General features: G+C 36.5%; 2 protein-coding genes across 4 annotated transcripts; both read right to left on the bottom strand.

The window, feature by feature from the left end:
• Positions 1-7,267: 7,267 nt before the first annotated feature.
• DNAAF4 (dynein axonemal assembly factor 4) lies at positions 7,268-65,817 on the bottom strand. 3 transcript variants are annotated; one of them, XM_078079311.1, is made up of 9 exons: positions 65,436-65,817; positions 64,948-65,092; positions 61,183-61,316; positions 38,051-38,282; positions 25,512-25,657; positions 23,718-23,827; positions 10,571-10,724; positions 9,474-9,579; positions 7,268-8,737 (listed from the first exon to the last, which is right to left on the bottom strand). In XM_078079311.1, the coding sequence occupies exons 1-9, from the start codon at positions 65,556-65,558 to the stop codon at positions 8,628-8,630; spliced, it is 1,260 nt and encodes a 419-aa protein (XP_077935437.1). In that variant the 5' UTR covers positions 65,559-65,817; the 3' UTR covers positions 7,268-8,627. The 3 variants fall into 3 exon arrangements, with proteins under 3 accessions (XP_077935437.1, XP_035934157.2, XP_077935438.1); XM_036078264.2 differs by having other exon boundaries at positions 64,945-65,092; positions 65,436-65,813; XM_078079312.1 differs by lacking the exon at positions 9,474-9,579 and having other exon boundaries at positions 64,945-65,092; positions 65,436-65,815.
• A 23,907-nt stretch (positions 65,818-89,724) lies between these two features.
• On the bottom strand, positions 89,725-114,824 carry PYGO1 (pygopus family PHD finger 1). Its single transcript, XM_078079310.1, has 3 exons — positions 114,132-114,824; positions 96,986-97,071; positions 89,725-95,959 (listed from the first exon to the last, which is right to left on the bottom strand). The coding sequence occupies exons 1-3, from the start codon at positions 114,178-114,180 to the stop codon at positions 94,835-94,837; spliced, it is 1,260 nt and encodes a 419-aa protein (XP_077935436.1). The 5' UTR covers positions 114,181-114,824; the 3' UTR covers positions 89,725-94,834.
• Positions 114,825-116,801: the final 1,977 nt, after the last annotated feature.

The raw sequence follows: 116,801 nt of genomic DNA, 5'->3' as shown, positions 1-116,801 counted from the left end.
AAGAAGGCATGTGATGTAATGGGCAGTTCCCCTGAAATAATTTTTATGTTCTTGTGAGGGAAAAAAAGTAAAACCTATTTAATGTTAAAAAAAAGAAGAAGTCAGAGGAATGAATATGAATAAAAAAATGAGACCAAGGAGAAGTGATTAGTTAAGGAGGAAGAAATTAGCAAACTAATGCCCAAAAGCCAAGTAAAGAACTTGTTTCAAGAAGAGGGAATGAGCCAGCTGTGTGAAATTATCTTGGGAGATAACACATGGATTGAGACCTGCAGATGTGATTAGGCAATGTGGAGAACATTGGTCACCTCAACAAGAAGTGTTTTGGTGAGGTCGCAGAATGGAAAACTTTAATGGAATAGGTTTAATTTTTTTTAAAGATTTTATTTTTTTATTATTTTAGAGAGGGAAAAAGAGAAAGCAGGGGAAGGAGCAGAGGGAGAGAGACAAGCAGACTGCGCTGAACACAGAGCTGGACACAGGGCTCCATCCCACGACCCTGAGATCTTGACCCAAGCCAAAATCAAGAGTCAGATGCTTAACCTACTGAGCCACTCAGACACCCCTGGAATAGGTTAAGAAAGAATGGAAGTAGTACTCTTTAGTAGTTTTGCTGTATACTGAACAGAGAAATAGAGTGAAAGCTGGAAGTAGACATATGGGGCCAAAGGTTATTTTTTTAAAGACAGGGATAATGTAGCCTATTTGTATTCTGATGGGATCACATTTTGAGCACTACTGATCTGTACTAATCAGTTCTAAAGATAAAGGTAGCTGAAGACAACTACAGAGTAATGTTTCTTTAATATGGACTAAAAAACTAATGAAGGATAGTCGGAAGAAAGGCAGGCAGGGACAAGGGGCCCTGTCCTAGGAGGAAAACTACGCTTAAAAGGAAAAAGACCCCATCCTGTTATTCTAGGCTTTATTCCATGCCCCAGCCTTGAGTCTTCCTACTGGGAGGACTTATAACTTGTATGTGACAGAAAGGAAGGGAATGGCCTTGGGCGTCCTAACCCAGGCCCAGGGGACCAGCTCAGCAGCCAGTGGTATATTTAAACAAAGAGCTTGATCTGGTGGTCATGTGGCTGCATGCCTTAGGACAGTGAGGACTGCAACCCTCTTGATCTGAAACACCACCCTGGAAGGGGCCCTCCACCCTTTCCCACATGAACAATTACCTGATAGGTAGATGAGCATGTGGACAAAAACCTGATTGGGTGACAGACACATGGAGGGTTAATCATTAAAACAGCCCACATGAAAGAGCCCATAAAAACCCCTAGATTTAACTGCCAAATCAGCAATCCTCTTGGGTCCCTTCCCTCTTCAGGAGCTTTGTACTATCGCTCAATAAACTTTGCTTCGATGCCCACCACTCTTCGTCTGGTCTACCTCTTCATTCTTCGAAGCAGCATGACCAAGAACCACGAGCACTAAAGGAAAAGAAATCTTGCAACAAAACTAAACCGCATAAAATAGAAGCATGGATAGACCATATACAGAATTATTCACCAGCTTATAGTATTCTTAGAACCAGGATACATAAGAACAACCTAAAAGAAGCATTAGAATTTGTACTGTAAAATATTAAATTCACCACTTTGTGAGATAAACTATGTAAAGCAGTACATTTTTGGAATATGCTAAAGCACACAAATAAATGAGTTTGTAATTTTTCCAAAAAGAAAGATGTCATTTCAGATAAGTTTGAACAACCAATTCTTGTAGAAAATATCTAAAGCACATTAGGTAAAACACATATACTTTAGGCAAACCTTCCTACCTCTACACGATTATCAGAATATTTGACATTTCACTTCCATTTTTTGACTCATCATTACTGGAAATACAGCATGAGCTCTCAGCTTCAAATAAAATGAAGTTTATCTTCCCAAAGGAATATTTTACCAGTTTTTTTTATATATTTTTTCTTTCTTTTAGCTATAAGCTAAAAGACTATTAGAAATATAGTTCACCCCATCAAAAATCTAATTAATATATCTGACCAAATAAGTTGATTGGTTTTTACTATCTATAATACCTCAAAATTGTTGCGAATTTACTATTTCTATTACTATACTGTTTGTTTTGTTTACTAAACAAAAAATATTTTATTTAGGTCACAAAAAGGCTAAAATGAAGTATAAATACTGTCAAAAGTAGTTCCTTGCAGAGACTATCTTGAGATGGTCATAGAGTCATATGCCTTTAAACATTTTAGAAAGGGGAATTACATTTCAAAAACCGTGGACAATGGCAAAGAGAAGATGGTAATCTGGTCATGATTTGAAGATTAAACTTGGTTTTACTGATGGTACATGAGAGTTAGTTCCAGTGAGGTATGTCTTAAAGGTTTATAAATAGAGGTAATTATCCTAAACATTATAGGAAAGAGGAAGCCTGTTGTGTAGAATTGGATGCATGATGCCATGAAACATTCCATTCAAACTAATTCTCCTTGTTCTGATTCTGTGTGTTAAAAAATGGAATTCAACTTAGTAAATTTGAAAACTTTAATTGGCTTTATTCAACAATTCATAAATCAGGCAGCATCCCATCTAGCAAGTAGAAAAGCTCTGAGAAGCTCTACAAAATGGAAGACTTTTAAAGGCAGAAACAGAGCAGGACAAAGAAGCTCCTAAGAAAATTTTAAAAAAGGATCTTTTCAGGCAAGGTCACCTTCCTCTGGGGAAAGGCTGGTGGTCTATTAAGCAATTTACCTCAGTAGTGCTGATCAGGAAATTCCAGATTGACTGGTTAGAAGTCAAATTCCTGCAATTATATCTTGGTTTACTGTCAGTGGGGGCAAGCGACTCCATTTTTTTTTAACTTTTTTCATCATTTTTTAAATTTTATTTTTTATTACTTCTTAAAATTCCTGTATAATTAACATAAAGTGTTATTATTAGTTTCAGGTGTACAATATAGTGATTCAACAATTCTACACATTACTCAGTGCTCATCATGATAAGGGTACTCTTAATTCCTTTCATCTATTTTAACCATCCCCCCATCCACCTCCCCTCTGTCAACCACCAGTTTGTTCTCTACACTTGCGTCTTTTTTTTGTCTTTTTTTTCTTTGTTCATTTGTTTTGTTTCTTAAATTCTACATATGAGTGAAATCACACAGTATTTGTCTTTCTATTTCACGTAGCATTATACCCTCTAGATCCACCCATGTTGTTGCAAATGGCAAAATCTCATTCTCTTTATGGCTGAGTAATATTCTATTGTAGATGCATACCATATCTTTTTTATCCATTCCTCTAGCAATGGATACTTGTGTCGCATCCACATTCTGGCTAATGTAAATAATGCTGCAATAAACATAGGGGTGTATATTATCTTTTCAAATTAGTGTTTTCATTTTCTTTGGGTAAATACTCAGTAGTGGAATTATTGGGTCATATGGTAATTCTATTTTTAATTTTTTGAGAAACCTCCACAGTTTTCCACAGTGGCTGTACCAGTTTGAATTCCCACCAACAGTACCTGAGGGTTCCTTTTTATCCATATCCTTGCCAATAGTTGTTATTTCTTGTCTCTTTGATACCAGCCATTCTGACAAGTATAAGGTGATATCTCATTGTGGTTTTGATTTGCATTTCCCGGACGATGAGTGATGTTGAGCATCTTTTCGTGTGTCTGTTGGCCATTTGTATGTCTTCTTTGGAGTTATGTCTGTTCATGTCTTCTGCCTATTTTTAATCTTGAAATCTGGGATTGTGATACCTTGTTTTGTTCTTCTTCAAGAATGGTTTGGCTATTTGGGGTCTTTTGTGGTTCCATACAAATTTTAGGATTGTTTGTTCTAGTTCTGTGAAAAATGCTGTTCGTATTTTTATAGGGATTGCATTAAATCTATAGATTGCTTTGGGTAGTATCAACATTTTATTTTTTTTTTAAAGATTTTATTTATTTATTTGAGAGAGAGAGAGCACATGAGAGCGGGGAGGGTCAGAGGGAGAAGCAGACTCCCTGCTGAGCAGGGAGCCTGATGCAGGACTCGATCCTGGGACTCCAGGATCATGACCTGAGCCGAAGGCAGTCGCTTAACCAACTGAGCCACCCAGGCACCCAGTATCGACATTTTAACACTATTTGTTCTTTCTATCTTTGAGCATGGGATAGCTTCCCATTTGTTTGTGTTATCTTTGATTTCTTTCATCAATATTTTATAGTTTTCAGAATACGGGTCTTTCCCCTCTTTGGTTAGGTTTATTCCTAGGTATTTTATTATTTTTGGTGCAATTGTAAATGGGATTGTTTTCTTAATTTCTCTTTCTGCTACTTCATTATTAGTGTATAGAAATGCAACAGATTTCTGTACACTGATTTTGCATACTGCGACTCTCCTGATTCATTTATCAGTTCTAGTTTTTTTGGTGAGTCTTTAGGGTTTTTAATATATAGTATCATGTCATCTGTGTATAGTGAAAGTTTTACCTCTTCCTTACCAATTTGGATGCCTTTCGTTTCTTTTTCTTGTCTAATCGCTGTGGCTAAAACATCCAGTACTATGTTGAATGAAAATGGTGAGTAGACATCCTGTCTTGTTCCTGACCTTAGGGGAATAGCTCTCAGTTTTTCTTCATTGAGGATGATGTTAGCTCTGAGTTTTTTATAGATAGCCTTTATTATATTGATGTCTCTTCCCTCTAAGCCTACTTTTCGAGGATTTTTATCATGAATGGATATTGTACCTTGTCAAATGTTTTTTCTGCATCTATTGAAATGATCACATTGTTTTTATCCTTTCTTGTATTGATGTAATGTGTCACATTGATTGATTTGTGAATATTGAACCACCCTTACATCCCAGGAATAAATCCCACTTGATCAGGGAGAATGATTTTTTTTTAATGTATTGTTGGATTTGGTTTACTAATATTTTGTTGAGGATTGCTGCTTTTATGTTCATTAGAGATCTCCCTCTCTCTTTTGTGTAGTGACTTTATCTGGTTTGGGTATCAGAGTAATGCTGGCCCCATAGAATGAATTTGGAAGCTTTCCTTCTCCTTCTATTTTCTGGAATAGTTTGAGAAGAATAGTATTAATTCTTCTTTAAATGTTTGGTAGAATTCAGCTGTGAAGCCACAAGTGACTCTATTTTGCACTTGTTTCTTTTTTTAACATGTTTGCTAAGCAACTTTATGATGTGACTTATCATATATATCTGCTTGTAAGGAGACATGAATTGTCATATAACCTATCAACCCCATGGACATGCTCACTCAATTTCTACTTATGAATTAATAGTGAGTAGGCAGTCTGTTTTGTTCAGTCTCCTGAGCTTAGTTAATGTGAATCTGATACTCAGAGATGGGTCAGCTCTTGATAGGTCTTTGTCTGAGAGGGAGACTGAGCCAGATCAGTTCAATAAGATAATGAAACACACTCCTATTGTCAGTCCTTTTGAGAGATCACCTACTAATCTTTTTCTGAGATGGTATGTGAAAAAATCCTTTGCCCATGGGGTTGCCTGGGTGGCTCAGTCAGTTAAGTATCCAACTCTTGGTTTCAGCTCAGGGTCATGAGATAGAGCCGCGTGTCAGGCTCAGCACTCAGTGCTTATCCCTTCCCCCTCTGCTCCTCCCCTCACTCACTCACTCACTCTCTCTCTCTTAAATAAATAAATAAATAAATAAATAAATCTTAAAAAAATCTTTTGCCCTTTTTTGCCACATGGATGAGGCTCACTGGAAAGTACTTGGCTTGCCAGTGACCAGTGGTCTCTCCTTCAACAAACTCTAAACAGGTTCCTCTAAGCCACTTTGTCAACTGGGCCTGATCCTTGGGCCTTGCCCTTAAGAGCTCAGTTGTTAGCAAGAACACTGCTAAGTTGGTTTAGCCAGAATCCCCAACATCAGTTCTGATCACTCTCAATATCTGACCAAATTCCTCATCCCCCACAATCTCCCAGATGATATCCAGTCAACTTGGCCTGCTTTCAGCAAGAATCCTGTTAGGTCAGTTTAGCCAGAATCTCCCTACCACTGATGTTTCCTCTTAATAATTTTCCATCCACTGACAACCCCAATCCCCACCCCCAACTTGCTCCTTACCTATAAATCACCACTTGTTCATTGTCCATGCTATATTAGGAACTGACCCCAGTTCTATACAGGGGTCTCTTTTCCTATACTGCAATAGTTCCCAAGTGAAATCTGTTTTTACTACTCTAACTACTGTCTAGCTCTAGTTTTCCTTTACTCTAGGAAACCAGGACAGGATATGTTTAACTAAACATATGTGTTTACTTTCCATTTAGCTCTTAGATAGCATTTATCTATTAGGAGTAATATTTTTACTTCTGTCAGTAAAGAGCTAAAATGTATAAAAGAAAAATTATACCAAACCTGGTCTGGGACAAACCATTTTTGCTTGATGTAACACACAAACCTCTTTCTGGGAGGAAAGAAATGAGCATTCCTCATAAAATGCTTAAGCACTTTAATGAGCTAAAGACAGGTTCTGTGAAACTAGTTACCCATCTACCCTAGCTGACTCTCAAGTGACTATCAGTCAAAGGGCAAGTGGAATATTAGAAAATATTCTTTTTTTAAATTAAGTCTAACAATAATTATTCCTATAAAGCATCCATTACAAAAATGGGCTAGTCATGATCTTTCCTTTGTAACCAATATTTTGATATAGTTTGATATTTATTCATAGCCAAATTTGTCAAAAAGTTGTCTTTATTAAAAAATAGGTATACTGTGTATTTATGTATGGTAATCACACAGTAGTAGGAGATTAAAGATCCATTCAGTTTATTTCTGTAACAGCTACATTTAGCTTATTATCCACTTGGTATCTTGAAATTAATTTCAATCAAATAATTGACACTATAAAAAAAACTAAGGGACTACCATAAGAATTGTTTTCTTATCTTTTATTCAGGGCCTTAATAATAATTAGCACTATTATTTGGGAGGTGTGTTTTCATCATAAAGGAGATGGGAGTGTTGTATCAATATTTCAACTCTATCACTACTTCAATTTAAGACAAAAAGTCCCTTGCAAACAACAGGAGATTGCTCAAAAGAGGTCAAGTATTTCGTGAATACAAATTTGTCATATTAATAAATAACTAGTTAAGACTATCCCTTCTTTCCTCTAAGGATAGATCTTTCGCCCTTAGGGCAGCTATTGGGGAGGTGGTAAGCGGAGGATGGTAATAGGAAGAACCTGAAGAAGCACTAGGTTGGTTAACATATTTTGAATATCAAACTGGTATTTGACATACAATGAGACCCATCTTTATTGTGGTAACATTTATTTTTTAAAAAATAAAAACAAACAAACCATAAGAAAAAGCAATCCTGCCTTATTAGAAAGTCTAATAACTGGACAAGGCTGCTATGTAAGTTATCTAAGGTTGCTTTATAAAAGTAAGTCTCAAGATTGCTGAACTAGGATACCCTTACACATTCAAAAAAAGTATTGTGTTAAAAAAAAGAAGAGGACTGAAGCTGTTTTATGGTCCATTTGAATGACATCAGATGACCAAATACTGTAAAAACTTATTCCTAAAAATTGTGTTTTGTTTTTCTAAAAATCCTCTAAATATAATCAGACAATTGTGATAACTACTATATACAAAAGGGAAGCTGTACTGTTTTTGTTTAATGCTTGCATCATCACTATGGTACAACACAAATGGTGGTACAATCCAATGCCAGTATCATAATATTCTGTGTTAACATTTCACCCTTTGCTGTCTTTTTCCTGTTATACTTGAAGGTACTAGAAAACATCTCACTAGAAAACTTACCTTCACCAGATAGTATGAAATATGATCATGCTTTGGGGAACACTACATATAGTTAAAGTCAAAAATAAGGTTTCCTAAACAGGGTGCCTGGGTGGCTCAGTTGGTTGAGTGTCTGCCTTCAGTTCAGGTCATGATCCTAGGATTCTAGGATCAAGTCCTGAGTTGGGCTCCCTGCTCAGCAGAGAGTCTGTTTCTCCCTCTCCCTTTGCCCTTCCTCCCTGCCGCTCGTGCTCTCTCTCTCATTCTCTCAAATAAATGAATAAGATCTTTTTTTTTTTTTTAAAGGGGTTTTCCAAACAGTTGTTTTGCTAGGTTGAACTGGTCTACCCTCCCACAACAGGGTGGAGAAGTAAAGGTTTTGTGCATTGAATACTAAGTGAACATCAGTACTGGTTATACTAAGGTCAACCATTCAATTAAGCAGTACATTTAATTTAAAAAATTATAAACATGGTCTTTTATTTTCAAATTTTACCTTGTCAGAAATGAATTAGTAATGTCCTAGTACTCATCACACCAAGAAATATTTTGTTGGTTTTAAGGGCAAGCTGAGTTCAGTAACAGCAACAACAACAACAAAATATATATGTAATTAATCCATGTATTGAAGAAGCAAAGAATTAAATAATTCTTAATTTGATTTACTTATTCAGAAACCATTCAAATCAAACGTTTCATTTTTCTGTAGATTTATAATGTTTTGCCCTCTACAGAACTAAAGAACGAAAAAGAAAGTGATTCTGCACAATCAGCCATAATATTTACCAAGATTCCTAATGCCTCTAGTTATTTTTTGAAAAACTTAAAACAATACTTAGTACAATACCTAGTTGCTTCAGCAGTCATTAAGATTTTAGTTCTGTTCCTTGAATTATCTTCCGAATCTTCTCAGCATCATTTTGTACAATTTTATTGGATGGATCAATCTTAAGCGCAGCTTCATAATCCTGTAGGCCTATATTTATATAGCAATGATGGTCGATAAAATTAATATTTTATAAATACTTGTGTTATCTAGATGATTTTTTTTAATAAAAATAACCACTAAGAATGTGGTTCAGGACAAGCATCAGGTTTTAAATCAGATTTTCATTTTCACACACGTATCTCTATGTAGTGTAGTGGGAAGAAGAGCATTAAAGATAAAATACTACTACAAAAATTTTGCCTTTTGGAGCAACATGAGTAACTGCAAAAAGTCCCTAAATACGTTAAAAATGAAAAACAATAAAAAATAAATGTGTGGCTTCTATACACATGAGGCTGAAACAAAACTTAGTACAGTCTCTCAAACATAAGCAATGATCATACACTGTGGTAGATCACTTGTTTCTGAGCTTGTGTGTGTGTCTGTCTGTATGACCAAAGCAGTTCATTTTAAATTTCCATCATATCTTAAGTGACTCATTCATATCCTTTATCACACATCTTTCCATAGAAAAGTTGTCTGGATACTACAGCATTTTCCTACACCTAAATGTGTTGTTCACATCTTGTCTTAACTGCCTTCCACAACAATAAATTTTTAAAATACTTCAAAATCATTTTTTGTCAGATAAATTGCAAAGAATATATTAAATGCTAAAAATATAAAACAGTGGAGTCCTAAAAAGTTATGATCTTAAATAATCCCAATGATACTTTTCTCAGAGCATAACTTAGAACTTAAAACATTTCTATTAATTTCTTACCTTCTATGTACAATTCTAGTTGACAGAATGCAGTCCCACGTCGTATATACGCCTTCATTCTTCCATTAGCATTATCTACAACAGGTGGTGTCAATAACTCTAGTGCCTTACAAGATAAGGGAAAGACAATTTCCTAATTTAAACTTGAGCAAAAACATGATAAAAATCTTAACTTTAAAACAAGCCTCAAGCCTCACCCACCAAAATTTTTGACTTAACTGGCACAGAAATTTATCAAATACTTACATTTGTGTTGAACAATTTAAGGATTTGTTCAATTGTTCCTATACAAGATTCATACCCTTTCTCCCAAAGTGATGATTTGGTTTATCATTTGAAACCTCTACAGCTTTATCTTTATTAGCAGGAATGATTAAAGAACATTGGAGGTCTTCATATTCAAATTAGGTTATCCCATTCATTCACTCAATAAATATTTGTGCACAGAATTGTGCTAGTAGAAGGAAAACTGGATCATAAAAATATTGTCAGATCTTTTAATAGCTTAATGAGATCAAAGCATGAGGATCTGGTTATTTCCTTCATATTTTCACAATCTCAAGGAGCCACATAAGAGATTTGCATATGATTTTCCCCTAAAACAGATTATTCTGACATGGAAAAAAGAGAAAAAACTAGAAGTTTAAGATAATGACATGATATTAATAATAAAATTAGGATATACTAGGTTACTCTGAAAATTGGGAAATTATAGAGCTATCCTTCTACTAGGCAAGTGGTAGTGATAATAAGAAAAAAACAAGTTTTCTTCCTTCAACCTTTCATTAAGTCTGCAAAACTTTAATAAGATAAAGGGTAAGCACAAACTGACAAGCATTTATTAATTTCCTTGTGAACTTCAACTGATACACCAAGGCAATATAGTGCCTTGAAGTCTCAAAAAAAACACCAGTTTCTTGTCAATTCAAAAAAATCTTTTTTTCAGTAAAAAAACATAACTAACAAGATGACTCTTAAAATCCTTGCATCTCAATTACATAAACTTAAAAAATAAAAGATTAAGGGCAACATTTAAACCAATAAATAAGAGGATAACAATTTTAAAACACCATATATAAATAAATAGAATTATATACCTTAGAAGAATCTTCAATGGCCTTGTGTAAGTTTTTTAGTTTTAGGTGGCAAGCAGCCCGATTCAAATACAATAGTGGAATCTTGTTATTTAGTCTTATGGCTAAATTGTATGCATTAATAGCTGCCAAGTAGTTTTCTTTTGCAAACAATTTGCTAATAAGACAAAAAGAGAAAAGGAAAACAATGTAATATTGAAATAGAAACACAGAAATAATATCTAATGATATTTGGCAGAGGAGATGGCTTACCTCCTTTTCTATTCCCTGTACAATGGACTTCGTTCCAAGGCTACACCAGCTTCACCTTTCCTCCACATACATCAGCATGTAATCTGAATGCGACTGACTTCAACCCCACCTCCAAGGGTACCCATCTGTAGTTTAAACCAGTAAGCATATTTCCACCCTCTTGACTACAATGAATGAATCGGGAGAGGCTTATGACCTAAATTGGTCTATTCAGAATGAGGCCTATGACTTTGTTTCCAAAGTTAGAGAATGAAAAATTGGGAAAACTCCTCTTGCTGGATACAAATGAAGAAAGCACACAGCCCAAACTATTAGTGACCACGTTTAACACCATGGGAACAGCCAGCACTAGAATAAAGCTGATACTATGGAATTATGAAAAAAATAAAAAGGCAGACAGAAACTGAGTCCTTAGTGATACAGTTAAGCTGCTATATCAAGCTCACCTGAAATGCAACATACCTTTAGCTTTTTAGTTATATAAGCCAATAAATTCCTTTTAACATACAGCCAGTTTAAATTGGGTTTTTTTGGTTACTTGCAAACAAAAGCATCTAATAGATCAAATCTTCCAAAATTCTCTTCAAATAGATGTACATAGTTAAAGGATTTAGTTAAAATGTAAAGTGTTTATTTTTATGTACAATTCTTAGAATTTTGAAAAATGCATAAACATAAGGAAAATAGAAAATACCAAATATAAGAAGTACCATAAAACACTTTGTATTTATTTCCAGTTGATTGTACCGCATACGGTATAGTTCTAGAACATGATGACATCAGCAGTAAAAGCACCCGGTAAATCATTAGTAAAAGGGAAGATGACACTACTGTGACATCTAACCTAAGCCTGACTCAAGTTTAAAATAACCCGCACAAACTGGAAAAGCTAATTCTCTGGTAACAGTTTATGTTTCTCAAGTGCCTCATATCAGGACATTTCTGAATGCAAGTTACAGACAGAATCCCAATTCAAACTGGTTTAAACAAGTAAGGAAATAAATTATCTCACATTTAAAAAGTCCACATTTAAAAAGTCCAGACCATGGAAAGCCTCCATGCCCAATGAAATCAGCAGCTTGAGGATGTTATCCTAAGGCCCAAGGTTCCTTTCATTTCTCCATTCTACTGCACTCAGCAGCTACTTCATCCTAGGGCTGGTTTTCCTCATGGGTGTAAGGTGGCTGCATAATTTCAGGTCCCATCTTCAAGCACAATATTCATTAGAAGAAAATGGGACAGTATCTTCTGGCATATGCTCCTTAAGGGCAAGAAAACTCCCCAGAAATCTCCCGGTTCACCTCCTTTCCCATCTCACTGACCAAAAGTACCTACCCTTAAAAAAATATTTTGTCTTAATAAAATCCCCAGTCTCTCTCTCCCCCTCTATCTCTCTCTCCCCACTTTTACTCCTTAGTACTACATATTGCTGTTTTGGAGCATTTAAAAAAAATTCAACAATATGATCATCTTTTTGTATTAAGAAATATGGAGATACACTATTTTTACAAAGTTTTTGTTGTTGTTGTTATTATTTTTACAAAGAAGTCTCTAATTTGTGCCAGGATTTCTGAAACCAGTCTCCTACTGATGGACATTTAGAGGTTTTGTTTGCCACTACTTTGCTTTTATAAACAACATTACAATAAATATTTTTGTACATGTGGCTAAAAACAAAACACCACCACAAACAAAAAACCCCACTAGCAGTGTAATGAAAACAATGCTGATTTGTTGAAGTCAATCAGAATTTATCCTGGGATTTGGGATAGGGTCCCCATCTAAGTCACAAGGGTAAGTTCTACACACCTAAACAAAATAAGGTCTCAGCCAGTAAGGATAAAGGGAGACCATACATTTCAGCTAGATAACCGATAATGTCTACCACAAGCCTTTTTTTTTTTTTAATTGTGATAAAATATATGTAACAAAACTCACCATTTTTAACCATTTTTAAATGTAGAGTTTAGTGGCATTAAGTACAATTACATTGTTGTGCAACCATCACCAATATCCATCTCCAGAACTTTTTCATCTTCTGAAACTGAAACTCTGTACCCATTAAACATTAACTTCCCATTCCCTCCTATCTTTGACAACCACCATTCTATTTTCTGTTCTATGAATTTGACTGCTCTAGGTATCTCATTTAAGTGGAATCATACAGTGTTTTTCCTTTTGTAACTGGCTTATTTCACTTAGCATAATGTCCTCAAGGCGCATCCATGTTGCAGCATGTAACGACAGTTTCTTCCTTTTAAAGGATGAGTAATATTCTATTGTATGGATATACCACATTTTGTTTACCAAAATATCCATCAATGGACACCTGGGTTGCTTTCACCTCCTGGCTATTGTGAATAATGCTCCCATGAACATGGGTGTACAAATACCTGTTTGTGTCCCTGCTTTCAATTCTTTTGTGTATATACCCTGAAGTGGGATTGCTGGATCATATGGTAATTCTATTTTTAATTTTTTGAGGAGCCTCCATACTGTGTACCATCTTACATTCCCACCAACAATGTTCAAGGATTCTAATTGTTCCACATGCTCACCAACACTTGTTATTTCTGGGGGGTTTTTTATAACAGCCATTGTAATGTGTGTAAAGTAGTATCCCATTGTGATTTTTATTTGCATTTTCTAAATAATTAGTGATATTCAACATCTTTTCATGTGCTTTTGCCATTTGTATATCTTCTTTGGAGAAATGTCTAAGTCCTTTGCCTACTTTCTATTTTTATTTATTTATTTATTTTCTTTGCCTACTTTTTAAAAAGGTTGTTTGTTGAGTTGCAGAAGTTTTTGGGTTTTTCTTTAAGATTTATTTATTTATTTGAGGGAGGGGACAGAGAGAGACGGAGAGAGTAACCCATGCAGACTCCACTGAGCACAGAGCCGTCGGGGGGCTCGATCTCACGACACTGAGATGAGCCCTGAGCTGAAACTAAGAGTGGGATGCTTAATGGACTACACCACCCAGGGGCCCCACAGAAGTTCTTTATATATAGTCTGGATATTAACCCTTTATCAGATATATGATTTACAAATATTTTCTCCATTCCATAGGTTGTCTTTTCATTCTGTTAATAGTGTCTTTCATGCACAAAAGTTTTTAATTTTGATGCATTTCAATTAACCTATTTTTCTTTTGTTGCCTGTGCTTTTTAAAATTTTTTTTTTTATTTTTAGAGAGAGAAAGAGAGAGAATGTGTGTGAGCAGGGACAGGGGAAGGGCAGAGGGAGAGGGAGAGAAAAAAATCTCAAGCATACTCCCTGCCAAGCACAGAGACCCACTCAAGGCTCGATCTCATGACCCTGAGATCACAACCTGACCCAAAATCAAGAGTCAGACATTTAACCAACTGAGCCACCAGGCACCCTGATGCTTTTGATGTCACATCTAAGAAATACTGCCAAATCCTATGTCATGATGTACTCTGTGTTTTATTCTAAGAATTTCATAGTTTTAGCTCTTATGTTTAGGTCTTTGATATATTTTGAGTTAATTTTTATATAAGATGTTAAGTAAGGGTCCAACTTCATTCTTTTTTATATGAATTTCCAGTTTTCTCATCACCATGTATTAAAAAGACTATCCTTTCTACATTGAATAATTGTTGAAAATCATTTGATCATAGAAGGGAGGGCTATTTCTGGACTACCTATTCCACTGGTCTATATGTCTGTACAAATCTTATATTAACATACACATTTGAAGAACAGCTCCATTTTGGGGGCACCTGGGTGGCTCAGTTGGTTAAGTGTCTGTCTCTTGATTTCGGCTCAGGTCAGGATCTCAGGGTTGTGGGAGTGAGCCCACATCAGGCTCCACACTGGGCATGGAGCCTGCTTCAGATTCTCTTTCCTCTCCCTCAGCCCCTCCTCCCTCAAAAAAAATTAAAAATAAAAAATTTAAAAAATTTAAAAATAAATGAAGAACAGTTCCATTTTTCATCTTTAACATTAGTTTTACAATGTAACAGTTTTGTCAGAAAAATTCTCCCAGGTCCTAAGGGAAAAAGAGTTTACAATGAAAATTACTAAAAGAACCTCTGTAGAAGGCATAATAGCAAGAAATATGAAGTATTAAAATATTTTTAATGTTTACATGTACATATTAAATATAAATCCAAATTCTTTTAAGTTCGATGCTACTACAAACAACCAAAAATTTGCCTGATGGCTTTCAGAGTGATTTTGAACTAGGAAATAGCCAAATTTCAAAAGGAAAGGGGAAAAAAAATTAAACCTGTATCTAGAAGGCAGTAACCTTTGCACACCAAATTTAAATAGAGAAGTTAATAACCATGAAGCCTCCCCTAATGTTCCAAATAAGGCAATGTCAATGAAAAGAATTCTGCAAAAGTACTCATTAATTCAACACATACTGGGTGCTTATTATACTGTATGTACAGTGAGAACAAAAGAGTCATGGACAATTGCAAACATCCCTGTCATTTTTATGATAGGACTGACTGGTGTGCCTTCATAAAGAAAGAAACATTCTGATTTGCAATGGCCAAAAGGGCCAAAGATTTTGTACAAGAGTTGAGTGTGGGAGAAGCAACCAGAGGCAGGACTGATAGGAAAGAAGCACTGTGGAGAGCAGTGAAGAAAAGGGCAGGAGAAAGCTAGGAGAAATCAGAAGTAGTAGGGCTTAGCCACAGCAATAGGGGCAGGAGCAATACACGATTCCAACAGAAGACAGAATAGCTCTGTTGTGTGGTCAGTAAGAACTGTAAGAGCCACCTGCCCCTGAAAGGACTTTAAAAGTCCTTGTCTCTTTCAGCATCTCATAGAAAACATTCCTGGGTATCTCGAGAGCTTTTAAAGCTGAGTATCAGCATGCCTTAGTGAAGGCACGTCAAGCAGTACAATTTAGCACTCACGATGGAAACAGAAAGAGGAAACTACATAATAAACAAAATGACAAGTTAGGCCATAACAGGTACTGTATTGCAACAGAATATTATGGGCTATAAAATGCATACAAACAAGCAACTGAACAAAATGATAATTACCTCAAAGAAGTCATCTTGGAATATGGATTCTAAACTTCTTTAAGTCAGGCAAAAGGTAGCAGTATAAGAAAAGTGTCTTATCTCCAGAAACAGAGTTTTTAAAATGCAGCAGAGCAAGGCAGATTTGGCAAATCTGTCCTGAAAGTAGGCAGGTGCAAAGGGCTGTTGGGAGATGATTCTCCATGGGAATCTTATGTTCATGCATGTCTTAGGTCAGATGCACGGTCAGCTTTTAATTGGGACAATCTTTTCAAAGATGTTTGTATAGCACACAGCCTTGGAAAATAGAGATAGTGTCTTCCTCTGGGGCAAAGAACAGATTTATTTACTGTTCAGTATGAAAAAAAGATAGTATCTCCTTGTGGGGCAAAAGTTCGACATGTTTGCTTACAATCCTCTTATAAAAAATTGTGTTCCTTGGGGGCACCTGGGTGGCTCAGTCAGATAAGCATCTGACTCTTGATTTCGGCTCAGGTCATGATCTTGGGGTCCTGGAATTGAGCCCCATGTCGGGCTCCTGCTCAGCGCAGAGTCTCCTTGTCCCTATCCCTCCTCCTCTGCTCTTCCCACCCTCCCCCATCCCCGCTCTCTCTCTCTCTCACACACACACACTCTAAAATAAGTAAAAGTAAATGAAAAAATGGTGTTCCTTAAATATGGTGTTCTGAGCTGTGGTTCAAACCTGGGCCTGCCTTTGCATTGGCCTTGTGGGACTTGAGGAGCGAAGGGAAACAACGTGAAGCTCACACTCTTGCTGTGCCTTGAATAATAGTCCTTTGTCTCTGACCCATGAGTCTCCTGTCTTCTCCCCTGTATCCATGAAACTGTGGTAGGCTAACCCTTCATAGTTCTTGCCAGGGCATGGACCCAAACCTAAGAATTAGAAAGCAATTCAGTTTGGCAAGTAGAACTGTATACTGTGTTGGGAGGAGATGATCAATAATCAGCAACAAAAAGTCCAACATGAAGTAAAAGGACATCCGGACAGGCAGATAGAATCCAACCACAGAACATACACAAACAACAAGCAGAAATATAGACGGGCAGACTAGGTTAGTCTGTCAGCAGGGTCTTATAAACAAAGATGGGGTTCAGAAGTAGAATTAGGCTGGTAGCAAAAGGAAAAACAAAAGCAAAACAGATCTCCAATCTTTTTTTTTTTAAGATTTTTATTTATTTATTTGAGAGAGAGAATGAGATAGAGAGTGCATGAGAGGGGGGAAGGTCAGAGGGAGAAGCAGACCCCCTGCTGAGCAGGGAGCCCGATGTGGGACTCGATCCCGGGACTCCAGGATCATGACCTGAGCCGAAGGCAGTCGCTTAACCAACTGAGCCACCCAGGCGCCCCAGATCTCCAATCTTAAAAGGACTGGGGTACTAGGCAGCTACAAAATCTGGCACTTAGGCCAAAAGAATAAAAAGAAAATTCAGGGGGCACCTAGGTGGCTCAGTGGGTTAGGCATCTGACTCTTGATTGCAGCTCAGGTCTTGATCTCAGCGTCATGAGTTCAAGCCCCACATACAAAGAAAAGAAGAGAAGAGAAGAGAAAAGGAAAGAAAAGAAAATTTAGATGTATTTAGATGTATGCTATAATAATAGCAATATGATGCTGGGAACTAGATTGTAGAATAATATATCCTTAATTCCCTCCTATGTAACATTAGACTGCTGTAGAGAGTGAGGTATGCAGAAGGGATTCAAGTGGCCTTAGGGTAGGAAAAGAAGGGATTTAAGTCTGAAGTTAAGACAGAGTCCAAAAAACTTACGCTAAAAACCAAGCACAGAGCAATGTCAGTGACACAGAACAATGGTCCATTGACTTTATATGATTACAGGTGTCTAGAAGGGTAGCTATTAAAGTTATTTACAGATTCTGAGTCATGTAAGCCTGTTAAATAACATCATACCATGCACATATCTAAATTAGAGCATCTAGACTCTGTTTTATGTGAGATATTCTCAGTAAAAAGCTGTTTGGTACATAAGGTTAATTGGAAAAGGTAAAATGCTTTCATGAGCAAATAAAATTACCTAAGCTTACTTATTCTCCCAAAAGGTAGAGATTTGGCATTTAAAACTAAGACACAGCAGTGGAAGGGTAGGCAGAGAAAAATGAAGAAGCTATTGCTCTTTTGAAAGGTTTGCCCACCTCTACCCTTTTGTGAAACAAGTGTCCCATGGGTTTTAGCATAGTAAGAACAGTTGGACTATTTTCACCTGTGTAAATATAGAAGGCTATCATGAAACAAAGCCTCCAGAGATGAAAGTATTTCATCCTTTGGCTTAAGTTCAACACTCTACTTCTGAATCAGTTCTATTATGTCTATTTCTATCCTTTGTACTGCATTACATTGCTAGTGAGGATACAATTCTAATAAGTCTTACCTTTCCTTTTATGTATTTGTACTTGGCACTATGATTAACCGTACTTTGCTCTATTTCTCTGGGTGTTATTAGTTACCAAGTTTTCTTCCATCTCTCCTCATTTTCAACACTCTTTCTCTGGTCCTCTTATTTTACGTCTCTTTCTTTTTCTATCTAATTGGAGGTAGTAAGGCAAAATGGTATATAAACAAAAGAGGCTGAAAGTAATGACAATCTACCATGTCTGACTGCTGCAAAGTATACTTTTGCACTAGGGTTGCTGCCAATTTGTTGTTTTTGCCAGCAATTTTATTTCTATGTTTTAATTTTTTAAATTTTTAATTTTATTTTAACACACACACACACACACTTTTGCTGCTCTTAGTCAAAATTCCAACCCTGGCTCAAAAATCTTATCTTCCCTTTTACTCTTTTTTTTTTTTTTTTAAGATTTTATTTATTTATTTGAGAGAGAGAGCATGAGCACAAGAAGGGGGAGGGGCAGAGGGAGAAGCAGACTCTCCACTGGGCAGGAAGCCAGATGTGGGGCTCGATCCAAGGCCCCGGGATCATGACCTGAGCCCAAAGGCAGACACTTAACCGACTGAGCCACCCATGTGCCCCAGCCCTTTCTACGCTTAAATCCAAATCACATCTTTAGTGTATCAGAAATAAGACCAGACCAACACTGTCTAGGACCTTTAGTCCCAGCATCATAACACCTGTACCAAAGGACTGTCTCACCATTTCACTCAACCTCGTTACCTTTGAGCACTGATCTAAAAGCACACTTCTCCCTTGTCTTCATGTTTCTGGCCTTTCCTACTCCCATCCCCCTCTACTCCTTTGCATTTTTTTTTTTTTTTAAGTAATCTCCATGCCCACTGTGGGGCTTGAACTCATGACCCTGAGATCAAGAGTCCCATGCTCTACCGACTGTGCCAGCCAGGTGCTCCTCCTTCATACTTTCTTATTCCTAGTTCTGCCATAATAGACTCCACCTCCCAGTCCTTCCCTATACCCTCAACTTTTCCACAAAATCCTTTCTAAAATAAACCTGGCTCTGCCCTGAGGGCAGTGCTAATCTCTGCCACCCTCCCCACTAAATACCCCTCCACCCAACTCCCCACCTCAGGGATTTGAGGGGGTGGAACTGCAGGAACTGGCATTGTCAGGGCTTGCTTCTGCTAGATCCAAGCTGTTACTCTCTCTTTATATAGAAGGCCTTGTCCTTTGGGACTCCTGACATCTTTGCCCTATAGCCATCTAGTCACTGTTGTCTACTGGCTTTTTAAAATCACCCTTCTCATATTCATTAAGGACTTTGAGAAACCTGGTTCCCAGCATCTGTCTCTATCCCAACTTCTGCCATGATTCCAGAAGATTCTAAGGTTTATGCATATGACCAATTTATCAATTTATTCTTGAAATACCTGGAACTCCTTAACTCAGCATATCTTCCTTTCAACTGTACTTTTGCTACCCACTCCCAGGGTCACACACTGGCCTCCGTCTAATTTCTTAATTGCTCCAATTTCTCTCAGTCCGCTGGGCCCCTCATGGCATTTCTTCCTTTCTAACTCAGCCTGGACTTCATGGCTAAATATCTGAGCTATTTTTCAATGAGCAATCTGGTCCCTTGCACTACTGGTCTTTTACAGTACTTGTCAGTTAAAAATCCCACTCTGGCCCAAAGATCTATTCTTAAATCCAAAAGACTAAACACTATAGGAGATAAATCACACAGCTGTACTGACATCTCTATAAATTCATGTTCTCCAACCTGGCAAGGCCAACAGTATTCACTAGTCAATTTCCCTTATCTAGGTCCATACTTGTCTTCACTTTCTTTCCTCCAGTCTCAGAAAATGAAGTATCTCTGTCTATTCCAAGTCAATCTATCAACATTTTCTAGAGCAAAGTAATCAATCCAGCAGGACAGCCCACTCAGCTTTGCTTGCTTCAGCATTCTCAGATTGCAAGGAGGAGCAATTCATAACCAAACCACTTAGACTGCCTTCACAATTGGAATACAAGGACAGAAAGTGGGTTTTATTCATCTGTGAGAAGTATAAGCAGTAGTTAGAATACAAGTTTTTAATCATACTGACCTGGACTTGAATCCTGATTTTTTTACTTATTAACCATCACCTTAGCCATGTTTTCTTAACTTCTAGTCCTGTTTTCCATGTTTGTAAGAAGGGGATAAAAATAATAATATCCAACTAGTCACATTGTTATAGGAATTAAGCGAGCTATTTTGTGTATAGCTGCTAGTTTCTCAAACATTTGCTAAATAGTGCAAAAGTAGTAGGTCCTGCCCAACTACAGTTGTGAGGACTTAATGAGATAGTATAAAACACAAAAGCTCTTGTAAACCATCACAAGCAATGAACATATTAACTATGATCCTGACAATAGCAGTTTAGAGATAAGCAAATGCAATTACAGAAATGACAGAATGTTAGAGCTGGGGGGCAGTGCAAGCAGTTGGCCAAGTAGAATGGGTGAAAAAAAAGGGACTTTCATTTAATATGTGCCGTGAAAATTTCTTCCCCCAAAAAAATATTTGTTATTATAAAATTTTAAAATGAATGCAACTTTTAAAAAGAGGAAAAGTGAAAGAAAATCAAGACAATCCATCCATTTTTGGCTTTCACCCACTTTTCTCCACTCTGCTCAGAGAGATTTCAATCATCTCTTCTTTCTCTTGTCTCCAAATCTATTCAAATCTTTTATATTCTTAAGGAAACAACACAAAACAAAAACTCTTTAAATTTTCTACCCCATTGGCTTCTGGGAGTATTTTTGTGTACTCCTTTCTTTTGCAAGACCTTTAAATGTTGATAGGTCACGGAGTGTTATCCTCAGGCCACTACTCTCCTGGTCTACACACTCTGCGGATATCTCAGTTACTTTTTTACTTTTATAAATTTAACTACAATATAAATGCTGATAACCTCCAAATCTATTTCTATAGTGCTGGCTTCTCCTCTGGGTTCAAACTTGCTGGACAGTGTCACCCAGACTGGCCCAGAGACATATTCAACTCAACATATTAAAAACTGAACTTAACCTCCATTGTCTCCTGACTGGCCCCTCATCTTGTATTCTCTAATTTAGCTGGTGGCATCACGCAATCAATCATTCAAACTAGAGACTGGGAACTCCTTCCTCTTACTCCCCAAAAATCAATCAAGAAGTTCTGCCTATTTTACCTCTTAAATATTTCTCAAGTTTCCCTCCCCTCCACCCCTACAACAACACCTACAACAAGGCCAGTTCAAGGCCTTTGCCATGTTTTCTGCAACACATTCTTCCCCCTCACCTTACAGAATAAAATCTTAAAAAATGCAGGCACCCCAAAAAAATGCAGATTCTTAAATAGAATGAGCAAACTGGTAGCTGCCAGAGGGAAGGTGGGCAGGGGGGTGGGTGAAATAGGTGAACGTGATTAAAAATAAACTTATCATGATGAGCACTGAGTAACATAGAAATGTTGAATAGTTATATTGTACACCTAAAACTAATATAACACTGTATGTTAATTATACTCGAATTAAAAAATAAGTTAAAAAAAAAATCCTAACCAAGCATACGCGGCCCCTGATGATTTTTCTAAGTTCATTTGTCATTACTCGTAGCCTCAAATTTTATGTTTTAGCAAAAAATAAACCACACATAGTTCCTGACCTATATATGACACTATTTCTTGTCTCTTGAGCTTTTGTTCATATTGTCTCCACTACTTGAAATGAATGCCTTTCTTTCCCCTTTCTCTTAAAACTCCTACTTATCATTAAGAGGAGCTCAGGGGCTACATTCTCTATGAAGCTTTTTCTGAACCTACCTTCCTCCCTTTAAAGGTAGGTGCCCCTCTTCTGTATTCTCATTTTACCTTGTTCTTTTCTATGTATTGTACTTCCCACACAGTATTATAACTATTTGTATATGTCTGTCTCCTCCACTGATCTTTGTAGCTCAGAGCCTAGCCTATAGTCTGGTAAATAGCAAGCAATCAATAGATGTTTATTTAATGGTTGAATAAATGGAGAGGAAGGGAGGGAAGGAGCAAGGGAGAGAGGGAAGGAAAGAAAGAGGAGGAAGGATCATGTAGGGCTTTAATGCTGGAAGTAAGAGAAACCAACCTGTCAGGCCCAGGCCTCTGACCTTCAGAAAAACTGTCACTTCAGTTCAACCCCACATATCAATCCCTGGTGTAACAGACAGGAGAAAAGACCAAGAAAGAACACAGGAAAGATAAGAAAAGAAAAATATAGACATGTGGTAGACAGGTAATGGAAACCTTCCACCCCCCAAAAGATGTCCATATCCTAATCCTCAGAACCTATGACATGGCAGGAAGGACTCCACAGATGTGCCTAAATTAAGGTCTTGAGGTAAGAGATTATGCAAATGAGACTAATGTAATCACAAGGATCCTTCTAAAAGAAAGAGGGAAGCAGAAGAGTCAGAGTCAGAGAAGGAGATGGGATTATGGAAGCAGAGGTTAGAGTGATGCAATTGCTGGCTGGAGGCCACAAGCCAAGGAATATAGGCAGCCTAAAAACTAGAAAATGAAAGGAAATAGATTCTTCCCTACAGGCTCTAGAAGGAACACAACTGATACCTTGATTTTAGCCCAATGAAACCCATTTTGAACTTTTGACTTCTAAAACTGTCAGATAGTAAATTTGTGATATTTTAAGCCACTAAGTTTATGGTAGATTGTTATGGCAACAATAGAAAAATAATATACAATGCTATATAATGAAATATAATAAGTAACATCTACAACTGCCTCAAAATATGAATTCAAATTTCCATTCATAATGTATCAAAATTCGCTGTGTTTGATAATTTTATAAAAATATTCACACACAGAGCAACATGTAAATAAATGAAAGGATTTCCTGGATATAGAATGATAATTTATAAGATAATTTGGTAATCTTTTAAAGATGGAGATGAATAATCAAAGAAACTCTAGTTCCTAAAAAACACATTTTTTTTTTTTTTTTAAGAGAGGGAGTTTTTTTAAGGGGGGGCAGAGGGAGAGGGAGAAAGAGAATCTTAAGCATACTTCACGGTGAGGAGCCCGACACAGGGCTTGATCTCAAAGCCCTGAGATCACGGGCTGAGCCGAAATCAAGAGTCGGATGCTCAACTGATTGAGCCACCCAGGCGCCCCTAAAAAACACATTTCTAAGGGACATATTAGGAAGAACTTATGCTAAATGTAAGGGATTTTAATAAGTAACCCAAAAGATGCCATATATTTCATTTCTGTGACATTTAAATATAAAAACAAATAAAAATAAGAGCATTGTTATATGATCTGACTTTTTAAATAAGGAAGCCCTGCCTACCTAATTTGCTTATTTGCATTATCTTTCCCCAACAACATACACACAAGCACATACGTCAAGATATCTTGAAGATGTAGCAAGTACTAATGTATACCTGATTTATTATAAATCTCATAGCCAGAGTTCAAACAACTTACTTTCCTTTGTCCTTCAGCCATTCTGGGTTCTTTTCTTCTTCTTTTAAATCAGAAAGTTCAGGAATATCAGTATTCAGTGCTCTTCGTGCCTCTGCTTGTTTGTGTAACCACTGAAATCAGAGAATGAAATCTAATGAAGGACACAAAAGTCTTATTTTTATTAACAGCTACTTTGAGATTTCTCAGCTTCTACCATAAGTTGGAAATACCATTTGTTATGGACTGAAACTTTGTGTCTCTCAAAATTCATATGATGAAGCCCTTAGTCCCCATGTAATGGTATTTGGAAGTAGGACTTTTGGGAGGTAATTAGATTTAGATGAGGCCATGAGGGTGGGGACCCATGATGAGATTAGTGTCCTTCTAAGAAGAGGAAAAGACCAGAGCACAGCTCTCCTTCCAACACTCCCTGTACCCTGATCTTGGACTTTCCAGCCTCCAGAACTTTGAGAAATGCCTGTTGTTTAAGCCACCCAGTCTAGGGTATTTTGTTATAGCAGCCTGAGTAGACTAATATACTATTTGATAATGTGATTTTAAACTTCCAGTTTTTATCCTTTTCAGTTTAACATTACTAGCTGGTAAAGATCAAATGTATAAAAATTTCTAGTCCAAATTTCATAGAAATTTCTGGGAGTTCGTGTGAGTATTATTTTACTTTTCTTGCTTATATTTGTTTTTCTAAAATGAAAAAATATAAATGACTTTTAAATAATTATAATTCTATAATTCTAGAGATAATTTTACAAATAATAAAATTTAGAATATATTGTTTAATAATAAGAAAATAGTTAATATATTTTTAAGATTTTATTTATTTATTTGAGAGAGAGTGAGAGAAGGAGAGATTATTGAGGGAGAGAAAGAACCAGACTCCCTGCTGAGCAGAGAACCTTACTTGGGGCTCAATCCCAGGACCCTGAGATCATGACCTGACCTGAAGGCAGATGCTTAACGAACTGAGCCACCAAGGTGCCCCCAAAATAGTTAATATTTATAAATTGTCATCATGTCTTAAGGATCTTCGATTACTTCCACAACTTTTCTTTCCTTTTTTTTTCTTTTTAAGATTTATTTATTTATTTGACAGAGAGAGAGAGCACAAGCAGGGGAAGCAGCAGAGGCAGAGAGAGAAGCAGGCTCCCCGCTGAGCAGGGAGCCCGATGCGGGGCTCAATCCCAGGACCCTGGGATCATGACCTGAGCTGAAGGCAGATGCTTCACCGACTGAGCCACCCAGGCACCCCACTTCCACAGCTTTTCAATTGTGAGAGGCAACAATTAATATCTTGTAGTAAAAAAAATGCAGTTCTTAGTGCCTATATAAGTAAAGATACAACATTCAAAATCCCAGGGCCCAGGAATTTATAAATGAATGAGAGATATTCTAGAATGTCACAATAGAAATACTGGATGATAATAATAATTAGTTGTAATAATATATTAACAATAAATGTCCAAATCTGTTACCAAACACATATTGATCCCTTACCAAAACACAAGTTTACAAATCTAATATAGCAAATGATGCATTTGATAAAATAGGTGGCAAGTGTAACAATTTATCTCCTGGAATAAGTAATAATACCGCCTAGTAAATCAGGGTTCTGGAGACAAAAAAATTCTGCAAAATATATTTTTCTCAAAAAGACATACTAAAATATATTCAAGAAGTACTATCTTAAGTGTAATGAATACTTAAGAAATTCAAAACTCAGTATTAGTTTTAATAGATGAAATAAATAATAAAGTATTTTCATTTGTGATCATTGTAACTAACAGCAAGTATACCTACCTCCTCTTCTTCTGCTACTTGTGATTCTCGGAGAGCAGTTGGAAATACCCGAGGGGTAAAGTTGATTTTAATACTGCCAGCAGAGCGAGGAGCGGGAATACTGTCTTCCTTTAACTTCTCCAAAAATATATTTTCTGAATTTCTTCCTTGAAAAGCAATATTAGCAAGTGAGTTATCTTTCTCTCATTTTCTAGATAACAATCAAACTGACTTTTAAAGTAATTACACATCAAAGCTACCTCTAAAATCCTATACAAATAAACCAAAGATAACTTCTGCTAGAAGGAATATAAAATCCATCATTGAAAGTGTGGCAGCTAGTTATTGCTTCTTTAATCAAAGACCCCAGCTACTTTTCTATGATTCTCTTTGTTAAAACACACAGTGTTTAATTTACATTCACTCTAGTGAAGGGCACTCTGAGCAACTCTACATCCACTTTATTTTTTTTTTTTAAGATTTTATTTATTTATTTGACAGAGAGAGAGAGAGCAAGAGCAGGAACACAAGCAGGGAGAGTGGGAGAAGGAGAAGCAGGCTTCCTGCGGAGCAGGGAGCCTGATGCTGGGCTTGATCCCAGGACCCTGGGATCATGATGTGGGGCTTGATCCCAGGACCCTGGGATCATGACCGGAGCCAAAGGCAGACGCTTAACGACTGAGCCACCCAGGTGCCCCTCTACATCCACTTTAGAAAGCCATCACTACCAATACTACCTCTATTTCCTTTAAGCTCCTACAGCAATATCTTCTATAAGCTTCCTTGTGATGGTATAAAAATTTTTCAGCCATCAGAGATAGCTAATGAGAATAAGCAAAGAGTAATAATGAAAAGCTATACATTTTTAGAAAGATAGTTTGATGTAATAATGGTTAAGCCAATATAAGAGGAGAAATTAATCTATGTGTTAGAATATAAACTATATGAATAAAAGGAAGGAAAGGTAAGTTTAAAAAATGCAAAAGTACAAAAAATATGATACACAGATTTAAAAGGCAATATCAAAACTTTTAAGAAAAATAGATTTTCCACAAATACAAAGAGTAATATCCTTGATATAAAATGAATGCACACAAATAAGAAAAAAACTTCTAAATTAAAAAATTTGAAAATGGCCTACATTGACATTTCCAAGAGAGGGAAGAGGAGGACAAGGAGGAAAAAATAAGGGCTCAAACAAACAAGAAAATTTGAGTGCAAATTTTCTAGATGTCTGTGGTTGAGACATCTATCTTCCAATATTCTATCCATTCCCCCCTATTCCTTTTAGGGATATAATTTTAGTTCTAAGCTAGGCATATGACTGTGTCAGGCTAGAATCTACATAACCCAGCCTCCCCTGAGATTAGATGTGATTATATGCCAAATCTGAGACAACAAAATGTGAATAGAAGTGATGTATACAATGGATCATTGTATAGGTACATCTGCTTTCTGTGGACTCCTCTTTCCTCCTTCCCACAGGCTAAAACACAATGCCAACCTCGGCATCCAGAGATGGAAGCCAAATGATGTAATGACAGAGATGGTCCTGCCTGCCTGGATGGCCTTGTGGAACAAAGTCATCTATCAGGCCTACATTGATCACTGTCACATAACAAGTATTGGATTATGGAGAACTAAATTTCTGTCTTATTTGATCTGTAATTTTGGTCTCCTTATTATAACAATTAGCTTTAACCTACCAAATAAAATGTTCCAAGAATTTTATATCCAAGTAAATTGTTGCTTACTTATAAAGGCAAAAGACATTCCTAGATATCTAAGAACTAAGTAAATATACTACCTAGCCATCTTTTCCAAATAAATTAATCAAAGAAATGTTCCAGAACATGGAGAAATGAAATTAAGAACCCAAGAGTGGAGAACTTAAGGGTAAAAATGAAAAGAATTGGTTTTCTACACAGTGGAGAACACACTAAAAATGTGAATAAGATTCTTAAATGTTAGTATAACAGAAGGAAAACAATAAAAAGTAAAAATGAAGTATATAACTTCAAATTATTATACTAATGATTACTAGGATATAGAACATGAAGGGAATAAGCACTATTTTCCATAATGAGAAATTAAAAATTTATTTTCTTGGGCGCCTGGGTGGCTCAGTCAGTTAAGCATCTGCCTTTGGCTCAGGTCATGATCTCAGGGTCCTGGGATCAAGTCCTGTGTTGGGCTCCCTGCTCAGGGTGGAGTCTGCTTCTCCCCTCACTCTCCCTCTCTCTCTCTCTCAAATAAATAAATAAAATCTTTAAAAAATTTTTATTTTATCAATTTTGCTAAAATAAGTAAACATTTTTAAATGTTCATGAAAACATTAATGTGACCATTAGTTACATTAAAATTAGGCTATTTAGCTTCCAAACTCTTACTGTAAAATAAGACAAGTAGTAAAACATAAAATGAAAAGAAATTAGCTTTCTGTCTCTAGAAGCATAAGGTTAAAGTTTTTAAAACTTTTTATAAACAATGTCCAGCTAAGGGGCGCCTGGGTGGCTCAGTTGGTTGGGCAACTGCCTTCGGCTCAGGTCATGATCCTGGAGTCCCGGGATCGAGTCCCGCATCGGACTCCCTGCTCAGCGGGGAGTCTGCTTCTCCCTCTGATCCTCCCCCTCTCATGCTCTCTGTCTCCCATTCTCTCTCTCAGATAAATAAATAAAAAATCTTTAAAAAAAAAAAAAAAAAAACAATGTCCAGCTAAAATGCTATAAACACATAAAATGCTTGATAAAAATATAACAAATAAAGGTTCAAATATACAGTTTAGTTTAAAAAGTAAGCAAAGAAAAAGTCTTATCAGTGATTTACAGTTGGGGTAATCCAAAAGCTGACAAAAAGCTGTTTAGAAAGATATTTATATCTATATCTGAAATACATATATAAAGGCTAAAGGCTGGAAATTTAATGCTGATATAGTTACAGAGGTGGGAAGCTGGAAATGAAACTAGAAGCTTAGAAGGGCTGCTCTCTTAGTGAAAAGAACATTTATAAAATCACTGTCCACTGGTCCAGGAAAGTGAAGCCTATTCTTCCTGGGGCTTTGGACAGGAGGAGAAAAAAATATCTCTTGTGAGAAATCAAAACTCTAGGTATCCCTTGTGAGCAATTCTTACTTCCACAAACCAGAACACCTGAGATTTTTTATATGCACCCATAAAAAAAAAAAAATCCTTGCTGAAAATGAACACACAATCAATAACTACAAATCACATGAGAAAATAATCCAGTATAAAGGACAGTTAGCAGACACAACAAACAGGAGGTATGGCTTCTTATAGAACAATCTGAAAGAGATTAAAATAATTTTAAACATGTTTATTAAGAGCAAAGACAGGATAAATCCATAATGAAAAATGAAGAAACTAATGACAAAAGAATGAACAACAACAACAGAAAAAACAAATGGAACTTCGAAAATGAAAAAATACTGCCACTGAAATTTAAAAGGATAAGTTTAACAGCAAACTAGAAGAGATTTGAGGATAATATATAGAATGTGGTCAAGAAATATAGAGAAAAGAGGAAGGTGATATTTCAAGACAATAGCTTAAAGGTTCACAGAACTTTACTGAAGACATAAGTTCTTTGAATAAAAGTATATTCCAAGTTCTGATATTATGAAACAAATAAATATAAAACTTCATAGAGACTAATAAAATCAAAGTACATTAAAGTGAAGAATTTTAAAGTAACCAGAGACAAAGGATGGATTACCTTATAAAGTTTCAATAGTTAGATCAAGAGCAGACTTCTCAGCAACATTAGAGGGCAAAAGGCAATAGAAAAATATCTTCAAATTACTGATGGAAAATAACTATCAATGTGGAATTCTACAACCAGCCAAACCATCCTTCAACAACAAGTATAATATAAAGATAATAACTGAACTTAACACCCACAAATCTTCATTAAAGAACTACTAAAGGATTTACTTGTAAAGGGAAGGCAATTTAACCCACAAAGAAGTGAAACATAACAAGCAAAGACAAATTAAAAATCAGTAAATATACATCAATCTAAATAGTAATGACTATATAGTGGGAAAAAAACCCATACTAACAGTGATGCCTAAATTTAGGGATTTAAAAATAAAGTGAAGGGGCGCCTGGGTGGCTCAGTTGGTTGAGTGGCTGCCTTCGGCTCAGGTCATGATCCCGGGGTCCTGGGATTGAGCCCTACATCGGGCTCCCTGCTCAGCGGGAAGCCTGCTTCTCCCTCTCCCTCTGCCTGCCTCTCTGCCTACTTGTGCTCTGTATCTCTCTGTCAAATAAACAAATAAAATCTTAAAAAAAAAAAAAAAAAAAACTTAAAAAAATAAATAAATAAAGTGAAGTCAACTGATCTCCTTTCCCACCAATAAAGTGGACTAAAATGTTTAGACAATTTCATAGAAGATGGGTATCGCTGGAACTTATGTACTAAATTTCCTTGTAATATTTACAAGAATGATAGAGATTAACCTTAATGTTTAATATGCATGTTAAAATATAGTAATTAGAATTATATCTACGTACCAAAACAAATACAAAAAATTTAACTTTAATCAAAGAACAAAAATAGAATACAGACCTTTCAAATTAGTAGAAAGAAAATAATCAAGAACATTTTTTAAATCCAAGGCAGAAAAATAGAAAAAAGAACCAAAAAGAAAGTCTAGTAAATATAAATCACAAAGTAAGATAGTAGAAGAAAATCTTAAGACATCAGGATACATTTTATTTATAATAATAAATCTAAGTGGCCCATAGCTTATTAAAAGAATAAAATAAGCACAAATACACCCCATAAACTACAATCTATAAACACACCTGTAACATAATGATACAGGAAATTTTAAATATGAGAACTATAGTCATTCCCATTTTATACATTTGGAAACTAAAACAAAACAAAATGAAACAAAAAATCAAACCAAAACAAAAAACCCACAAAAAACAAACAAAAAACTCTCTAGTAATTCAAGGGCCAAAGGAAAAAATGATGAGTTACAAAATATTTGCAGCTAAACAACAACAAAAACACAAGATTCCAAGACTTGTGAATGTATTAACATAGTATTTAAGAGAAAAAAATTTAACATGCATTTATTAAAATATTTCAAAACTAATGAAAACAAGTCGGACAAAGAACAGAGGAAACCTAAAGAAACTAAAAGAAGCAAAATAAAAATAAACACAGGAATTAATGGAATAGAAAACAAAGAAACAATAAAAAGTATCAACAAAACCAAAAATTGCTTTTTGGAACAGATTTACAAAATACTACAATACTTGATCAAGGAAAAACAAAATAGTATTAGGAATAAAGAAATGTTATAATGATAGAAGCAAATAAGAGAAACTTTATGCCAATAAATTTGAAAAGATGATATGCACAATTTCCTATAAAATAAATTACCAAAATGGACTTGAAAAAATAGAGCACCTGAATAACCAGAAACTAAATGTACTTCTATAAAATACTCCATGCCTAGACATATTAGGGGTAGTTTTACTAAACCTTCAAACACCAGATATTTCATAGCAAACTAAATTGTTTTTGAAGAATAGAAAAAGAAAACAGGTACAATTTCCAGCATACCTGAGCAGTAAATATTGTAAGACTTTGCATGTCTGAAAAGTCCTTTTTCTTGCCTCACACTTGATTAATAAGCTGGGTATAGAATTTCACACTGAAAATTATTTTCACTCAGAATTTTGAAGGCATGAATTTTGATTCATGTTTCAGGATTCCAGTGCTGAGGTTAAGAGGACAAATACTAACATTCCCAGTCCTTTGTGCATGATCTGTTTCTCTTCTCTGGAAGCTTTCAGGATCTCTGCCTAAAGTGTGCTGAGGGGTGCCTGAGTGGCTCAGTCAGTTAAGCATCCAACTCTTGATTTTGGCTCAGGTCATGATCTCAGCTGTTGTGAGATCGAGCCTCACAACAGTCTCTGAGCTGGGTGTGGAGCCTGCTTAAGATTTTCCCTCTCCCTCTGCCCCACCCCCTGGTTCATGTACTCTTGTTCTCTCTTTCTAAAAAAGAAAAAGAAAAAACATAAAATGTGCTGAAATTTCATGTGCTTTGGCATGAATATTATAAAATCTGCCGTGCTGGACCTGATAGACTCTTTCAATGTGGAAATTCATTTAAGTTTTCAGAAGTTTTGCAACATTAAAAATATTATTTCCTCTATTCTGTCTCTCCCTCTCTCTTTCTTATACCCCTATTATTTGAATGTTGAACATCCTGGATGGATACTCTGATGTTTTATCTTTTCTATTTTAAATCTCTTTGTCCTTTTGTTCTACTTTCTGAAAAACTTAGAAACTATATTCCAAACATTTGATTAAAGTTTTAATTTTTATCACATTTTAAATTTCCAAACTGTTTTACTCTCTTAATATTCCTTACCATAGCCTCTTGTTCTTGTTTAATAATTAAAATATGTCTTCATCTCTCTGAAGACATTAGTTATAATTAAGTTTTCTTCTGTTCCTTTCATTACTTGGTTGTTTCAAGTTATATTTTTCTGTATCTTGTCTATCTCCTCCTATTAAAGTATAAAAATTCTGACTGAAGTTCTATGTACATGAATCTGAAATCTGTTGACTAGTAAGCTTCAGCAGGGAGAACTAGCTGGGCCATTACAAATGTCAGGATTTTTTCATCCTACACTCATAAGCTTCCCTATAGAAGAATTCTCCAATCTGCATCCCAGGTGCACTGGGTTTGTGCATGCATATGTGCATGAGCTAAGGGGAGAGGAGCGCTGGAGGGGATCCCTTGAACTGGTATTTAGATTTACACAATGCTGACTTTCACTCCATCTCTGTATTTTCAGAGCAGAATCTCACTCAGTCTTCAACTCTGCAGAAAGTAAACCCCCAATCTTCTGTCATGATCTGGAGATCTGGTTGTGAAACTCTATTTACACACTTTCAACCAATCCTTTTTTTTTTTTTTTCTTCCAGACTTATATTTGCCTCTACCTTTAGGAGTACCTGGTTCTTCCAAGTTGAAAAGGGACAAATTCACATGGCCTAAAGTTTCATCTCTCCCTCTACAATGCTTTTAGTAGCTTAGCAGGCAAATCAAAACTACTTCAACAGAACAGGCTGGTACCAGTAACTGAATTCTTTCTAACAAGATAAAGAAGTCCCCATAGTTAATTAATTAGATGTTCAATGATTCCTCTTTCCCAGTCTCCTATAAACATACACAATACTACAAGGACCAGGATCCTCAAAGGAGGCTTTACTATGGCTGGCCTTAAGCATAACTACGGAATAACAAGAACCTGAAGAATTTATGTGCATTTTGGTGCTTTTCTGCCTAAAAGTATTCCCAATAAACTTTATTCAATTTTACAAAGAAATAATTCATGTACAATAAAATGTACTCAGGGGTGCCTGGGTGCCTCAGTTGGTTAGACATCCAACTCTTGGTTTCCACTCAGGTCATGATCTCAGGGTCATGAGATAAAGTCTCATGTTGGGCTCTGTACTCAGCAGGGAATCTGCCTGAGATTTTCTTCCTCTCCCTCTCTGCCCCTCCCCCAGCACTCCCACATGTGCGTGTGTTTGTGCTCTCTCTCTCTCTCTCTCTCTCTCTCAAATAAATCTTTAAAAAAACTAAACTGTACACATTTTAAAGTACATTAATTCATTGAGTCCTGACAGATGTATGCACCCATGAAATCATAATCATAATGAAAACAGAAAATTTCTATCACTTCTAAGAGTCCCCTATAGCCACTTGAAGTTCATCCTTTTACCTCTGGCCCCAGATAAGCACTGATGCACTCTCAGTCATTATAAAATGGTTAGTATTTTCTCAAATTTCATGCAGTATGGACTGTTGTGGTCTCTTTTATTGCAGAGTAATATTTCACTTTATGAATGTATGAGAATTTGTTTATTCACTCCTCTAGTGATGAGCATCATTTCCAGTTATTCACCATTGTGAATAAAGCTGCCATAAATATTTGAATACAAGTCTTCAGGTGAATACATCTCTCTTGTGTAAATACTGAAGACAAAAATGACTGAGTTATACGATAAATGTATACTTAACTTTTAAGGAAAGAGCCAAATGCTCTTCTAGTATTGTGCCATTTTACATTTCTACCACCAGTGTACAAGAGCTCTAGTTGCAGCATATCCTCAACCACACTTGTGTTGATGGTTTTTAGTTTTCTGTTTTAGTCATTTTATTTTTTTTTAAAGATTTTACTTATTTATTTGTCAGAGAGAGAGAGAGCACAAGCAAAGTGAGCAGCAGGCTGAGGGAGAAGCAGGCTCCCAACTGAGCAAGGAGCCCGATGCGGGACTTGACCCTAGGACCCTGGATCATGACCTGAGCCGAAGGCAGACGCTTAACTGACTGAGCCATCCAGGTATCCAGTTTTAGTCATTTTAAAGCATATGTACTATGTACTGTATCTCACTGTGGTTTTAATTTGCATTTCCCTACTAACGAATAATGTTGAACATCTTCTCATGTGCCTAGTGGCCATTCGTGTCTTCCTCTGTGACAAGTCCATTCAAATCTTTCATCCAATTGTTTATTGGATTGTCTTCTTATGTATGTATTATGTACACAGTGAGGCAAGAGTCTACCTTTATTTGTTTCCATAAATATATCCTGATCTGTTCCAGACGTTCCTTTCCCCATTGAATTGCCTTGTTACCTTTCATTAAAATCACTAAACCATACTTGTGTAGATCCATTTCTGGTCCCTGTACTCTGTTGTTTTGAACTTAAGGTTTGTCCTTTCACCAATTCCATCTTGTCTTTATTATGGTAGCTTGATGCTAAGTCTTCAAATCAGGTGGTATGAGTCTTACATCTTTGCTCTTATTTTTAAAAGTTCCTTTGGCTATCCTAGGTCATTCACATTCTCATATAAATTTTAGAACCAACTTGTCCATTTCTACAAAAAGCTTACCAGGATTTCTAATGGAATTGCATTGAATCGATAGATCAATTTAAGAACTAACATCCTATCAAGGAGGGGGGGGACATCAGAGGGGGAGAGGAACCATGAGAGACTATGGACTCTGAGAAACAGAGAGTTCTAGAGGGGAGGGGGTGGGGGGATGGGTTAGCCTGGTGATGGGTATTAAAGAGGGCACGTACTGAATGGAGCACTGGGTGTTATACGCAAACAATGAATCATGGAACGCCACATCCAAAACTAATGATGTAATGGATGGTGATTAACATAACATAATGAAATAAAAAAAAAAAAGAACTAACCTCCTATCAATATTGAGATTTCCAACTCAGGAACATGTTATATCACTGCATTTATTTAAGACTTTAAAATATCTCTCAGCAATTTTTCTATAGTTTTCAGTGATGTGGTCTTACATTTCTTTTGTTAAATTTATTCCTAAATATTTTCTCTTTTAGTGCTATTACAAATAAATTAAAATTTAATTTTCCAATTGTTTGCTGCTGGTAAATAAAATTTTAAGTGACTTTTATAATCTTTATGAGACCTTGCTCAATTCAGTTATTAGTTCTAGCAGTTATTTTTCAGATTTCTTAGTGATTTCCACATACACAATCATGTCATCTACAAATACAGCTTTACTTCTTCCTGTCGAATCTTTATGCCTCTCATTTCTTCTTCTTGTCTTAATGTAATGGTTAGGGACTCCAGTATAATGTTGAACTGAAACAGTGAAAGTGAAATACTTGCCTACCTCCTGGAGATACAGGGCAAGGCAAAGCATTCATCAACTGACCAATAAATATGAAGCTTACTACACATTTTTTTTGTAGAAGGACCTCATCAGAATAAGAAAGTACCTTTCTATTCCAAATTTGTTGAGAAATTATTTTTATAAATGGGTGTTGGGTTTTATCAAATACCTTCTGTAATAGTGAAATGATCATATGTTTTTTCCTTTACTCTGTTAGTACAGTTAATTACATTGAATGATTTTCAAATGCTAAACCAACCTTGCATTCCATTATCCATTTTTAGCAGTCAAAAATTCTCTAGGCTGTGTGAAGAGAAAACATGACTATAGTTGTTTAACCAAGGATGGGTTTATTTTCTCACTTAATAAGCTTGAAAGAAGGTGGTTCAATGCGGAGGTACCATCTTTCCAAAGTCATTAATGTCCCAAACTCCTTCTTCTTCCCTATTCCATCATTCTTAGTGTATGTCTTGCCTCTTTGTGGTTTTAAAATAGCTAATGAACTTTTTGGTACAGACCTTCATCTTAGGTAGGAAAAGGAAAGGAGAAGCAAGCAGAAAGGAGTAATACTTTTCTATAAATCTTTAGCAGATTTCTTCTTGCATTTCAACAGTCAGAATTTGTCACTTGGGCTACATCTAGTTACAAGAGAGTTTGGGGAAGTGAGTTTTGCTTTGTTTTGTTTTTTTTTTTACTAATTTAAAATGATTTTGTAAAAATAATTCAATGTGCTTTTTCAATGTGTTCCTTATTTTTTCTCTTTATAATAAAAAATTTTAAACATATATAAAAGGAGACATAACAGAATAATTAACCATCATGCATTCATAACCTGCCTTCAATTATCAACTTCTGGCCAATATCACTTCATCTTTACTTCTATCTACTTTCACATACCATATTATTTTGAAGCAAATCTCAGACATCATATATTTTCATCCATAAATATTTCAGTAGGTATCCCTATGAGATAAGGGCTTTCTAAATCTAACTATAATTACATTATCACATCTAGAAGGAAAAAATGTAATTATTCTTTAATTTCTTGAAATATCCAATTGGTATTTAAATTTCTAAGAGGCAAGGTTTTTAGCTGAACACATTTCTTCTGTCCCCTCCCTCAAACCATGATTCTGTTCGTAAAAAAGAAAGGGAGAATATATACTGAGTAGGAAATCTGCAGCACCTGCCACACCATTTGTATTCTGTATATAAAAAGTGGCTTATCTAATATACTATATATACTCATATTATAAATTATGAGTCTTACTTGTTGATGTGCCAAAGAATAAGAGTACAATAATCCAAATTCCAAACATCTAAGTTGATTTTTAAAATCACATAAAATCCTATCAAAATTTTTTACTTATAAAATCACCTTAATATAAAATATTAAGCAGTTTTCATCAAAATGACACCACTCTATATTTAAGTTCTAGGTCTAGAGGAGTATGGAGCTCACACCACATTTAACTCCTCTGCCCTGCAAAGTAATTGTGTCATAGCCTTGACTCCCAGCTTCACATTAAGAGATAAAATCAGTGTGGTGTGCCTTTTATTATGGGACTGGTAATTAAAACTTCTGAGGTTTTGCTATTTCATCATTAGTAATATTTTGGTTAAGCACAAACTGAGTCACTCTTGAAAGATACTGTAAGGCTTTGGGATACTTGATAACAAACATTTAAAAGGTAGTATTTTTCCAAACCAGGACTATATACTTTGAGTACTTTTTCCCTAACACATTTCTGAGTGAAAACATGTCCTTAATACAGAGTTGGCTAAAATATGTTATGAATTAAATAATGAACATGGCTAATCTGCCTGTCTTACCCGTGTAGCAATATACCACAGCAGTGGTCACCTACTCTAGAGCCTGATCACCCACGTCCAAATTCTGACTCTGCCATTTATTAGCAGTGTTACCTTGGGCTAGTAAGACTCACTGTGCCTTTCCTCACCTGGAAAATGGGGATAATCATGGTTCCTAACTCATAGGTTCATTTATTGACTTTTCAACACACTAGATCTCACTTAAAGTAGTAAAGACATATAACCTAGAGCATAGGTTTCAGATGCAGATAGATGTGGGTTCAAATCCCACAGGTTTACTTATTGGGTAGTTGTTTATCTTTTCTGAATATCTATTTCCACTAAAATAAGAATAGCAGTACTTATCCCAAAGTGTTGTTGTGATGACTGAGTGATACAACCAATAAAATCGCCTGGCATAGGAAAATCACCTAATAAATGTTAATTATTATTATTACATAAGGGATTTTACAAAAAAATGTTCCATTCCTAAATATACTAAATATGCCTAAAACAAAGTTTAATATTCTAAAATCAGATAAAATCAAACTCTTAGCTTTCAATAAAGAAATATGTTCTTTTACCTATTTCTGAACACATCAGGATCAAAGGCCAGATGAGCCCCTATTTGCTTACAACTAAGTTTGTGTAATAGTACTCATGTTCCTGAGTCATGTGAGGAAAATGTCTTTTTTTTCAAAATATTTTTTTATTTATTTGTCAGAGAGAGAGAGAGCACAAGCAGGGGGAGCGGCAGGCAGAGGGAGAAGCAGGCTCCCTGTGAGCAAGGAGCCCGATACGGGACTCAATCCCAGGACCCTGGGATCTGAATCATTGCTCATTGTATTTTGAAAATGTCATTGTTTCCTAAGAGAAGAAATAAATCTTTCACCTTAGCCTCTATACTGTAGTACTTATTCTTAACATACCAAAATAATGACCTAATACTATAAATAGATTACGAAAAAAAAAAAGTGACATGTCTACTTCACCAAATGGACTCACTTTCCCAGAAAATATTAAAGTAATGATTGTACCTTTTGTGGCAAGATTTCTAGATGCTGCAATTCTAGTAAGGCTTTTATGTGTTAATTTGTTTCTCTCTTCTTCAATTTGCTTTCCTTGTTCACAGAATTTCTCTTCTCTCTGAATTCTTTTTTGTTCTTCAGCTTTTCTTTGACATTCTTTCCAGGCTTCCAATTCTTTAGTTGCTTTTAGTCGTTCATTTTCTTTCATATCTTCTATTTTTTTCCTCTCCTCTTCTTCAATCTGTAAAAATTACAATTACCAAAACCTTAAAACATACAAAAAGCAACATTTTAAAAATAAGAAATTCATTATAATAATTAATTATTATTATAAACTCTTATCATTGTATCTGCAGCAGCAGTAGTAGTGAATAAAAAATTAAAATGGGAATGGTAAATGATTTAGGATGTCATGGAATACAGGTTTTAGTTCCAGATTTACCATTAATTATTAATATAATCTGGAGCAATCATTTTCTCTAGCCTCAGTTTACTCACATGTAAAATGGGGACAGGCATTCAGTTAAATGATATCTAAGGGCTTGGTAAAAAAAAAATATTTTTCTAAAAACCAAGTCACTTTGGGGTGCCTGGATGGCTCAGTCATTAAGCATCTGCCTTTGGCTCAGGTCATGATCCCAGGGTCCTGGGATCGAGCCCTGCATCGGGCTCCCTGCTCTGTGGGAAGCCTGCTTCTCCCTCTCCCACTCCCCCTGCTTGTGTTCCCTCTCTCTCTGTGTCTCTCTCTGTCAAATAAATAAATAAAATCTTTAAAAAATATAAAAATCAAGTCACTTCTCCCAAAATTTACACACACAGACACAAATGCATGCACACAAATGCATGCACACACATTTGTCTTTCTACTTATGCCAGTCTTCTCTTGTCTTGGGACTGAAGTTGTGCCAATCTTCACCTTATGGAATGAGGGAACAGTAAGAAAGGAAATGGGAAGGACGAACTAGGAAGTTTGTCTCTGGTGGGTTTGAACTTTGAACGCTGCTGCCAACTGCATTTGCAATAGCAGGTATTTGAAGCTTCCACAAGAAAAGCTGATTATCCGATGAATTTGAAAGCCGTACATTGTACAGGAGTGTGCTGACTTTCTCTCCCTTTCACAAACTCCCTTCACATGGGCAAGGAAGAAAAACCCTGTGAAAGAGTAACTGGTTGGTGTATATGATTGACTCTATGTATCTGACTTTCCTATGGTGACAAAAATATCTCACCTCTATCCTCTAGAGAACACAAATTCTCATCTCTATGTCCAGAGAAGCAGTGTCTAACAGAACTTGTCTGACAGAACATGATGGCAATGTTTTGTGCCATTCAGTAGAGCAGCCACTCGCCACATGTGGCTCAGTAAGCACTTACAATGTGGCTGATGTGACTGAAAAACTAAATTTTTATTTTATTTGTGTTTCATTAATGTAAATTTAAATAATTTACATTTAAATAGTACATTTGGCACAGCTCTAGAATAACACGTTGGGACGAAGTTTCCTAGAAGCTGAATTATTTCAGGGTACAGAATAAACACAGGTGTGAAACTACACTGAAAAGGTGTTCTGTAGTATCTGCAGGACCTAATACCCTCTTCTGGAAGACAGTTTGTTATTTTCCTATTGGACTGTGGAACACTGACTTTAAAATACATTTCACAGATTACTGAACACGAGTTTCCTACAGTCCCAGAATTGCACATAAGGCCTAAACTAAGCACAAAAGATAGTAATTTTACATATTCTAAGTTCAGAGAGTTGCCAGTGAGCTGCCAATAGGTTGGGCCAGAAGAATCTGTGGCAATGAGCCAGCCTTTAAATGCCTGCCAACAGGGCATGATGACCAGTCAGCGTTAGCCAGAGGCAGCCACAACCTAAAAGGAGATGACAACTTCACCCAGTTTAATGATATGTTTGCCTTTTTTCCTGCTTCCTCTCTGCCCCAACGCATGGACGAAGCGGAAAGTATGTGGAGTCAGAACACCCTCAATGCCTCATAATCCCTACAAGTGGAGTGAATTTTGAAAAGTTTTTAAAAGTGTGTAAGACTAAGTCTTAGTTACTAAAAATGAGACTGTCCTTACACCAAAAAGTAACAGGAAAACTAGGTTATTATAGTAAAGATGTAATTAAGAGAACTATATACATATACATACACACACACACACACACACACACACATAATTTATAATAAGCTATATAAGAAACAAAGAAAGTCTAACTCTTCAGGGAGTAAGGGGAAAGAGGAGAAACCAAAAAAGGCTTCAAAAAAGGTGACAAAGAGACTAGAATGAAGAGAAAAACATGAAGAACACCACAAAAGTCCTTATAATAAAAGGAAAAGAGAGACTAAATATATCAAAGAGAAAGACAGACAAATGCGAAACAATCCTTGAAATTCTTTTATTAAAAAAACACAATATGTGAAACATAGCACTTAAAGGAGGACTGTATAGTAACAGAAAAACTCAGAAAGCTAGAAAAACAATGATCACATATGAAGAAACGGGATTTTAAGTACTTTGTACCACTAAAAAAAGAAGGATGCCATTTAATATGGAGTATTAATTTAATATAGACAGGAAGTGTAAATAATAGGAGGATAAGAACAGGTCCTGAACCAAATTCCTGAAGAAGGGGAAATCTGTATTTCTTTTAATTTGGAATGAATGCCTGGTTTATTAAGGCAATGTTCTTTATAAGCCAATCTCTATTATGAGTTACATTTACAAATCATAAATAAAATATTAGCAAACTGAATTGAGGGAAATATTAAAATTATAATACATCTTGATCAAGTAGCACATTTCTTATTTACGATATTAGGAAATCAAAAGAGAAAAACAATAGGATCTTAGTACATGCCAAAACACCAGTTGATACTAGGAATAGAAGAAAAATTTCAACTTAATAAAAGGACTCCTACAATGTCACACTTCAAGGTGAAGCATTAGAAATATTTCTAACAAAGTCACTAAAGCCAGTATACTTAATATTTTATTATTTTCCTAGAGATCATAACCTATACAATAGAATTTTTTAAATAAATAGAAATTTTTATATATATTAAAATTTTATATATTAGTATATTTATTTTTAAAATAAATATAAATACAGATTATAAGGAAATAAAATTGTTATTATTTGCAAATAATATGGTAGATTACCTAAAAGAACCAAAATAACAAACTGACAAACTATTAGAACTATTATAAAAGTAAGTTTAGCAAGGCAATCACATACAAGATCAACTTTATCTGAACTCAAAAAAACTTACCTTCCTACAAACTGGCAATAAAGAATTAGAAAAATACAATGGAAAAAATCATTTCATTAGTAATTGATTAAAAAAACCTTTTAAAATGCTAAGAATAAGCTTAACAAAATATGAGTAAGTCGTAGATGTATATTAAGTAATTTTGCTGAGGGGGCACCTGGGTGGCTCAGTCGGTTAAGTGTCCAACCCTTGATTTCGGTTCAGGTCATGATCTCAGGGTCATGAGATTGAGCGGCATGGGGTGTGGAGCCTGCTTAAGATTCTCTCTTCCTCCCTTTCCCTTTGCCGCCCCCCCCCACTTGAGTGCACGTGCTCTCTCTCTCTCTAAAAATATAAAAATAAAATAATAATAATAACAATAATTTTGCTGAGGGGTAAGTCCAAATAAATGGGGATAAATGCCATGTTCCTTGAGGGAAATCTCAATAATGTAAATATATTGATATTCTGAAAATTAACTTATAAAGTCAATGTAGATCTAATCAAAATACCAGGAGAACTTCTTAGGGAGCTTGATAAGTAAATGTAAAATTCACGTGCAAAAAAGAATGTACAAGTTTTATAGAGGCATGAAGGGGTTGGCAATTTCCATACACAAATATCAAGTATAAAGCTGGACAAATCTATCAAAAAGAACCATTTCAGAACACTGGAAACTAAGCAAAGACAGCCTGCAAATTGAGAAGTGTTTGTTCTAGAATAAATGCTAAAGTTACAGGCAAGAACAGTGGGATACTGTGCCCTTCTGCCTGGGGTTACTCCCAACCACCCAATGCCAGCTTCAATAACCAGACTGGCAGTTCTGCCAACATGAAACTAGCAAAAAGAACCCAACAGCTTTGTTTGCCAAAAGGGTGAATGCATTTCAGGGAGAGGGAGAGGTGAAAACCCATGGTTTTGGTGGATAAAAGTGATAGACTTGGTTGGGAATGAACAGGGAAAATTTAAAGTTGGGGTCTGAAGTTGAAGTCCTGGTTAAGGTGAGTGCCTGACTAGTCAGAACATTAACAGAAAGATCATGTAAATGAGAAAACCATAGAAGGTCTATGATAAGCTTACCATACAACTCTGGCTAAACAGAAAGCTATGTGTTTGTTGGGGAGACCTGAGGAAGCTTGGCATAAAATGAAGCCAGGGCGGGGCACCTGACTGGCTCAGTCAGTAGAGCATGTGACTCTTGATCTCAGGGTTGTGAGTTTGAGCCCCACGTTGGGTGTAGAGATTACTTAAAAATAAAATCTTAAAAAAAAAAAAATGAAACCAAGGAAGGGTTGAAAACTGGCTCCAACTTTGAATGTATTCTAAAACCTACACATAGACTGATCAGCAAAGGGTGGGAGCCTTTACCGCTTCTGCCCATATCATTAGTTTACAATTAAGTTATGCAGACACAGGAAAGACTCCTAAGGAAGCCAGCCTAAAAAATAAAAATTAAAAAACTTAGCAGAGACATCAGCAGCTGTACACCACAAAGGAGACTAGACTGACTTCACAATTACAGTACAGGCAACCTTCTAAAAAATAAACAGCCCTCAGGAAATAAACTAACAAACAAATATAAATAAAACAGAACCCAGAATTGTTATAATCTATTAACTAAAACATACGGTTTTCGAAAAATAAATAAAATAAAATGTATACTTTTCAACCAACAATATTTCAGAAAGTAATTGGTAAAAAGCTTCTCAAATTTGATGAAAACATTAATCCATAGCTCCAAGAAGTTCAAGAAACTCAAAGTAAAAACACAAAGAGGGGGCGCCTGGGTGGCTCAGTTGTTAAGTGTCTGCCTTCGGCTCAGGTCATGGTCCCAGGGTCCTGGGACCGAGCCCCGCATCAGGCTCCCTGCTCCGCGGGGAGCCTGCTTCTCCCTCTCCCCCTCCCCTGCTGTGTTCTCTCTCTCTCTGTTAAATAAATAAATAAAAATCTTTAATAAAAAAAAAAAAAACACAAAGAGATACACCTAGATACAATTTAGTGAAACTGCTAAGTTAATAGAAAAGTCAAACAAAGAGGAGAATCTTGAAAGCAGCAAGAGAAAGAGGACTCATCATGTGCAGGAAATGACAATACAGATAAGACTAATTCCTCATTAAAAACGATGGAGGACAGAAGACAGTCAAATGTCATGTTCAATGTACTGACAGAAAAAAACATATAAACTATGAATTCTATGTCCAGCCACTCTTCATAAACGAAGATGAAATAAACATATTCCAAGTTAAATAAAGCTGTTGTTAGCAGACGTACCCTACAAGATATACTAAAGAGAGTTCTTCAGGCTGAAAGGAAATGGCACCAGACACTAACTCAGATCCCCAAGAAGGAATGAAGAGCATGGCAAATGGTAAATATGTGCAAAAATATAAAACACAATACAAATGGATAAACAAAATGTGGTATATACATGATAATAGATAATTATTCAGCCTTAAAATGGCTGAAAATTCTGACATATGCTCTCATGTAATAAACTTGAAGACATTATGCTAAATGAAATAAGCCAGTCATGAAAGGACAAATATGGTATGATTTCAACTACATGAGGTAGCTAAAGTAGTCAAATTCATAGAAACAGAAAGGAAAATGGGGGTCTGAGGGAAGAGGGGGATGGGGAGTTATCACTGTTTAATGGGCACAGTGTTTTAGTTTTGTAAGATGAACAAAGCTCTGATGATGGATGATGATGACGGTGGCACAACATTAATGTATTTAAAGCCACTCAACCGTACAATTAATGATTAAAATAATACATTTGATGTTACGTATATTATACCACAATTTAAAAATAAGCTTAAAAAGACAATACAATTCAACATCCACTTATGATAAAAATTCTCAAAGTGGGTACAGAGGTGACATACCTCAGTATGACAAACTCACAGCTAACATCATTCTCAATGGTGAAAAGCTGAAAGCTTTTCCCCTAAGATCAGGAACAAGATAAGGATGCACACTTTCACCACTTACATTCAACACAGTATTAGAAGTCCCTAGTCAGAGCAAGAAATAAAAGGCATCCAAATCAGAAAGGAAGAAGTAAAACTGTCACTATTTGCAGCAGACATGATATTATATATAGAAAACCCTACAGACTCCACAAAAAACTGTTAGAATAAACCAATTCAGTAAAGTTGCAGGATACATAATCAATGTACAAAAATCTGTTGCATTTCTGTACACTAATAATGAGCTATCAGAAAGAGAAAGTAAGAAAGCAATCCCATTTACAATTATATCAAAAGAATAAAATACCTAAAATTAAATTTAACCATGGAGGTAAAAAACATGTATGCTGAAAACCATAAGACATTAATGAAAGAAAGTGGAGAAGACACAAATAGTAATATTCCATACTCATGAATTAAAAGAATTAATATTGTTAAAGTGTCCATACCACACAAAGCAATCTACAGATTCAATGAAATCGCTATGAAATTCCAGGTCATTTTTCACAGAAATTGAAAAAACAACCATAAATATGCATGGAACCACGTAAGACCCTGCATAACCAAAACAATCTTGAGAAAGAACAAAGCTGAAGGCATCAAGGCCCCAGATTTCAAACTATATTACAAAGCTATAGTAACTAAAACTTAAAAGTACTCTATCAGCATAAAAACTGACACATAGATCAATGATATGGAATAGAGAGCCTAGAAATAAACTGATGCATATATGCCAATTAATTTATGACAAAGGAACCAAAAAGATACAATAAATGATATTGGGAAGACAGGATATCCACATGCAAAAGAATAAAACTGGACCACTATCTCACACCATACATAAAATTTAACTCAAAATGGATTAAAAACTTGATTGTAGGATCTAAAAACCATAAAACTCCTACAAGAAAACATAGGCAGTAAGTTTCTTGATAATTGGTCTTAGTGATGATTTTTTGGATTTGACACCAAAAACAAAGGCAAGAAAAGCAAAAATAAACAAGTGAGATTACATCAAACTAAGAAGCTTCTGCATAGCAAAGGAAACCATCAACGAAATGAAAAGCTAACCTACTGAATGAAAGAAAACATTTGTAAATTAAAATATCTGATAAGGGGCTAATACCCAAAAATACAAACCATCCAATTAAAAAATGAAGAGAAGATCCGAATAGACATTTTACCAAAGAAGACATACAGGTGGCCAACAGGTACATGAAAAGATCCTCAACATCACTAATTACCAGGGAAATGCAAATCAAAACCACAGTGAGATATCACCTTACACCTGTTAGAATGGCTAGTATCAAAAGGAAAAGAAATAACAAGCGTTGGTGAGGATATGGAGAAAAGGGAACCCTTGTACATCGTTAGGGGGAGTATAAATTGGTGCAAACACTACGGAAAACTGTTTGGAGGTTCCTCAAAAAATTAACTATAAAACAACCACATGATCTACTTCCAAAGAAAATGAAAACATATACTAAAAAAGATATATGCACGGCCCCAGCTTTACGGCAGCAGTATTTACAATAGCCAAGACATGGAAACAATCTAAGTGTCTACCGATGGATGAACAGAAAGAAAATCTGGAATATATATACACACTAGGATATTGTTCAGCCACAAAAAAGAATGAAATCTTGCCATTTACAACAACACGGATGGACCTTGAGGGCATTATGCTAAGTGAAATAAAACAGAGAAAGACAAATACCATGTGATCTCACTTTTATGTGCAATCTGTAAAACAAACAAAAAAAACCCTAAGCTCATAGATACCATGAACAAACGTGATTGCCAATGATGGGATGTTGGGTTGGGTGAAATGGGTAAAAGGGGTCAAAAGGTACAAATTTCCAGTTTTAAAACAAACAAATGAAAAAGGACTGCTGATATTATATTACATGGTTTAATCAAGAAAAAAAGACAATACAGACCTTTTTTTTGCCTTTACTCTCTTGATTTCTTTAAAAACCTATGATTTCTTTTAAAAAGCGATAATTTTTAAAGTAGAATTATAACATATATTATTGAGTTATAACAACTACATACACATGAATGGCAAAGCAGCCCAAAGATGGGGGAGATAACAGAGTTGTATTAGAGGAAAGTCGCTATATTTTACTGGAATTGAGTCAGTGTTTACTTGAAGTAGATTCTTATAAGTTAAAAGTGCATCTAGCAACCATTAAAAAGTTTTACAACAACCTAAATATATATATTATAAAGGAGCTCTAGTTTCCGCTTTGATAGGCAAAAAGCTTAGAAGGTTGTCACTCCAATCCTCACAACAACAAAAAAAGATGGACAAACTGAAAAACAACTAGTTTTCTTTGACTCATCAAAGAAGAAAGTTGCAGGGCAAACTGTTACCCTGAAATCTGGAGAGACAGGTGTATCCAAAAAGACACAAAGATCTGCTTGCCTGTAGCGAAAGTAACTAGAGCTATAAACTAATAGGAATACTTAAATGGTAATTTTGACAAAATACTGGCGCTTAAGGGTGGACTAGCAGGAGAATGATAAACTTTCAGGCCACAGTCTTGAGAAATGCCCCCATATTTTTGTGGGCTTCACCTCCAGAAACTCCCTCAGGCTACAATGATGAAGCTCTGAATAAGATAACTGTGTCTCTGGCAAAGGGAGGGGAAGAATAGTCATTGTGGATTACAGAAATACCTAGAGCATTCTCCTTAAAGATCTACCATCCAGAGAAAAGGACTTTGCCAGAGCATAAGTCCCTTATCTCTGCTGGGGGAAGAGAATCCCTCCCACTCCAGTCTTCTCCAGCCTCTCTGTCCAACCTAAGGAGAGAAGAAAATAGTTAATAGGGATTCAAAAAAATAGACCAGGAACACTACATCCAAGGAAGGTAATAGGAGGCAGTGGGGAAAAGCTGTCTCACTGGGAGAAAACTTGTCAAGATCACAGTCCCAAGATACAGGCCCATGAAAAAAGTGATATTTAATTGAAAGATTATGAATGCTTCCTTTCCCTTATAATTTACTACCACACCAAAAGGGCTCTAGGATAATTAGAGTAGATTATATAAGAGAGAATCTTACGATAAAGACTCTCTCAGAAGAAGAAAAAATGGAGAAGCCCAGAGTCAAAGGGGGAGTTAAAAAAAAAAAAAAAATACCAGACACTAGAAGCCTTTAAAGCTTCTGATACATACAGCCACAGCTAACATTAAACATAGCAGCCACATTAAAATAAATCTATACCCTAACAGCCTAATAACCTCAGTTTCTACTACCTGATACAAGTCTAGCTTTCAATAAAAAATTGCAAGACCTGCCAAAAGGCAAGAAAAACACACCATAAAGAGACAATAATCAACAGAACCAGACTCAGATATAACACAAATATAAGAATGATCAGACATGGAATTTAAAATAACCGTTTAATATGTTAAGAATTCTAATGGAAAAAGTAGACAATATGCAAAAATGCCAGGTATGAATATCTCTTTTTTTAAAGATTTATTTATTCTACGGGGAGGAGGGGCAGAGGGAGAGAGAATCTCCAGCAGGCTCCCCACTCCAGCAGAGCCTGACTCCATGCTAACCCACAACTGTGAGATCAGGACCTGAGCCAAAATCAAGAGTCAGATGCCTAACCAACTGAGCCACCCAGGTGTCCCAGGTAAGAATATCTTAAAGTATTATCTTCCACATGTAGCTATATATCATTCTAACGAAGAATTCCTTAAGAAGGAAAATTAAAATAATAACTCAGTCTAAAGTTTAATAGTTTTAAAATTTTTCTTGAAAGTTATAAACTTCTGAAATTATTTAGTTATTTATGTTCTATGGAAATGGGAATCTGGTGTTTAGAATTATATAGACATCTGTTACAGCCAAAGCTAAAATGGAACAAAACTGGTTTTCATTTTATTTCCCTTCTCTTATATGAGCTAAATCATGGTCCCCAAATCCATATATTGAAGTCCTAATCCTCAAATGTGACAATATTTGGAGATAAGACCTACAAGGAGGTAATTAAGGTTAAATGAGACCATAAGGGTGGGATCCTAATAAAACAGAACTAGTGTCCTTATAAGAACAGACACCAGAGAGCTTTCTCTCTCTCTCTCTCTCTTTCTCCACCTTGTGAGAACACAGTGTGTAGGCAATCATATATGTAAGTCAGGAGGAGAGTCTTCACTAGAAACTGAATTGACCCACACCTAGAGCTTGGCCTTCCCAGCCTCCAGAACTGTGAGGAAATAAATTTCTGTCATTTAAGCCATGCACTCTGTCATTTTTTGTTACGATAGCCTGAGCCAACTAAGACATTTCTCTTTTCCCTTTGGCAAATTTTCAAAATAGGTGAAAGGGGCCCAAAGAAAACAGTAAGAGCTATAAGGAGAGCCAATGGCTAATTAATTCACAAACCAAAAATAAAACTCATGAATTACTGAAAGGAAATTGTTCAGCTTTCCAACAAATTTGGACATAGGTTATCCTCCCTTTCAGTTTACTTCATTGAATTGATATCTGAACTTACTATAAAAAGCATAAGAATTTGTAAGTAACTTGGAAACTACACATGTAGACAAGAATAAAAGCAAGCTCTTATTACACTAGTTAGCTTTCCCTCTCTCCTTCAACAGAAGTTATTATGTGGTAGAAAATTCTGTTTTTACAGTATATGATTTCATAACCCTGTCACGATTTGTTTGGTATCTTTTAAAGATTCAGCTTCAGGGGTGCCTGGGTGGCTCAGTCATTAAACGTCTGCCTTCAGCTCAGGTCATGATCCCAGGGTCCCTGAGATTGAGTCCCACATCGTGCTCCCTGCTCGGCGGGAAGCCTGCTTCTCCCTCTCCCACTCCCCCTGCTTGTGTTCCCTCTCTCGCTGTGTCTCTCTCTGTCAAATAAATAAATAAAATCTTCAAAAAGAAAAAAAAAAAAGATTCAGCTTCAGCTGACTGATGGAGAAATTTTTCTTAAGCCAGTACCCAAGTTTATTTTTTTTTAAAGATTTTATTTATTTATTTATTTGAGAGAGAGAATGACAGAGAGAGCATGAGAGGGGGAAGGGTCAGAGGGAGAAACCGACTCCCTGCTGAGCAGGGAGCCCGATGCGGGACTTGATCCTGGAACTGCAGGATCATGACCTGAGCCGAAGGCAGTCGCTTAACCAACTGAGCCACCCAGGCACCCAGTACCCAAGTTTATTATACACAGAGACAGTACAGACATATTTAATGTTATGTATGTTACAAAGTTCCCATTTGACTAGCCTTCAAATGCAAGGGACAGGGGTGCCTTACTTGCTGTCAGTAGAGCATGCGACTCTTGATCTCCAGGTTGTGAGTCTGAGCCCCGTGTTGGGTGTGGAGAGTACTTAAAAATAAATAAAAACTTAAAAAAAAAAAAAAAAAATTCAAGGATCAAAACTAACAGGTTTGGGCCAATGAAAATGAGTTAATATACTTTTGTACCCTACCCTTCATCTTATCCTTGCTGCTCAGTAATAATTTTATTCATCTCTGACAACTGACTTTTGCAAACAATTTCCTTTTTAGAGATGCCTAATTGGATTCTGCTACTTCCATCTCAAAAGACTTTGCTGTTGAGAAGACAGGAACCATTCAACAACTTCGGTTCTTTCAATTTTTCTCTAAACAAAAGTATTTCTTCTTCTACACTCTGTTCTTTCCAAAGCTAACAAATACCCTAATGGGTATAATGAATGAATGAATAAATTTTAACCATACCTCTGCAAGAGATGAAAAAGCTTGAAGTAAACAAAAAAGGTGGACACATGTATGACTGCTGAAAGTTTACTTCTACACAAGTGCTGTGAATCTAGAATATACCTACACAAAAATGAGGTAGGTCAGCATACTTGACAAAATATATATATAAGAAAGGCAGTGTCAGAGATTACTGCCTTTTCTGATGTTACCACATTAATGGCTAAAGTTAATTTCTCATATGCTTAGAAATTTGTTAGATTTACACAGAAAATTAGTACATTCCTATTAGAGCAAAAAGAAATTAAAAGTAGGAAAAAGGGGGTGCCTGAGTTGCGCAGTCAGTTAAGCATCTGACTCTTGGTTTCAGCTCAGGTTGTGATCTCAGAGTCATGAGATCAGAGTCTGCTTAAGATTCTCTCTCCCTCTACCTCTGCCCCTCCCTGCTCACATGTACACACACATTCTCTCTCTCAAATAAATAAATAAATCTTAAAAAAAAAAGTAGGAAAAATAACCATAAGAAGGTAAGTACTGCCAGTTTTTTTTAAAAAGTTTCCTTATTATGAAAAAATATGTTTATTATTGGGAGAACACAGAAAATACCAAAAAGAAAAAAAATTACTAGTAATCTTACCATCCTTTCATTTTCTACTCATTTTTTAAATTATAAAAATAAGACTGGACACCTGGGTGGCTCAGTTGGTTAAGTGTCTGCCTTCAGCTCAGGTCATGATCTCAGGGTCCTGGGATTGAGCCCAGCGTTGGGTTCCTTGCTCGGGGTGGCGGGGGGGGAGTCTGCTATTCCCTCTCTCACTGCCCCTCCACCCCCAGGTCGTGCACTCTCTCTCTCTCTCTCTCAAATAAATAAATAAAATCTTTTAACAAAATAAGATTTTAGGGGTGCCTGGCTGGCTCAGTCAGTAAAGTGCATGACTCTTGATCTCAGGGTTGTGAGTTCGAGCCCCATGTTGGATATGGAGATTACTTAAAAATAAAAAAAAAAATCCTTAAAAGAAATAAAATTTTATATAATGACCTTTTCAAATTATCAGATAACATATGGATATGCTACAATAATAATTGAAATGGAAAAGCCAATCTTCAAATTCAAATAGAATTACAAGGGACCCAGAATAGCCAAAATATCTTGAAAAATAAAATCTTGGAGGGCTCACACTTCCTAATATCAAAACTTACAACAAAGCTACAGTAGTCAGGAAAGTGTGGTACTGACAGAGACAGACATATAGATCAATGGAATAAAATTGAGAACCAGAGAATAAATCCATGCCCAATGAGTTGATTGATTTTTGACAAGGTCAAGACTATTCAATGGGGAAAGAATAGTCTCTTAAACAAATGCTCCTACAACTAAAAATCCACATGCCAAAGAATAAAGCAGGACTCATAGCTCAAATCATATACAAAAAATAACTCAAAATAGGGGCACCTGGGTGGCTCAGTTGTTAAGCATCTGCCTTCGGCTCAGGTCATGATCCCAGGGTCCTGGAATCGAGCCCCGCATCGGGCTCCCTGCTCCGCAGGAAGCCTGCTTCTCCCTCTCCCACTCCCTCTGCTTGTGTTCCCTCTCTTGCTGTGTCTCTCTCTGTCAAATAAATAAATAAAATCTTTAAAAAAAAAATAACTCAAAATAAATGAACAACTTAATATAAGAGGTAAAAACCATAAAACTCCTAGAAGAAAACACAAGGTAAACCTTTATGACCTTGGATTTAGCACTGAATTTTTATTTATTTAGTTTTTTTAAGATTTACTTATTTATTTTAGAGAGTGAACAGGAACAGGGGTGGGGAGGGGCAGAGGGAGAGAGAAAATCGTGAAGTAGGCTCCCTGCTAAGCACAGAGCCTGATGCGGGGCTCGATCCCAGGACCCCGAGATCATGACCTGAGCCGAAACCAAGAGTTTAACTGACTTAACTGACTAAGCCACCGAGGTACCCCACCACTGAATTTTTAGATATGACTGACACCAAAAGTATGAGCAACAAAAGAAAAATAGGCAAATTGGACTTTATGAAAACTTAAAGCTTTTGTGTGTCACAGGATACTAGCAAAGTGAAAAAAATCTATAAATTGGGGGTAATTTTTGCAAATCATTTTCTGTAAGGATTTATTATCTTGAATATATAACTCTTACAATTCAACAACAAAAACAAATAATCCAATTTAAAAATGAACAAAGGACTTTATTAGATATACAATTAAGATACACAAATGGCTAAGAAACACTTGGGAAGATTCTCAACATCACTAACATTAGGTAAATGTAAATCAAAACCACATTGAGATACCATTTCCCACCCATTAGGATGGTTATAATCATGAAGAGAAAATCTAAGCAGACCAATTATAAGAGATATTGAAGCAGTCATCAAAAACCTCCCAACAGGGGTGCTTGGGTGGCCCAGTTGGTTAGGTGTCTGCCTTTGGCTCAGGTCATGATCCCAGGGCTGGGGGATCAAGCACCACGTTAGGCTCCCTGCTCAGCGGGGAGTCTGCTTCTCCCTCTCCCTCTGCCCCTCCTCCTACACGTGCACACACTCTCTCTCTCTCAGGTAAATAAGTAAAATATTTCAATAAACAAGCAAACAAACAAAAAAACTCCAACAAAGAAAAGTCCAGCATGAGATGGCTTCACTGGTCTATTCCACCAAACATAAAAAAAGAATTAATACATATCATTTTTTTAAATCTTCCAAAACTGAAGAGTGGGGAACACTCCCAGACTCATTTTATGAGGCCAGCACTACTCTGGTACCAAAGTCAAATGAGGACACTACAAGAAAAGAATACTATAGGCCAATATCCCTAATGAATATACATGTAAAAATTCTCAACAAAATATTAGCAAACTGAACTCAACAGTATATTGAAAGGATTATACACCATGACCAAATTAGATTTATTCCTTGGATGCAGGATAGTTCAATATATGCAAATCAATCAATGTCATACACCAATTTAACAAAATGAAGGGTTAAAATCATATGATAGTTTCAACAGATATAGAAAAAGCATTTAACAAAATTCAACATCCTCCCATGATAAAAACTCTCAACAAATTGGGTCTATATGGAACATATCTCAACATAATGAGGGCCATATATGACAAACCCATAGCTAACATCATATCAATGGTGAGAAGCCAAAAGTTTTTCCTCTAAGATCAGAAACAAGACAAGAATGCCCGCTCTCACCACCTCTACTCAACACCTCTACTGATGTCTCAGCTAGAGCAATTCAGCAAGAAAAGGAAATAAAAGGCATCCACATTGAAAAGGAAGACATGAAGTGTCTATATTTGCAGATGACATACACAGAAAACTCTAAAGACTCCAAAAAAACTGTTAGGACTAATAAACAAATCCAGTAAAGTTTCAGGACACAAAATCAATATAAAAAATCAGTTGCATTTCTACACTAACAACAAACTATCAGAAAGAGAAATTAAGAAGAAAATCTGATTTACAATAGCATCAAAAAGAATAAAATAGGAACAAATTTAACCAAAGAAATGAGGGATCTCTACAGTGAAAACTACAAAACATTGCTGAAAGAAATTGAAGAAGACACAAATAAATGGAAAGATATCCCATGTTCATATTGGAAGAATTAATATTGTTAAAATATCCACACTACCCAAAGTGATCTACAGAGTCAGTGCAACCCCTATCAAAATTCCAATGGCATTTTTCACAGAAATAGAAAAAAAAAAAAATCCTAAAATTTATATGGAACCAAAAAAGATTCTGACTAGTTAAAGCAATCTTGAGCAAGAAGAGCAAAGCTGGAGGAATCGTACTTTCTGATTTCAAACTATATTATAAAGCTATAATAATCAAAACAGTATGGTATTGCCATAAAAAACAGACACATAGATCAATGGAACAGAACAGAGAGCCCAGAAATAAACCTATGCATGTATGATCAATTAATTTTTGACAAAAGCACTAAGAATGTACAATGATGAAAGGATAGTCTGTTCAGTAAATGGCGCTAGAAAAAAATGGATATTCACATACAAAAGAACAAAACTGGATCCCTACCTTACACCATACACAAAAATCTACTCAAAATGGATTAAAGACTTGAATGTAAAAACCGAAACCTAAAACTCCTAGAAGAAAACATAGGTGGTAAGTTCCTTGACATTGGTTTGGCAATGACTTTTTAGATTTGACACTAAAAGCAAACGCAACAAAAGCAAAAATAAGGTAAGACTACATCTTCAGAGCTTCTGCACAGCAAAAGAAAACATCAACAGTATGAAAAGGTAATGTACTGAATGAGAGAAATATCTGCAAACCACATAGCCAATAAGGGGTTAATATGCAAAATATAGAAGAACTCATATAACTCAGTAGCAAGAAAATAAATAAAAACTTTTAAATGGGCCAAGGACCTGACTAGTCATTTTTCCAAAGAAGATATATAAATGACTAATAGACATATATATTCAAAGGAAACAAAATCACTATCTCCAAGAGATGTCTATACTACCATACCTTGTTCACTGCAGTATTATTCACGATAGTCAAGATATAGAAACAATCTTTTTTTTTAAAAGATTTTATTTATTTATTTGAGAGGGGGGAGGGGGCAGATAGAGAGAGAAGTAGACTGTCTGCTGAGCAGGGACCCCCCGCCGAGATCAAGACCTGAGCCGAAGTCAGATGCTTAACTGACTGAGCCAGCCAGGCACCCCTATAGAAACAATCTTAAGTGTCCACTGATGGATGGATAAAGAAAATGTGATATGTATATATATATATACACATACACATATACACACACATTATGTTCATTATATACACACACACATATATATTATGTATATACTATATGTAACATATGCATAGTATATATGAAATACAGCATATCATTTACACATAGAATTTTTTTTTTTTTAAGTTGAACTTATAGAAACAAAGAGCAGAATGGTGGTGGTCAGGGGCTAGGGGGCAAGGGAAATGGGGAGAAGCTGTAATAGGGTACAAATTTTTAGCTATAAGTGCTGAGATCCAATGTAAAGGTAACTTTATGAAGTGATATATGTATTTCTTTTTGAATTCCATCAAACATTTATTTTTTTTATTATGTTCAGTTAGCCAACATATAGTACATCATTAGTTTTTGATGTATTGTTCAACAATTCACTAGTTGCGTATAACACACAGTGCTCATTACAACACGTGCCCTCCTTAATACCCACCACCTGGTTACCCCATCCCCCCCATCCCCCTCCCTTCTGTAACACTCAGTTTGTTTCTCGGAGTCCAGAGTCTCTCATGGTTTGTCTCCTTCTCTGATTTCTTCCCATTCAGTTTTCCCTCCCTTTGTGATAGATTAATTAATTAATTAATTAATGTGATATATACATTAATTATGGGATTCCTTTCACAAAATATATGTATATCAACTGTTCACATTATACACTTTATTTTTTTTTTTTTTAAAGATTTTATTTATTTGACAGAGAGAAAGACAGCCAGAGAGGGAACACAAGCAGGGGGAGTGGGAGAGGGAGAAGCAGGCTTCCCATGGAGCAGGGAGCCCGATGTGGGGCTCGATCCCAGGACCCTGGGATCATGACCTGAGCCGAAGGCAGACGCTTAACGACTGAGCCACCCAGGCGCCCCACACATTATACACTTTAAATATATTACATTTTTGTCAATTATACCTCAATAAAACTGGAAAATAAAATACTTAAAAATAAAATAAAAGCCACCATGGCAGCACTTTGAAGGAAAAACAAACAAAAAAATGTATTTTGATCTGTAAAACTTCTTGGGGCGCCTGGGTGGCTCAGTCATGGGGTGTCTGCCTTCGGCTCAGATCATGATCCCAGGGTCCTGGGAGAACCCTGCATCGGGCTCCCTGCTCCGCAGGGAGACTGCTTCTCCCTCTCCCACTCCCCCTGCTTGTGTTCCTTCTCTCGCTGTGTCTCTCTCTGTCAAATAAATAAATAAAATCTTAAAAAAATAATAAAACTTCTCAATAAGAAATATCAAAGATAATAAAGGTGAAAAATAAAATTCAAAAGGAATTTTGATACAAAGACTGAGTATACTAACAGCACAATTAAGTGTCTTATGATGGTAATAACTGTTAATAACAAATAAAGTAAGAGAATGAAGATTTCACATATAAGGAGTAGGTCAAAGGAGTTAGAACAGTAGATACCAAAAGCATAGAGCCCTAAGAATGGTTTATAGGGAAAATGCTAAACATGCAAAAGCAAGAAACAGGATTGTGCGAAAGTCAATAGGGTCAACAGTGCTGACGCGCATTGAAAGGGAAGAAAGTGCAGAAAAAGGAGGGGCTGGGGGATAAAAAAAATTCTAGGAACATGAACATTACTATTAAAAAATGGAATAAAAAAAGAGCCAAGCAGTTCCTTGTGGTTTTTGTACATTGTACACACTTCCAATAAACAGGGCATCTGGTTCACTGATAAGAACTTTTTAAGGCCCTATAGCATAACCTAGACAACTCCAGAAAGCAACTTATACCTCATCTGCATGATTATGCAAAGTTGTTTCACAGTTGGAGTTTTAACTTTGTGAAAATGACAGAAGAAAGCACTTCAAATTTGATTTACCTAGGTTAAAAGCTCAGAGGGCAAAAGTGAAGTAGTACTTCCCCTGAAGAAGAAAACAAAAAGAAAACTCAAAAGGGAAGAGGGTAATCTATAAAACAAAATAGTAAAGAAGACAGACAAAGCAGGCAATAGCAGTCAAAATTGTCAGACAAAGAGAGCATGCTTCAGAAGATCAGTTTGGTGTCAGTATTCCAAACTTCCATTAATCACCTCAAAACGTATACCTCCACCTCAACCTCTTTCCCTCTTGCCTCCTTCACCCTGAAAACAAAGGATTCTTTTAACTGTCTGTGTCCTTAAGAATTTTCCAAATCGTGTTATTCCTTATTCCTGCCCTCTAGTGTCCAAAGATAAAATATACTGCTCTTAGCTAAGACTAATTTTTTCACCTGTTCCAACCTTCATCCCACCTGTTCCATCATCATCAGTCCCCTCCCTTGGTTGTATTATCAACTTCTCTCTCTTTACTAGCTTCCTTCTTCAACATATAAACGTGCTCAGGTTCTTTCCATCTTAAAAATACAAAAGCTCTGCCTCTACCCTGCAACCACTTCATACTCATTAACCAGAATGAGCTTTTCCAACACACAAACCCAATTAATTTGATATTCTTGCTGAAAAATCCCTTAAGAGTTCCCCATTACCTGCAGAAAAATTTTCAAAATACTAAGATTTTATTTCTCACCAACAAATGTTCCCTCACTGGGCCATATTCTGTCATGGACTTACCCAAGTTATTTATAATTTTTCCATTTATTCCTCAGATACCTGTGACTTATTCTCCAATATTTGGCACAAAAAACACTGCCTCATATTTCCTGCCTGTACTCTCAGACTGAGATACCAATCTTTTGTCAGTGTTCTCTTTCTATCCTCCCATGACTTCTCATGCATCCTATGGTGTAATCTGTTTTTTCTTGTCTGTCACCTTCTCTATACCATGAGTAAACTGAGAGTGAAGACTGACTTGTTCAGCTCTGTAGCGACACCTTTCACAGTTTTCAATAAATAACTATTAAATGAATGAATGATAGATCAGCAGCAAAGACACCAAAAAGCTGATGCTGTAAACCAAGTGTGAAGCATCAAACACTTCAAAACTCATTGAAATGTGTTCAAATTTTAATATTTTACAACATCAAAAGCAATTGTTTTATGGGGCTTACAAGGGAGCCAACAAAATAGCCTGTCTTCCCCTGGGCCTTGTTATATGCAGACATGGATCATCTCACTATCAATCTAAGGATGAGCAGACACAAGGAAAGGCAGTGCTAAAGATGATGCAGAGAAATGGAATCAGAGCCTTGATTTAACTACATTTGATCACTGCTTTATCTCTCAACTTTTCCTGCTGGATGAATCAAGTTCTCTTTATTATTTAAACCCTAATCTTTTAAACTCAAACTAATTGAGTAAAGTTAATTGCAAAATGGCCCCAAATTCCTCCCATCCCTCTCTGCACACCCCTTTGCAATATGACTTAACCCCTCTTTCGTAGAAGAGATGTAGTCTCTTTCTCCAGTCCTTGAATCTGGGCTTGCTATACGACTTATTTTGGCTAACTGGACATTAGCAAATATGACATAGCAGAAGCTTTAAAAGTGCTTGTGCATTGGGGCTTTCCCTTTCTTGCTACCAAGAACCTGGACTACGAAGTCAAGAAGCCCTGGAGACTGAAATACCACATGTAGAGAGAGGCTACAGCTCTTCCAGGCAAGGTTTTAGACATGTGAGTGAGGCCATCCTAGCACATCCGGCCATAATAAATCCAGCCCCAGCTGACAAGAAATGCCTCACCAACACACAGAATGTTGAGAAATAAGTATTTGTGCCTTTACATCACTAAATTTTGGATAGTTTATTACACAGTGTTATTGACTGGATGTTTGTGTCCCCGCCAAATGTATATGTTGAAGCCTTAATCCTCAGAGTGGCTGTCCTTGGAAATGGGGACTTTGATGAAGTAATTAGGGTTAAATGAGGTCATAAGCGTGGGGCCCTGATAGAACGGGATTAGTGCCCTACTAAGAAGAGACACCTGATTTCTTTCTTTCTCTCTCTCCACCAACTACAAGCCAAGAATAGACTCCTCATCTGAAACTGACTTTGCTGGACCTCAATCTGAGACTTCTAGACTCCAGAACTTTTTTTTTTTTTTAATTTTTTTTTTTTTTTTTTTAAGATTTTATTTATTTGCAAGAGAGAGAATGAGAGACAGAGAGCATGAGAGGGAGGAGGGTCAGAGGGAGAAGCAGACTCCCTGCCGAGCAGGGAGCCCGATGTGGGACTCGATCCCGGGACTCCAGGATCATGACCTGAGCCGAAGGCAGTCGCTTAACCAACTGAGCCACCCAGGCGCCCCAGACTCCAGAACTTTTAGAAAATAAATGTCTGTCATTTAAGCCATCCAATCTGTGGTATTTTGTTATGGTAGCCCAAGCAGACTAATACATACAGCACAGTGAACTGACATAATGAGTCTTAGCACCAGCCCTGCTAATTATTTTTAAAAGATTACTATTAAGGGGGGCCTGGGTGGCTCAGTCAGTTAAGCGTCTGCCTTTGGCTCAGGTCATGATCCCAGGGTCCTGGGTTCGAGGCCCAAGGTCGTGTCCGGCTTCCCGCTCAGCGGGGAGTCTGCTTCTCCCTCTCCCCTGTTCATGCTCTCTCGCACTCTCTCTCTCTCCATCTCTCTCTCTAAAATAAATAAATAAAATCTTTTAAAAAAAGATAACTACCAAAAAACTATTATTTTTTGAGATGTAAATCAAGTTTTAATTTTTGGTTTAAGCTAATAACAGGTTGCCTTTTGTTGTTTTAGCTCTTCATCTACTATTACTGAACCTTGAAAGTTCTTTTCTGAATGTCTAAGATTGGACAGAGTAAAAAATGTTGCATCTATCCATCAAAATAGAACTTTGCTACTGTCACAGGGTCCTAGAACAATGTATTTACATTAATTCATTCAAATATTTGAGCACCTACTATTTAACTTGGCAATAGCTGTAATAAGGATGAAAGAAAACATAATCCCAGCTCTGAACTCTATTGAAGGAAAGAAACAAACAAAATGGACCATTTGTAGTATAGGTTATAGACTTTCATAGGTGCTTTCCACTTTCATATCATCTACAGCTTCATATTTTATACACTAATACCCCAAAACCACCTTTCCAAGTACCAAATCAGGCTTTCAGATATAAGTACATTAATAACTTCACGGCACAGTATGGTGGTACTGCCAGTTTTGTTATTTTACCAATACAGCAAAATGTATACCATTATTTATCTATTTTATTAGTTCAGGGAATATTTATCTGTTACCACAAATTTTATATTATTTTGTTTTTATTTTTTAAAATTCAGGAAAATGATAAAATCAAAAGGCTGACAGCAGTGATAACACAATAAGGAAAAGATGGAACTCAAGTATACTGAAAGCAGGAATCTTTGGTCAGCTGACCATGTGCTAAATTTTTAAGTAAAGGACACTATATAACCATAGGGTATATATAAAAGACAAATAGAAGTAATAAAAGAAGTGGAGACATCCTTGGAATTATGAACTGTTGATTATGAATACAATACTAGTAATCCATATACAAAAGAAGCATCATGGGTCCACAGAGCTCTTGATGAAATGTTATAGATTCCTTAATCTTTTCAAGATGTCAAAATGAGAATATGAGATAAGAAATTACTTGCAAAAATTAGTCAGAATAGGTAAATCTATAAAGTGGATTAGCGGTTGCCTGGGGCTGGAGTGAATGGGAGAAATGGGGAGTGACTCTTAACAGGCACAGAGTTTCTTTTTGAGTGATGAAAATGTCCTAAAACTGATTGTGGTGATGGTCGCACATCTCTAAATACTATAAACTAATGAACTGTAAGCTTTACATGGGTGAATTATATGGTATGTGAATTATATCTCAAAAAATATATTGCTGATTAAAGCTTTAACTTGAGGGGCGCCTGGGTGGCTCAGTCAGTTAAGCGTCCAACTCTTGATTTCAGCTCAGGTCATAATCTCAGGGTAGTGAGATTGAGCCTGGCTTCAGGCTCTGCACTCAGCCAGAAGTCGGAGTCTGCTTGAGATTCTCTCCCTGTCCTTTTGCCCCTCTCCCTGCTTGTGTGCTCTCTCTCTAAAATAAGTAAACCTTAAAAAAAAAAAAAGCTTTAACTTGGAAGCCTCAACAGTTAAAAAGATAAGAATATGTCAATGTTTAGTATTGACATAATCTAGGCTCTTCTTGTTTTAAATAATCATGTCCTTTATTCCAAGATTTAAAAAGAAGTAAAACACTTTTACCATACAAAATTATAATTTTTTACTCCCTTGGAAATAGAACATTCTCCCTGAAACAAGTAAATCTATTGTCCAACCTGTATACCCTCTACTTTCATACAGATTTTCAGGAATACATGTAAGTAGTAGATAGCCTCTATAACATAGTAAATCCTATAATCAAAGTATGAATAAAGAGGTAAGGAAGTACAGTGATTGGAATAAATCATCCTTACAGAGTTTACTATTATCTCTTTAATTAGAGAACTTTCCTAACAATCTGCAACTTACCTTCATCATAACATTTAGTGCATATTTTTGATCTTCTCGCCTTGCTGCAGCTTTTGCTTCTGCAGCTTCTTTTGCTCTTTCTTGTGCTTGTAAAATAGATTTCTCCCTTATTCTTTGCATCATCTCTTTGTCAACTAAAACAAGAAATATCACTAAATTAGGATTATGATGAATGTTTTACTTAGGAGAAAACTGCTTAACATACTGATCCAGGATGTGATGGTGGGAGGGGGGACCAAACTTCACATGGAGAGATGAAAACATTTCTCACTATTAAACTGGCCAAGCTAACATTAAAAAGTAAGCAAGCAACTATAACAGCAATTAATTACTACAGAGGGAGAGAACGAGAGAGAGAGAGAAAATACGAATGAGAGAAAGTGGGAACAAAAGAAAGGGAGAATAAGAGGGGGAATGAGAGGTGCCTGGGTGGCTCAGTGGGTTAAGCATCTGCCTTCAACTCGGGTCATGATCCTGAAGTCCCAGGATCGAGTCCCACTTCTGGCTCCCTGCTCAGTAGGGAGTCTGCTTCTCCCTCTGCCTGCTGCTCCCCTTGCTTGTGTTCTCTTGTTCTCTCTGTGAAATAAATAAATAAAATCTTTTAAAAAGTGGGGGGAATGATGAGGACACGGAGAGGGATATAAAAGGGAGAGAGGGTAGTGAAATGAGAGGGGGGATGTGGTAAAGAGAAGGGGATGGGACAGGATAGAGGGAAAGAGTACACATTTATCCTTCTCCACTCTGTCAAGAAACCAGGGCTATTTGCTTATAAACCTAATCACAATAAATCATCACTATGGGGTCTCCTAGAAGAGAAGAAGAGGTTTTTTTTGTGATATACAATATCACAAAAATATATATACTTCTTCATTAATGCATTAATATATACCAACAAGTGTAATAAATACTATAATTTCAAAGTAGTGAGTATAAAAGATAAATGTACTTTGTGATATAAATGTATTTGTGATACTTCTTGATACAGCTGTTTGTTGCCTACATTCATGATTGAAGGGAATGCTAAATTTTAGTTATCGGTTAAAAAAAAGTCTGGAATTTTAATTTTCAAAGAAATTGCCTTAAAAAGGAAAAGGAAAAAAAAAAGCATGGAATCTTTTCTCATTCAAGATCTTGACTAGGACTTAGGACTGGAATTAAGTCTGAAGCCTCTCCCAACCCTCCTCCTGTTTAATAACAGAGTGACAGACAACTGGACCAGATTCAGGGGTAAACTAAAAGAACCTACTTTCACATCTAAAAGAAATGAAAAGTATACCAAGAAAAAACTTCAGGAAAAAATTAAGCAAATATATTCTGAAAGATGAGGAAAACGTGGCGTATAGATTGGATCTAGTTCCACACACTTTATGTGAAAAACAATCTTGTTAAAGAAATAATTTCACTGAGTTGCTGTGTAACTGAGTTTGATTTCTAAAAGAATCTCAAACCTGGTTTTTGAAGTAAAATCAATACTCATTACTTATTACATAAACTAGTTTTAAGACTGTTTTGATTAGTCTAAATCAGAGGTTGGCATACCATGGCCAAATCTAACTTGCTGCCTGTTTTCCTCTAGCACACAAGCTAAGAATAATTTTTACATTTTTAAATAGTTGAAAAATCAAAATAATATGACATATAAAAATTAGATAAAATTCAAATTTTGGTGTCCATATATATGTATTGTCTATTGGCTGCTTTTGTGCTACCATAGCAGAACTAAGTAATTGTGACTGAGACCATGGGGCTTATAATATTCAAAATACTATCTGGTCCTTTACAGAAAAAATTTGTTAAGCTTTGGTTTAAATAGTCAAAATTTGGAATGGATGACCATATTACCATGAAAGAGAAGAATCAAGTAGGTGTGAATTGCAAGCAGATGTATAGAACAGAGAGGAAGATCATGATTAGGAAAGAAAATTCCCTTCCCACTCCTGGAAAAGACAGCCAAGCAGGTTAAGAAGAGAATTTGACATAGAAGAAAGTGTCATGTAGGGAAAAGTAACAGGTTTCCTGATAGGATTCTTCTTCTTTTTTTTTTTTTTTTTTTAGATTTTTATTTATTTACTTGTGGGAGACAGAGAGAGAGAGAGAGAGAGCGCGCACAAGCAGGGGGTAGCGGCAGGCAGAGGGAGAAGCAGGCTCCCCACTGAGCAAGGAGCCCGATGTGGGACTCGATCCCAGGACCCTGGGATCATGACCTGAGCCGAAGGCAGATACTTAACCAACTAAGCCACCCAGGCATTCCATGATTCTTCTTTATATCTTAACAAGTTGGCAGACAGAATGTTTCCTGGAGACACACACACACACACACACACACACACACACACACACACACACACATTTAAGTCAGTGTTCTCAAGCCTGGTCAGTCATCAGAATCACCTGGGGTCCCACCACTCCCAATCTGTTTATTTTAAAATAAGCCATTATAATAGGTGATGATTCTGGTCCCATATTACTTTAAAATTAAGATTATCAATAAGAATTGAAATAAATTAAAGTGTTTACATTTGATCTTAGGTAAGAAGTCAGAATACCCTGGGTGTGTTTCACGACATAGTCCCAGGCCCCATCTCAGACTTACTGAATCACAAAGGAAGGAGTGAGTAGGACAGCAAGAATCTGGTTTTTAAAAACTCTTCAGTTAGTCTGGAACTCACTAAAGAGCTAAAGTAACCTGGCTATGGTAATCTACCTTAGCCAGTATTTTCTGAGCTGAATACTAGACTTTACAGAAAAATTCTATCTGGTCCTGGGGATTACAAAATTAGATTTCACTGCAAGATATCAAGAAAGAATTAATATAAAGAATGACTGCAGGGTGCCTAGCTGGCTCAGTTGGAAGAGCATGTGACTCTTGATCTCGGGGTCATGAGTTGGAGCCCCATGTTGGATGTAGAGATTACTAAAAAAATAAATTAAAAAAAAATGACTGCAATCTCCCCATTCTCAGTAGTTCCTACTGAAGACTTAATGCCAGAGGCCTACGAGAAATTTCAGGCAGTAGATATAAAGCCCTAGAATACATGACAACTAGAACAGGGAGGAAGAAAATAAAGGTAAAGCAGTAGAGGGCAATTACGATCCACAAAGCCAATCGCGGCAGAAGAATACTCATTAAGAGTACAGAGAATAGGGGATCTCAGCTTTGCACATTATAACCCCTGAAAAGCTTTTCCCACTCACAGAAATTGATTTGATTGGTCTAGGGTGAGTTTCAGACATGTGTATTATTTACAAGTTTTGCAGGTGATTCAAATATGTAGCCAGGGTTAAGAACCACTGCTCTAGAGTCAAACTGCTAAAGCTCCAGTTCCAGTCTGCCACTTACTAGTTGTGTGACCTGTGCCAATTATTCAATCCTTCTGTACCTTACTAGCCTCACCTTAAAAAAAAAAAAAAAAAAAAACGGGGGTGGGAGGGCGGTAACCTAAGTAATAGGTTGTTCTGAGGATTACCAGATGCATTAATGCCTAATACAAAATAAGTGCTCAATAAAGATCATATCAAGAGGCCTTATCCTCTGAAGACACAAGCCCACACCTGCTTGAGAACTATTACAAATGTGCTCTAACTTTTGAATTATTCAATCTTTAAGTTATTTAAGTGGTTGCTGAAGCACTATGTCATTTAAATCATGCTCACGTTCCTACTTTTTCTTCTAGAAGAGAAACAATTGTTCTGAAAAAAAATTTTAAGGTATAAAATATAAAAAGCACAACCAGATGAACATCTTTTAATAAAAAAACTTACCACCTGACACAGAAAGGGTCTCCCACATGGCCACTTCTTTTTTATACAAGGTGAATACAATAGTGTCATTCCCAATCTTGGCTTTGCTGTTTTCATCGTCTATGGGCGCATACAGAAACACTTCAAATAAAAATGGAGAAAAGTTGACCTATTCAGAAGGGGGTAAACGGAGGTTAATTTAGTTACACGAAATAAAGACACAGCCGTTAAGAAACAAATGATAGAGACCAAGATCATTTTCTTAAATGCTGCTATAAATTTACTCGATTAACAAGGCATATGAAGAAATCCTGGATAAAAATCATCTCTGGTCTGATGACATCTGTCTAAAGATGAGGTATCACCTCATGGGATTCGGTTTAAAAAAAAAATAGAACTAAATTTTAGGATGCTTATCTGCAAGAACGCGCCTGCGGCGTGTACATAGAAGCGCTCTTAGAAGCTTCGGAACACACCCCCGGGGACCCGGCAGGCACAACTCGAGTTCCTACCTTCAAATAGTTTTCCGTGCAGAACACGTCCACGTCTCTGACGCAGACGCCCCGGAGAGGCACAGAGATAAACACCGCAGTCTTCGTCTGCTGCCAGCTGTAATCGCTAACCTGCAGCGGCATCCCGCGAGGTGTCTGAACAAGAGGATGCGGATGGTTAGGACTAGCCACCTGCTCGGTTGCTAGGGAAGCCGGGGTTACCACGCACCAGCCCTTCCGGGTCAGGCCGGGCCGCGGCGCCCCGCGTTCCCAGCGTGCCCCGGGCGCGCCTCTGCGACCGCCCCGCAAACTCCTCTCGTGACGGCCCGGGCGTCCTGGCGCGGGCGATAGACCCCTCCTGTGGCTATTATCCGTTCCCTGGGGCCTGAGTGAATCACCGAAGAAATAGGCCTTCATTTTAAGAAAAGAGCCTTGCGCCTGAGAATGCAAAAAAAGAAAAAGAAAAAAAGGAGTTACCAGAGGGACCAGACCTGTAAGAAGCAGGTGCACCGCCCCCGCGCCTAGCAGCCCTGGCCTTTTGTGCTGAGGAAGGCTGTCAGAACATCATTTGGTGTTCCTGTTTTGGAAATTACCTGGGAGCTTGGCCTTACTATTGTAGTGGTCCAAATCCTCTCAACTGTAAGGCCACCAAAAGATCGTAGGTAGGGTTCACTACATGGTTTAAGACCTGGGAAGAAGTGGCATTATGACTCATGTGACAAACGCTTGGCTGCAGCTCATCTGTAGGATAGCTTGGATTTACACGGATACATTTTACAATTGCTTAAGAAGACTTAGTTCTGGAAGGAAACTTGAAGGTGATGTAGTTCATCCTGCATATTTAAGGAATTTGAGACCCACACACTTAACCCCATTGCCACTTAGATTAGTGGCAGAATCGTGATTAAAATCCTGCTCTCTTAACTCCCATTGCAATGATCTTTGCCCAGGCTGCGTTCTCTAGACTCAGTTTATAAGTTACTGGAATTTGATGTTTAAAAAAGAAAACAAGGGTGGCTCAGTCCCTTGGGCATCTGACTCTTGGTTTCCACTGGGGTCCTGATTTCAGGGTGGAGAGAGCAGAGAGGCCTGGGCTGCGTGCTTTGGGAAGAGTCTTTGTGAGGTTCTCTGCCTCTCCCTCTGCCTCTCCCCTCGCCCCTCTCTCTAAAATAAATAAAATACTTTTTTTTTAAAGAAAAAAAAAAGACAGAGTGAATTTACATGAAATTTAAGCACCTATGAACTACTTGCCACCTATGGATTTGGATTTTAAACTTTTTACTTTTGCAGGCCATTAAAACAAATTTCAAACCTCCTGAAAATATCCTTGAGAACAGTTTAGGAGCAGTAGACTTGGAAGAAAAAAATATCATCTTTTCCCCAAACAGGCCACCCCTCAGTACCTTATCTTATTTTGTCGGAGGTTCATCATCTCAAGGTTCTGTAACTTTGACTACTGGGAGCCATTCTTAGATTTCTTTCCCTTTGTCCTCACTTTTGGCATTTTCTCCCCTTTGATTCTATTCTTACTTTTACCATTTTGTTTCAGACTTTCCTGTGTCTTCAAAAGAGAGGATTTATGCACTTCTTTCATATAAAATTTTAAAGGCTAGATTCTCTGACTATATAAAAAGTGAGATAATGTATGTATGGAAGATAATGAAAGGGATACATTGTGTCATTTGGGGCTTTTAAAAAATCTGTTAGCAATCACTTTGTTAAAGCACATACACACTTCTGCAGTTAAATTGTTCTCTGGACTACCATAGTCTTACTAAATTTTCTATACGCTGAATGAATTATCTTTTTAAAAAATTTGGTAAGTTTTATTACTGAATCATTGTTTCAACTGATAGCAACTTAAAACATTAACTTTTAATGTTGTTTTATGGTTTATGTATTTATCTAAACAGTGTTTCACAGCCTTGAAACATTCAATCTTAAAGTCTTAAACTATTTCTTATTACATATTAAAAATGAAAGAGATTTAATTTAACCCATGTATAGATAGAAGTTTGATATATGGTAGCGGTAGCTCTGCATGTAAGTGGGGAAAAGCACAGAAAGGAATGGCTATTGAATACATTATTGCTATGAGAAATGGTTACCACATTTAAAAAAATGAGATTAGAGGGGCGCCTGGGTGGCTCAGTCGTTAAGCGTCTGCCTTCGGCTCAGGTCATGATCCCAGGGTCCTGGGATCGAGCCCCGCATCGGGCTCCCTGCTCCGCGGGAAGCCTGCTTCTCCCTCTCCCACTCCCCCTGCTTGTGTTCCCTCTCTCTCTGTGTCTCTCTCTGTCAAATAAATAAATAAAATCTTTAAAAAATAAATAAATAAATAAATAAAAATAAAATAAAAAATGAGATTAGATTTCTACATGCATATGGTGTCATACACAAAGATGATTTTCAGATGAACTAAAGACAAAAATTTAGATATTAGAAATACATATCTAGCAAAAAATACATATCCATAGATCTTGGACTAAGACAGGAATTCTTAAATATGATATAAAAAGCACTAGCCATAAAGGGAAAAAACTGAAAACTTGAACTAAAACTAAGAACTCGTGTTCATCAAAAGGCACAACAAGGCATGTGAAGATATTTTACATATAAACCCTTCAGCCAAAGACCACAGACACACATGTACTTGAACAAGTTGAGTTAGGTACTCACTGAGCAAGGTAGAACACACACCATTGGGTGTCTCAGTAAGAGGATGTTAGAATTTAGGGAAAGGTCTAAGGGAAGGAGGGTTCCCTCTTTTTTTTAAGGTTTTATTTATTTGACAGAGAGAGCACAATCAGGGGGAGCAGCAGAGGGAGGGAGAAGCAGGCTCTCCACTGAGCAGGGAGCCCAATGCAGGGCTCAATCCCAGGACCCTGGGGTCATGACCTGAGCCAAAGGCAGATGCTTAGCCAACTTATCCAACCAGGCACCCCAGGAAGATTCCCTCTAGATGGGTCCTTTCAGGAAGCGAGGGTAATTCTATGACTAAAGAAGTGACTCTTCATAGCAGTTTCCTAGCAAAAACCTGAAAACAAGCCAAATGTCTATCAATAGTTTTTATTCACAAAACAGAATATCATAGAACAGTGAAAATGAATTAATTATAGCTATACACTGGATGGATGAGTGAGAATAAGTCATCTATTGGTTAAAAATTCCTTCCTATGTGGTAAAACTATAAAGGAAAGTAGGGCACAAGAAAGGACAATGATTAACTCCTAGGTGAAGGTCTTGCCAATGGGACCCTTTGTGAGCTGATTTCCACTGCATGAATTAAGATAGAGTTTCTCAGAGTGTGGTCCCTTGACCATAATATCAGCATTCCCTGGGAACTTTCTAGAAATACAAAATCCCAGACCCCAGTCCTGGTCTACAGAAATTCTAGATGTGGGACCCAGCAATCTGCATTTTAACATGCCCACTAGGTAATTCTGACCCATACCAAAGTTAGAACCACTAGGTTAAGGGCTAGGTTTTATTGGTGAAAAAGGAAGCTTGTTTACAAAACTAAGGAAAAAACACAGGTTCCCCCATTCTGCCATCATCTCAAGGAGAAGTATATTGGGGCCAGAGCACTATGTTGGATCTTCAGTGTGAGTTTGCATTATAGGAGAGGAATTCCATCCCCTTTTTGCTCTCCCTTCTTGCAGGGCAAACGTGAAAGGAATCTTGTCAGGAAAATCACTGGGGTACCAGGCAGTCTTGGTTTAGGTGCAACTATTTATAAGATTTGTCCAAGAGGGGCACCTGGATGGCTCAGTCGGTTAGGCATCTGGCTCTTGATTTCTGCTGAGATCATGATCTCATGGTTGTGGGACTGAGCCCCACATCAGGCTCCACACTCAGCAGGGAGTCTGCTTAGGATTCTCTCTCCCTCTGCCCCTCCCTCTGCAGTGCTCTCTCTCTCTCTAAAATAAATAAATAAATCTTAAAAAAAAAAAAAAAGACTTGTCCAAGAAAGTCAGCTACCCAGTGTCTGCATATCTTGAGTCACATGGAAAGTCTTAGTTGGAAGAAAGTAATAGTACCATGGCCAGCTGAGTTCAGATGCAGTCCCTCTCACTGGGAGACCAGAGGTCCAGGTCCTATTGGCTGGTTCCCTAAGAAAACCCAGAGAGAACATCCAAAATCATTTTTGTTTGATTCTGTTAATTACATCAAAGTAAGCCATCAGAGAGCACAAAAGAAATTGCCAAGTTATATTTCTCCCTCTCTCTGTCTCTCTAATTTTGGGTGATGGATATGTACTACTTGTATTGTGATTCATAACTTAAATATACAAATATCTGCATCATTTTGTATGTAACAAGTATTATAAAATTAAAGTAAAAATTTAAAAACTAGCTCTATGGTAGAGGAAGGTCTCTATTTTCTCCTTACATATTGTGAGGTTCTTAGGGAGTGAAAATGTACATTATGAAGCAACAATTAAATCTGATTTATTATTCTTAACCTAAAATTAAGTAACTATAATTTTGTTTATTTTTGATGGTCATATTATCATATTTGGCCATGGGGAAATGTTGATTATGATTTTTAATACCATTCCAGAATTTTAAAAGCCTTTTAAAAATCCTTATTCTTAGAACAAGATGATTTAGACCAACTACAAAAGTTTTTTTTTGCTCTAGGAAATGGAATCAGTCTTTCTACAAGAAACCTTAATTCTTTTTAATGGAGAATAGCATTTCAGACCAAAATCTATGCAATAGATTTTAAATGCATTAGTTATTTTACTATTTTAAATTTGGGCTTTAGAAAAAGACAATGTGGTTTACAATTAGACAGAATATATAGTTAGAGCTCATTTAGAATGTATAAAGTGACTATTCTTTTCCTTTTATTTTTGGTCCATATATCTTAGATTTATACTTATGGAGTATAGATCTTGATGATTTTTTTCTATTAGATTGCTTTAGCACAATATCAATTATTTAATTTTTTTAAAAAGTCTGATCTAACATACAAAGAGCTTGAAAGTCACCACTCTATCTTATGTAAAAAGCTGAACAAAATAAAAAATCAGCAACTCTTCTTAGATCCATAAAAAAAGTGAGGTCACAGAGCAAATCACTACCCCCAAAATTGGAGAGATCAACAAATGAATACAGAGAATCATAACCAATCAGAGAAGAAACCTCCATGGGAACAGTGTCAAGGTAGGAAAACCTGAACTGTAGGTGACAAATTGCTGCTCACTGTGGGTAAGTCTCAGACATAAAAACTCCAGGGGGACCCAGTGATCAGGGAGCCCCTACACTTTTATGAGTTTTACTTCCCGAAGCTGTACCAGGTTCTCACAGTCAATATCAGAGAAAAATCTCCCAGTGCTCTCAACAGGGGGAGGGGAAAAGGAACTATTTTGAAATATGCGAGAGCATTCTGTTCTTCTTAGCAAGATCTGCCTTCAGAAGAAACTATTTAACCAGATCCTAATCTGCTGGGCTTTTATCAGAGTTTAACTGAATTTATACCATCAAATGCATATGTTAGGGAAGAAGAAAAATCTAAAGTCATGCATCCAAGCTTCCACCTTATGCAACCAGGAAAACAAGGAGTAAATTAAATCTGAAGTAAGCAGGAAAAAAAAAAAAAGAATAAAAATTAGAGCAGAAATCAATGGAATTGGAAACAGGAACTCAATAGAGAAGATCAATAAAACAGAGTTGGTTTTGAAAAGATCAACAAAATCGACAAACCTCTAGTCAGGCTAACTAAGAAAAAAAGAGAGAGGACACAAATTACTAATATCAAAAACAAAAGAGGGGACGTCACTACAAATTCCATGAATAGCAAAAGGATAATAAAGGAATACTATGAACAACTCAATGCCTATAATTTTGATAACCTCATTGAATTGGACCAATTCACTGAAGGACACAATCTCTCAAAACTCACAGAAGAAGAAATAGACAATATGAGTAGACCTATATCTATTAAATAAACTGAATCAATCATCAATAACTTTCCCAAACAGAAAGCACCAGGCCCAGATGGGATCACGGGTGAATTCTACCAAACATTTAAGGAAGAAATTATACCAATTTTCTACAATCTCTTTTAGAAGATAGAGGCAGAGGGGATACTTCCTAACTCATTTTGTGAGGCCAGACATACCAGCTTCCTAAAAACCTCCAAGGAGCTGTAGCCAGCCTTGTGTAGTCTTTTTTTTTTGTGTGTGGCAACTGTTGAAGTTGGGTATTGTCACTCCTCTAACTTTGTTCTTTTCCTTCAGTATTGTGTTGGCTATTCTGGGTCTTTTGCCTCATGTAACTGTAGAATTAGTTTGTCAATATCCACAAAATAACTTGCTAGTATTTTGATTGGGATTGCATTGAATCTAGATCAATAGATTGACTCTTAATCAATCATAGATCAATTTGGGAAGAAAATAATCAATGCAGTGTAGTAGTAATGAAAAAACAGACAAGTAAATCAATGGAACAGAATAGAGAGCCCAGAAATCTACCCACATGAATATAGTCAACAGATTTTTGAGAAAAGGAGAAGAGGTAATATAATGGAGAAAAGTATGTATTTTCAACAAATGGTGCTGGAACAACTAGACATGTACATGCAAAAAAGGGAATCTAGATATGACCATTATTACACTTTTCACAAAAATGAACTCAAAATGGATCACTGATTTAAATTTAAAATGTAAAACTATAGAACTCTTAGAGGATAACACAGGAGAAAATCTAGATTGCCTTGAGTTTGATGATAACTTTTTAGATGTATACCAAAGGCATGATCCATGAAAGAAAGAATTGATAGGCTGGACATAATTAAAACTAAAAATATCTGCTTTGTGACACTGTCAAGAGAATGAAAAGACAATACACAGACTGGGAGAAAATATTTCCAAAAGACATATTTGATAAAGGACTCTTATCCAAAATATATATAAACTTTTAAAACTCAAACAATAAAAAAACAAATTTAATTAGTTGGGATTAAGAGATACAAACTTTCAGTTATAAAATAAATAAGTCATGGAGGTGAAAAGTACAGTACAGGGAATATAGTCAATAATATTATTATAATGTTATATGGGGACTACACTTATCATGGTGAGCACTGAGTGATGTCTTGTATTGTCAAATCACTATACTGTACACCTGAAAGTAATATAACATCATATGTCAACTATACTTCAAAAAAAAAAAAAAAAAGAAAAGAAAACAACCCGATTAAAAGATGAGCTGAAGACTTTAACAGACACTTCACCAAAGAAGATATACAGATGATAAATAAGCATATGAAGAGATGCTCCATATCTTATGTCATCCATCAGGGAAATGCAATGAAAACAACAACAATGATGAAATACCACTATGCATGTATTAGAATGGTCAAAATCCAGAACATTGACAACACCAAGTGTGATGAAGATGTGAAGCAACATCCTCATTCATTGCTGCTAGGAATGCAAAATGGTAAAGCCACTTGGAAGACAGTTTAGCAGTTTCTTACAAAATGAAACATACTTGGGGTACCTGGGTGGCTCAGTCAGTTAAGCATCTGACTCCTGATTTTGGCTCAGGTCATGATCTCAGGGTTGTGAGATCAAGCCCCAAGTCAGGCTCTGTGCTGGGTGTGGAGTCTGCTTAGGATTCTCTCTCTCCCTCTCCCTCTGCACCTTTCCCCCTCTTTCTCTCTCTCTCTCAAAATAAATAAGTAAATAAATAAATAAATAATACTAAAAAATAAAAATAAATTTAAAAATTTTTTTTAAAAAATGGAACATACTCTTACCATATGATCCAGCAATCATGCTCCTTGGTATTTGCTAAAAAGCATTGAAAACTTATGTCTACACAAAAACCTGCACATAGATGTTTATGGTAGCTTTATTCATTACTACCTAAATTTGGTTGCAACCAAGATGTCCTTCAGTAGTTGAAAGAATAAATAAACTGTGGTACATCAAGATAATGGAATATTATTATGTGCTAAAAAGAAATGAGCTATTGAGCCATGAAAAGACATGGAGGAAACTTAAATGTATATTACTAAGTGAAAGAAGCCAATCTGAAAAAGTACATATTATTGATTCCAACTGTGTAAACTCCTGAAAAGGCAAAACAACAGAAGCAGTTAAAAAAAAAAAAAAAAAAAAAAATTGGTGGTTGCTAGGGGCTGGAGAGACAAAGAGATGAATAGCTAGAATACAAAGGGTTTTGTATGATAACATAATTGTGGACACATGTCAGTATACATTTCCAAACCCTTAGAATGTGAAACACCAAAAATGAGCCCTAACGTAAACTATAGACTTTGTATGATAATGATGTGTCATTGTAGGTTAATCTATTGTAACAAATGCACCGTTCTGGTGGGGAATTTTGAGAATGGGGGAGGCTGCACAAATATGGGGGCAAGGAGATATGGGAAAGCTCTGTATCTTCTGCAAAACTGAAACTGCTCTAAAATATAAAGTGTATTAAAAAAAGAAAAAAGAAAAAATCTTAATTTATCATTAAGGAAAATAGCTACTAGGAGAATTTTGTATGCTAGTTACTAAAGAGGATTAGTAAAAGAAGAATATAAACAAATAGAAATTTTTTGTTTCATCAACAATTTTAAAAAATATTTCATAACTGAGGCACCTGGGTGGTTCAGTTGGTTAAGTCTCCAACTCTTGATTTTGGCTCAGGTCATGATCACAGGGTGTGAGATTGAGCCCCACATCCAGCTCCATGCTGGGCATGGAGCCTGCTTAAGATTCTCTCTCACCCTCCCCTTCTGCCCCTCCCTGCTCTCTCTCTCTCTCTCTCTCCCCCAAAACCAAAAAAATTTATAATTGAGTTTAGTTTAAAATTTTAGAATTTTATCTTTAGATAAATATTGATATTTATTACCATAACATCCAACTGTTAAAAGTTCCAATATTTATTAAAGAATATCAGTAAATATTAATATAAAGATTAATACAATTAATATTATTAGCAAAATATTAAACCATTACTCTATAGATATAAATGAAATACTGTACAGTAGTTCTAAAACAAGACAACAAAGTATTTAATAAAATATACCCTGCTTTCTTTCCTTGAGTAAATATACCTTCAAAGTGACCTGGAAGGTCAAATTCAAATTTGAATTCTCAGTCTCCTTGGAGTTTTCTGCAGAAACATAGCAGAAGGAAAGCCTATCCTTGAGCAAAGGGATATACACACAAGAAGTACAGGCCAGCCAATGCAATCTTGAGAAAGAAGAACAAAGCCGAAGGTACCACACTGCCTGATTTCAAACTATACTACAAAGCTATAGTAATCAAAATAGTACAGTACCAGCATAAAAACAGACACACAGATCAATGGAACAGAATAGAAAGCCCAGATATAAACCCATACATATATGGTCAATTATTTATGACAAAAGAACCAAGAATACACAGTGGGGAAAGGACAATCTCTTCAATAACTGATGTTGGGAAAATTGGACAGCCACATGCAAAAGAATGAAACTGGACCACTACCTTACATAAAAATTAACTCAAAATGGATTGAAGACTTGAATATAAGACCTGAAGCCATAAAACTCCTAGAAGGAAACACAGGTGGTAAGGTTCTTGACAATAATGATGGCATTGAGTTTTTGGATTTTACTCCAAAAGCTAAGGCAACAAAACCAAAAATAAACAAGTATGACTACACCAAACTAAAAAGCTTCTGCACATCAAGGGAAACCATCAATAAAGTGAAAGGCAAACTACTGAATAGTAGAAAACATTTGCAAGTCACATACTTGATAAGAGGTTAATATCCAAAATATATAAAGAACTCAAAAGCAAATAAAATGAAAAATCCAATTAAAAAATGGGCAGAGGATCCAAACAGACATTTTTCCAAAGAAGTCATACAGATGGCCAACAGGCACATAAGATTTTTCAATATCACTAATTATTAGGGAAATGCCAGTCAAAACCACAATGAGATATCACTTCACACCTATAGAATGTCTGTTATAAAAACAGGGGCGCCTGGGTAGCTCAGTTGGTTAAGCGTCCCAACTCTTGATTTCAGCTCAGGTCATGATCTCAGGGTCCTGGAGTAAGGCTCCTCACTCAGCAGAGAGTCTGCTTGTCCCTCTCCTCTGGTCCTCCCCTGCTCTCTCTCTCTCTCAAATAAATAAATAAATATTTTTTAAAAACAAACAAAAACCAAGAAATAACAAGTGTTGGAGAGGATGTGGAGGAAAAGGAACTCTCATACACGTTGGTGGGGATGCAAGCTGGTGCAGCCACTATGGAAGGTTGGAGGTCCCTCAAGAAATTTAAGATAGAATTACCATATGATCCAGCTATACCACTTCTGGGTATTTATCTGAAAAAAATGAAGATACTAATTAAAAAAGATATATGCACTTTGATGTTTATTACATTATTTACAATAGCCAAGATATGGAAACAATGTAAATATCCATCAATGGGTGAATGGATAAAGAAGATGTGGCATACACACACACACACACACACACACAATGGAATACTACTCAGCCATAAAAAGAAGGAAATCCTGCCATCTATAACAACATGAGTGGAACTTGAGTGTATTTTGCTAAGTGAAATAAGTCAGACTGAGAAAGACAAATACTGTATGATTTCACTTATATGTGGAATATATATATATATTTTATATATGTGGGGTATATCACATATATACAAGAACAAACAAAACAAAGAAAACTCAGAGAGAGAACTGATTAGTGGTTTACAGAAGGGAATGGGGTGGGAGGTAGGCAAAATGAGTGAAGGGGGTTAATTGTATGGTGACAGATGGTAACTAGATTTATTGTTGTGATTTTTTTGTGGTGTATACAAAGATCAAATTATTAGGGGCGCCTGGGTGGCTCAGTCATTAAGCATCTGCCTTCAGCTCAGGTCATGATCTCAGGGTCCTGGGATCGAGCCCCGCATCGGGCTCCCTGCTCAGCAGGGAGTCTGCTTCCCCCTCTCCCTCTGTACTCCCTCTCTTTCTCTCAAATAAATAAATAAAATCTTAAAAAAAAAAAAAAAGAAGAAGAAGAGAGAGCATGAATACTGGATGGCACATCCTCTTGACCCACAGCTTCTTTGCCTTTTGGAGAAAGTGCAGGCAGAAGGAGATCAGAGAAGGGTCCTCAAAAGCAAGGGGTTCAAGATCTAAGGCAGGAATTTGGGGAATGTTAACATCTTTTCAGGATAAAATTATTTATTTATTTATTTATTTATTTATTTATTTATTTTACTCTTGATGTTAAAATGTGGTACTACAATCTAGTGCTTGAAATCAGGCTAATTGGGTTAGAATCCCACTCTACTTTTATTAACTGTATGACCTTGAGCAAGTTTCTCACCCCCCTGAGACTTAGTTTCCTCAATCTGTAAAATAGAGGCAATAATACCTATTTGTAGGGTGTTAAGAGGATTAAATAGGATTCTGTGTAAAGTGCTCATTATTGTTGCTATTTATTTATTTTCTTAAAAGATTTCATTTATTTGTCTGTCAGAGAGAGAGAGAGCACACAAGCAGGGGGAGCGGCAGAGGCAGAAAGAGAAGCAGACTTCTCACTGACGAGGGAGCCCGATGTGGGACTCGATCCCAGGACCCTGGGATCATGACCTGAGCTAAAGGCAGACACTTAACCAACTGAGCCACGTAGGTGTCCCTATTGTTGCTATTTAGACATTTGAACAGATCCAGGGCTTTTCTCCTCGACTTCACCATATGCATTTTTTTCTGATACACATCCTGGCAGACATGAAATGACTTTCTACCTGCATGAGAATAAAAGTGACGCTTTTAAAATTCTTAAACTGAATGCTGTTGACTTTGACAACGATACCTATGACAGAGACTACAAATGCAATCAGTCTCCAAGTCTGAAATATTTCTCAGATCCATCCACTTTTCACTGCCGCTGTCTTAATTTCTTGAGCTATCAGTAGTTACCTAGTAGAAGAGTAACAAGGTAAGCAACGAAGTACCTTGAAAGTACCTAACAGAATCTTTTCAAGACTCGAAGACTCTCCTTCTTGACTGAAGACCCAATTTCTAACCTGTGGCTTACAGCAGAGACTTCAGGCAAGCATGAGAGAAAAACAGAAATAAGCTCTGATGATAGGACTGAATGCCTGAGGCTAAATGAGAATGGAGGAGCGTAAAATTCTCTATTAAGATGCAATACGTGACTATATAATAAGGATTTGATCACTGTTTCCCCTAAGGGAAAAAAAAAACATAGTATGGATAGTGAGGGCATTCACAGATTATACTTAGTTCATAATCTCTGAAACATTTTTGTATAAGTAGTATTTACCTAAAGGTTAGTCTAGAAAAGATTGAATTCTTCTTTTGATTTGACACCTCTTCTGGTGCAGTTCTTACAATCATGTTGAGCCAATTAAGAAATGGGAAACATATCTGACAATCCCAAATATTTTTACCTTTTTTTTTTGTAAGGTAAAAGAACAAATCTTTGTGACTTCCCAGGGAACCTCTTGGAAAAAGATGTTTTAGGTCTAAAAGACATTTTGGAAATGTATTATGTATATATTCAATATATTAAAATATGGAATAAAAATATATTTATATTTATCTTTAGGGTCTGATCTTAGAAACCATAATCAAAACAGTTATCATGGGATTTTGTCACTCGATTAAGAAAAAAGTCAAAGAACAATGAATGACTTGAACTTGGCTACCTATTAACCAAGGTACATAGAAGGTGACAAAAACCATAGAAGGTAACACCATTGTAAGGAACTTTAGCTTTTTCAGACCTGAGGACTTCCGTGTTTGTTTTCATGTTAGTAATCAAGAGCATGACAAAATCACCACAAAGCAAAGAAAACTTGAAAACTTTTCTGGTGAGATACAAAATTTTAGTTATCTGGGTGGATGATACAGACCGTAAAGAATAACTTTTTACTACTTTTCATTAACAACAGACTAAAGACTCTAAAATCAATTTATCATTTTAACATAAGGGAAAAAACAAATTCTAGATTTGCATTGATATGATAGTTGGCAATAAATTTATCTTAAATTTTTAAAAATTATCTCGGGGCACCTGGGTGGCTCAGATGGTTAAGCGTCTGCCTTCGGCTCAGGTCATGATCCCAGGGTCCTAGGATCGAGCCCCACATCGGGCTCCCTGCTTGGCGGGGAGCCTGCTTCTCCCACTCCCTCTACTGTTCCCCCTGCTTGTGCTCTCTCGCTCTATCAAATAAATAAATAAAATCTTTAAAAATAAATAAATAAAAATTATCTCAAATTTTAAAAAATTATTAATAAAAACTAAGCAAAATTTGCCAAAAACTTTAACACATCTCATTGCTTCCATTTAGACCCATTATCTGTGCCTATTAGGAACCAAGGCAAATAAAGTATTCTGTATTTTCTGTATAACTTCTATAATTTTCCTCATCCTTTCACATTTTTATCTCCTTTAAAATTTGGCATCAAATACTTTACTATAGAATAAAACTACTCTCTTCATGCTTCTTTGCCACTATTACACCTAGGATAGTCTCGATCACCCACATTTAACCAAAGAAACTATTTATACTTCACAGAAACTACTGGGAAGAGGCCGCTGAGAATTACCTGTCTGTCATATACAACGAACATTTAGTGGACCACTACAGCTCATAAGTACACGAAATATGGATGCACAGTCATCTCTTTCATGCTTTAAGCTTCACTAAAAGGACCCAAAGATAGAACCACTCTATAACCAAAGGAATACAATCCAAAACTGTATGATGAAAATTATGCACAGAGAGTAATATTCTATATTACTTAGAAATTATCAAAGCATCCAAAGATTAACTCAATTTAAGATAGTTCAAGGTCTTAAAGTTAACATTTAAATTGACACACTATAGAACATAATAAATTCTTGATGTTTAAAAATTTTGTTAGAATTATAAAGCAATTAGGCTAAACAAAAAAAAATTCAGCCTTATTTATTTTAGAGAAAGAGAGAGAGCATGAGTGGGAGGGGCAGAGGGAGAAAGAGAGAGAGAATCTCAAGGAGAGCCCCCCACACACACCTGAACCTGGAGCCCAATGCGGGGACTCAATCTCTGAAATCACCACCTGAGCCAAAACCAAGAGTCGGTCACTCAACGAACTGTGCCACCCAGGTAGCCCAAACAAAATTCTTCATTGTTCCTTATCCTAAATATGTAGGAGTCATATTAGTTTATGAGATCAATTCTATATAGAAAATGTAGGAAGTTCAATGATTCTCTTTAAGAGAAAGCAAATCCAAATCTTTAAAAAGAATAAAACGTACATTTGTATTTTACTTCACACTGATATCATCAGGAAGAAGGTTTAGCACTTTTTTAAACCTGTATTATCAAGTAAGTCTGATTTGATTGCATGAACTTGATTTATTTTTTTAAAAAATGCTTCTAAGTTAGCATCTTCTGTGAGAATATTTTTTTCTTTAAAAGATTACTACATTTAAAGTATTAGTTGTATAGTTTATTTGAGGGAAATTTTGAAATTACTAGATTTACGTAAGTGCTTTTTAATTTCTATAAGCTAAGGTTTCTCACCCTTGCCACTACTGACACGTAGGGCCGATGATTCTTTGTTATGCAGGGCTATCCCGGGCATTGTAAGGTGTCTGGCAGTATCCCGGACCCCTACTCACCAGATGCCAGAAACACCTCCAAGTTGTGACAACTGAAATATCTCTAGACATTATCAAATGTACTCAAGGGGAGAAGGGGACAATGGCTGCAAACCAATCAGAATAGTGCACCTTTATTTTAAGAGCTTTATCATTTAATTTATTAATACATTCCAGAGGTAGGATTATATCTCACAGACACAAGCAGAGGTTAAGGCTTTTTTCATTTGTGGATGCCCCAAAACATAAGAATCTTACAGCTTCAGCTTAGCAGGTTAGTAAGGGGTTAAAAGTAAACAACAGAAAAATTCAATTGCTGGGTCATATGGTGGGTGTATGTTTAATTTTATGAGAAACTGCCGAACTATTTCAAAAGTACAAATGTTGCATTCCTACCAGCGATGTATGGAAGTCTCAGCTATTTTGCTATTCACCAACACTTGATAGTAGCACTATTTTAAAGAATTTTTTAGCAAATCTAATAGGTGTACTGGTATCTCTTATGCTTTTGATTTGCATTTCCCTCGAGACAAATGATGTTGAACATCTTTTCATGTGCTTTTTTGCATTTCACTCTTCCATGAATTGTCTGTTAAAATCTTTTAATCATTTTTTAAAAAATGGTCTATGTTTATATTGATTTGTGAGCATGTTTTGTATATCTGGATACAAGTCCTCTGTCAGATATGTGTTCTTCAAATATTTCCTCACATTCTGTGGTTTAGATGAAGCTTAATTTATCAACTTTTAAAATATTTGTCCCTTTTGACTTTTATCTAAGAAATGGTGCCCTAACCTAAGTTCACAAGGTTTTTCTGTTTTCAGCTAGAAGTTTTATAGTTTTAAAAGTCTTAAATTTGAGTTCCATTTTGAGTTTTTTAAAAATATGGTGCCACATGTATAAGTCCAGGCATTTTTTTTTTTTTTTTGCATATGGTTATCTAATTGTTTCAGTATCATTTGTTAAAGAATCGTTTTTCAACTGACTTATCTTTGCAACTTTTCAAAAATCAATTGCGTATGTGTGGATCAAAGCAGTTTAAAAAAAGAAAAAATTCCTTCTATATTTAATCTTCGTTTTTACCATTTCCAACACTCTTAATTTTTTGGTGTAGTTTCAGTCTGGTCAAATCCTACCTAAAGAACTTTGACATTTCTGTTAGTGCAAGTCTATCAGCACATGAAACAGTTCATGTACCGTATCTCTCCTTGGAAAGGCTTGTCTCTCTGTGGTATTCAGATTACTTTGTAGCTTTTGAAATCAGCTCTCTGATGATCTTAGGAAAAGTTACAGTTTTGTGTGTTATCTAACTTCTTTACTGCCGGGGTGGGAGTGAGGTTCTTTGTAACTTTCTATATCCTAAACCTATGCTTTTAGTTTCGATATATAGTATTGAAATTGTCTTTAGGTTTAAATGTGATATAACTTTTGCTTTATTTAGTTAAGAAGTTATTATTTACTAAATACATAGGCTACTTTTTATTACCTTTCAGTCAGGCCACACAGTGTGCATGATAGAAGTCCTCTCAAATGTGTTGAGACTTCCTTTAAAACTTAGGACATAGCAAAGTTTTGCAAATGTTCCTCGAGTGCTTGAAAAGAATGTGTATTTCTTATTTGATGCAAGGTTCTTTACTAGATTCAAGCTTGTTCGTTTTCCGGCCAGGTGCTATTGGTTGTTTATCCAAAAACCATTCTCTTCTTTTCCTTGCTTTCAGAACCTTTATTTTCTTTGCATATTAAATGGCAATATTTTCAGAAAAGCTGGGTCTGGCTCCAAAGGAAAAATCATGTTTGGTCTAAACTAATGATTCCTATTTCTCAAAGGGAAAGTCTGCTGGAGACTTCTGAAGGATCTTCCTCTTTCATAAAAATAGAGCAACGTGAGCCTCCTTTTCTGCTTGCTTTAGATGTTATTCTGTGAGAAAATGATACATGGAGCAGTGGTAACCATCTTGCAATCATGAGAGAAAAGCCAAGAGAATCAGAGAGAAAAACGACATGGTTTCCTGATACTGAGCTGATGAATTAACCAGTCCTGGAACTATATCTATCTTCAAAGTTCATTTTATGTGAAATAATAAAATTCTATTGCTTTTGCCACATTTGGTTAAGTATTCTAAATGCATCCTGATACATGTTTATTGCTTAACATATAAGTATAACATATATTTGAGCTATCATTTTCAGATACAAGTTTTTTAAAAATCTCACAAATTGCTACTTTTTTCTTCCTGTAATTCCGTCTTTTGCTTTATGTATGTTGAGGCTCTGTTGTAAAAATACGTATTCATGATTATTTTATCATTTTGGTGGGTTGTTTCCTTCCTATTTATACTTTTTGTCCTTATATATTTTTAAATGTGTAACCAGAAATACTTTTCCCAGTTCTATTGAGATACGATTGACATATAACATTGTATTACTTTCAGGTGTACAACATGATGATTTGATATATATATTATGAAATGATCATCACAGTAAGTTTAGTTAACATTCATCACCTCACACAGTTACAATTTTTCTTATGATGAGAACTTTTAAAATCTATTCTATTAGCAACTTTCAAATATATACCAGTATTGTTAACTTTATTCACCATGCTGTACATTACATCCCCTGAACTTATTTATAACTGAAGTTCATACATTTTGACTCCCTTTACCCATTCTGATCCCCACCCTTCTGCCTCTGGCAATCACTAATCCATTTTCTGTATCTGTGACATCAGTTTTTTTAGATTCCACATAAAAGTGAGATCAGGTAATAATTGTCCTTCTCTTATTTCACTTAGCATAATGCCCTCAAGATCCATCCATGTTGCAAATGGCAGAATTTCCTTCTTTTTATGGCTGAATAATTTTTATATATATATACATACATATGTGTATATATATATGTATACATATACATATTTTATGTATATATAGAATACATATATATATATATAAATATATATATTCACATTTTTTTTTTAACCATTCATCCACTGATGGGACGCTTTGGTACTTTCCATGTCTTGGCTACTGTAAATAATGCTGCAATGAACATAGGGGTGCAGTTGTCTCTTTGACATAGTGATTTCATTTCTTTTGAATAGATAACCAGAATTGGAGTTGTTGAATCATATGATAGTTCTATTTGTAATTTTTTGATGAAACTCCATACTGTTTACCGTAGTGGCTGCACCAGTTTGCATTCCCACCAATAGTGCAAAAGGATTCCCTCTGTTTGTTTTTTAAGATTTTACTCATTTGTCAGAGAGAGAGAGAGTGCGCATAAGCAGGGGGAAGAGCAGACAGAGGGAGAAGCAGGCTCTCTGCCTAACAAGGAGCCCAATAAAGGACTCGATCCCAAGACTCCAGGATCATGACGTAAGGTGAAGGTAGATGCTTAACCAACTGAGCCACCCAAGCATCCCAGAATTCCCTTTTCTACATCCTCACCAACACTTGTTATCCCCTCTATCTTTTTGATAATAGCCTTAAATTCTATTTTGTCTTTTACTAACATTATTATAGTAGCTTCCTTTGGCATTTTCCTGTTATACCTTTTGCTATCTCTTTACTTTTTTTAAAATTATGTTTTCTGATAACCAAAGGAATACATGTTTATTGTTGACAATACCAAGAAGAAAAATCACACATACTTCCATTATCCAGAGATAATCACAGTAACATTTTGGCATGTAATCATTCCAGACAATTATCTCTAGGTAGGTATACATAGATATATAAATTGCTTATTTTAAAAACTAATTGTGATTATTCTGTATATAACTTTTTTAAACTATTTTTTTCCTTAACAATTGTCATTTCTTCCATTTTATTTTTTATAAAGCATGAAGTTTTAATTCTTCATAATTTTCCATTATATAGATGGCCTTACTTTTTTTTAAGTATACAATCATTTAGAATTTGGCTATTCCACTTGTTTTTTAATTTTTATTATTTTTTATTTTTTTATTATGTTTTCCACTTCTTAATATCATTGTACATAAACTACTCCTTTGCTTTTGAAATTGCCACGTGTATCTCTTGTTAACAGCATTTGGACAAAAAAAAATTCCTTGGTCTGATCTGACAGTGTCAGATAGGTGAATTTAATCCATTTACATACATGTAACTACTGATAATTTGGTTTTATTTCCATTTTTGTTATTCTTTTTATCTGCTTTCCTATCTTCCATTGGCTTGATAAAATTTTCTGTATTCTGCTTTGCCCTCTGTTAGAAGTTATAGTGTATTTAATTCTTTTATTATTTTTATTTTTTTAAGATTTTATTTATTTATCTGACAGAGAGAGAGCACAAGCAGGGGGAATGGGAGAGGGGGAAGCAGGCTCCTCACTGAACAGGGAGCCGGATGCAGGGCTCAATTGTGACTTAAATTGTGACTTTTTAAATACATAGTTCACTAAATTTTTTTTCTTAAAAAATCTGAAATTATCCAGTACCTTTATATATGTCTTGAATGAGATAAGGAACTAATATGCCTTCACTACTCCTTAAACATTTTTCTATATATGATCACTAGGCCACATCTGAAAATCAGGTTAAGTCTTATACTTTACTGATTTGGGGGGCTCCGTTTCTCCCCTCTGGACTATTTTAAAACAAATTGAAGAATTATAAGTATTTCAGATTTCATCTTTTTAAAAATAGGTGTTTTATTACATAAACACAATGTCATTATTGTAACAGAACTAAAATAATTACCAATGTCCTATAACCCAAGTTCATAGTCACATTTCCCCAGTTGTGTGTTTTTACTGTTATTTTGTCTGAATCAAGACCAAATAAAATCCACATTTCACTCCTTCCACTGTTATTTCTGTGGCTCTAGTCACATCATCTCTCACCCGAATTACAATAGCTTCCTAACTAGTCTTCTTCCTTCAGCTCCCTACCTCTTCTTTTTTAAGATTTTATTTTTATTTATTTGACACAGAGAGAGAGAGCATAAGCAGGGGGAGTAGCAGGCAGAGGGAGAAGGAGAAGCAGACTCTTCGCTGAGCAAGGACCCTGGGATCATGACCCGAGCGGAAGGCAGATGCTTAACCAACTGAGCCACCCAGACACCCCAAATCCCTACCTCTTCAATCTATTTCAACACAGCAGTCAGAATGATCCTTCTCTCCTGAAACTCTTCAGTAACTTTTTTTAAAGATTATTTGTTTGAGAGAGAGTGCACACACATGTATGCAAGTAGGAGAGGGGCAGAGAGAGAGAATCTTCAAGCAGACTCCTGGCTGAGCTCAGAGACCGACCCATGGGTTGTTCACTCCATTCCAGACACACTGGCCTCCTTGAAATCTATGAAATGTGCCAAGCATGCTCTTTTCACAGGGTCATTGTACCTGTTATTACCTGTGCCTGGAAGTTTCTTCCCCAGTTATCTGTATGACAGTATCCCTTACTTCTTCAAGTCATTACTTAAGTATCTTTTCATTGAGCTATTAAAAATTAAGAATTTGCACCTCCTCTTGCCTTGCCAGGTTCAGCATTCCCTATCTCATTCTCTTTTTTATTTGTGCATAGCACTTATTCTCTCTAGAATAACACTCTCCTGAGGGTGGTAATTTTTGTCTGTTTGATTTACTGCTGTATTTTAGCATCTAGAACATTTCCTGAGACATAAAAAACAACAAATGTTGAATAAATGAATGAATGTTTACTTATCAAATTTCATAACTTCAATTTTTATTCTTTAGTTTGCCTTTCAGGAGCCCAAAACATACTTACCTTAAAGTCCTTTTCAGGCTATTCTATTATTTTCATTTTGAGTGGGTTGAAATTTCAAAAGGTGTTGGTTAACCATTTGTCTTATCAATAGGTTTCTTCTCAAATTTGAAATTTTGATTTACAATGGGCTTTTTTCTTTCATTTTATTTTTCTTTCTTTCCTCTGGGCTCATCCTTTCTAGCAGTTTTAAGTTGCCTCCAAGTTGTGTCCTAGAAACCCCAATTCAGCCAAGTGTTACATGCTGATTCACTGCTTCAATTCTTTGGTGATACTGTATCACCAATTCTTTGGTGACAAACTGAGTAAATTGCAACTGAGCAAATTGCAAACTGCGCACTTCTGCCCACCTTGGGCTCCTATCTTCCTATATGAGCTGGAGCCCCACCTATCATTTGAAAGTAGGTTTTGCTGCTTAGTCTCCTTTCACACGTGGTACAGCAGGGGAGAGGAATCCCAGCTCAGCCCTTTGCCCAAAGCAGTGCTGTTTTGGTCCCCTTTTTCATTCCTGTTATTTTTGCTATTAAAAAAAAAAATCCATTTCGTCAGAGGATCATCGATTTTATTAATCTTTTAAATAACCTGCTTGTGGCTTTATTATTTTCTTCTACTTTCCTTAGGATTTTTTATTTTCTTATCCTCTTGAGATCAATGCTTAATTCATTATATTTGGGGCTTAAAAATTATATAAAGCTAGACATTTCTCTTCTAGTACTATTATCGCCTCTCACAATTTTGAAATGTAGTAGCACTTTTAGATCCCATTACCCCTGCCAAATTAGAACTTCTACCCTGGACCTGGAGTCAGGTAGGCTGCTGCTTCAGCATGGTTCATGGTTTCCTCCATTATTTCTTGTCCTTGGATATATTTTTTGGTTTTGAACCCAATTTTCTCTTTTTATCTTTATCGTACTAAGTTTGGAACAGAGGGGGTGCTTTAGAGCATCCACTCAAGATGTTATTTGATCAGAAGTCTCGGGACATCTCTCTCTCTCTTACAGCAGGTAAAATAAATACATTTTTATTGATTTTTTTTCCTTCCATATATTTTATGTTTATTTTTCCTTCCATGTATTTATTTTTAAAAAATTTTTAAAGGTTTTATTTAAATAATCTCTATACCCAACATGGGGCTCAAACTCACATTTCTTCTAACTGAGCCAGCCAGGTGCCTCATCCTTCCATTAATTAATTCTTAATTAACTAATTGACTGATTTTTAAAATAGGCTCCACTCCCAGCCTGGAGCCCAAAACAGGACTAGAACTCACAACCCTGAGATCAAGACCTGAGCTGAGGGGCACCTGGTGGTTCAGTCAGTTAAGCATCAAACTCTTGATCTCAGCTCAGGTCCTGATTTTGGGGTCGTGAATTCAGGCCCCACATTGGGCTCCACGCTGGGCATGGAACCTACTTAAAAACAAGACCAAAAAACCAACCAAACAAACAAAAAGACCTGGGCTGAGATTGAGCTGGACACTTAACCTACTGAGACATCCAGGCACCCCCTTCCATATATTTAAATAGAACTTTCATGCATTCGAATTTTATCTTGATGTAATTTTTATCTTGTCATTTATATTACCTCTTATGCCAAGTTGCATCAACACATTCACAAGCATCTTCCCATGTAAGACTCTAGACAGCTAATGTTTATTTCCAACAAATTTTGGAGGTCTTTTGTAAACGTGATCTTATCATTCAGGCAAGTTTGTTCTTAATATTGTTACAGTGGTGTCTCCGTTTCAGGGATTGTTAAGCTGCTGAGGTTGTAGAACTCCTCTCCAATTAATTTTCTGTTAACAGAACTGAAGTCCTAATCTGTTAAAACCAAGACAGAGATAGGTTAAGCTCAGATTTTTAAAGGGGAACTCAGGACTCAGTGTTATGTATAAACTTCACAGGGGTTAAAAAAAAAAAAAAAAAAAGAATACATATAACAAGACCTGTTCAAAAATACTGGTTTGATCCTCAGTATGAAATTAAATTCCTGGTAAATTGTAGGCTATTGCCCTGGTAAATGTTTCCTGGAACATTTCCTACCCAAAGCCAAGACTGTCATACCTATAACCTAAGATTGTCCTTTTGAAAATCAAGCACTTAATAAAACAGTTATTTTTCTCTTTAAAACTAGCTTTATTTAAAAGAATCTGGAGCATAACACTATAGGAACAAACTTACAATACATATTGTTCAAGAAAGCCTGCCATACATAATTTCTACTAATAGTAGGTCTAAATACTGATAAATAACATTCTTTATACAATGCACAAATGACATTTAGTATGAACCTTGGAAAAGAATGGCCAACAATAACATGGACTGTTTTGATAGTAGAACCTCTACTTGTCTTACTACTTATCTTAGAATAAAAAAGTAAAACGTGGAAGATAAGTTAAACTCCTCTTAAATTCTACCATGGTGTTTAAGGAAGAAAGAAAGGGATCAAAAGGAGGAAAATATAAGAATTAAAGATCTTAAAGAAAAAGGAAAATTGGCTTACCACTATTAATAGTAATTATTAAAAAGTAATTCAGAATTGAGAATTTCTGGTTTAATACTTGGAAGCCCTTAGACAAACTATCCATTATCCACTATATTCAATCAGTTACCGAGCCAATTTTATTTCTCTGAAAACTGTAACCTGTACAAAACCATACAAAGAAAATAAACAATTTGGGGGTAACCTAGTCATTTCATACTTTAAATCTTTCCACAAAGCAATTCATGAATCATTTAATACTAATACTTCTTTAAACCTCTATGACTGAAATAGAAACAGACTCATTTCTAAGAGATTGTATGTGAAGATACCAGGAAAAAAATAAATCCCTAATATGTAATTCTAAATTTTTAACCCCCAAAATAGACCCATGTAAACACGGGCATTCAAATCAAATATAATGGAATTGTGCCACAGTATGGAATATGGCATTTTTTTTTAAATATCAAGAACTGAATCAGATTTATTGCTATGTCAGTCTTATCAATAGCTGACAATCAAACATACAAAATACACCACAACAACCATGCCAAAAATGATGTTGTATAGAGATATCATTAACATAACATAGGTAAACATTTATCTTGTAATATACATCACTAATATAGTAAAACCTTATTCAGGATAGTAAGAATTGATAAAAGTCTAAAAATTTGAATACTTGAAAAAGTTATGCAGTTTAAGCACTCATAAGCATTCTTTTTTTTTGCTTTCAAGTATACAATTTCAAATGTACAAATTTGCATTGGCCAAGTATTACCTATTACAATTCTTTTGGGTACTTGTTTTAAAGACAAAAGAATGCTTTTAAAATAGTATTCTCAAATAAATGCTCTATAAAGCTTAATATTTTCCCAAGATTAAACATTTTTCTTTAAAATCTTGATTATGCCTTTTATTAATAAACCTTTCATCAGATAATACAAAGTAAACACCACTCAAGTCCTTGTATCAATGTTTACAAATTCTAAGTAAATTAGAGGACTTTTATGGTATTGTAATAGTGTCTTAATTAATGATTAAGAAAAGATTAGCATTTCTACTTATTGTGGTTATGGTGAAATGAATGGTATCTTTTTTGGTTGGAAGATATCAGAGTAGGTTCAAAGTCTAGTATATAATTTTAATGGTAAGGGCTAAAAAAAAAAAAAATCCTAATATGCACAATCAATTAAGACACTAATTCCTTGGTAAGTTATAACTGTGAGAGGAAAATAAAATTTTTAAGAAGTATTTATTGTATTATGAATTGCTAACACCAAATTTTACCCCCTCTCCCATTTCAAAACATCAGGCCATCTACTAATCCATAAATATTGATGTTTCACATACTTCATAGAGTAGCTTAAACATACCAGCATAAGAAATAATTAGTATTACATAGTAATTTCCTTTGCCATAGGAATAAATGTTGGACAAAGTCTGGAAACATTTTATTTTCCAATTTGAATTACAGTAATTTTGCCACAGACCACAGCACTAGTGCATGTGTTACTTTAGACATGCTCTAAGAACAAAACAAAAAATTACTGCAAAAATACATGTCACCAATGTGGAACACACTCAGATTTGTATAAAAGTACTGAACTAATATCCCAAAAAGAGGTATATGTAAACAGTACATAAGGAAGAAATAGTTTTAATATGAAACAGTCATTTAAGTCACATACATCATGATAAGAAGCAGGACTTTCTTTTATAAAAGATATTTTAACTAACAAGCAACATCATCTATATCACCTACAGAACAAGAAAAGTACGTCTTTAGAATTAGTTTTAATACAATTGCAAGTAATGTATTTTGACAAACTGACAAAGATGAAGCTTATCCATTGGGTTTCATTAAAAATTTTCAAAGAAATACAGGCAGCCTCTGATGTCCTCACGTCTGGCTTAGAGATAGCCACTTTTCATTTCCCCTAGACCATATGTCTTGGGAGATGTTAATGCCAGCCCTACTCCAGGAGTATCTCTAAACTTCCACCTCGGTACCAAGAGTTAGAAAAATGCAGATGTGACTTCTATACTGTTCTACTGGATAAACAGGATAGGGGAACGGGGGAAGTTACTCATTTTGGAAATGAGAAGAAACCTCTGAGTTCAAAAGTTGAGGAAAGAAAACTGTAAAAAAGTCCCAACAATCTAAAGGAAATTGGGAAATACTCTCAAGACAGCATCCATCAATTTGATAAAAATACTGCTTCCCACAGTGCCTGAAATGTGGTCATATTTTCTGAAATCTTATTAGATAAAAATTCATCCTGAACTAATAAGCAGTCTTAAAAAAAAAAAAAAAAGGTTTAATCCCACTTTCTTCACTATCTTCATTCGCATCTTGGTGGAAAACATTTTGCCCTTAAAATCTAGCCAGCCATAAGCACAGAAAAAATGGGAATTCTGAATAGAGGAAAGATAAAATTTTGAAGCATAGAGCATCCAGTAAGGGAAAAGGCAAGTTGGCTTATATAGTATTCCACCGGAGGGTTTAGGATGGTAAGAGGACAACTAAGAAACACTAACACCAAGAAACTTAACTTTCCTGAATCCCATCAGGAAAAAGGAAAGGCCTCTATTTCTTTCTACCTCCTACACTGATTGGTTCCCTAAAGAAAACTGAGTGCTCAGCATGATACTATTGGTTAACTACATTATGGTTTAAATAAGCCTTATGAGCTTTCCTAACAATCTAATCATTTTATATAATGTTCCAAACCACTATTTACAAATGACCTTTGGGAGCCTGGATGCTCTTAATTGAACTTTTTAATTAAAAAAAAATCTAAAATAGCACAAATGTTCATGCATATGAAACCTCTGTACACTGTTAAAAAACAAAATCCAAAAATTCTTTAGAGCTCCCTTAAAAAAAATCATTACTTACATTTTTCTTTTTACTATTAAATACAATTACTATAGTATACTGGACAATAGCCACTAACACTTTTAATATGTTCAAGACAAACAAGTTTGAAAGAATACTAGATGAAGACTCCTGATCCTTATTAAGATGATTGAAGTCAGCAGAATTCATGGTGACCCACACTACTGAGGTTTTTTCCTACCAGTAGGCAGAGTTGGAAGTCTTAAAAAAATCTTTATCTTGGTTAATCTACAAAGAATAACCCCTACTGCAAGAGAAATCTTGCTTTATGTACATAATCTTCTAATTTGGATAACCAGAATCATGATAGCAATACTCTAGAAGTATTTCACACCAAAGGAAAACACCGATCACAAAACTAATTCTAAGCACTCTATCTGAAGAATAATTTTTCTTTTACAAGCTTAACTGTTTCAGCATTACTGAGTCCAGTAGCATCCAGAAGTAAGTAGACTAGGAATTCTCTCGTGAAATGAATAAAGCAAGTTCTGGGAAAGGAACTGATGCTTTAAAACTATCAGCAACCTAGCTGTCGTGAGAGAGCCTAGCTGCTGAAAGTTAGCCAGTCTGAACTTAGACAAAACTTGAGAATATAGGAGAAACCACGATTTCCTGCTCAGTTGTGTGTGTGTGTGTGTGTGTGTGTCTTTGCGTGTATGTGTGCATGTGGGATGAGGTCTTTCAGTGAAGGAAAAAGATTACATAAGAAAAGGTGCAATGCTACTGGAAGATTATTCCACCTATGTACATTTCTTTCCATTACTGGATATTTGAAAATGTTTAGGGCAGCTCATCACTTGTCCTAACAAAGCTGTATCAATTTGTATTAATAGCCTTCTTTGGGTCAAATTGGACATTCTTATATTTCATCACTTTTCCTATCAAAAACCATCTAATTTTTGACTTAGTGTCATACAGAGACAAATGTGGAACTAGTTAAGAAAAGTAATTTGAATACATGAAAACATTCACAAACTATGATTATAGTTTGCCTACGACTCGCTGTCAGTCAACCACGGGTTTTTCTTTGAATATTTACAGACTCTTACTTAAATAAGGTGCTCTGAAGATCTAAATACTTGAATAAAAATTCACTTGTAAGTTTTTAAAAACAACTATTTGGAAATGGAAAAGAATCACATTACAAATCAAGTACCTTTAGACTAGCTTGGGAGAGGTTACTTCACTTTCACAAAATAACCACTGAAACTGTAAGCAACAGATGGCTTAAGAAACTGGATAATCAATTTTAACCTTAAGTACAACTCAAGTACTACCATGTAAAATGTTAACTCCTGAGGACACTGGAAGGTTCTACTCAATATCTATCTAAACTATATTGTCATAAAAACCATGATCTGATGCTAGAACTGGGCTTACAGCATGCAATGCATCATTTCTTCAAAATCAGCACTCACTAGGATTTCAAGAACAACATAACTAGGTCCTTAAACATTTAGAAAATCGTGTATTTCTAATATAAAGTAAGCAAAATGGGATCTTCAAGTATGCTACTGAACACATCAAATGTTAGAGTCAACCAAAAATACTGCATTTTAACCTGCTTCAATTGGTAAAGTTGTCACACCAAGGAGTACCTAGTATTAAAGTTCGTATCACTTCATTTCCTAAAATTGTAAAGATATATAATTTACAACTACATTGAAAATATTTTGTACTCACCTCTAACTAGTCACAGGTAAATGGAGAAAACCTTCTACTACCTTGTACCATATGAAATTGCTGTTTTTGTAGGTCAAAATTAAAACACTGTATTTAAAAAAATAAGTTTTATTCAATCAAAATATGCATCATGAGCATTAATAATTTTCTTCTAGTAGGATATTAAATATTTCATTTTTATAAAATTTGTCATTTCTTCAGCTATATAAATTGTTCATATCCCTCCAATTACTGCTTCTTAATTGGAGAACATGTTGTTTCTTAAAAAAAGCTTCAAATGATGAAAAAGATGGTAGTTCGCTGGGTAAAGGTCTGGTGATTATAATGGACATGACAAAATTTAATGTCCCAATTCAATTAACTTTGCTTTAGTGGCTTGTGACATGTGAGGTCAAGTGCTGTCATGTAAAAGTGTGGGCTCATGTTTATTAACCAAAGGATGTTTTTTTTAATCAAAATTTTCACGCACAATTTTAGTTTCTTGGTGATATGCTGCCGCTGCTGTTTCACTAGGGTTTAAACAGTAGTGATTAATTCTTCTTTCGCAGATCACCACATGGACTTCAGAACTTTTTTGGTCACAATGATAATGATGGTGCAAGTCTGGGAGCTTCACCAACATCCAACCATCGTATGAACTACTATCAATTGTTATACAGTATCTTGTGGGGGGGGGTTGTTTTTTGTGGGTTTTGTTTTGTTTTTGGGGGGGGTTTTTGGTCACAGGTCATGATCCGCTCTAAAAACAGGTTTCCACTGAAGTTTTGAATCTTAACAGTACACCTCTGACTGTCTCTGTTCTTGATCATCTCCCAGGAGGATGTTCTTGGGTCCGTCTTTACACTTTCCCCAGTCACAATAGAAACTCGGTCTACTTCAAGGCCTTGAAATTGTCGTTTGTAAGTTAGCTTTCACCCTGGCTCTTAATTGGTCTTTACTCAAAATGGATTCTGATCTCCCCTGAGGCTTGTCTTTGAATCCAGATCCCCAGAAAAAGACTTTCCAAACCACCACTGAGCAGTTCTTTCACCAGCTGAGCCTTCTAAGGCCAACTTGATGTTTCCACCTATGTCATTTGCAGTTATGTCCTGGCTTGAAATCATATTAAAAGAAGTATTTGCAATTCTTCCGAGGATACTATGTTATTTCTCTGGAAAACAATAACAAAACAACTCAATAATCAAAGGAAATGGAATGAAGAGCTTAATACTATTATAATTCTAAACAGCACAACTAGAAACATACTTCACTTCAACTCTACTAACTGCAGTCATTTTCCAACTGATCTAATAATATTAGCAATTTCATGTGGTACAATCCACAAGTTAATCAACAAATACTTACTGAGCATCTACTATATACTAACATCTGTCTCATATCTGTACAAACATATCTTGAAAAGACTGACTTGAAAATAGGAACGTCACTAATTTCAAGGACCCTAGTGGGAAGAAATCTGGTAACATATCTATTATTTTTTAAAACATCCATTAAAATGTATGCTTTCTTCCATGTTATAACTACACATAGTTTTTTCTGAAAACATGTCAAATAGATCCTTGAAAAATTTTTTGAACCATTTAATGTAATATTGCCAAAGTTCAGCTCTGCAATGTACATTTTTCAATGATTCTAACTTTTAAAAGTCAAAATTTGCCTATATTTGCTATATATTATTTTGAAGCTTCAAGAGGCTTTTTTATGATTAACAACAACAACTAACATTTATTTGTATAGTACTTTCTAAAGCACCCCCATATACATTATTCTCATTTAAGATAGCAAACAAAGACAACACAAAATTTGCACTGGTAATGAAGTAGAATATTAATAAAAACTAAAAGGTAAATAATCTTTTTGTGTGTGCATTTAAAAAAATAATGTAAAACATTAAAATCCTGTGTCACTGAACCTCTGTAAGACACAGGAAGAAAAAAAACAAAAAACCCTTTAGTTAATGCCGGTGATTAAGCATCACTGCCCACTGCAGGTGGACCAAAAGTTTCCCGAGTACGCATCAACTGGACATCCTTGTCAGCCATACAGGTATCACAGCCCCATACTGCTGATGCCTCTGCAGTCAGGAGACCATAAGCGGTTTCAGTCATTCCAGTGCAGATCCGATGAAACCACTTCTGACAAGAGGCTTCACACAAGATGGCATCCTGATCATCATTCACTTCGTTTGTACAAATTCCACAAGGATACACTGGGTCAGAAGAAGAATGGCCATGACGGCTTGGGTGGAGAGAGGATTTATTGCTTTTTTCAGTGGTGCATGTATCTGGGGCAGCTCTAGGTTGTCGTGGCTTATTCTGTGTCCCATTTGCATGGCTGTTATTTGTAGCTTCTGCGGTACTCGAACGGCTAGCCTCTTGATTTACTGCATTGTTTCGATTAACATTTTTTAACTCAATACTACTCTGATTCACTGTGTCATCCATATTTAAGTGAGGTGGATGAGCAGAGGAATTTTGATTAGTGTTTTTGGTTGCTCCTTGACTAAAGTCTTGTTTTTGGGGTGGTGCTTTTGCTTGACTGAAAGTGTTTGGGGGAGGAATAAAAGAATGATTAGATTCTAACGGAGAAGTAAAATTTGAGTTATTTCCAGGGACAAAGTTAGACGCCAAGTCAGGGTTAGACACTTGGTTAGCATTCTGTGGAGGAATCTGATTGAAGTTTTCAGCAGGATTTTGTCGAAAATGTTGATTAGGCATGTTAACATTCTGACTTAGTGCATTATTATAAGATGGATTTCCAAAGCTTGAATTATCATGTGGCCCAAAGTTAAAAGCATGAGGTCGATTAAAACCCATGCCCAAAGGATTCTGCGGAAATGGGTGTGGCTGATTCCTGAGTGAGTAAGGACCACAGTATGGGGAAGACATTCTTGGAGGAACGTGAGGTGGCATTCTGAATGTGCTATAGCCTCCAAAGCCAGGATAACCAGGGCCAAGATATGGATTTGATGAAGGCAGTGGTTTATAGGAAATAGTATTATAGTTGTCATCAAATGGATTAGCAGCCACTAGATGGTCAGAGTTTGGATTTGGTGGTGGAGCATACTCAGACAATGGAGGAAAAGAAGGCCCCTGAAATGAGAATGTAGAATAAAGTACATGTTTCGATCAAAGAAGTCATTAAAACTGTTATCTTAACACGTAACAACCTAGCTTTAATCAAATTTCTCTTGCTATGTTATGAAAATCTAATTCTTCATTTGACCTTTCAATTCCAAATAGTTTTCATATTTAATTATATTTAATGATTAAAATGTGTAGATTTCTTCCTTTAGGAAAGGAAAGAAGGTATGCTTTTCTGAGCTCAAACTCATTGTTACTTCAAATTCCAAAGGTATTTAAGCTTCAAAAGAAGCTTCATTATATAACTTTCGTTTAATATGCTTAACTATAATTCTAGAATCTTTCACTTAAACCATAAAATTAAGTAACAATAAACAGGATCTAAGTTTTTTTACTAGCTTAACTTCAGGGAGTAGCTATTAAAGTATTCCCCAAGCACTATGCTCTTGGCCTCAGAATGGAAAAATAAACTTCCAGTTTTAGTCACACTGCAAGTTTAACAGATGGTGGCCAAAATGGAAAAAAGTAATCTGTATACACATCATACTTCCTCTCAGTCTTTAAAAGAAAAAGAGTGCTTCAAATTCACAGGGGATAAAAGCACAGAGGCCTGTTTTTATAACGATTATCCAAGCACAGGTTATACATAAAAGATACTTCCACCATGACCGCTTAATGATACATATGTACTACTGAATTATTATAGCAGCTGAACACTGCTTCAGGTTAAACCTGTGTCCCCAGATTTTACAATCTTTTAGCAGGAGTACAGGTATCTATGCTTTTTAAGTTAGATTTAAGAATAAGCATTTTAATTTGTCTGCCTACACTTCCTTCTTGCAATACCCACTTTAGGCCTATAGGCCAACAATAGCCACTGGTTGCAGAGTAAAAAAAAAAAAAAAATCACTGCAGAATTCACGATTAGGTTATGAATGAGGATAGGAAACAAACTCATGACCAAATTTAAATTTACCTCATCAGCTTGATCTTATCAGTGAACAAAAACTGTTATTAGAGAAAATGTCAATTTACCTGTGTATTTGTCTTGCGTTTTTTCTTGTCTGGGCTTCCTAGTTGTACACCTGGTCCTCCTAACCCATCCAGTCCACTATCACCACCTAAAAAAAAAAAAAAAATTCCAGATAACATTTCCACTTGTAACTGAAATCACTTTACATCTTTCACAGCAATATCTATCATAATTACCTGTTAATATGTGTTCTATTTTTGTTAGGTAAAAGCAATACTAAGCTTTTTTAAAAAAAATCTTTGTTCTTCAAAAAGTCTTCCCCATAATTTCAGCCAGAAACATTCATCTCTACTTCCATAGTATTTTTTATTATTCTTTCAGTGAGAAAGTCTCCATCCTACACTTGAAGCTTTAGTCATCTGGTTTCTTATCCTGGAGGCAACCACTAGTTTTTGCTCTATCTTTCAGAAGATAATCTAGATAAATTCCAGCATGGTATCTTTTGCGGGGAGTACACAAACCATGGCATGCATACTATACACAATGTTCTCTACACCTTGCTTTCTTCTTGAAAATCATTCCACATAATTACATACAGAACTGCTCTATCACCTAATAACTGAGTAGTATTTCATGGTATGATTGTACCATAATTCATTAAACTAGCTCCCTCCCTATTGATGGATATTTAGGTTGTTTCCAAAATTTTGCTGTCTGCAATGAAAATCTATGTACAAGTGTCTTAAATACATGTACAAATCATTCTTAGAACTGGAATTATGGCATTAAAGGTATGTAGCCTTTAAATTCTTAAAGGTATGGTCCAAGTACAACAATGTATGTATTATTTTCTCAACAGTATACAATCAAACAAAAGCAAAAGCTTGAAAGTTTATCAGTAGAATTTTTTTCCATTACAAAAACACTTCTTATTATGGAGGATTCTGATTATTACAAGAGTAGACAGAATAAAATTATGTATGCATATATAGATACACATTTGTAATAGATTAATAAATAAGTTCAGTGAGTTGAGAATTAGAGGAGACCTACTCACACATGTGGATTCTGAGAAAAGGGGTATTTAAACTGAGACCTACAGGATAAAAAAATAAAATAAAAATAAAATAAAATAAATAAACTGAGACTTACAGGAGGATAACAAATCTCTCATGTAAACAGCATAAGGAGAGAATAGCATGTGTAAAGATTCTTAAGTAGAAAGAAGCCCGATGTCTTTGAGAAATTTAAAAGAGGCCAGTGTGTTAAGGGACTCTGGACAGTGCCACTAGAAGAGTTAAAGAGATAGGTAGGGACCAGATCATTTAGAGCAGTATGGACAGAATGTGTCCCCTCAAAATTCTTTTTTTTTTTTTTAAAGATTTATTTATTTATTTACTTGACAGAGAGATAGAGAGCACAAGTAGGCAGAGTGTCAGGCAGAGGGGAAGGGAGAAGCAGGCTCTCTGCTGAGCAGGGAGCCTGATGCGGGGCTCGATCCCAGGACTCTGGGATCATGACCTGAGCCGACGGCAGCTGCTTAACCAACTGAGCCACCCAGGCGCCCCTCAAAATTCTTATTTTGAAGCCCTACCCCACAGCATGATGGTATTTGAATGTAGGGCCCTTGGGAGGTAATGAAGATTACATCAGGTCATGAGGGTCAGGCCCTTAAGATGTGATTAGTGGCCTTAGGAGAAAGAAGAGTCTGTTCTCCACCGCTCCCCTCTAAGTACAAACACAGGAAAGGCCATGTGAGGACACGGGCGAGAAGGTGGGCATCTGCAAACCAGAAAGAGAGCACTCACCAGGAAGTGAATTGGCTAGCACCTTAATCTTGGACTTCCCAGCCTCCAAACTGTGGGAAAATAAATTTCTGTTGTTGAAGCCACCCCGTCTATGATACTTTGTTCTTGCAGCCCAAGCAGACTAAGACACAACGCCTTGTAGTTTATGCTAAGGAATGTGAATTTTATCTGAAGAACAGCGGATGATCATTTAAGGGTTTTGAGCAGGAAAGTGGTGTGATTTAAGTTTTAGAAGTATTATATTAGCAGTTGTGTTGAGAATTAATTGATGGTGGGACAGGGGTAGGAGCAGGGAGATCAGTCTTTTACAGTAATAGTTCAGGAAAAGAAATGGTACTTGACAATAAAGAGAAATCAGTGTGTTGGACAAAGACCCCCACCTAACAAAATGCAAAGCAGATATCTCTAGGAGCTATTTAGAGAAGCCTATATACTATGAAGGTGAAAAACTGACAAACGGTAACAAAATTCAGTAAGGATTCTGGATGTTAAATTAATATTTAAACATAAGAAGCTTTTTTATACACAAACTAAAACCAGTCAAAAGATAGAGTAGAAGAAAAGTTTTCATTTATAGGAACAAAACTAAACTAAAATAGCAATAAATTTAAAAAATGCACAAGATCAGTATGAATAAAAACCTTCAAAAGGTCTATATTGAGAGACACGGAGGAATACTTCTAATAATTGGAAAGGTAGTCCCTGTTCTGGCTAGACAACTAGAACAAAATTACATTGTTTTTTACCTCACTTATTATCCCAAACAGCCTTTTTGTGCCCTCCTCAGACACATTAGCACCAGGCATTTGAATCCCAGGCCCACGGGGCCCACCCTCAGAGTCCAGAGGCATTAATACTAGAATAAGCAGCACCTCCTTCTCAGAGATCTGAGTTTTAACTCCACAGGGCCCCTACTGTGAATTTATATATTCTAATAATTCCAACTTCTCTCCTGTGGCGTCAGGAATGGTAGCTGCTTCCCACAGTCGATACCTCTGTGAAAACTTTAGTATCCTATTTTGCCACCAGTTTAACGTCTGTTAACAATACCTTATATTAAATTCTATTAAAAATAACTGGTATGGTTTCTATCTCTGACTAGACCCTGACTGATATATATCTCAAGGGCCACCAGCCAGAAACTGTCATTACTACTAAGTTAACATCATTCCACACATCTAGCTTATTACCTACCTACTTACTTCCGTGAATACAGAGCAATAGTAACACCTTTACAAAGATGGGATACTATTTTTAAATAAAAACATTAAATTTTAACTTTATTATAATGTAATAAAGGAAAAAAGAAATGAATTAAACTATAGAATATGTTAAATATTTCTTTACCATAAGAGAAGTTTTTGGAAAGAATCCTCTAAGAAAAGACATCAAGGAAAACATTAAGTTTGAAAAATGTATGTCTTTTCTTTTCTTAATTTTCTTAATTTTAGATAGCATTCATGGAACTTTGAATGTTTAAGATAATATGGTATCATATCTTATTCTACTTTTTCCATCCCATTTCCATCCATCTACTTTTTGTATCTCTGATTCAATTCTTTATTTCAGCTAAATTTTCTTTTATCACATCTTTGAACACTTTTTCTGCTCTTTGTTGAGTGCTCTATTTTGGGGGCACTAGTTATCATTATGCTAGAGAAATTTTTAGCACCATATCTATTAGTAAGCTTTTGTTGTATTAATCATCCTGTCTTTGAACTCTTGCTTTTATTTTTGTTTTGTTTTTTCATTAAGGTCTACCACTTGACGTACATGTGAAATCTTTCCTTCTGTCTTTTAGGTTATGGGTCTTCATCTTCTGCATGCTATTTCTTTTCCTTCTTTTTTTTTGTTAATTCATTAGTTTGCTATAGTATGTTTGCACAGTTATGCTTTTATTATCTTGCAATTCTGTCTAGATCTTTTATTTGCTCTGATTTAACATGGGTGACTTTCTGACTCTCTTTTTTTCACATCTAAGATTACTTGGTTTAGGTAATATGCTTTATCTACTGAGATAATCATGTGATTTTTCCCCTTTAAATTATTTTAATATTCAACTCAAAACTGACATTCGTGAAGTAAAGCCAACTTACTCACTTTTATACAAATGTTATCATTTTCATGTGACTGGATATGCTATTATCTCTTTTGAACACTTGCCTATATTAGTAAGATTAACCTCTTGTGTTTCCGTGGAACATCCAGGTTTTTAATTCTGACATTTTGTTAAAGGCACGTCTACCTAGTCAGGGGGTGTAGTAACTCACTCACATGGGAGGTTTCCTGTGTTCCCTGATTCAGTTTGTATCCCTGGAGACTTTTCTGTCACAGACAGTCCTCTTTTTTTTTTTTTTTTTAACTTTTTGTTTCATTCATTTTTTTCTTACTCAAAAGAATGAGAATATAAAGAATAGTCATTTAATTTCCTTCTCTCCAGACTTGGGGTTATTAATAAGAATTCTCAAAATTCTATAAATCACTAATAGCTTTCAAGGGCAGAGGTTGTCTTAGAACCTAAGACAGTGCATTTTGCACTGTTTCAGAATTACATTATTGGGCTGTGCCACTTCCTTTGTTTGCCACTGTTGCTGCACATTTTTGCTCTTTTTCAAAAATGGCTTTGGTTCATTTCACTTGGAATTTAAAAAGAGATTCTGTAGTTTTGTTCTACCATCTTAACTTAGAAGTCTATATCTGACTGTATCTATGTTCTTTAACTCAATCTTCATTAACAACCTAAGAGGTAGGTAAGTCATCCCCACTTTTTAAAGGAAGAAAAAGAAACAGAATGCAAAGGAGTCATACCACTGATAAAAAGCAGCACGGAAATCTAAAACCAGGGTTTTGTTTCCTTTTGCTTTTAAGTTTTTGAGGATATTCACAAGGTTGTACAACCATTACCACTATTTAATGCCAGAACATTATCATCACCCCATCATATACTCATTAGCAGTCATTTCCCAGTCCCCCAGGCCCTAGCAGTCATGAATCTACTTATACATATTTATGTATTCTGGATATGTTATATAAATGGAATCATACAATATGTGGCAGCTTTTTGTGTCTTGTTTCACTTACACTAGAGTAATGTTTTCAAGGTTTATCCATGTTATATTATGTATTATTTCCTTTTTATAGCCGAATAATATTCCATTGTAGAGATATACCACATTATATTATCCATTGATCAGCTGGTGAACAACTTGAGTTTTTCTACTTTTTGGCTACTAAGAATAATGCTGCTATGAATATTTATGTACAAGTTTTTATATAAACATATGTTTTCAATTCTCTTGGGTATATACCTGGTAATAGAATCACTGGGCGATATGGTATCTCTTAAGTTTAACGTTTTGAGGAACTGCCCAACTGCTCTACATAGTGGCTGCACTATTCTACATTCCCACCTGCTAAGTCTGAGGGTTCCAATTTCTTCACATCCTCCCCAACACTTATTTTGTTTCTTTTTAATTTAATTTTTTTAAAGATTTTTTTAGAGAGAGAGAGAGCAGGGGTATGGGCAGAGAGAGAGGGAGAGAATCCAAAGTAGACTCCCCATTAAGTGTGGAGCTTGACACAGGGCAGAATCTCACAACTCTGAGATCATGACCTGAGTGGAAACCAAGAGTCAGATGCTCAACTGACTGACTCTCCTCTGTTTGTATTTTCAATGTAGCCTAGAATTCTAGAAAGTATAAACTGGTATCTCATTGTGGTTTTAATCAGCATATTCAAAATTACTAAGGATGTTGAACACCTTTTCATATACTTATTGATCTATATATATTTTTTCTTTGAAGAAATGCCTATTCCAGTCATTTGTCTATTTTTTTGTTAAGTTGTTTATCTTTTTTGTTAAGTTGTAAGAATTCTATATATATTCTGGATACTAGTCTGTTACCAGTAATAAGATTTTCAAATATTTTCTTCTAGTCTGTGGCATGTCTTTTCACTTTGATAGTGTCCTTTGACACATGTTTTTAATTTTGATGAACTCCAATTTATCTATTTTTCTTTTGTTTGGGTAAAACTAGATTTATATACTTCTAAGATACTAGTTTGCCTCCCTAAAATCTTATACACATACTGTCTTCTTCAGTGGACCACAAAAGACAAAAATGAAAACTTCTGGTTCAAACTAAAGGAACTCCTATTTTTAAATTCTTTGATGTGGTAGTAATCCCATTTCAGTAGATGGTAAGTAAAGAACTAATAGTGAGATCCAGTCCACCCCTCAAAGCCATTGATTCAAAATCTGATGGTTCAGGAATGATTGAATCTATTACTAATTTATAACTACCCAGTAGCCCATATAAAATGAACTGATGATTCCATATTAACAAATCGTATTCACTTTTCCTTAACAGTATATACTGACATGCTGAGCAGAGAAATGTGTTGTTCTCAAATATGAATACCTAGAAATTTTGATGAGTGTGGTAGGGAAAAAGAATTAGCAATGATTTTAGAGGTCAAATAATAAAGTGGTTATATAAATAAACAAAGGTACCAAACAACAAAGTCCTGTATTTCCTAACATCTGTCATGGATATTTCACTATAACAAAAATATAAAAAGAAAAATGTAATTCCTAAAAATAAAAACAATTACTAATAAATTAATCTCTAATCTCCAATCTAGAAGATATAAATTCCCACTCATAGCATTAAGAATACTGAATAATTATAATTTTACAATTAAAATGCTGTAATTTAAAGATGGACAAAAAGTACTTAATGGTATGTACATCTCTGTTCACTTTCCAAAAATTTAATAACAATTGCTTGTATTCACTATAAGGCAAGGCTCTGACATTTGCAGCTATTTAAATAAACATTATTTTCAAGTAATCTGTGAGTAAAAGCACCTTAAATTCTTTTTAGAAACTGACTTTCATGGTATTAATTTTTTATTTAAGAGTCTAACATTTCCCTCCATAAAGCAAATCTTCAAGTTCCACTGGTGTCTATTTCTCCATTTGTTATTCATCTAAAGAGTTAACTACATAACATCTTCAATGGTTCTGACTCTTGGCCTTACCTGGGTCCTTCCTGCTGCTACCTGTAACACTGGTGGTTCTTCTCTGTGAGGTAATCATTATGTTAGATCAGAATCACAGACATTAGGGCTAATTAGAATACAAGCTACCAAGAATTTCCATGATTCTCACTCTTTAAGGATAAAGTAAAAGGTCAGAATCCAGGGAACGGGAAAACAGTGGTTACAGAGCTAGTCGTTTAGGTTACCCTAAGAACTTCTGGTACCAAAGCTTCTCTCCAGCTGCTCTATATACCTGCCGTTAGCTCTGCAAGGTAAACCATGACTACTCAGTCAGGAGCTGAGAGCTGTGGGGCAGAGAACCAAGAAAAAGTAAACTGTCAAAGCTCATTGTTAACACTGGCCACTGTGATACTTTTAATCTGTTAATACTTGAATTTCTTTCTTTTTTTTTCCTTGTAAGTTTTATTTATTTATTTTTTAAACCTTTTTTTATTATGTTATGTTAGTCATCATACATTACATCATTAGTTTTTGATGTAGTGTTCCATGATTCATTGTTTGCGCATAACACCCAGTGCTCCATTCAATACGTGCCCTCTTTAATACCCATCACCAGGCTAACCCATCCCCCCACCCCCCTCCCCTCTAGAACCCTCAGTTTGTTTCTCAGAGTCCATAGTCTCTCCTGATTGTCTCCCCCTCCGATTATCTCATCTCTGCACTCCTACCTGCCCAGTGACCTCTGAATGCACAAGGGGAACAGGTGTGGGAAAGGGTGATGACAAAAATGGAACAAGAAGCCTCGCTCATCTTAAGAAAGCAAAGAAATTTTATCTCTTTAGATATTATCACCCTACATCATGCCACTCAATCTCAATTAAACAAAATAATTCTCTTATCTCTCCTTTACCCTTTAACCCTATCTGGAGCTGGAAGTTGAAGTATGTGTCTCTTCACAGTCTTATTGGAGAGTCTCATCTATTAAACAAGGCAATTTTTTCTCATCTAAAGAATCTACAAATTAAAGATTTTTTAATATGAAATCTATTTGTAAGTATAAAATTATTTTTTCTATCTGTAAGTACTTTTTATTTTTGTAAACTGTGGATTATTTGCTCTAGGAGTTTTATGTATTTTTATGTTCTAATTACATTATATATTATATATATTCCACCTTTTTATTTCTTCTGTTAAAGCATCTACTTCAGCCTCCAAGTCCTTAAAAAGGAAGTGAGGGCATTGTTCTGTACACTAGATAGTGGCATGCCTCTTATGTCATTTAAATTTTCATTTTTTAACTTCACTTTATTTGCAATAATGGTTTGGTTTGTGATATTGACAGTTCTCATAAATAATGTGACTGTATTATTTTAACATATTTTATAATGCGGTTCCAATCCAAGATGGTGATGTAGGAAGACCTTGAACTCAGCTCCTTCATGGACACACCAAATTACACCTATTTATTGAGCAATTCCTTTTGAAGAACAACTGAGGGCTGACTGAACAGCTTCTGCACAATATAAGAGACCACATAGAAAACATATGCGCCCCTATGCTCATTGCAGCATTATTTACAATAGCCAAGATACAGAAGCAACCTAAGTGTCCACTGCTGGGTGAATGCATAAAGAAGATGGGACACATGGCCACACACAAACACACACACACACACACACACCCTACACTGGAATATCACTCAGCCATAAAAAAGAATGAGATCTTGCCATTTAGGACAGCACGTGTGGACCTAGAGGGCATTATACTAAGTAAAATAAGCCAGACAGAAAAAAGCAAATACCATGTGATTTCACTTTTATGTGGAATCTAAAAAACAAAACAAACAAGAAAAGCAGAAACAGACCCATAAATACAGAGAACAAACTGGTGGCTGGCAGAGGGGAGGGGGAGAGAGGAAGGGAAAAGTGGGCGAAGGGGAGTGGGAGATTCAGGCTTCCAGTGATGGAATGAATAAGTCAGGGGGATAAAAGGTCCAGCACAGGGAATACAGTCAACAAGAGTACTGTAATAGCACTATACGGTGATAGATGGTAGCTACACTTGTGGTGAGCACAGTGTAACACAGAGTTGTCAAATTACTATGTTGTACACCTGAAAGTAACGTAACACTGTGTGTCAACTCTACTTCAATGAAATTTTTAATAATATTTTACATTTTGTTTCCTTCAAAAACAGCTTTGCTTCAAGAGTAGTTCAAATAAGTATGCATTCTAATTACTATGCTGATTCAATGACACAGAGTCTGTGTCCCTCCCAAAATTTACTTGTTGAAATCCTAATCCCCAGTTTGATGGTACTTTGGAGGAGGGGCTGTGGGAGGTGATCAGACCGTGCCCTCATGAAAGGAATTAGTGTCCCTATAAAACAGACCTGGGAGGGCTCCTTTGGCCCTTCCGCATGTTATAACACAATAAGAAGACTGCCCAGGAAGCAGGCCCTCACCAGATACAAAATCTGCTGACAGCTTGATCTTGGACTTCCTAGCCTCCAGAATTGTGCCAAATAAATTGCTATTGTTTATAAGCCACCCAGTCTATGGTATTCTGTTACAGCAGCCTGAACTGACTAGGGTAGTGCTTAAATAAGCTGCCTGGCACACAGTGGACACTCAAATATTAGTTTTCATTTTGCTTTCCTTTAGACTAAACTATACCATAATTTCACTTCATTTCAGTTTCTATAGTATTTAACACCCTATCAAAAGATCTAGTATCAAGCACTGTCAACACACTCAGTGGACAAATATCAGTTTTTCATAATAGCACAGAAGTCTGGGATATAATGTCAGTTTATTCTATCATTTACTATGGATGTGAACATCTTAGCTAACAGCTTTGCCTTCACCTGAAACATGTACTTCTGTTAACACTGGTCTCTACCACTGAATGGCAATATTATGAATTAATATGTCAATACAGTATTATAAGAAATGGCCTTATATGACTGAAATGAAAATGCCATTATACTCTTTTAGAATGCAAGGCAGAAAGTGTCTGCCATGTGATGCCCAGAACCTAGATCAATCTGGGCATGTAATAAATATTAAATTCTGAAAACCTTCAACATCTGTGATTTAAGGTTTCAAATATTTGTGATTCTTGTACCAGCTGTTCTCCCCCAGGCTAATGATCTTTTTATTACTGAGGTGCATGAGGTTTAAAGTTGCTAACAAATGTAAAGCTTATAGGAGGGTGGGTGGATGGCATTCATGTGTGAAGCTGACTCTATATAATAATGCCTCTAATAATAAACTTACTTTAGTAACAAAGTCAACCAAATTTTTAAACAAAAAACTTCAGAAATAAAGGAGAACAAAACTGCAAATATTCATAAAAATCGTGTAATAAACAGCTTGTACCTGTTTCAGCAAAATTGTGAAATATGAGGGGTTTCTGCTTTTATAATTTTTTTGGTTCATTGTCTTTTCCATAAAGGGAGAGAACCTTTATTTCTGTTCAGTTCGTATCCACTCCCAATCAAAACAAGAAAAAATATGCTGTCTTTTACTTATTAATTGATTAAATACCTAAAAGTGAATGTCGATCACATTACTTGTATTTTAGACTGTGTATTTTAGAATGTATATTCTATTTCTGATTTTAAAAGTAAACAGATAACTTAGAATGTACCAGGCACTGCTTTAAGTGCTTTATATACATTAACACATTTAATCCTTTAAAGAACTCTATGAGATAAATACAAGTATTATTCTCGTTTTGCATGAGGAAATTGATGTACAGAGAGGTTAAGTAACTTGCCAAAGACCACACAGATAGTAAACAGTAAAAATGGGATACGATCCCAGCAGCGAGGCTCCAGAGACAAATGCCGTACTATTTCTCAACATTGCTATTAACATGTCTATAGAGACTGGCAATAGGAAAGGAGACCTGAAATCACTCTTGACCATACATTAGGGATGCCTTGAAGGTAAAGATGACTTAGACCCCTTAAATTGCCTGGAATAAGACTGTTAGAAGAGAGAATTGTGTAATCTTCCCAAGAGATAACTCCTCGCCACTTCTGGGGAAAGCAAACTAGGAAGACTAAATTACCTAAGTTATTGAAACCTCTTTGTTAACACTCATCAAATTAGATTTCAGAAACATCTGTTGAGCTTATTTAAGTACACAAATAAAAATAATAATTCCTCCCTATAAGGATCCCATAATCTAGAGAAAAATTTTGTCTTTCTTTTTTTGAAACTCTTAAATTGAATGCGATAAATATCATGATAGACATGAGCACAGGATGTTGAGGGAACATAAGGATGTCCCATCTAATTTTGACTGAGGGAGGGAGTATCAGGAAACACATCCTGGGAGGTTTCAACAAAGTTGATGCCGTGAGAATGAGTATCCTACCAAAGGTGGGGAAAAAAGAGGGCAAGCCTAACAGAAGGAACAGAATGTGCAAAGAAAGGTTCAAAGGCAAGAGAAACCATGACAACATCTAGAAAGGAAATGTGATTATCTCAGACCTGGACACAGGAGAGCGTTTCATGGAATATGAAGGATGGAGAACTAAGGGGTAGGCCTGGACCAAAAAGAACCAATATAAGAAGGTTGGATTTTTATCCAAAGATAATGGGGAACCACTAAAGAATTTTACAGAAAAAAAGAGTAACATGACTGAATTGTGTTTTGGAGCACACTGGCCATGGAACACAGTAACTAAGACTTTCAGCCCTAGAGTTTAGTTCTAGCTTTGTCACTTACTAGCTGGGTAAACTTGAATGTTATTTAACCACGTAGTACTTGACCTCTCTGAGCACCAGTTCGTCAACTGTAAACCTAGAATGATAATAATAACAACTAACTCAAAGGGTTCTTTTTTTTTTTTTTTTAAAGATTTTATGTATTTATTTGACAGAGACACAGCGAGAGAGGGATCACAAGCAGGGGGAGAGGGAGAGGGAGAAGCAGGCTTCCCGCCGAGCAGGGAGCCCGATGCGGGGCTCGATCCCAGGACCCTGGGACCATGACCCGAGCCAAAAGCAGACGCTTAACGACTGAGCCACCCAGGCGCCCCACTCAAAGGGTTCTTGATAGGATTAAACAAGACATCCATTTAAAACAATTAACAAACTGCTTGGTAAGTACTCAATAGATAGTAGTTATTTATCACCAGCAGTAGCAATGTGGAAAATAGATTAAGAGGGACAAAACAGGAGGCCAGGAAACCAGTGAGAGGCCTATGATAATAATCAAAAAGATAAAGTCTGAACTAAAGAAGTGGTTATAGAAAGGCCAAGGAGATGGTGGGTTCAAAACATAGTAAGGAGACAAATATTCTAGGACCCTGGGCAAGTGTTGGGTGGGAATGGGAGATGGGTTTGGGTCACTGGATAAATGATGTTCACCAAGACAGGGAATGTGGGAGAAAGAGCACACTGGACATCTCACAGATAGATACATTTCAGTCAACAGGCTAAAAACAAAATTCATTTATCTTCCCCTCATAAATCCGCTCTTCCTTTTATATTTCTGTGACACTATCCTCTGTTGGTTCTTCTCTTCTACCTCTCAGGCTACTCCTTCACGTTCTGCTCTTCAGGGTCCTCTTTTCCCTTTTGTCTTCTAAGTATTAGCGTTCCTAAAGTTGCTTTTCTCAATGCTTTTCTCTTCTCACTTTTCACTCTCACAGATGAGCTATCTTCTCCCAAGGCATCAATTAGTACTCACTTGTTTACTGATAACTTCCAGGTCTCTATTTCTGGCTCAGCCCACTTTCCTCAGTTCCAAACCATGTTTATCCATTGTGCACACTGAAACATCTCAGGGGGATATTCATGTAATGTGTTGAAAAACAAACTACTTTCCTGATAATCTGCCCAGCCCTTATATGTACCAATTAAAAAATAAAACAACAAAACCCCCTAAAATCTTTCCTTTAGACTTCCACTGGCTCTTCCTCTCCACTTTATGACTACGTAAATTACGTTTCTTCTCCAACCTTAATCCAAATCCTCCATACACTCACTCTACATGGCCTACATTTTTTAGTAAAGTCTACTTTTACTACTTTTATGATATCTCTATGCTATTATCCCATTCTAAAACACATCCCAATCTCTCCAGTGTTTAACCAGCTAACTCTGGTTAAAAACACTTCATCTGGAATGAATCCTCAACTTCCTTCTTCATCTCTAAATTTCTGTCTTTCTTCACTCTTTTTTTTCCTCCAAGACTACCTCTTCATTTCATTCAAACCTTGATGCTATTTCCCTTCTCTCACCTACAGAGACCTGGCTTTTGAGAAAGAAGCCTTTTCTGTCTCATCTCTAGCTTCCCACATCGAGTGCCTAGCACATGGTACTTATTTAAAAACATGTATTGAATGCTTTATTAATGAATTATCCTCTCTTCTGCTGCTTTTCAGTTTCTCCCCTCTCAGTTTCTCCCCCTTACAGTTCTTCTGTAAGTCTACCAGTATGTTTGTCTTTTTTCAAAGGAAATATAAAGACACTTTCTCTTAACTATCTTTCCAAGCTATTGGCTATGTCTTTCTACCACCAAGCTTCTTTACATCACATCTTTATCACTTAAATTTCACTACTTGAAAATGTGGTTTTCTCCCAGAAGTGCCTTCTTAAAACCACTGCTGACTTACTAGACCTTTTTCTCATCCCCCATCCTCCTTGCTGCTCTTTCTACATCATTTCCACAAAGGAACCCTCACTGCTTCTTAGAACACTTCTCCAGAAGGCATTCCTTGATTCCCTTAAAGATAGGTTATATGTTCCATTTTCCTGTAGATGATCACAGCACTTCTCATGCTGTTTGTAACTACTTATTTGTCTGCATCCTAAAGATTTCTTGAAGACAGAATTATGCCTTCTTAATCAATATTTCCACTGTCTGGTGCTATGACTGCTCAATAAATATTTGCTGAATAAAGGAATGGATATTGTGATCAGATCAACACCTAAGAGTTCTAAGAATACTGGATAATGAGAATGTTGGTTAAAATAAGGATGACAGGTAACATTCTAAGAGAACAGACAATCAAAAATCAGCATAAACATATCAATGAGTTACTTCATGTATTCACTCATTCATTCATTTGGCATTTACTGCAGGCAAAGCAATGAGGGGAGAAATAGAAAGATAACCAAGATATTGTACCTATCTTCATGGATCTTTCTTAAAATCAAGGTCTGAGGGACTGGGGATGGTAACAACTGATAGAAAATAAGAGTAAGATACTTTGCCACTAAATAGCAATTCTGAATCTAATATTAAAATATCAGGACAAGTTTAGAAGACCACAAATCAGCTTCCTCTTGTCCACTCACCTTTTCAATCTAGGTCTATCATCAGCAGTTCTCAAACCTTAGTAAGTATAAGGAACACGGGGGATCTTATTAAAGATGTAGAGAAATCTCCCAGAAATCCTGATTCTGTGGGCCCAGAAACCTACATTTTTAAAAATATCCCAGGGAATATGATACTTTTGATCTACACAGTATACTACTGATAAAGTCCTTAGTCATTCATGTTGTCATAATTTTGCCATGTCTGAGTTCCATCTATAATACTATTTGCTTAATGATTTCTTTAAATTGAAACTGTGTGTGTGTATATTGGCCTTATCCTAAACAAGAGGTTTGATGACTTATATTTTTTATAATACATATGAAATAAATACATAACTATTTAAATCTGTCTGTATACATGGGTGGATGGGAAACAGTTTAAGAAGCACGGCTCACAGTTTATGTTCTGCAAAGACCACATCCTGCATGCACTCTTAGGATATAAATTACAACAAAAAGTTGCAGAGCAGTCAAGTTCAGCAGAACTGTGCTTCAGAAGAACTCATGCAGATATTCTGGTACCTTTTATAAAATAATCCAAAAATGTTTTAAAAATTGTTATAGCCTGGTGATGGGTATTAAAGAGGGCACATACTGCATGGAGCATGCAAACAATGAATCATGGAACACGACATCAAAAACTAATGATGTAATGTATGGTGATTAACACCATATAATAAAATAAAATTTAAAAAATAAATAAATAAATAAAATGGAAAAAAATTGTTATAGCCACAACAAAGTGACTTATTGTAAAAACCCCTCCTCATATTGACTTTTTATTTTAAAAAGTGCTTTCTTTGCCTTTTATTCTGGTACTTAACTCGCAGAATATTCTTGAGCTGACACCTGAGCCAACGACAAACAGCTAAGCCACCAAACTTAAAAGCAGTAGCTGGAACAAAATAAAGATAGATCTGTGCTCTTGACCTACAATAAAATACCCATCCATTTTATTCAAAATTACATTTGATTAAGACTGATAATTGAGTTCAAAGGTATAAACTTGAGAGCCCTCTTTCTTTTTCCTTCAACCCCAAAGTAATTTATAATAATAGGCAAAATAATACGGCAAGAATATCAGAGGAATAACTGTATCTCAGGAAAGTCTATTCCTTAAAGGGTTTGGCAACTCAAAACCACAAATAGAAAAGAAAGCCGAAATAGAAAACCTATGCTGATATTAAGCCTTAAAAACAATATTCTGCTCTAAATTATGTTTTTGCTTAAATGGCTAAGAAAATCAATCTCTACCTAAATACTCAAGTGATGTTTTTTGGATACCACATTGTCACTGTGTTATAATCCAGTTCTCTAGGTTTAATCTCTAGTCACGTGGAACAAAAACATAGATGAATGACCGTGGTTCTTGATCTCTACATCACTTAATTGGAAATTTACCTTACTACTTACTGATTTATAAAGCACTTTATCCTGTTTGGATGGAAGGATTATTGCAATAGCCTCCTAACTAGCTTCCCTGCCTCAGCCCTTGTTCCCTATAGTCTACTCTCCACAGAGCAGCCAAAAAAACCCTGTTAAAAATATAATTCTTGGGCCACCTGGGTGGCTCAGTCAGTTAAGCGGCTGCCTTGGGCTCAGGTCATGATCTTGGGGTCCTGGGATTGAGCCCCTGCTCAACAGGGAGTCTGCTTCTCCCTCTCTTTCTGCCCCTCCTCCCCCTATGCATGTGCACTCTTTCTCTCAAATCAATAAAATCTTAAATATATACATACACACACACACACACACACACACACACACACACACACACACACACCTCTTCTCACCCTATCTTTCTCTTCAGCTCATACTACTCTCCCTTTGCTCATTCTCTGCTGGTTACCATAACTTCTTTGCTGTTGCTTGAATACACTAGGCAAATTCCAGACCCAGGGCTTTTGCACTTGCTGTTCCTTTTGCTGAAACTGCTCTTCCTAGACTGCTCTTCCCACACATATCTATATGGCTCTAGTCTATCACTTCCTTTGGTCCTGGCTCAAACATCATCTTCCACATGAGTCCTCTTACACATAATCCACACCTCTCCACCTCTGATGTATTTCCTAACCACTTTACCTGCTTTGTTTATCTCCAGAGCACTTACTATTTGCCATTCTATACCTTTTGTTCATTATCTGTTTAGAGTGTGAACTCCTGCCAGGTGAAGACTCTTTCTGCTTTGTTCACTGTTGTACCCCAGTGCCAAGAACATTGCATAGCACACAGTACATGTTCAATAAATATTTGCTTAATGAACAAACAGTGTTATTTCAACTTTGGGACTTTCAGCCTTAACCCTATTTAGAGCTGAAAATAAAAACTGGAGGATATCCCCCAAATTTCCAGCCGTATCTGGCATCTGTGAACTTACATGCATTATCTTTTGTCTGGTACAGCGTTCCCTCCGATTTTTCTTAGATAGTAAGGCAGCAGGAAATTTCCTAACTAGTGTGCAAGGAAGAAGCAAACCAATCACGTATAAAATTGATTTCAGGTGATTTGATTCTTACCCACGAGGCAATAAAGAAAATGCCTTTTGAATTTATATAGTGTCTCCTCTTAAACCCGAGCAAAATAAGCTGTATATTTGTTGCCTTTGAGGTGGGAAGGGGGCTGGGAGAGACGCGAAGGCCCGGTACACCTTCCTCAAAGCGTCAACTCTTGAGCAGTCCAACTTACTTTTTGGGGGGTGGGCATCGTTCGTGGTCTCTGCCGGGGGGTGTTTCTTTCTCACCCTTCGAGGTGCCTATTGTGCTGTCTCGCGAAGGAGCTAAGGTGGGAGAGGAGCGGGGTACCGAGGGATGCTGAGCGCGGCTTCAACTGCCGCCTAACACAAAGTCGAGGCGGCGAGGGCTCCGCGCGGGCGTCTGGGGCGAGCGGGCTCCGGGGCCGCGCGCCTCGAACCGCAGCCTCGGCCCCGGGGCGCAGGCGGGACGCGCGGGCTGCGCGGAGTTAGGCCCGGACAGAGCCCCGTGGCCTCCCAGCGGCCGGGCACGCGGCCCCCGCGCACCCCACTCACCCCGATCCCCCCAATCCCGTGCCCTTCCCGGTTACCTCGAACTCTCTTCAGCGAAATGGGATCCTTCTCCTGTTCTGCTGACATTACAGACCGCAAAGCATGACTCCCCCCCAGGCCGCGGGAATTCGGTCTCTTTGATGCTGCGGCGGCGGCTCCTCCTCCTCGCGGGGCCGCTGCGGCTGCGAGGCGAGCCTCCGAGCCGAGGCGCGGCCGAGGGCGGCGGGGACGCCGGCCGACTTTGCAAAGTTTGGGAGGAAGACGAGGCCTCGGGGCGGCCGGGCGGCGAGCGGGGGCTGGCCGGGCTCAGCGCCGGCGGCCGGGAGCGCGGCCTGGGGGCGGCCCCCCGCCCGGGGCCGGCATGTGCGGAGGACGAGTGCGCCGCCGCCGCCGCCTCCTCCCACTCCTTCTTCTTCTTCTTCGCAGCCGCCGCCGCCGCCTCGAGAGCCGCTGACAGGGGAGGCAGGAGGCGGGCGGCCGGGCCCTGGCGGCGCACTCACAGCGCCCTCTGAGGAGGAGGTCTGCGCTCTCGCCGCTCCCGAGTCGCAGACACAAAAGCCCCCAGCCTGGAGCCGCCTGCAAAACGCGCTCTGGGGCGGGCGAGGGACGTGGCGCGGCCCCGCGGCTTCCCCGCCCTGAGCTCCCCAGCCCCGCGCGGGGACGGACTTCGGGGGGCGGGGGCCGCTGCCTGGTCCCGCGGCGCCTGCCGCCGCCGCCGCCGCCGTCTCGCGCTCCGCCTCGGCCCAGCCCCCACGGCCCGCGCGCGCCTCTCGCTCCGCGCCGGGACTCGCGGGCCCGCGGCCCTCGTAGCCGGGGCGGGCAGTCGCGCGCCGAGGGGCCGCCCCGCCCAGCCCCGCGCCCGGCCTCCCCCGCCGCCCGCCAGGCCTGAGGACGCCCGGCTCTGCGGCCGGCTCTTCCCGGCCGCGCTCCTGCGAGGAAATGGCATCTGCGAACTTCGTCGGAGGCCACAGCAGGCATCTTGGCCTCGCAGCCAGGGATCTGAAAGAGGAACGTAGGATCCGAGAAAACTTTGTAAGCGGGAGCTGGAGAGTTCTCGGCCGGCTTGTGGAGATCCACGTTCCCCGACTCGGTGTCCGTGGTCTGGACACCTGTTTGTTGAATGCCCCAACTTCAAGTTTTAATGACCTGACTCTTCAAGAAAAGAGCGATGAGGACTTTCATACAAGAGAGGAGGGTGGGTAGGAGCGGTGAGAAGACTGGACCTGATTTAGACGTTACATTTTAGGAGAAGGAACTCCAGTGTGATAGTACATTGGATTTGGTCACTGATTCACACTCATCAGTTGGGCTGTGTGACCTGAAGCAACCTAGTAACCTCTCTGAGTTATGATCTTTAAAAGGCAGTGGAGCTGCATCTCTGAGGTCTCTTCTAGTTCTGACATTCTTTGACTTACTTTTACAAAACTGTTGTCCCTGTTTGTTAGGTTTTCCAGTAATCCTACGAAAGAGAATCTGTAGGTGCAGGCTCTAATATTCAATCAGGTGAGACACTGGGCTTATTTTGATGTTAGAATCACTGAAAAGCACTCATTCATATGAGGACTAACCACAAACAAAAGGAGTCTCATCCCTGCGGAGACAAGACTCAAAACTCACTCAACTGCACATACAGTATCGGAAAAAAACAGAAGTAAACATGAAGCCAACGTATAGTCTTAGCAACTACATAATAGCCAAGCAGCATAGCCTCAGAATCAGCTTTAAAAGGATAGGGTATGTCCGGGGGACAAATTTTACCCTTTCTCTAGTAAGTTTTGAGAAAATTTCTCATTAGAAGATCCAGACTAGGATAGGCTGGGGAAAATTTTGTACAGCAGGCACATCGAAAGAGAAGCCCATCCTCCTCCCCACCCCACCCCCCAGCAGCTAGAATGTAAGCTGCATGCAGGCAGGAATTTTATCCAGTTTACTGCTGTATCCTCTGCTACCGAACAATGACTGGCAAGTGTTCACATTTTGTTGTTGTTGTTGAATGAATGCATGAATAAACAGACTGGAAGGGGCCCTGGGATGACAGGATTGACAGGGTTTTGTTAGAGTGTGATAAAGCCTAAGCTAATTCTGTGATAAAGCAAATTGGGTCTTACACTATACCTTACAGGGTTGTTGAGAGATGTACTTTGGAAATATCAGTCATTATGGAAATGTAGAGTTTTCTTTATATAAACCTTAGTGCAAGGAGAGTGGTTGAGCAAAATCATTGCTAAGAGATTTTGAATTCTTTATTGTAATTCCCTAAAGCTAGAGACTCAAATAATATGTAAATCAAGAGAAACAAATTGGCCTCTTTTTAATGATTCATCAAGAATAAAAAGACCATCTTACCCGGTGATGGATTTTTAGATCGATTTGACTTCCAAATTCTGACTACTTACTTGTTACATGCCAGACTTGGAGGGCATTCTAAAATTTCAGATTCCCAAACCCCTCCCCAGATTTACTGAGTCAGGATTGTTGAGAATGAGGTCCGGAAATCTGTCTTTAAATGCTCTCTATGTGATTCTACAGCAATGAGAATTGTGCGTGATAATTCCTTATGCCTCCAGTATGACGGAATCCTAACAAAAATATCCCTTCACTTTGCTGTTATAGTCTTTATCCATTATGCTTGGTTATGAATTCCAGAATTCATCTTTACTCCCTCTTTCATACAGAGAAATTCAGGGAAATCTATTGTTGGTGGGCTT

The sequence above is a fragment of the Halichoerus grypus genome, chromosome 8 (assembly GCF_964656455.1).
Source record: "Halichoerus grypus chromosome 8, mHalGry1.hap1.1, whole genome shotgun sequence".
NCBI classification, from domain to species: domain Eukaryota; kingdom Metazoa; phylum Chordata; class Mammalia; order Carnivora; family Phocidae; genus Halichoerus; species Halichoerus grypus.
Note: the sequence above shows the minus strand (reverse complement) of the source record. Positions and strands in the feature narration are given on the sequence as shown.

Coding starts and splice junctions, on each gene's coding strand:
- PYGO1 (XM_078079310.1), bottom strand. CDS start 114,180: ATGTCAGCAGAACAGGAGAAGGATCCCATTTCGCTGAAGAGAGTTCGA. Junction 97,072..114,131: donor TTCGCTGAAGAGAGTTCGAG/GTAACCGGGAAG, acceptor TTTTTTTTTTAG/GTGGTGATAGTGGACTGGAT. Junction 95,960..96,985: donor AACGCAAGACAAATACACAG/GTAAATTGACAT, acceptor TTCTCATTTCAG/GGGCCTTCTTTTCCTCCATT.
- DNAAF4 (XM_036078264.2), bottom strand. CDS start 65,558: ATGCCGCTGCAGGTTAGCGATTACAGCTGGCAGCAGACGAAGACTGCG. Junction 25,658..38,050: donor TAGAAATCTTGCCACAAAAG/GTACAATCATTA, acceptor TTGCTTTTCAAG/GAAGAAATTCAGAAAATATA. Junction 9,580..10,570: donor CCATTGAAGATTCTTCTAAG/GTATATAATTCT, acceptor TTATCTTGTAAG/GCACTAGAGTTATTGACACC.